At 42.7% G+C, this 102,829-nt stretch overlaps 6 protein-coding genes across 13 annotated transcripts; 3 read left to right on the top strand and 3 right to left on the bottom strand.

Moving 5' to 3' along the window:
* Positions 1 to 1,623: 1,623 nt before the first annotated feature.
* parga (poly (ADP-ribose) glycohydrolase a) lies at positions 1,624 to 28,933 on the bottom strand. 2 transcript variants are annotated; one of them, XM_041947818.1, is made up of 19 exons: positions 28,893 to 28,933; positions 26,383 to 26,441; positions 25,959 to 26,140; positions 25,469 to 25,694; positions 25,197 to 25,329; positions 24,352 to 24,474; positions 24,155 to 24,235; positions 23,248 to 23,322; positions 18,112 to 18,204; positions 16,716 to 16,870; positions 13,260 to 13,339; positions 13,099 to 13,159; positions 12,734 to 12,809; positions 10,141 to 10,288; positions 6,071 to 6,149; positions 5,818 to 5,926; positions 4,976 to 5,081; positions 3,657 to 3,785; positions 1,624 to 3,028 (listed from the first exon to the last, which is right to left on the bottom strand). In XM_041947818.1, exons 2-19 carry the CDS (start codon positions 26,409 to 26,411, stop codon positions 2,847 to 2,849), a joined length of 2,067 nt encoding a protein of 688 aa, XP_041803752.1. In that variant the 5' UTR covers positions 26,412 to 26,441; positions 28,893 to 28,933; the 3' UTR covers positions 1,624 to 2,846. The 2 variants fall into 2 exon arrangements, with proteins under 2 accessions (XP_041803752.1, XP_041803751.1); XM_041947817.1 differs by lacking the exon at positions 28,893 to 28,933 and adding an exon at positions 28,757 to 28,888.
* Positions 28,934 to 29,505: 572 nt separating this feature from the next.
* On the bottom strand, positions 29,506 to 48,377 carry myofl (myoferlin like). Its single transcript, XM_041948025.1, has 54 exons — positions 48,184 to 48,377; positions 47,683 to 47,738; positions 47,473 to 47,564; positions 45,142 to 45,250; positions 44,827 to 44,923; positions 44,480 to 44,649; positions 43,972 to 44,100; positions 43,499 to 43,561; positions 43,313 to 43,363; positions 43,138 to 43,168; positions 42,924 to 43,039; positions 42,669 to 42,795; positions 42,469 to 42,572; positions 42,310 to 42,378; positions 42,185 to 42,228; positions 42,015 to 42,097; positions 41,876 to 41,911; positions 41,335 to 41,459; positions 41,135 to 41,248; positions 40,813 to 40,990; positions 40,245 to 40,369; positions 40,020 to 40,129; positions 39,634 to 39,826; positions 39,334 to 39,489; positions 39,101 to 39,232; positions 38,846 to 39,009; positions 38,280 to 38,394; positions 37,264 to 37,366; positions 36,998 to 37,137; positions 36,731 to 36,895; positions 36,364 to 36,451; positions 36,117 to 36,194; positions 35,769 to 35,950; positions 35,477 to 35,635; positions 35,293 to 35,394; positions 34,921 to 35,082; positions 34,647 to 34,812; positions 34,487 to 34,557; positions 34,376 to 34,390; positions 34,196 to 34,294; positions 33,620 to 33,748; positions 32,691 to 32,846; positions 32,493 to 32,584; positions 32,209 to 32,379; positions 31,908 to 32,056; positions 31,510 to 31,649; positions 31,324 to 31,412; positions 31,153 to 31,248; positions 30,892 to 31,033; positions 30,680 to 30,779; positions 30,356 to 30,549; positions 30,159 to 30,268; positions 29,916 to 30,063; positions 29,506 to 29,770 (listed from the first exon to the last, which is right to left on the bottom strand). Exons 1-54 carry the CDS (start codon positions 48,269 to 48,271, stop codon positions 29,732 to 29,734), a joined length of 6,162 nt encoding a protein of 2,053 aa, XP_041803959.1. The 5' UTR covers positions 48,272 to 48,377; the 3' UTR covers positions 29,506 to 29,731.
* Positions 48,378 to 48,955: 578 nt separating this feature from the next.
* cep55l (centrosomal protein 55 like) lies at positions 48,956 to 53,376 on the top strand. The gene is made up of 10 exons (XM_041947637.1): positions 48,956 to 49,010; positions 49,880 to 50,041; positions 50,226 to 50,342; positions 51,054 to 51,119; positions 51,364 to 51,514; positions 51,763 to 51,889; positions 51,987 to 52,176; positions 52,259 to 52,333; positions 52,545 to 52,667; positions 53,185 to 53,376. The coding sequence occupies exons 2-10, from the start codon at positions 49,889 to 49,891 to the stop codon at positions 53,374 to 53,376; spliced, it is 1,194 nt and encodes a 397-aa protein (XP_041803571.1). The 5' UTR covers positions 48,956 to 49,010; positions 49,880 to 49,888.
* A 2,910-nt stretch (positions 53,377 to 56,286) lies between these two features.
* Positions 56,287 to 61,879, top strand: LOC121613923 (cone cGMP-specific 3',5'-cyclic phosphodiesterase subunit alpha'-like). The gene is made up of 22 exons (XM_041947636.1): positions 56,287 to 56,754; positions 56,977 to 57,129; positions 57,548 to 57,637; positions 57,802 to 57,942; positions 58,041 to 58,115; positions 58,209 to 58,273; positions 58,382 to 58,448; positions 58,559 to 58,606; positions 58,722 to 58,871; positions 59,152 to 59,295; positions 59,380 to 59,445; positions 59,543 to 59,689; positions 59,981 to 60,088; positions 60,172 to 60,281; positions 60,371 to 60,458; positions 60,635 to 60,735; positions 60,867 to 60,974; positions 61,080 to 61,143; positions 61,221 to 61,295; positions 61,394 to 61,477; positions 61,593 to 61,743; positions 61,845 to 61,879. The coding sequence occupies exons 1-22, from the start codon at positions 56,287 to 56,289 to the stop codon at positions 61,877 to 61,879; spliced, it is 2,538 nt and encodes an 845-aa protein (XP_041803570.1).
* A 3,967-nt stretch (positions 61,880 to 65,846) lies between these two features.
* Positions 65,847 to 71,352, top strand: LOC121613488 (leucine-rich glioma-inactivated protein 1-like). The gene is made up of 8 exons (XM_041946871.1): positions 65,847 to 66,397; positions 66,625 to 66,696; positions 67,249 to 67,320; positions 67,412 to 67,483; positions 68,292 to 68,363; positions 68,795 to 68,964; positions 69,071 to 69,235; positions 69,374 to 71,352. The coding sequence occupies exons 1-8, from the start codon at positions 66,201 to 66,203 to the stop codon at positions 70,189 to 70,191; spliced, it is 1,638 nt and encodes a 545-aa protein (XP_041802805.1). The 5' UTR covers positions 65,847 to 66,200; the 3' UTR covers positions 70,192 to 71,352.
* LOC121613486 (serine/threonine-protein kinase MARK1-like) lies at positions 71,308 to 100,913 on the bottom strand. Of its 7 annotated transcripts, none has more exons than XM_041946864.1 (18): positions 100,650 to 100,913; positions 97,569 to 97,769; positions 92,240 to 92,293; positions 83,801 to 83,849; positions 83,261 to 83,326; positions 82,873 to 82,943; positions 81,676 to 81,732; positions 81,290 to 81,526; positions 79,701 to 79,820; positions 78,868 to 78,967; positions 78,666 to 78,778; positions 78,372 to 78,576; positions 77,501 to 77,682; positions 77,216 to 77,307; positions 76,928 to 77,068; positions 76,579 to 76,830; positions 74,846 to 74,890; positions 71,308 to 72,991 (listed from the first exon to the last, which is right to left on the bottom strand). In XM_041946864.1, exons 1-18 carry the CDS (start codon positions 100,698 to 100,700, stop codon positions 72,643 to 72,645), a joined length of 2,385 nt encoding a protein of 794 aa, XP_041802798.1. In that variant the 5' UTR covers positions 100,701 to 100,913; the 3' UTR covers positions 71,308 to 72,642. The 7 variants fall into 7 exon arrangements, with proteins under 7 accessions (XP_041802798.1, XP_041802799.1, XP_041802802.1 ...); XM_041946865.1 differs by having other exon boundaries at positions 71,308 to 72,988; XM_041946868.1 differs by having other exon boundaries at positions 78,423 to 78,576.
* Between the last annotated feature and the right edge of the window lie 1,916 nt (positions 100,914 to 102,829).

Here is a 102,829-nt window from a genome sequence, read left to right as displayed (position 1 = left end):
TTATATGAGCCAATTAAACTTTTATAAAGGCTGAACATGAGTCATTTGAGCAAGTGGTTTCAGATTGATGGGCTTCTACCTTGAGTGGGTTAAACAATAAGATAATTGGCCTTCTCTCCCTCCCTCACTCCCCCATCTAGGCTCTTTCCTCCCCCCCCCCTCCTCTCCTCATCCAGATTTTCATCATTCATACTTGCTGGCACAGGAGGAACAGCATTATCAATCATGACAAACACACTACTAAAAAGGAAGGGGGGGGCACTAGTTGCAGGAGGATCTACCCGGCAGAACACTGTAGGTCTAAATATAAGAACATTGCATTAATCAGAGCATTATGTTTTATGTGGTTTTTAAAATGGTAATCTTAGTGCAAACCAGTATGCAGTGCAGTCTCTCCAACAACACCGACATGTCTAATTTAACCATTTAAGTATAATTTTACATGATCCACAGCATACCATATATACCTAAATAATAAAAGCACTTCGCTTCAACTGTAAAAACAAAAACACCAATGCTCAGTGTTCCCTAAAAGAGAGTTCCTCCTTTTTCATTACTTGCATCTGCATTTGCTGCTGCTCTCTGGCTGACCTGCAGAACGCAGGGTCAGGCAATTATGAACTGAAATGCCATTTTGTTGCAGTGACTTTGCCGCCTGACAAAGATGGAGCGGAGACCAGTCGCTCGCTGGCGTTTTATTAATAGTGTATATCGATGAAAAGACCTGTGCCGCTGGGTAACATTGCAGGCTTGGTGTTAAATTACATCCTGTTTAGAATAATTACATCACCAGACAGGACAAACATGGAGCGGCTGTGCAGTATGTGAAAAATTTCTTGTTTATGGGGGGAATTTAAACAGGTGACAATTCTATATCCTCAGATCTCTGCTGACGCAAGTAGTCGCTAAAATGTGAATAACAGTGGAAATAAGTAATCATTCTTGTTGACTTTGGTTATTCATTTGTAGGATTTGCATTGCACAGCCTGTCAATGTTCAGTGTCCAGATAAATCTTTGATTGAATCCAGACGGCAACAGTAACCTAAATAAAGTTCATGCCCAGGTGACCCACACTAAACAGCAGCCATCAACAGCTAGTTCTGCCAAGCCAAACTGACTTTGCACACAAGTCCACTCCAGAGCTCATCTGGTCAATGCCGGGCTCAGTGCAAAGAGCGGGAGAAGCAGATAATGTGTAATCCACTTACCATAGCCAAGCCTACACACCATTTATGGAAGTCCACGTCATGGGGTTATTTAGGAGCCCTAATTCATCTAATAAAGCATGTTTGCAGGAAGAATCAAATTTGTCTGAAAGCCCTTTGGTACACGTGCTGCCACAAAAATCAATCACATTTCGAATGATTAAATAATGTATGGTTTCATGAAATTAAGTGACAAATGTTTGGTGCCAAAACATGGTTATAAATATACATATAAAAAGAAATTAGTTCTCTGGTGAAGGTAAAAACTGTTATTTCTACATGATCAAGGAATAATTACTCTATACCGAGAATAATGACTTTTAGGCATAAATACGTTAAAATGAGTGAGTTCACTGAAGTGAAGCTATGCAACCTTAAAATAGCTGGTCCCTCAAATGATTGATTTGAGCACAGAAATACCACTGTTACAGGATATACTTTAATTAAGAAATTATAATAAAAAGAGTACAACCGAAAAAGCTTAGGTACAGTACTATGCAATGCATTTACTTTAATTTAATCTATCTATGAACCCATTATTAAATAGAACCCACACCGTCAATCAGAAAATACAGTAAATAATAAAAAACATAACCACAACCCCCAAAGTAAACTTTGAGTAAAAACATTAAGAAAAATAATATTTTGCGTGCAATTTCTTTATCAATTCATTTATTTTTCTATTTCCCCCCTTTATTCGTATATACAGTAGTAATACTGCGTTTAACACTGAATATATTTGAAAATGATTAAATTACTACGAACAGAATCAATGATCTAAGATCAAAATGACCATAAATTCCTTGTTTCTGAGATGACTCTCATACCAGCTACTGTTTTACTGATAGATTTTACTCATATTAAAATAAGGACAATATGTGTATTGAGCGTTGACATCCTAGAGGATATAAAAGAGCAGCATATATTTGTAGAATATTTGATAAATAAATGTAACCCATGCATAGACTACAGTATGGCATCTCATCATCTCTCTGCATTCAGGAACCTCACCACAGCCTGGGTATGGTAAATAGAGAAGACAACTCATTCAAAAGAAAAAGTCAAACACAATATAGGACAAGACAAGTAGGGAGGATTATCATGTCCTGGATTATCAATAATGAAAAGTGTCCACAACCATGCATATGATGAATATTTGGCCGTATTTGCAGTTAGTATGCAAAAACAGAAGAATTCCACACCACATTTAGACGAAAGAAAGGCCTAACAGCAACCAGGATTCACTATTGCTATAAGTCTCTGAAGCATTTCACCAGATTTGGTGACTTACGACAAGGCTCCTATAATACCACCAACAAGAAAGGCAAAACTGTGTTTTGGTAGTTTGTGTGTTGGGATCACAAACTTAAAGGGAGTGTATATGTGTGAGAGAGAGAGAGAGAGAGGCAGAGAGAGAGAGAGACAGAGAGAGAGAGAGACAGAGAGAGAGAGACAGAGAGACAGAGAGAGAGACAGAGAGACAGACAGAGAGAGAGAGAGACAGAGAGAGAGAGAGAGAGAGAGAGAGAGAGAGAGAGATTGTAATTGCTGAGAACACATTGTGGTTTCTGAACCTGGAGTGTGTTTTACACGTAGAGACAGGTGGTGGGGGGGGGGGTTAAGTTGCAGCTTTCCCCAAGTTAATGAAAGTCCGATGTTACAGGGGACATCCCAGAATCCTTGGCGGAGTCCGGGGCATCGGGGGTCGCGTGAGAAGACACTTTCTCATAGATGAAACTGTAGAGGCTGATGTCAGGTCGAGCCGTGCGGCAATTCTTACACACCAAACTGGAGTACTGGTTCAAAAGGCTGTACAGCCTCCCTGGGAGGGTAAAGGAGGGCGGGGCAGAGAGGGAGGGGAGGGCGCAGGGGTCAAGAGAAGGAAGAAATATGGAGGGAGATAAAACAGGATTGGAGAGGAATAGATAAAAGGGACAAACAGGTTGAGTGTCAAAGAACAAGCGAGAGAGACAGAAACAGAAAAAAAAAACGGAGAAAAATGAAAGCGTGTTCAGGCTCATTTATAAATCGTGCACACATACACACACGCACAAGCCGTGAGCTTTTTCTCTGTAGCTCCACTTTAGGAAATGGATGGCTAGAGGGGAATTTCTCTGAAAGGCTTCAATAAATGTCAGTGGAAGAAAAATGAAAAGAGGGGGGAGGGGAGAGGCTGGGGTCAGTTCAGGCAGTAATCCACTCTGCAGCTAAGGCTGAATGGATGGGCTGAGGAACGGAGATGGCACATAAGGTGGAATAACTTAACACACAGATGGACTGCATTCTGTTAGTCATGCATACTGTCCCTGCAATGACGCCAACAAGGACAACCTCCATGAGCTGTACGAGCCTCCACCTGTGGCTGATATCATTGTCAGACCGGCTCATTATGTAATTTACTGCAACAGCTCAACAGAGGCAGGAAAAAATATTTTGCATGCGAGTCTTACCGACAGTGACTTTTCTCTCGGTGAGGAAAGTGTATATTTCATGAACGTCTCTCATGAGCTGAGCGTCTCCAAACGTGAAGTACGCCATGTCTCTCCCAGCCTCGGCTGCAGCCATCAACTGAATCAGCGCTGAAAAAGTGAGAAGTAGAACGCTAAAGGGAAATTCAGCTGACGATGATGGACGTATTAGCATCATTAGTACCCTTCAGTTTCAGAGGGAAATCATAAATGTGTAATTGACCACTGAAAATAAGATGAGGAAACTAAGTAATTGGTCAATAAGCTGGATAAGGTACAGCCTTGGGCAGAAAAGAACACAAGTGACAGGGGCAATTTGTATCAGAAGAGTAAATAATCCAACACTGGTAGCGTAGCCTCATCAATAGCGCTCAATCTTTTAGCCCTTGCAAATGAGATCTTAAGACTTTTAAATATTTAACAGAATGGATATTGATTCCAGACTAATAAACACAGAAAGCTATCATTTGCAAAAGTTTTGTAATCTTACAACAACATAACAGCTCAGTCTTATGTAACTACCACATCTCAAGTCAGCTCCGGGACTATACTGTAAAATGCGGCTATTGCCTTCTAAAAATACCAACTATGCTAATTTCTAGGGCTAACAGGCAGGGGCCCCCAGGAAGCTAATACCATCCTTAGGGACTTTGTCAAGTCCAGTGGCGCTATTCATAGCCTAGTGTGCTGCAGAGGAAACATTTAAATGAAACTGTACACAAACATACCCATGTTACTCCAATCTCATTTATATTCATAGTGCAGGACATCTATGGGGGGGATGTGGCTTTTAGCACAGCACAGGCTCCATAGGCATAAAGCAGCAGTAGCTCCTTTAGTAACTTGTAGTATGTTAAGTATGAACAATTTTAACACTGTTCATATGTTGATCAGAAACACAACTGGTCAAAATTTGCAGTGTGGCATACCCTGCTTCTAAAGGGTTATGCTGTGTAAGCTCACAGAGATCTGTGTCAGCCTGGATTTATTGTGTCCCTTGCCTGTAATCAATTGCCCTGTTAATGGAAAACATAAATGTGTGTCAGCTGATCAATAAAGGGAGCGATGGAACAGGTGAGTGACACCCTGGGAGAGCCACTAATTGACCACATGGGTTTAAGAGAGACGGGCATCTGTGGCATGGGTCGTATAGTCCTTCAGCGGGAGCTTTAATGGCTGGGACACGCGGTGCAGATGAATTCCTGTCTGAGATGTCTACAGATGTTTGAGCAGAACCATTTCAGTTCTCGTGTATGAAATCCCTTTATTTGGACGCTTGCATGTCATTCAGCCAGTAATACCTTTAAGCCGTGTGTCTCCACCAAAAGCTCCACAGCCCCAGTTGCCTGTGGCTACTGCAGCGAGGTGCTTGGTGTTGGCGTTACTTCGGAAGAATCCGCAGTATGCCTGGGATAAATGCACAGGGAGGAGGCGGAAGGGAAAAAGGGGGAGAAAAAGACACCTTTTTTAATGATCTGTTTTGAACAATACATTGAATGCATGATGCAGTAATAAAGCAGTGGAAAAGCATCTACAGCAGATATGCAACTGGGGTTCACTGTCCTTGACAAGTGTATAGTTGTCATGCGTGACTTGTGCAGTGCAGGGCGCTGATGCAGCAGATGTGCAGCAAGAGCAAGAGGTAGAAAAAAACACGGCTATACATCCCAATGCTTGACTACAATCAACAATGTGGAAATTTACCAGAGCAGAGATTTGTTTGATCACATTCAATGTCACCACATGTTACATAAACAGAATTTAAGTTACTTATAGAAGGAAAGAAAACTGCTATCCCTGCAAGAAAGAAATATACCTAGTGTAGTCAAACAGTATCTCCAGCTCAGACAAGCTGCTCGTGGTTCAGTCCAATCAGATGGCAGCTCATTTGAAAATAGGCTCTCAGAGCCAATCGAGGACTCCGCTATTTTACCTACCCCCAGGTTACAGGCTACATTAGTTAACCCTTCAGTGGTTGTATTTGAGATCTTTTTGACAAAAATCGATTATTGTTCTTGGCTGAAAAAAAAAGCTATATCCCCCATGAATTAACTGACCACTCTGTGGGAGTAGTTGATGACTTCTAAAATACAGCAATCATGAAAGCCATAGTGCAAACAGGCGGAGAACATCTTCCTCTCACCTTGTTGAGTTCTCTGACCATCTTCTCAGGGAGAAACTGCTCTAGGAAATGCCTGAATTTCAGTGCATCAATGGCCACAATCTCTGTACATAGTCTCTGCCAGTCATCCCTGGAAAAAAAAACAATGACAGAGGTGGGACTGACAATGACTTCCCATCTTTCCCCAAACCTTTTCTTTCTGGATTCAATATCTTTGGTTTAAAATATCAAAACAAAACAATCCCAATTTTAATAAAATATGAGCAAAAATTACCTGGGGGTCTCATCCTTGTGGCTTTCCTTCCATTTGTAAGTCTCAGCATAGCCAGAATATTTACTGTACTGTTCCGTACCTGAGGAACAAAAAGGAAAGTCAAGAACAAAAATGACACCACTCAGCAGTCAGAACACACAGTGGGCCTAAATCTGTTTCAGCGCCTTATTTCTTAAATCAAATTTAGTGCTTTCTGTGCTCCCCATGTGAGTACACAGTATCTGCTTGTATTGGATTGTCATAAATAAAGGCCATTGATTTAATAACTAATCCGCTTTGGGATTTGTAATGAAAAGCTTTCAGACATAATCGGAAGAAATGGTTAGAACAGAAGATGCTAGCCCGCGCCACATTTGCAAAATGCTTGCATGAGACATCACTGTATCATTCAGTAACTGATATGGTTACACACCTCTGTAACAAAAAGACATTAGCCTCTTTACCAATGTGTATTGGTATGTGCTCAGGGGTAGAAAGATTTCATCATTCGTCATTACAAATACAGCTGCGCTCAATTCTGAAAATGATGCCTATTAAAGACTCCATACATTATGCATTAGGTACGAGGAAGTTACTTCAACGAACATGTGATTAACATAGCCTTTGAGGTTTTCCTGTATGTACTAGCAGAGGGAGAGATTTTTGTAGTTCACAATAACCAGAAAATATCAAAGGTGTTCAAAAAGCTACTGACTTGATTTAATTCAAGCTGGTAGCGTCTACCAATACTGCAACTATAAAACAAACTTAAATCTACGCATGAATGATGGGTTTTTTGTGCCGTCCTGTAATAAAGTCTGACTCATGCTAATGGCCTGTACTGCTGCCAGGACATAACCCAACACTGACAGTACAAGTGGGGAAATGAGAATTATGCTTCTATGTAAAGACTTGCGGCATCCAAAGTCCAGTTGGTCAAATGAAGTACATTCTACAACAGTAGCAACTCCTAACGTAAAACAAACCGGCTACCCATATCACTTTGACCATCAGCAGAGCTGCTGTCCTCCTCCTGCTTGACCTTGATCCTATTTATCCTGGCTACCACCCATGACAGCATCCTGGCATACAGGCTTCCATCACTAGATTATATCGTGGCCATCTAACTTCCGATCCGAAAACGCCTATGGACAAAAAGTGATGTGAGGCACTGGAGACCCATGACACCTCTAAAGACAAAGAAAAATGATTAACTAGACAGAAGAGAACAACAAAGACAGATGAAGAGATACAGATAACAAGAGCGACTAGACTTAAAGAGGAAACACTGCATGCGTGCAAGGAATATTCTGCAAGGTTTTAATGAATCTATGGCGTAATTGGTCCATTCCATTAGTGGAGCAATGACCTTAGTTGGGCTATAAATTCCTTTCTGTCCAAATGTAATAAAGTTAAGTGGAGAGGAGGAGGAGGGAACAAGGGAGGGCAGCAGAGTGATGGGAGGCAGAGAGGGGGGCGGTGACTAACCACTGAAGGTGACTTGGAAGAGATGAGAGTTTCAAAGGAGACAATACGGCGCCATACAAGACAGTCAATGTTTGCCTGCTAAGCAGGAAGGTACTAAAGAAGACAGAAGTGGATTTTAACATTGACCGAACAGAACAGGATGTGTGCGCTTCTTTGGTGGACTTACTAGTTCGGGTCCTGACACCATGTTGGTTCTTCCTTCTCTATACTCTGCTGATACAGCTAGCCTATAAGCCCAACTCCTCATAGTTTGTTTGTCCATGTGCCTCTCTTCTTTGGCACAAGCTCAAAAAAGACTCCACCAACAGAATCAATCAAGTGCAGACATTAGGGAGCAGCATTTATATTTGAGTTTCTGCACACACAGCCAAGTTATAATATGTGTCCTTGTGTCAAATGGATTGATTTATCAAATTATAATGATGCCTCTTGTATCATCATTTTAATGCCCCAGTGAAATACAGGCCCCAACCCGGACAAGTTGATGTTAAATATTTGTTTTGCAAAGCTAACAAGATAAAGTGGCAATAAAATAAATATGATGTGGGCATAAATCAATTGACTAATTCATCTATTAAGGCCATTTCAAAACATGGCAACCCTAACCCTAAGGGGCAATGAGGTAAAATTCATCCAATACAATGACATTGTACACCACGTATGTATTTGAATACATTAACCCATGTAAATAATCATATTCTTTCAATCCCTACATTTATGTTGTTATTTCACATGTTGTGGCAACAACTGCACATAGGCTACCAGTGTTAAGTGCATGCCTCTATTATTTTAATCTGTGCTTGCCCTTACTTTGACCAGTGGTGGTGGGCGAGGCACAGCTGCGCGGCAGGAAAAAAAGTAGGTATGGCCAGAAGAGGAGGACGGAGGCGAGTGAGAGGGCAGAACACTTAGACAGGTTGACCGAAGCCGAGTGAGTTGGAGGTTGAAAAATAGAGCAATTCTGCTGGAGAGAAATGAAGGATAACTGGGCAGTACCCAAGTGAATCAATGGAATGGATTTACCTTCAAACTGGATGGAAGAACAAGAAAAAAATGAAGGTAGCCCAATAAACACACAGGGCTGTGTGGTTTTCTACTGGGGAACGAGAAAAGCCAAAATAACAAGCAATAAATGTGCAATGCATGAATGGGCATCACAGTCCGAGCATCCACAGTGTGGTGGCACCACATGTCTGGCCGGGATGCTCACAACATTTCACTTTCAACCAGATATCTGTTTCTGACCACCTAACTGTCGTCACTTCCTTAATGTAGGAACTAGTTTACCTAATCTTGTTGTTGTGACATTTTAAAGCAAGTGGTTGCCTAGTGGTGACTTTAGGATTCACTGAGTGTACCCTTGTCTATGTGTAAGGTTAGTCAGATTGACCAGAGCAGGGCTCCAGAAATGTCACTTATTTCAAATCCCAATATTGACACACATGTGCATTAGTATTTACTTCCTATTTACTTCTCATATGCAAATCTGTGTTAAGGGAAAACCTTTATTCACATACACCACGACTAGAGCTAGATACCCACTCTCTGGTCATATATGACCAAATCACACCGACGCACAAAATGCTAATTGCCAGATAACAACAGCAACAAGACACACCGTGGCAGCAGCAATGGCACAATGTCTCTCTGCTCCACAGTGGCTCCACTCACTGCACATTGTGGGCAAATAAGCACCATGTCACAGGAAGCCTTAACTGGGTGGAATCCTATAAACAACCTGACCTAATATCTAGTGTGTGTGTGTGTGTATGTGTGTGCATGTACATGTCTGACAACACCACAAAGATAACAAAACAATTATCATTATTTCATTCAATGCCCAGGGCTCATTAACATAAGGTGAGGGTTGGAACATAGTTGAATTGGCCTTTGGGCGCAGCTCCCTTTAAACTGCAACAGTCTGGTATGATACCTGAAACAGTGTTCACACTCTAGCTCATGCTCAATCTTTAACCTCATAACTGAATAAGACTCAAAGATACTCACACCCCTTGACTTGGAGCAGCAAATTACTCCTAACCCAACAGAGGCAATTCACTGTATTGCCAGGCAGAGCAGTACAGCCTTAGACCGAGAAGAGGTGCTGACTCTCCACCCATCTGTTTCATACGCAGCTGCAAACGGCCCAAGTGTGTGCTAGAGGTCACAGTCTGATAAAGCCACACAAACTACATCATTTGCAAAAAGCAGAGAGGCAATCCTTAGGACGCTAAACCAGACACCCTCCATTTGTCAGCTGCACATACAGATTCTGCCCATGACATCATTAACAGAATTGGTGAGTAGGCCCAACTTTGGCAGAGCCCATTCCCTGAGAATGCTGCTTGACTTATTCCCAAGAATACAGACAACTCCCAGCGAGGAGGTTCGGAGGTTGCATCTCTTTTTTCCAATTTTTCAAATCAACAGTTAAGATGAGAAAACCGCAAGGGAAGACGGAACAGGTGAAATAAACATGGAGCCCTGGATGAGCCAAAGTAAACATCAAAAGTATTCAAGAGGCATATTTATTAATGCCGTACAGAGCAGAATCTGAAGGCCGAAAATTATCTGTGTGTGGGTTTGTGTGTGTGACAATGTACCTGTGATGATGAGGCATTCATTGTATTCCAAAGCTTCAGTGAAGAGGCGAGAGACAATGAGTTCAGGGTTGATGACGAACCTGATCTCTTCCTGGACCAGTCCATGTCCCGTCACTCCTCCACCTACAAACCTGTTTGCAAAGTCCACCTGGTGAAACAAAAGAAATAGAAGAGTTAACCAAAATGGCACAATAGCACATACCCATAGTTTTTCTCTGTGCAACTTCCATCATCCGTCTCAACATTCTTGAATTGTGAAAATGGGCTAAGACCCATTTGACAAACTCAATCTGTGCACGATGTGCAAGTTTAAATGTGACTAGTTAGACCAACAATTCTCAACAAAGCAATCGATTCAACAGTGTTATGATATTGCCTGTTGCCCTGCCCATTTAATGCAGTTGAGAAGAACTGTGAGGTTTAGCTGTCACTCCCATTATTTGAACAAATGACTCTATTAGTGTCTCCATATTATCTGTCACACGCTGTGGTCATTTAATACAGACAAATGTCTCAGGATCACTGCGCTGCTTCCTGCTTGTAAATAATTAAATCAGGAAATCGTAGCACAACAGTGCACATGAAATTTAAAAAGACAATTCAAATACCAATCAAATCTACAATTAATGGTGTGCAGACAAAACCTGCAAGGACGGGTGCAGATCTCCTCTATTTCTAAATATGGGATAGGCCACTGGTATGGTTTAAAAACTAGTGGGTTCTTCACTCACCCTCAGTATTTGTCATTCTGTGGTCTGATAATGGGGAAAACAAAACAGATAAATTTAGGGGAGCAAAGTACGGCAGGAATTGATGCCTGATGAAGGCCGAATGCTGAAAGATGATTTTCAAATTACATTGTTCTCAGTAGAGGTCACTGGATCAATAATCAACCAAGAATTACTGACTTGAAATTGCTCAATATGTTTGAGGTCATTTAGAAACAGCGTTCCCAGTAAAAAGTTGTTTATGTAATGGGTTTATGAAAAAAAATTACTACCAGCCGATATATCCTTATCTGATATTTGGAACCTTGAACATGATCCCTGGCAAGCATTGGCATGATCATGTTTCTAAAAGCACAAAATATAATTATTGAACCATCTCTACCCAAATCAAATCCAGGTTTCTTGTTTTCTAATGAACTGCCATAGCACCTAGAGACAAAAATCGTATGCGACAGCGCTGAAGACATGTGTTAACCACTTTCACTGTTAATATAATACCAGGATCCCAGATAAAATTTACAAGCAGTGCCCTTTTCAACTACTATCAAGAAATATGGCCTCTACATTCATATGTATCTTATATCAAGTCCTATAAAAGTGTGAGGGGTTAAGAAAGTTCTTCCATCGAGAATTAAGCCAGATGTTCGTTGCCATTTAGTAAATGTTAACATGCTGAAATGCAAAATTAAGATGGTTAACATTTTAAATCTTACACCTGCTTAACATTAGCAAGTTAGAATTGTCATTGAAAGGATTTTACCATGCCAATGTTAGCATTTAGCTCAAAGCGCCACTATTCTCAAAGTAGTACAGCCTTACAGGCCCACTAGCATGGCTGTAGACCTGTTTAGCAATGTCCTCGAGTTCAGAGCACGTAACATGAATAAATGGACTGAGATACAAAGCCAAAATTATTTATGAGATCGCTGAAGATTTCCAGCTGCTTGTGGTTATTTCTGGGCCTCCTGTTTCATTGTAGGAGATATTTGGATGAGATACTGGAGCTTCATGCCCCGTAAACCCACTCCTTGTTTTTGTGGCATGTATAAGAGGACAGCCCATTCGATCACAATGCCGCTATTTAAACCGCCTGTCAGGGGTGAAGGTTCTGCTCACTGGCCCACAGCTACATCAATCTGTGTGACAGTGAGCGTGTTTGTATGTCCATGCGCGTATGTTGTCTAAGGAGTCACTCAGCTCCTCACCTCCTTCACTGGTTCACCCCTAACCTCACCCCCCTCACCCTTCAATCTCACCTCCTGACAGAATGACAGCCCACTCTGCCCTATCGAAACTCAACGCACAGCCAGTGCCCAGCCTGCTGAGGTAGCTATCAATCCTCCTGCAGGACTCCTGGCCCACTGGGTCGCCCCAGTGAGATGGCTCATCCTCGTCATCTTTTCCTCTGTGCGCCTCCTTCTCCCTCATCCCCCACCCCAGGGTCCTCTCCTCCACCCTTGTCTCTCTGAGCTACTCAAGTGTATACATCATCTGTCAAGCCAGAGAAAAAAATGTACCAGCCATCCCGGAACACCCAGCGGTGTGCGGGGATGGGCTGAATCAATGCAGACATAGAGCCAATAACATTTTCAGATATGCACAAAAAATACATACCCAATTTAGATTGTCTGCAGGTAGCAGCAGTGTCTTTTTGACTTTTGGAAGATAAAAGCGAGGCGCAGTGATGGTCAGAGCCATGTTTGTTGGGTTTGACCACAAAAAAAGTACAAAATTTGTATGCTACATCAAATCTGATACTAGACCAACAATTTTGAAACAGTTTGTGGTGCCACTGTTACAAAGAGGAATAATCTCAAAACAATTGGGGTGCACTGGCAGAGGCAAAACTGTAAGGGAAGTCCTACCTGCAGCATCCCGTATCCATCATCTTCAATCGTACCCTCACACGTGATATGTAGGCGTTTCAGCTGAGTCTGGGAACTTGATAAAAAAGACGGGAGAACTACCGTAATTTTACTGTATTAACATAATATACTAATTTCATTGTTAGGGTTAGGGTTGAAGCTACAACATGCTTCAGCAAAATGTGCATGTACTAAAACATTTGTACAATTACAAGTTTTGAAAAGAAATGATCACTCAGTCAACATCAACACAATTTACATTTGTCCAATCAAGTTGTTGGGACAGTGATACAATTTAGCCAACTACAAGATTATTTCAAATTCAGGCCATTAAATCCATAAAGTAGTAGAGTAGAGAGTAATACCTTTCCCAGTTTGGAGGATTGTTCAACATTTGTCTTGTGAATGTAACAAGACCCTTGGGCTCTTGAAAAAAAAAAAAAAAGCATAGTAAAACGACTGAAAAACGTGGAGAGCATTACAGAGAAACAGTTGCTGCATCATGTGGGATATTTTTAATGCTTACTGGACTGCGTAATTCTCCTGAAGTAACACAGCAGAGTTTTCAATTTCTCAATTTTTCTTGATGAAGAACCTTCAAATAACCTGAAACAGAAAGCACATGGGAATGTGAGATCATAAGAGGTATTCCTGTGGGGTACTGATTTTATTAAACAGTGCATGTGAAGGTTTTTAGAGTCTCAAACAAAACAGGAAAATATGAACATTTTACTTACATTTTACTACATCTTAAATAACATTTTCTTGAGCAGCAGATGAGGGTCACGTAATGTTTCAAGTCATTATCTATGGCTCACTGCACAACCATGCTACAGCATGTCATGAGGGAGGTCAAGCTTTTAAACTGGCATGATGTCTCCCCCCTCCACCCTTCATACAATGGCACTGCCCGAGGCTCTGTTTTAGTTCTACAGAGCTACCGTAAAAACTAGGGTGCATGGAGGGAGGGAGGAAGGGGGGGGGGGGTTGAGAGAGAGAGAGAGGGAGAGAGAGAGACAGAGAGAAAGGAAGGAGGGAGAGAGAGAGAGGGAGCGCATCGGGTGGACATCTTAAATCACCCCATACTGAGTCTCTCCCTCCATTAAAAGGGACCTAAGCTGATGACTAATCACAGTTCAGCATTCATCTTTCCCTCCCACCGCTTTCTCCCCAGACCAGTAACGAAATAAAAACAGAGGGGACAAATGAAGTGCACTAAAAGGCCTTCAGTGAGAATAAAAATAATTTATTCAAGGCAATTCCTGCATATAATTTGTCCCCCCTCCCCTTTTTAGATTCCTGACATAGTGCCTCGCTCATGCTCTGTGACCCCCCCCCCCCCCCCCCCCCAACCACACCCCAATTCCCTGAGTCAGTGTCAGTTTGGCATAGTGTACCATGGAGGGCAACCAGTAGCAAAACACATGTGGATGAAGGTGAGATTTCCAGTAAAGCCACACATCATACCTTGCTAAAGACAGAATTATGAAGGATAATATATTGCAGCAACTTTCATTTTCAAGGACGGTCACATTAATTATTTAGTTCTTATCCACTGTAACACTACCCACGATATAAAGTGCACTAGGGGATAATGTTTCTAACAGTTTTATCATTACTAATTAGGCTGTTTTCTTGTAAATGAGGTAGGCCATCACCTGGTCCCTCAGTCCAGACAAAACTCAGGCTTTATTTGGCTTTATTTGAGTTTTACTTGTTGACTAAACTGTTAAACGGGCATCTTATGTCATTTTCTTCTCAAACAGAGGAAAACACAAGCTAAAGAGATAAGTCTGCCTTCTTTCCTCCCCCTCGGATCTATTCATCACTTAACAGAGGACAAACCTTGACAGTTCTGCCAAAACAGCAATCAGCAGATTGCTTGCTGCTCTGCTTGTCCAAGACAGAGAGCTACTGTAGACGATAAGCAAAGTGACGGACACTCCCTCAATTACAGGGGGAAAGGGAGGGCCAGTAACGATCCAGGGCCCATTTTAGACTGCACTGGTTGTCTTGTCTCATCTTCTCAGAGACACCAAGGCTTTTTCCCCCACTCTTGCTCTTTCCTGTATTTCGCTGTTGGCAGAAATGCTGATAGTGACGGCGGGCCCAAGTGCCTGCGACCAAGTGCTGGCACGAGTCTGAAACAGCCATCCCCTGCAGCTGGAATCAATGCTTACATTATTACAGGGGCCTCTTCACTTTGCCTGCCACTAACGTTTGATGTGGAGGCAGATACCATGCACCCACAAAAATGAATGATTGTGAGAGTATGATTAAGATTCAGATACTGGGAGGGAGTAGCGAAGGACTGGACCGAATCACACATAATCAATATGGCCATCCATGGGATTCATAAAATAATACTACTCGACCCCCAAGGGAGAGCAGATGGCTAATTAGACTCTGGATAGCAGTTAGGGCCCCCGCAGATTGCAGGGAATATCAAAATTATATGGTACTAAACCTACCCTTCATTTTCTACAAAGAGTGTAAGCACCACTATAATAAGGTATCACCAAACCAACATCTCCAGTATGTCAGACAACAACCCTGGAAGTTATTACGCACATCACTAAAGAGGAAAAATAAGGGACAATTGAGTTGAGGTGATACCTGGACTACGTCCAGTGTTTATAATTTTTTACAGTGCATAAATATGGCAACAGAGCTCGTAACAAAATCTCATTATAACTCTATGACCCCCCACCTGACCCATACCTTTCAACTTTCTAACCACTATCAGCTGTGACAAAAATACATGAAGGCGATACATGTCCAAAAAATGTCCACCAGATTCATTCATCTGCTGAAAGTCATCATATCAGATGTCTTGAGCAGAAATAACAGAAATAAGACAAATAACAACGACAAGCTGGACCTCATTAATGAAGGCATATTGCAGAAAACTGTGATGCAGACAGCTTAAGTGCAATACAGCCACACTTTCTGTTGCTGTCTGCATGTCACACCAGTCGAGCAGAGGCTGTGTACTCCAGTGGAGCAGCCATCGCTTTTACAAGTATAGGCCTGACTGCATTCATGCATCTCATCTCTCCATTCCAAATAACGTGACACCTCAAGATTATGAGGAGCCAGAGACAGATGCACAGGTGTGTGCTTTAAAACAGTCCATCAATACAATTTGTGTCAATTAGTCATCCCAGACTTTCTTGACACCCCACTGGTTCTGAGTAGGTAGAAACAGAGAACACCAATTTAACACTCCTACTCTGAATCTCACTCCCACACAAAGGGACATAACAGCAACACGGCCCTCAAGGAGATTCTCTGCCCACAGTCCCATCCTGAAGTTTCTAAGGTGACAGGGGCAGTTATAGCATGCAATGCAATGTTACAACTATCAAAAAATATGTTAATGTGTGTAAACTTCCTAGGCACTAACTTTATGAGGAAAAGCTAAATAAAAACACAGATTTCATGAATTAGGGGTTTTCAAGGCAGTAGTGCCCCCTTATGGAAATCAGTTTACTTTCATCTGAATGGTCAACCACCAAAAAGACAGCTACTCAGTCAAAATACTACCAGTTTGTAATAGACAGCTGTAATGATTCATGAAAACAGTACACATCTTTGAATGTGTTAGAAAGGACTTTGTTGAAATCATTGTGAGAGAACCTGATATCATGTCTCTAAAACCTGGGCAACAAGGGACATTCCACAATCATCTAGGACCAGAAAAAAAGTGTAATGATGCCAATGAGTGCAATCACGCTCCTGTCCAAAAGCATAGTAAGCTTCTTGAAGCATCCACGCCAATGAGGCTGAATCAGGATCAATATCTGAGTCTAAGATCTAGTCAGTCTCCTGCTTAAAGTAATAGCTTACAAAGGGACTCACAGGGCAGATCTCATTTTGTGAATAAAATACCAGTGACTGCAGCTCACTCAATTACCCTAGTGAGCAACCCGTCATTGTTTTGTGTCACTCCAGTTTTCTGCAAGGGATGGTGCACCTTTACCTGTAGAAGTTGATCTCAGGATAATTGCAGTACTCTGACTTGCGCGAGTTGCGCCGGGGGAATGTGCAGAAGAAGGCGTTGGCCAGAAGACAGGCTATTTGCTCCTGAGACAGAGTCAGGGAGTGGTTCACCCTTGACTTCAGTAAGGGAATTGGCTAGAGAGAGAGAGAGACACACAGAGAGATCAGAAATCAGAATGAAAACAGAGAAGAGAGTATACGCAGAGATAAAGAGAGACGCAGCAGAAACACACAAGGTTACGTGGGTACAGTACTGTAGGTCTGAAGGCAGATGGGGGTAGATAATTAGTTTAGCAATCTAGCAAGCAGAAGAGACAAGGAGAGTTCCATTAGGTAAATGGGTGGTAGTAATTAAGGTCCTGGTTTTCTTGCTCTCCCCCTGGTTCATTCAGTCAGACACTCGGGGCCCATCTATCTTCACTGATTAGGGCTAAAGAGCCTCCCAAGGCTGCCCAGTTAGCAGATCAATACCAGCTCTAATAACACACACGCATAAGCATTAGCCTTGACGCTCAGTACTGCAAAACAAAGCCGAGAGTCAGAAAGCTTAATTATCCAAATGCTACAAATGATAATCCTCTATCAGCGTATTGTTCCCATCATAAATCCTGGCAGTCAAATGGTACGAGTGTGAGGTGGAATCTGTCACACAAACCCCCTCCTTCAGTTAAACCTGAGCATCCTTGAGGTTCTGCCCCTGGTTTCTGTTTCCAGTAACAGCTGGTGGGATTTTCCTATCCTGGCCGGAGTGGGAGCTGAATTTACTTTATTAAATTAAACTGAAATAGATAACAAAATTACAAAAATACCAAGCTTGGAATTCTTGCATTGCTATAATTGATGACAGCGAACGAACGAAGACAAATGGGGATGACATTTAAAAGATCTGTGACATGGATCAGCCCCATTTACTGCGGATAAAAGCGAGGGCCTCTGAGATTTGGGAGGGGTGATATCAAACCCTGTTTCTTGAGATATATCGCTTGGAGGAGGAAAGGTTTTTAAAATTTCATAAGCATAACGTATCAGATGGATGACTGGACATGAGACGGACCTCTCCCCTCTCTGCTCTCTTTTCTAATGAAGCAGCTCTTGAAATGGACCAAAAAGGGGAATTCATTATCTAGCAGTTGTAACTCATGAGCTGATCTTCTGTAACATCCACCATCTAAGCCTTTGCCTCTCCTCCCTGCTGAATGCACACACTGACATCCTTCCTCCTACGTATATACCATAACTGTTGCTCTTTTGATTGACATTTTAAACCCACTACCCACTGCATGACAACGGCTCACCTTTCAATTTCCTCACACAACTCCTGCAGACCACCTAAACACACACTGTGTACATATTCAAAAATAGTAAACCACACTTACCATTGTGCAGAGGCGAGGAGCACTGAGGGCGAGGTCAACCATAGCTGGTAGTATGACCTCAAACAGGTGCTGCGCCTCGCAATGCTCAAGATACTGGAGAGAAGGGAGAGAGGAAAAAAGAGAGATACAGGCAGAAGTATTGTTAAATGGGATCTCTCTGTGGAGCTGACTGCCTAGTTAGGCAGGCAGTTACACAGAGCCAGCAGTCAGAGTGACTGATCTGATCTGAAGTGACATACTGGTTCGTAACACTACTGATGCTTCCAACCAAAATCTTAAGTAGATGATGAATCTAACAAGAGTGCTAAAGTATTATATATATATATATATATATATATATATATATATATACATATATAAAGTATAATTTTGTTTCTGACGGTTTACATTTAGCTTTTAATTTTCCCAGTTTTCTTTTAAAGTAAATACTGTATACAGATGTGAGAGACAAACAAATAACAATTAGGAGAAATACACAAGGAAACAACAAACGTGAGAGAAAAAATGTAAAGAGTAAAATCTGTTTGATTAATGCATCACATTTTTACACTGACATTCCAACGCAGGCCATAGTTGTTGTTTGCTCTGGCCCACACTCTCTCAAACAGCTGTGCTAGCTGCCTGCTTAAAACGCCATGAAAAACACTCTGCTTGCATGATTTCTTTTTTATTCTGAATTTCCTATTTTAGAAAACAGAATAGGGCAAATGCAAATATTTTTCCATGCTCTCTTTTCTTTTTTTCGATACTTATCCAGACATGAGTAATTTCCCACACTATGTAGGAACCATGAAATTACCTCTATTACCACAGTTGTCTTTCAACTGTAAATAAAATGAAACCGGACAGCTCAACATGTGATTTATTTTCATTCAATACTTGCCAAGATTTATTTTAGGGTTTAATATTGTTTTGTTAAGACAAAGGGACTCCCTGAACCGACCTTGAAAATTGATGAAAACCTTTAATGGCCCAGTAACTGTTTGACAGTGAGTGAGGTCTTAACCCAACACCAGTAACCAATATCTAAGGAAAGATGCTCAGGTTTCTCACATATAAAAAGACAACCATTGGAGGTTTATTGTTGTTTTAGGGTGAACTCCCTCTCTGCAGATATCAATAATCCTAACACTTCGACAGTCAAAGAAGAAATGGAAATGCTGCAGAGCTACTCACTACACAGAACCTGCTTCACAAGAAACTACCATCAATCTGGGAGTGAGCCTGCCACGGCCAAGGCATCCATACTTCAGCCTGTAGCTTACCTCAGCATCCATCTGCAATTCCCTCTAAAATAAACACCCAGTTATTCCATCATAGACTCAGATTTACAGCGCAATCACTTATGAGCGTATTGGCTTCGAATGTCACTGTCATCAATCACTTGCCTTATTCTATCAAGGTGAGCAGGGGAGCTCGTGCTGATTAAATGGACCCTCTGGAGAAAATGCAAATGACCAATTGTGGAGAGAGTGGCAGGGTGGCTTGATTTTCAACAGGAAGTCTTTGGTGGGTGATTTGGCCAGGGGCATTTATGTGGCTGCAGAGCAGGTCTGCTAAATGCTGTCAGAAGTAATGAGCTGGCAGACATCATAAAGCGCTCCTGTGGGACTAATAGATGGTAGTTGGTGATGCTGGAGGATGAGGGTAGAAAGATGATCCCCCAGCCCTTCCACAGCTACAGCAGCCGGCCACATCGGTGCGGCTGCACACACAAACTATACTTTTCACATCAATACATAAGACAAACTGAGCCCAGCAGGACAGTCCAGATGTACTGCTGCATAAGCTAATGATCGATTACACTCTGATCTTCCATCCATTCTGGTGTTTACAAGTTATTTTCATTTCCTGGCAGCTCAAGCTACATAAGCTTCCATTTCACATTTTTATCTAGAGGTTTTCTAAGAATGTTTTCAGTGCATTTAGTGTCAAACTCTGACATTTCAATCATTTTGAGAATCTGTGTGAGAGGCTTCTCTGGCATTATCTCAACCAACTTCATGTGGTCTTTACCTGAAATGGTTTTCAATTAACAGTCAAAAGTTAATCTGTTGAATTTCTTGCATTCTTAATATGCTTGAGACCATCAGTTGCGTTATACAGAGGTAGTGAAAAGCCCTATTCAACCACTGTAGTAATCCATATTCTGCCAAGAACCGCTCAAGAGACATCTCAAGGAGGGGTTCACTACTCAGCCACAGAAATCGCCAAGTAACAGCACCTCAGATTAGAGCCCACATAAATATTTCACAAAGCTCAAACAGCAGACACATCTAAACATTAACGTAGGGAGGAGACTGTGTGAACCAGGCCTTCATTGTCCAAAAGCTGCAAAGAAATGAATACAAAGGGAGAGAACTGCCCGGACCACGAGACACAAGGAATGGACATTAGACCAGTGGAAATCTATACTTTGGTCCGATGAGTCCTTTGGTTCCAAACACTGTGTCTATGTGAGACCCAGAGGAGGCGAAGAGACGTCGTCTGAATGTTTGGTTACATGGAGGAGGCGGTGTAATGGTTGGATAAGGCTTTGCTGGTGACAGTGTTGGCAATTTATCCAAAATTAAAGGCACACTTAACCAGCACGGCTACCTCAGCATCCTGCGACATGCAAAAATTTTTCAACAGGACAATGGCCCAAAACACACCTCCAGGCCATGTAAGAGCATTCTGACCAAGAGCGCGAGTGATGGAGGGCTGCATCCAATGACCTAGCCTGCACAAGCACCCAACCTGCACCCAGAATGAGTGCAGAATGAGTACTTTTAATTTTGATACTTGAAATACATTTCCTGGTAACATTAACTTACTTTTACTTAAGTGAGGTCTTGAATGCAGGGCTTTTACTTGCAGTGAAGCATTTTCTCAGTGTGGTATTGATACTTTTAGTGAAGTAAAGGATGTGAATCCTTCTTCCACTGGCAGCTGCCTTGCTGCTGAATGCTCATGTATTGGAACATCAGCTGTACTTGCTCCAGGAAAGCTTTTCCTGCTCAGCCCTCAACATTCATCAGAAACTGACACAGTGACAGTTTCATTTGGCAGGGGAGAAACTCTAAGACAATTTACAGACAAGCCCTAATTTGGATAACTGTTTTTCCCCCCCTATGGCTATTACATGTTGAGCGGAGCGTCAATCACTGGCTCTGGGGCGATGCGTCACTAAACAATTACCCCAGTGCTGCACAAATGCTGCAGATTTAATTAGGTGGTCTTGTCCAGGGAGTGCAACAGTTAGGATTCAGACTACGGTGTAAGGGGACTAACATTTTAAAAAATGAGCAGAGAAGCTGTGAAATGCATTCTGGCATTTACAAATCCATTGGGCTGCCCAAGTAGAATGGCTAAACAATTCCATACAATTCTTCACTACATTAATCTGTGTGTGAAAGATAAATCACTGAACGATGTGCACGTCTGCTGTGGAATGGCGGCTGTTAATCATTCCTGCTCAGTGTGTTGGCGTGATGGTCTGAACGCTCCCTCGTCCTGCATGCATCAACTGCCAGACATTTAACTAATGGAAAGCTGTCACAACCAGTCAGTATTTTGTATCTTTACACATGCCACTACTCACATTCCTGCATCACTGCAAATTACTTGCACATATTACAAAATAGTTCTGTTAACTTTTGATATTCAAACCTTGACTTAACTTGTGAGCACCACCAGCCCTTGCTAAATACCTCAGCAAGAAAGAAATTCTAAAATAGAGAGAAATACGGCGCTCAGGACAGTGAGTGGAGCTGCTGACGCAATAGACTCCTGGAAGGGTGAGTTTCTTGTTGGCTTTACTCAGCATCCGTACCGATTTAATGGGACCTTTTAATTAAATTGGATTAAGCTATAAAAGGCTTGAGCGGCTATTGATCTACCGTACTCTCTGCTTTACTCTGAGAAATTATTTTAGAGGGAGGGGGCATTTTGGAATAGTCTGAATTTAGCTGAGTAATCAGTGATGTAGAAGGGAGAACATTGGGTTCCAGTATCAATCTGAAAGGGCTGTAACAAGTATCAAATGTTCCCACTTAATTAGAAGAAACTGCGCCATAAAGGTTCCATTAGAATACCGATCTTGTCCCTAATGGCTCCAACTAAAACATGAACTCACCCAGAAAGAATTTGACAATAAGCTACAAGCTTTACTTAATGTAGGCAAGCAATTTAGTCTTTCAGATGAAACTGCTTTGCTATCTATTCAAAGACTGTGTCTTCATTTATTTTTTTCATTTGGGGCACTTTTACAGGTAATATGGTCTATTTGTTGACTCACTCTGAAGTAAACATACTGCCAGTAGACAGGTAGCATTACATATGATTCTGCAAAAGGTGTGATTTTCAAATGGAAATCCTATATCTGTAGAACAGTTTTAATAAGTAATTTCATAACAATGACAGACAGGTAAATATTCATGCCAGAATAAGTTTCTCTCACAACAGCTATGAAAATACAGTCCCCAACTGTCTGAACAGAGAATAAGAAGTGCTAATAAAGTAGAGGAGGACGGAGATAGAAAAAAGAAAGACATTCCCCTGGTTCACTTGCAGCAGCTGCTGCCGACATGCTCTGTGCTCATCTGTCCTAACTGCATGACGCCTATTTGCTCCCATGAGACTCCCAGGTACTGGGAAGGGACGACGCACGCTGATGGGCTTGCAGCCAAACAGAAAGGCAGGCTCCCTATGCGACAACAATTCTACTTTCTTCATTAAGGTAAATCTTAAAGGCATAATAAATCACAGTGAGTTAAACAAACACTTCCAGCATCTACATGGCAAAGTTCACAGGGGCTGACTATCAGAGCGCTGATACTCACAACTGGCCACGTTTCACTGATGAGGTGTTTATTTAGATCTCAATTCTCTTAAATTGCAAATACGAAAACCCTACACAACTAGCAAATTAAGAAAGATAGCAAATTAAGAAATTAGAAGAAATATAAATGACCTTTCCCACCCAAAAAAGTGGATTCATATGTCATATGCTTCATGTTCAGCAAACAGGCATACCTGTGACATGTTTTAGCAAACCAGTATGGTCAACAGGTTTTAGAGAAGCTGTTTTAATCATCAAGTTTATCTTTTGTACAAGACCAGCCCATAAAAACAGTCATGTTTTGGACATCTTACCTCTGTGCAAAGAAGGTTCAGGGCAGTGAAGTCCCATTTCTTTGCATGGGCTATGTTGTATCTCAATATCGCATCCTGAAGAGGAGAATTAGGAGTTATTTATAGACAGAAGACCATTGTTAAAAATAGAAAACTATGCACACAAATGTTTAGGAGCACGGACTACACATCCTCCTTCAACACAGTACACATCAAATATACTGAATCACAAGGTTCAGTATATTTGTTGCAAACTCTGCCACCATGTGGTTATTTCTGGAATAAGATTTGTATATTTGACCACCCAATTGAAATTGGAATAAAGAAATTCAGCTCATATACATATGAGCAGAATTTCTCTGGCATCAAAGGCATGCTGGCCAAATGAACCAATGTTTCAATTTCATTATAATGCCCAAATTTGGAAGCTAAATTTGAAAAAGCATCTTGACTCACTGTCTTCACCCTCCATCTGCACTGCATTGCCTTTTTCAAAAACACATTTTAGAGTGGATGGGGGGAAAAAAGCTTTTTGTCAAAATGATGACATATGACCACTCAGACATGTTCATGTTCAGAAGCCGACTTTATGCTGGCCATTTCTCTGCGGTCACTTATTTGTTGTTTGTGTGTGCAGCTCTACTGAATCACAATATAAGTGATCACAGAGAGTAGGAGGCGTGAGAACAGAGGTTTGAACTGCTGAGACCAAGCAAAGTAAACAGTCTCTCCCACTCCTTAGAGATGATGGATGTAATGCACAACTTTGTTGATGGTTAAAATAAAAACTTCCTCGGTTTCAGTGTTAACATGGGGATGGAAAACTTAAAATGGAAAAATTATGTATGCAAAAGCTGTTGAAAGATTTATCGGTTATAGTAAGTATTCAGAGTATGTATGGATGTCCAGGCCAGCACAGCTGTCTTACCCTCACATCTAGAGAACTCTTGAACCCTCCCTTCAAGGCAGTGTGGATAAGCTCCCACCGGCTTTGGACACCACCTCCATCCTGCATGACAGCAAAAGACAGATTGTTTTCCCTAAAAGGGTCCTACAGGAATTAACCTTGTTGCCGTGCATTAGCATGTTTTGAAAGGGAGGCAAAGCTGTGATACACTAGTATACCTCAGTCTCCATAGGAAACAGATTCTTCTCAGAGCAGGGCATCTTCACAGACACATCATCCCACGCATCTTTGAACTTGGTGGGGTAGGAGACAGGGACATCTCCCTCTGTGAGGAGATCTGTCTGTAACAGTGAAACAAAATGGCAGGGAAAACAAAATGTATTTACAGGTTACTGTTATGTGTAGAGAAGTGACGATTGAAATAACTGCTTTTTCTTTGCTCATCAAAAAGATAACAGTTTTCAATTTTTACAAATGTCTGAAACTTAGGACATGGTAAGGTAGATGTTGTGAAATTAGTCAGTAATAAGTCAGTCACTTTGGCTTCATTACTTGTAAACCAAATTAATTAGCACCTTAGCTTAACACGTCTTTTAACTTTGGTCTTTGCTGGCTAACTTAACAACAACTGAAAGCTGTCCTCATTTAAATGTAGACATGAGGTTTTCTTAAAACAGTAATTAAAATTCCAGTATTCTTGTAATTTAGGGGGTGATGGGTCGAATCTAGCTTTGGTTGCAGCACTGACAGTGTTCCTGTGGGACTAGTAGTGGAGGACACAGTCTGATAGGAGCTTTAGTGACAAGAGGCCCTGAGGGGATCATGGAGAATGACTTTACTTTGCCCAGAACTGTCTCCCTTTTCCTCATTCCCACTGTCTGTGTCTAAACAGCCTTCTTTGCATTCTCTCTTCGACTTTTCCCTATCTTCTTCACTCTTATATAAAGACCAGGTGTAAAACCATCCCACAATGCCCAGCCACATCCACATGCACATGCACATTTCTTTTTATGACTGCAGTAGTCCTCACAACTTACCACATACAAAGAACTCATACACTCACCCTGATTGTGACAGTGTGGTTAGGCCCTGCTTTCAGGTGAGGCAAAGGGGGGGCACACTGAGGCATCCTGTTCAGCTCATCTATGGGTGTCCCCAGCCATCTTCTGTCCATATTATGCAATGCGAATGAAACACTGCATGGAAAAAAAACAGAAGAGGTCAATATAACACACTATTACTGAAGGGCAATGGGCGCATAGAGGAGCTAGGACACAACAGGAAGGTGATTTACTAATCAAAATTGAAATTGAAATTGAAATTGTTCACAAGTACCTTTCGAAAATTGCACCTGACTGGCTTCCAATTAAGTCCTGGCTCATATCAGAGGAGCCACTGCACTCTGCTATCTCAGCATCCTCAGTTCCCAGGGCAACCAGATGGACCATGTCTTTGGTCGAACATCCAGAATCAGAGTCTTTCACAAACTGCTGAGATTCCATTACCTGAGCCTTTGCAAAGCCAGAGTCCTCTGGGCAAGCACTGCCATCATGATCCTTGTCTGCAGAGTTGTTGACAAGCATGGTTTTAGTGATGGGGCTATCTGGACTCAACATCTCCACATCACTGGGCATACTTACACCCTTCCTGGGACTATTGCTAAGACAGAGGATGAGTTTTGGATTTGGAGAGTGTGCAGGAAAACAAGTTGTTTTAACAGGGTGAGGACCAGGTGAACTGGACCTCTTAGATTTCTGCCCATTAGAACAGTGTGTTTGAGCTGTGTTACTTCTGCTGCCTGTGAGGACACATTCATCCAGCCCACCTGCTGACCCACAGTCCATCGACTTCTGAGATGCTGCGTCATCTTGTCTGTTCTCCGATAGCAAACAGTCTTTTGAAGTGTCATGCTTTTCTGCTCCACAGAAGAGTTCCTCTTTTCCACCTGTTATGTTTGTTTTTGGAACATCATTCTTGACATCCTCTGGCTCGACATCAGCAGTCACACTGCAACAGGATAAAAAAGAGAACAAAGTGCGAGAAGGCCTTGTTAGCAGGCTGAATCTATAAAGTGTATGATCACAATGATCCATGTCTTCCTTTTCCCCAGGGTGTACACAGCACCTTTGTTAACAAGTATATTCTATGTGCATATTCCTTAATTAGAAACATACCACGTAAGGCAAATATTCTCTCGTTGAACAAGTGTTTGAGCACTCAAAACCCTAATGCTATCTTGACTGCTTTACCTTCCTTGAGAATCCATCACTTCATCCATCTTTCACAGGTCATACAAGATGAACAACACCTGTTTGAGAAGGAAAATTATTAGCATGTTGAAACGATGCGACAATTTTGCTGACTTTATACATGCCTAAAAAGTTATGATGTAACTACAAACTAAGTGTTTTTCTTTTTTTTTAATTATTATTTTTATTAACGAATTTATCATAACAAAAAAGAAAACAGTCATACCCCCAAATCCCCCCCCCCCCCCCCCCCCCCCCCCCCCAAACCCCCAAACCCCCTGTCAGGAGGGAGCTTCCTCTTATAAACCCCAGAGTAAAAAACAATAATTCTGACCCAGAACTGATAGATTAACGGACAATCCCAAAATAAATGCAACATTGTACCATCACTGACTTTACATTTATCACATTTAAGAGAAACAGAGGGGTAAAACTTATGAAGCTTATCTTTAGAGTAGCAAAAACGATGAATTACTTTAAACTGTATCAACCTATGTCTACTATTTATTGAACAAATATGGATCCGGGAGAAAGCAGTCTTCCACAGTTGGTCAGAAAGCACAACAGTTTCTCTTTCCCAAGCTTTCTTAATACTGTCGACAGAAAATGAGTCTTCTGAAAAATATTTTACGAATTTTGTTATGAGCTTCTTACTGTTAGGCAAAAGAGAAAACAGTTCAAGGAGAGTATGTCTCTCACAGTTTGACTCAAAGTGAAGAATGTTTTCTCGCACAAAATGCCTCAGTTGCATATAACGAAAAAAACTGGAGTGAGGGATCTCATATTTGGAGCTTAACTGCTGAAATGATGCAAAATTATCATCTACATATAAATCCCCTATACACCTCAACCCTTTGGCACACCATGAAGAAAATGTGTTGTCCAGCAATGCTGGGACAAAAGCATGATTATTATGGTGATACCATTTTTATAGCATTAACGCTTCCAATCATAGATATTGGTAGAGTCCTCCAGTATTCTATGCTACGTTTTAATTTATCTATTCCCTCTATTAGATTTAATTTTAACAACTGCTTTGGACTTTTGGAAATTTTAATGCCTAAATAGGTTATATAGTCCTGGACTATCTTGAAGGGACAGTTTTTTACATTCCTATTTTCATTAGTGAACATAAGTTCACGTTTATCCCAGTTTATTGTGTAACCAGAAATTTTGCCAAACATTGTTATATACTCTAAAAGATGGGGAATGCTTTCTTCAATATTTATTAAAGCGATAAGTAAATCATCCGCATAAAGTGTCACAAGACATTCTGATCCACCGGCTGCTATACCCTTTATGTGCGGGTGATTTCTCATCCCAACTGCCAAAGGCTCCAACGCTATATTGAATAATAAGGGAGACAGGCAATCCCCCTGTCTCACACCCCGATATAAGTTGAACGGCTCTGATGAGACATTATTAGTTAAAACAGAGGATTCGGGAGAACAATAAATCATTTTAATCCAATCCACGAAAGTGTTTCCAAAACCAAACCTCTGTAAAGTTTCAAATAAATACGGCCATTCAATGGAGTCAAATGCTTTCTGGGCATCCAATGTTATGACAGCTGCTTTAGTATTGTCACATGTATCAGAGTACAATATATTCATCACTCGACGCACATTAAAAAAAGAAAGCTTACCTGGGATAAAGCCTACTTGATCCGGATGAATAATAGTTTCAATTAGTTTATTTAATCTGGTAGCAAGAACTTTAGTTAGAATTTTATGGTCTAGACCACAAACTAAGTGTTTTAATTAAGTGTTACCGTCCTTCAGAGAGCCAAAAACTAAGCTTTGTTTAAGTCTGGTCTTGGATGGAAGCTACACTCAGACCTTTAGACAGTCAATAAAATTTGAAGACGTGTTTTTAGACTTTGCTTGGTCCGCTTTGTCAGTTCATGAGACTGGGCAGCCCGCCGGGTTGAATGGTGGTCTCGGCTTTCAATTCAGCCTCTTGCCTAAAGGCATCACTTTCTATTTCTGACAGCCAGTTTGTACTGACAAGTTCACGTTCGGCAGCCAACACATTGGAAAGACAAGCTGCTGCTGGCATGTTACACAAAGCTACAATGAGCTAGCTAACTAAACCTAACCAACCATATTCTTTTTACCTTCACGGTAAAAATAGTAACTCGGCTATTGGTGGCACCATACGTTTTTTTAGTTAACGTTTGTATCTTACCACCTTGATGCGAACACATACTGCAGGAGATAAAACAAGTAATCTTTAGCTAACTTAGCTTTGATTGGCTACACATCTAAACGTTAGCTTTTATTTGCTAGCTCCGATTCTTGTGACAGCACTAACGTAATTCAACCTGACCGAGCTAACAGTGTCGTCTCCATTAAAACGAAGAGATGTAACTTACACGCATGTCCCTCTTTGTGTCAGACTTCTGAGTAAGATGCATTACATAATTATTTATTTCATTTCATTCACAACCATTTTCCCCCTGACCACAGCACACACCAAATGCTTTCGTTCCGTTATTGGTTTACTCTTACTTCGTTGTTGTAGGCAGCTGCTGCACCTTGACGGCAGGAAGCTTGGGACGAATCAAAACCTTTTTCTTCGGAAAAGAGGCGGGATTATGAGTGTGTATCCTAGCAACTATGTCAAAAAGGAGTTTACTGTCGTGCAACCGTTAAAGGAGCATGACCAGATAGGTACCAGAGTGGCAACAACGTATCCGTAAGTATCCGTCTTTATAACATTTATACATGAGTAGTGATCACACTTTAGCGAAACCCTTTATGTCATGTACTAAGTTAAACCTATTGTTTTTTTAATTGCTTAAATAACTATTCGGTTTTCTCTTTATTGCTGTCATGTTGCTAGTAATAATAGTTGTATTGTAATGAACTAATGTCTTATGTGGTGCCTGTTTAAATTTTCATTTAAAGTGAATTAAGAAATGCCTTAATGGAGCTTGTTAACCACTGTGTTGATGTGACATTTTACATGTTAACAACCTACAATGGACAGAGGGTATATTTAAGTTCTGATATTGCTACCTTGTATATTGTTTATATTTCACATTTTCTTACATTAGTACTCCTACAGATAGTTCCCAACATTTGCCCAAATGTTTACAAAATAAAACAAAATATGAACAATTTGATCATAACAAGTTTTATTAAAATCTATAAATCTTGACATTCTTGATTTTTTTTTCTCAATGTGAACATACAAGAGTTGATTTGCTACATAAAAAATAACATACTGAAAACAGACAGATATGGCCTCAGCAGAGGAAGTAATTGCATATTTCTGAGGGACAGTAACAGTGAAGAGGACTGTAGAATCTGCAGCAGGAAGGCAAACAGCTTCTCTGCAATGCTCCTTAGGAGAACGGCTTCACAATCTTCATTGAGATGTAGTTCTGTGGATATGGAATAGACATTAAAATTCATTCATCAGATTACAAAATACTGGGAACAAAAAATATGTGTGATGGATAAAAACAATATATTGTAGGTTTGGAAATATGCAACTCAATAAACTATCAGCAAACAAAGTTATCTTACGGGTAGGGAGTAAAACAGGATCCCGAAGAACAAGATAACCAGCAGAAGGACAATCGCTAAAATGAATATGCATTTGAATCTGCGCCAAATTATGAACTTCATGGTCTTGCAAGGGTTTGTAAACCAGAAGAATGACGTGTCAGGGCGGCTGTTGAATGGAGAAAGACAGCAACATTTACATCATGTAAATTCGTATTGAGCGATTCATAGAATTGTTGTGTTTTAAGGGCTCAGATTCCTTACTTGGGTTGGTCCAGTTTGGGATTCATGTTTGGCTCATCTCTGCCTTTTCCAGCAGGTCTCTCCTCCATCTCCTTCTCGTGCACTATTTCCAGTGACATCTCTACTTTCCCCTGTGAAATTTTGAGACACAGTCTTAACAGTAACCAGGAAACAAACAAAAAACTTCACCAGCAACCCTGCTGTGGAGATAAATGTACCCCAAGCACATGTTTCCCATCCTGCAGGATCGCGCATGGCCACCAGCCTCGTACAGACTTCTGGGAGAAGAGGGAGTTGGACTGGGGTTTTTTGGAGAAAGCTGAGCCTGCCAGCTCTGGCAACATCTTTAGGCTGCACTTTTCTGGGCTCTTAGCAGGAGGGATCAGGTTGAGTAGATCCAGCTCAATTGAACCTGATTTAAAGTGATATAGACAGAAAACAATCAGTGTCTTTTATTATAGTCATTCTCTACTAAATTTCTATGGCCTTCCTTTGTATGTTTGTCAGGGCATTAAATTGGGTTAATAACAATGCTGTTTTACCCAAGTAGTCATCCAGGGAGAATTTGTCATTGTCCCATATCTGGATCATCAGTTTAGGAGGAGTCCTAAATTCAGTTTTGTCCAGATTCCAAAAGTGCTCCTGAAAAAAGGCAGAAACTTTTGATCATACCTGCCATCATACATCTCAAAAATGACATAGTTATGAACATTAATCACATGATGCTCTGTTTCTGCTCCATGATCTCACTCACTTTCCTTGAGACAACACACAGCTGCTCTGCAGGCAGGTAGTCAAACTCGAAGATGAACCTCCAGTTGAAGTTCCCATCACCATCCAGGGATCTGTAGTGGACATCAGTCTTCTGCTTGTGCTCCTCCATACCTGGCATCCATCTAGGAAACATGTTGAATTTAAATTCCAATCCAATAGGGAGAAAAATGCATATTTAAGTAAAACATAGTATGCAAATATAAATGAAGGGTTCAGGTAAGAGACAGGACAAGTGATGTACCCTTTAACATAGATGTCACTCATGTTTTCTCCAGTGATGCTTGTTTCGTCCAGAGTGACATCAGTTGTGTTCCAAATGATGGCTCGCAAGAAATACCTGTTTTAAATATACTGTTATATTATATCCTTAAATACAGTATGATACATTTTTATGTTGTCAAGTGTCTCTTACTTCTTGGCTTTGCGTGGAGTGATATCACATGGAGGCCCTGGCAAGCCAAGGCTTTTGGGGAAAATGTCTACCCACATTTGAATCTGTCCCTGCATTTGTGGGAAAGGATGACTGTTTTAAACAAAGCTATCATACAACAACATGAAGATGTTAATTTCACATTATGCTCGCATCTGTTGTTTTAACCTGGGACAGGTTGGGTTGGTGGGAGCTGCACAGGGTTCTGGTCTCCACATGCTCTGGTACCAAGCCCTGGTTTCTGAGGACATGCAAGGCCAGCCTCTCTCTGGCTGGGCCCAAGTGTGGATGGATCACAGTGTTTGCCTCTGCAAAGGGCACGGCAGAGCACAAAAGTCAAGTATGAAAGGATATCATACTGCAGAATATGCGTGTTATTATCAAAGAAACATAAGCAGCCAAAATTGGAACAAAATACCATACTATCATAATAATGTTACTAATAAATAATTGTTAAATAGTGTACAAGACAAACTTATAAAATCAAGATATTGTCACTGTAATAGTAGATATAAGCAAGAATACTACTAAAAATATCAAAATAAGGCTTTTGAGATTGGCAGTACCAAAATCTTGCAGGTTGTATAGTTTTCCTGAGAGGGACAGTGAGGTGCTGTCTCCCTCTATGCGTGGAGGAGGGATATCCCTCACTTTAGCCACACGCTGGAGGATCTGGGAGGGCTTCAGCTGGTCTCTCCACTGATTGATCCCTGAACTGCAACAACATTGTAGTTTGTAGGTTTGGCTTTGAGAAACAGAAGCACATGAAAAACAAAGTCCCTGGCCTTCTTTGTAGGAATGTGTTGACTGCACTGTAGATGTGGCGTTCATAGTGCACATAAGTACACACAGGAAGTGCATACTTACACACAGTATGTCTGTGGCAGGCCACAGCAGGACCTGAAGCGAGACAGGAGTCTGTTCTCCAAATCGATGACTGTCTCACCCACTTTTTCATCTCTGCTCAGTAAGTCATAGTCATACACTGCAATCTTCAGGTCCTTGTCTTGAGGTATGAAGCAGGACATCTCAAACACCCTAGAGAAAAATAGAGAACATCATATTTTGTACTGCTGCTCCTACATAAGCTTGGTCTTAAACATTTGAATCAATGCACAATGAACCAAAAGATGGACACATCGCCGTCTCACCTCCCAAACTCTGGATTAAGGGTGTTTGGTTTGTAGTTATCCCTGTCATCCACTGTTTTCCTCCCCAGTGAAATTTTAATGTATGGGTCACACTGAAATAAGAATGCAAAAAAAACAAAAAAGATCTAAGCTCCTGCAGCATCAATCAACTTTCTAAATCAGGGTGGTTATTCAGTTGCAGCTTCATACAAAACTCACCATGCCATTTGTATCCTTAGGCTGCAGGTCTATGCACCGCACCACATAAATCCTGACCAGACACTCCTGAGGTCCGCTCTCAGGAAGCTCTCTGAACTGGCGGGGTGGAGCTGGCACCCCCGGGTCATCAGGCAGTGGGTATATCTTGAATGAGCCCTGAATATCACCAAAGAGTACGGCACTGTTAGTCACATAACATCTACAAGCTAATTAGATTCAAACAGGCACATAAGATCACACTACTAATAAGATACCAACAGTTTAGAGATAATAAATGAAAATCTCTGCGGTTTTCATTCTACCTGAAAAATAAACTAATAAAATAAAAGCCGATCAGCAGTCCAACAAATGAAAAAATACTGAGTCATTTTATTCCTGGAATAAAATCTTGTTGCCCTCATTTCCCATGCCCTCCACCAGCATGTTTCTAAATGTCAGCTTACTGATGAAATGCTATGTTATTATGCACTCAAAGTGGAAAAATGTCTTTAACTCACCATAATGCAATTCAAAACTTTTCTTTATTCCAGTTCTGGAGAATATGTAGATAACTCAGCTTGGCGTAGGGTCCAAAAATACCACATACTGTAGCAAACTATTATTTCATGGACATACCAGTCTGCAGGCTAGATATATATAATACTGTACATACACTGTGTTTATGCTGCTGCAACAACAACATAGTTGTTGATGTGTCCCTTCCCTAAGCCAGTATCTCATGGTCTGCTATCAATCCAGCACTATTTTGCAGCTGACAAATGAATCCATTGACTGTAACTGAAATTGATAAATTTTCCACCAGAGGGCAGACCAAGGCTAAGAAAAGTAGGTGTGCAACTGCAACAGCAGTGATTGCTCATGTTACAATAGCTCATGTATAATGTAGCATTGACTCACAGGGATACTTCCTTAAAAAACGGTTTCTTTACCTTGAACTCTCCCACCACAGAGGGGTCATCTTCCTCATCTTCAGTTTTCCCTCTCTGGAGTTTGAAAGTGCTGCAGAAATCAGTGAGACCCTGGAACTGTTCAACCTCCTCTAGTTCACTGTTGTACACCTGAAAGACACATAAAACAAGCACAAAGCCACATCACAGACAAAAAATCACAAATTACATCTATTGTACTGTTATATATTGTCATTTATTGTAAAATCTGCAACACAAAACTGAGTCAAACTTTCACTATTTGGAGCTTTCAACCTGACTATACTTCACAGCTTTAGTTGCAAGTTTTTCACAGAACTCCCACATTTGTCTTGGTTGGTTTTCATTCAAAGAACTAACAACTGAATCTTCTTAATGTTTGACAGCCCATGTCAGCATCGAAGAAACTAATCATAGGCCACCTCTGCAAGGTCTTATCTACAAAACAGACGGGAACAAGGTCTCTCTGGTCACAACCCTGTCGCAGCTGGCTAGCTGTAACTTGTAAAACAAACCCAAACCCAAATAGAGATTAAATCAGCTCTTGTGTTTTCACAACATGTGATGACATGTTCTCACCTGCAATTTGTCATATCCCTTTTTCAGGTAAGGCCCGCACTTTTCCTGCTCTCCAATAGAGGCATAGAACTTACTCCACCAGTCTACTGCTTCCTCCTCCTACACAATGGAAAATAACGGCAAACTTAGTATTTTTACAGACGCTATCAAAAGAAGATCTGTGAAAACAGAAAATCTCACCTTTTCTGCTTGAAGCTGCCAAGTGGGAAGCAAGCAAAGAACATGTATAAATAAAAAGAAGCAAATGTGAAAATATTGGCTCCTGCCTTTTGTGAGTGTATTATTATTTACCTCAGTTTTCACGATGGGTCTCTCCTCAATGTCTATGACAACATCTCCCTGGGCAGCAGCTATCATTGCCACTGCAAAGTTGACGGAGACAGTACACAATAGGTTTCTACTGTATGTAGCTGAGCATGTATGAACTGCCTGAGTGGATTTGTTTATATACCTCTAGCAGACATGCAGACTTCATTATTAATGCGATACGGATCACAGCGGAACTCCTCCAGGCAGTCGATGGTGCACTGACCCACTACAGGTTTCCTACCGAACGGTCGGTGGTCGATTACCTTCAGCACAATGGGAGGGGTGTACATCTCCTCTTTGGGAAGAAGCTGGGTGAGAAAACAACACAACAGGCCATGTAAGGAAAAATGGAGATGTAGACATGAAACACTCAAAGATGTCTGAATATTTTGTCTAGAAGGTCTGAGGGTCAGTACCACTTTGAGGAGCAGAACTGATCCAGGGAAGTTGGGGTTCTTTTTGAAGTTCCTGATTACAGCGGTTTGAACAATCTCACCTCCACACTCCACTATCAAACTGGGGGAGGAAACTGTGGCCAACTGGTAGGTCTTCATGTTCCTCAAGCCCCAAGTCAAGACCTGGGATCAACATTAGGACACTTACAAAAACTAGTACGGGTAGATTAAGGGACTAGCACGGTGGTGAGAGATAAAAGTGAAAGGGAGGAAGAGATGAGAAATGCAACAACAACAGAAATCTTGGGGCTGGGCTGGTCTTGTCTGATCATGTAATGCCTGTGAATTTATAACGGCTGGCAAAGGGAGCAGGATTGATGATTGATGGTGTACCTCAATCGCAGTGAGCTGCACTACAGGCCTGATTCCCTGGGGAACCATGTAGAGCTTCTCCCCCCGCCGAGGAGGCACCAGAGGCAGATCTCCCTCATTCACCTGGATGGCAAAGAGCATCACCTCATAAACAGAGTTTAAGCTAAGTTACAATATGTTTACTTTTATTTAGTGTCTTTATTACCTTGTCCTTCAGTAGGAGCTCTGCAGCCAGCAGTACTTCCCCAGCACTGCGACCTTTTTTGGTGACTGGGAACCACAGCAGCTTAGGGCTGACAGCCACACTGGGGTTCAGTTTCACTACTGGGGGGCATGTGCAGCGACCCATGGGCTCATCTTTACCCTTGTAAATAAAGTACAGAGACTTAGTACAGCCTGATTATATCCACCATGAACCCCAGTTGCATTTCTTGGCTAATACTCTGCATGTTTCTGTGATTTGATCAGAAGTTTGGCAAATTAAATACTCAACTTACTACTTGATCACTGTCGTACAGCTCCAACACCACATCAGGAGGGTTGCGGGCAATAGTTTGTGGGTCTCCGTAGATTTCAATGTCCTCAAAGATGAGAGTCTGATCCCATGTTGGGTTCAGGGTGGCCCTTATGACCTCTGTGGTCTTACTCACATGTAGGAATGACACATGGGCGTATGGATCTGGAATGGGCCAGGGTATTATTTTGATGGGAATGTGAGACAGAATGTGCGAACCTGTGATGCTTAATGTAATTTTTTCTTGTACATCCTGAATAGATTTCACATATTCCTCTTGGTTTAGGCTTTGTGTGGTTATTCTTATTATAAATTCTCTGCTTTTTTTTACCTGAGAAGCTGTCTTTGTCCATGGCACAGAGATTCCTCGCCTGGTACACGTACACTCTCAGATGGTACATGTAAGACCCTGAAATGAGATCAAATTTATAGGCATGGTAAACTATATCACAACAAAAAAAAAACAATGTAATCTCATAAGACACCTGTTGATTAGGCAATGTTATCTTACGACTGGTCAGGAAGTCTGAAGAATGATGAGTGGCCTGGAATGAACTTATTCAGATCCAACTACTTACGGCTAAAGTGGCAGGAAATGGTGGGTGTGTTGGCACCAAATACTTTCGCTGCATCCGTTTTACTGGCCTTCTCATCAATATCAACCCCCTGTTAAAAGAGCACAGAGCAAGGTGCTTAAAAGAACACTTCAAAGCAAACATTTGAGCAAAACTGAGGAAAATGTGCAGAAAAGGATGCAGAACTAAAATAAACTTCCTGGGTTATGTGCCACCATCTAACAGGAACAGGCACATGCAGGAGAATAATGAAAGGATATGACTCAGATGGCATAAAGTAAAGTTGCTATGACGACTACCTTGTTGGGGGATGTTAAAGAACGCAACACATATTAAGTAATATTTCTCAGCAGGCTTAAGTAAGACTTACTAATGCCCCTTCCAGCCGGAAGATGGCGGAGGCCCCGATGCAGTCTGACGGGACCATCTTTCTTCTCCAGCGGCGGCGGCGGAACGTGTCAGAGGTGCGCTCCTTCCTGTGGAACTTCCAGCCAATTAGGGAAGAGTACTCCCAGCCTTCCCCTGGTTCTCGCCTCTGCAGAAGAGGGAAGGACATAGAAGAGAATGAACTGCACTCAAAACATCTCTCAAAACCTACTCTTTTCCTCGTCTACCTCTTCCTCTTCCTCTTCCTCACCTCAGTAGCAGCCTTTTTATCAGAAATCTTCTTCCGCGGTCTTATGAGTCTCTTCCTGCGATGGACATGGTACATTTTCTCTGCTGCAACCCAGGATTTGGGCTTGTCATCAGGAGGAATGGTGATTCCGTACTCCCAACCTGGTGCCAATGCACAAGCACAGATATAAACACAGACCCAGTTAGACTCGCCGGAATCATTCAAAAACGAAAACACAATGGGCAGACGATTTTGATCACATATTTCAGCTTTAGTGTTCGTGTTACCTCTCTCATCTACAGCCCTGTTGCTGTCAAAGCTCCAGTCATCCTCCCAGGCCCATCCAGGCGGACAGTCAAACTCTCCTGGGCTTTGAGCCTTTTCTCCGTTCTACACAACACAGACACTTGTCATCCATTTACAGTATGTGATGGATGACTGTATATTTGAAGCACTTAGTGGTTCAAAATTTTAAATCTAAAATTTATTTGGTTACATGTTAATAAACACAAAATAAATAATGGTTTAAGGAAAAGGGAGTTTCTTACTCTTCATACTAATATTAATAATTCTAATCCTGAAACCTGCATTAACTTTTTGTTGGCTACTTGGGTCCTGTTGAAGTCCAATGTTCACAATACATTTAGCTCTTTTTTGCTGTTGAGGGAAATTACTGGATTTCTATCAACGAAACATTTCACAATGTTCACTGGCTAGTCGCTAACTTTGTGTATTTGCCTTTTTTTGCTGGACAGAGAGGCTACAGTCAGTGTTTATCAGAGATTTTTATCTGAAAGCAGCTGCCTGTTGTGTCTGAAATAAGAGTGAATCAAAACAGTAGTTACGGGCCATAAAACCAAAACAATGAGCTGAAAGATGTTAAAATGCTCCATAGAACTGGGGGGAACAGCAGATTTAGGTCCTAATTCTTTTAAACATAGCTTTTAAATTGGTTAAAAAAAAGTTTGAGCTTTAGGTTTTTTAGCTATTGCTGGGGCCAAGTAAAAAATTGTGTCATACCATTATTAGCAGCCCTAATGGAAACTGCACATCACAACCAGGAAGCCTCTGGGTCACATCCATAAAAGGCCATATGCTTATTTCCACAAAAGCAACCTACCTGTCTTAAATACATAAGACCACAGGAACAACTGATAACACTGGAGACTAACATGAATAGACAGGCTATTGTCCTGTAATCTTTTACATTTTTCACATAGCGTCCCAAAAGTTAAGCTTGTGAGTGTGTGTGTGTGTGTGTGTGTGTGTGTGTGTGTGTATGGGTGAGAGTAGTATCTCATACCACGTCTGTGTAGGGCTCTGCAGGGGGCTTCCACTCCCCACCCGGGAAACGAGTCTCATTCTGAAAAACCTCATCTGTGAACTCTGTGTGGCCAGCATCTGCTTCTGTCAACAGGCTGTAGAAAACACCACCAAATGGTCGATGAGAAGCTTTGTGACTCAGACAGTAGCTATGGGGACCCTGGCAAACAGAACAGCTAAGGAGGACCTCTCCAGAGAGCTAAAATTATTTACACAAGCCTCGATGGGAGAGTGTAAGCACATCCACAGAAGAGGGAGGCACTCAGGGAGGGAGGCAGACCTCCTTAAACCAAAACAATAGCTGATGCCAAAATTCCTTTTGATTTCCTGTGATTGTAATTATATTATGGTTCTGTAGTTTGGCTGGTACAAGCACTGACATATGATTACTGCCAATTAATAGAGGACGAGCTGAAATACAAACAGGATCCCCAACTTCTCCTGCAGTAGGATAACAGGATGTTTGTACTTGAGACTGTTCGAGTGATGGATCACCAAAGACTGTGTGTGTGTGTGCGCACAATAAAGTGAGTTTCTGAAACTCACCATCGCTCGGGGTCAACAAACCAGTCCTCCTCCCATTCCCACCCACGGGGCGGCAGAAAGCGCTCCTGTTTGAGTTTCACCTTTCCGGTCACATCTGAGAACTTATGGCGACCAACCAGGCCGGTAGTTCCCCACTTCCCCAGCACATGGGCCTGGTTCTCATACTGTGCAGAGAAAGCAGGTGTGTTAGGGAGCAATATTTCACGCAAAGCATAAGTCAGACGTGACACCGCTGAAATCAGATAGCTACTGTACCATTTCAGCATACACGCTGAAGTTTCCCTCTGAGAAGCTGTTGAACTTCTGCTCATGGGCAGAGAGTCCGAGCCACATGTTGACCCGCAGCTCGGCGGGGATCTTCACGCCTTTGTTTTTGTCCATGGGGTACTGACAAACAAAAACAATGTGAGTGAGAACTCCATGTGAATCAATGAAATACACAATTAAAAATAACTGAATGTGTTTCTGTACGTCGACTGGTTCCGTACCTGCATGAAGATGGTCTGGGTCCGTCCACAGTGTTTGCCACGTGCCTGTTCACTGAAGTTGGAGTACATGATATTGTGTGCTGGGACTCGGGCAAAAGCCACCCGCTTCTCTCCTCTTAACATCCAGATGATCACATCTGGCATGCTGTTTTGAGGCTAATGGAAAAACATGACATTTAATGTTTCAGTGATATCTTTTTGAGCAAACATTATACTTTTGTTACTGGTGGCAGCCTGGGCCCCTTAAAGGAAAAAAGCAGAGCTGCATGCAAACCATGGAATAGCTTTCTTTTTCCTGACCTCTTCTGCCAGCTGCTTGATTCTGTCCAACCAGTCTTCAATGTCACCAACAGTAGCCTTGACATCTGTGGCCTCCTCTCTCATGCGAACAGCCATCTGTGTAATACTGTCCACAGCAGCATCACGCAGGTTTTTCAACTGGAGATCCAGAGCAGTCACGTTGGGCTGGCCCTCCAGTACTGGAAGCTGGAAACTGTCCAAAGTATAAAAAAATAAATAACAGAATTCAACACAAACAGAAACAAACTCACCCCAAACCCTTACCAGGAAATGTATTTGACTAAAAGCAGTAACCACACTACAGTTTCCCTGCTGCTTAGTTACATCATAGCATTACTTCATAGAACACACAAATTCACTGTATAATCAGTCTGGTCCCATCTCACCTGTTTAGGTCCTCAATCATGTGGTCGATGAGTTTCAGCCAAATCTCTGCCAGACGCGTCTCTGACACCTTGGCTAAGATGGCAGTTTTCAAAGAGGTGAGGTGGGACTCCTAAAATCAATCACAAAGACAGATAAAAGGACATTACAGAGCAGCTCTACCTGTGTAGATATGCACAATATTTGGGAATACACTGTGCCGATGTGCCACTGTGACTTATCCTCACCAGTCTGTCAGCGATGAAGAGGAGAACGTTGACACAGTCCAGACGGTGGCTGATGTCTTCCCAGTATGAATTGAGAATCACTACAGGCTTAGTGTCAGCCCAGGGCAGGTAATAGTAGTGATTGCCTGTGGGATACAACATAAATACACCCTGTCGTTTTAAATATAAGTTGTGGAGCGGACCGCACACTAAACCTTGCTGTCAGTGTGGTTCTCCCCATGACCCCTTAGACACTGACTTGGAGCGTGGTCAGCAGATTCACTGAAGAGCTGTCCAATGTCCACTTTTACAGTAGAGTGCCAATGATATATTTCACTGATAATTGTTGATTTTCAATACAAATACCTTTAACAGGATTGAAATAGTGTGCAATACATTTGGAGCTGCTTCAAGCTCCCAAAAAAATGTGCCATTCTTATATTTCACACAGTTAGACAGTCAAATGATGTGTGTCATGAAGATGTAAAAAAAAAAAGGTCATGGGCTACAAAAACAGTTATATGACATTAGATTATTAAATGGATTAAAGTTTAGTCATTTCTTAAAATGATTTTGGAGTCCTTCGTACCATCAAACACAGCAAAGCTGTACTGGGTGGTGGACGACAGGGGCTTGCAAGTGGAGTCCAGCTTGTTCCCATAGTTACCAATGCTGACCTCAAACTGGATTGGCTCGCCCGGCTCTTGGAGCATGCAAGCACTGTGGAACACTGCGCACAGAGAGTACTTCCTCCTCCGCTGGTATTTCTGAATTAAATAGGATGCAGCAGTGGTTAAGTTAGAAGCGTCACTTTGTCTTTGTCAGTTAAATGTGTGCAAGGGTTAAAATATAAATCAAATAAATAACAAAACAGCAGTAATTACAGTAAGACTGGGTTTCTGTACTCATACCTGTGCCACCAGGATGTCGTCACTGGAGATGTCATCCACACCTTTATCAACCTTTCCATCCAGCTGGGTGGACAGCTCAACAAGGATCCTCCCCCTGTAGGCGACCCCTTCACCCTAAAACGGATCACAACGTACACGCTGTCATGTGTCCATACCTACTGAACCCTCTGCACTGGGCCGATGGGGGGGGGGGGTCTTACCTTTCCGAAGTTGAGTTCCTCATATGGGTCAGGCAGGCCCGTGAATTCTCTCGGGCTACCGTACAGGTTGACATAGCAAGGCCCAAAAGCTGGGAGAAAACCAATCTCTGATGCTGCGGTGCTCACTGTAAAACACATACACACACGAGCACACACACACACGGAAACACACACGGAAACACACACGGACACACACACACACACACGCACACTCTGTTTAATAAGCCACCTGGACAGTTTCATGGTTTATGAAGCAATAAGGTGTATGAGAATAGACGTACAAACAGAAGCAGAGGGCTAAACGCTCATTATTTCCACAGTAATGATGCACTGAATCTATTATGTAGCTTGTCATGAGGTTAATTACAGTTTGTCTTTTCATATAAACATTAATAAATAAATATCAAGATTATGGTCCCAACCAACCTGAGACTGTAAAAGGTTAAAATCAGAAAAAAAATTTAAACCACAAAGCAACAGTTATCTTTTTTCAGTGTGATGATTCCAACATAAAACATGCAGACGATCATTTCTTACGTACATTCAGACACAGTGTTGCAACCTTCAGCCCGACTGTCTGTTTCCAGTGGGAAAAAAAAACATTAAATCATATTGCATTTTTAAACATTTTTAAACAATGACTCACACAATCATCACAAAAACACAGATTATGTCATTACCTTCTATCTCTCCACCAGAGGAAGACATTGTGCTCAGATTTAAAAACGTTGTTCCTATGGCGTCATTCTTAGTAAGACGATCCCTGCCAGGAGTAATCGGGCATGTCAAGTATTCGTTGTGATGGTATTGTCACTTGTGCAGATGTGTATGTCTAAATTTGAGCTCTTACCAGTCATACAATGTCAACTTGATGCGCTCACACATAGACGGGAACTGCAGACGCAGAGAGAGACGTGTGTTAATTTGTGCCAAATGTTACCTTTGAAGCTACATCTTAATATGCATGTCTCATACCTTTACTTGGAGATTGATGAGTTGATTCCACTCCGGGTTAGCATTTTTCTCAATGATTTTGGTGCACAGCTAAAACAAAGAAAATGCTACTGCATATGAACAATATTCACACAGTAAAAACATTTAAAAAATGCATCTTTTTATTCAAACATGAAATACCTTCTTGCCAGCAAAGCTGACTTCCACATATGGATCCACCAAGTTCTTCCTGTCTCCATCCCCTCCAAAGACCTGTTTCACCGTCTGAACAAAGGCATCATCCACTGTAATAAAAGTAAAGCAGGTTGTAAATAGAGGTTTTTCAAGGGTATTTGACCACATTGAACTGCGATGGCTGCAGGAATTTATGTGTCCCTTACTCTGTGGCATATCCTCAGCACGGTACACTTTGAGGCTGAGTGTGGCCCAACGCATTGTGACACCGGCTGGCACCAAAAGATTGCTTTCTATGTCGTCCTGCTCCTCACTTATCTCTCTCCTCTCACTCTGGACCCAGATAGGAGAGGAGAGGAGAGGAGAGGAGAGGAGAGAGTTTGTTGCAGTATTTTTCAATACTGACCTGTACATGTGTCTACTAGAAAGAAATCTGATGGTGAGTAAGACAGTAGACGCACCGGTGGCTCATCTCCAGTGCCCACAACAATTATGCTGACTTTCAGGTAACCTCTGGCCCCTGAGCTGGAGTCATCAGGATCACTCAGGAGGAGCCACTTCCTCATTATGGCATGACCTGGACATGGTGAAATATTCATGTTCAAACACCTACAGGTATTGTAGGTGCAAACGCACAAACAGAACAGAGTACGCACTTTACATGGAAATACGGACCTGGTTCATCATAGATGTAGCCAACATCCAGCTGGGTAAACAAGAACAAGCATTAAAAATTTGTCAAATGGCTGGTGATAAGAGCCAGAATTCTGCTACACTAAACCCCTGCTGGTGAGTGATGAATCACCACGGACCAAGAGATAAGGACTTAAAAGCATTTAAGCTGGCCTACCTTGAACTCTCCCATTAGACTGTCAGCTCTGAGGGAGAAGGAGTCGTAAACCTGTCAAGAAATACACAACACCACATCATCAGCAGATGTAGAACCCCCCCCCCCCCGGTCCTAAAAGCACATAGCGGATGGTCCTTTTATTTTTGAAAAAGAAAAAAAAAACATTAACAGGAGTTATTTACGCACCCGAAGACCGATGGTCTCATCAAACAGTTCTGAGGGGAGCATGTTAACATTGTAGAAAAACATCTGAGGGACAGAAACATAAATGCAAAGTCATAAATTTATGCCTATTTCTCTTCACTGTATCCGCAAGACATTTGGGTGTCAGACACACTGTGACAAACATTACAGGACTTACAATGCATTAAGCTGAGATGCTTATGGCAAAAACTGAGTCAAAGGAAAAAGCATATGAGAGGAATTAGATGCGAGAAAAAGCTGAAGACGCTGCCTTCAAGCTCCACTGCGATATCACAGCTGCAGATGAAGAGCGAAATACTCCGGAGGTTTATTAAAGCTGAGGGGGATTAAGTGGCAAAGAGAGGAGACACAAGGGTGTTAAACAGACCAGCAAGATAAAAGGCGAAAGTAAGCGATCACGAATTAATGTCTATAAAGTAATCAGAAGGGTGTTTTTGTGGTGATGGACTCTCTACCTCGTCAAAGAACGGGTTGTTCCCTCTTCTGATCCTGGTCCTGTGGGTCTGTCCGCATACGTTCACCTTTACCACAGGCTTGATGTTGTTGCCAGGCAGCTGTCGACCCTCTATGACCCGAATACGAATCTGGATATCGCAAGCAACGATAAGGCCGCTGAACAAAAGGCCCGACAATTTTTCTGGATCCCTTTTGAACAGGTACCATCGATTCACTTGGACTGACAAATACCAGCTTATTCAGCACAGACACGAGGACTTTGATGGGAGCAAAAATATGTTCCTAAAGAAAATCATGTGTGTAATTATCTGTCTTGATTTAAGACCAATGCACTCATGTTTGCTGTTCTCTAACATGAGCAATAAAGTCCCTACTGGCTAGCCCAGCCTTCAGTGCATATTTGTGGATACAGTAGGGTGTCACTCATGTGAAAAACAAAAAGAATTCTCTCCTAAACTGTGCACTTGTGATTATCCAGGAACAGAGAAATCAAAACTCGGACAATACCTGGAAGTCTTGAGGCTTATTGGCCAGGGCCCTGTGCCTCTTACGGCTGAGACGGACTGACTTGTGGCTCGGTTTCCCCGGCTGGTTCCGTGAAGTGGGAGCTCCTGGACTTCCACCCTGACCTCCTCCTTCCACATCTGCCTCGCCCTCATCAGTGTCATCGCTGCCTCCTGTGGGGCACAACCACAAAAAATCACAACGCTCTTTGAGACAACACGGCAAACTTTGTTCTGTTTCCTCATCTTGATTTGTGAGCTTTTCTGTGTAAACACCCTCTCACTGGGTTTTTTGTTTTTCTGGAACAATTCATTCAAGCTTTTCATTTCTTGGGTTAACTGTGAACTTACCAGCATCCGCGTGAGACGTGTCTCCATCAGGCTGATCATTTAGGTTTGGAGTAGCGCTGGGAGGTGGCTCATACCCAATGAGCAAGTTTATAGTCGCCTGAAAAAAGTTCACGTGTTCTTAATTTGCATCATCGGCTATACTGTTGTACTGACACCAAATTATATGTCATAGGATTCAACAAATTCAGCTACTTTCTGCAGACCTATACAGACACCAGGCGTCCTCCACAGCCAGAGCTGGAGCTGCCTTAGCTGATTTTCTATGTCCTAAAATCCTGTCATATGTAAGCACTGTTACTAATTAAATGCGTTCACCCCAATAGCCTGCTGTTTCTCATTGATCAAGGGCACATTCTTGGATGGGAGGGACTTCACGTGACCGCTGGCCAAGTCTCTCAGAGGGATCTGTGCCGAGCCAATGAACCTGAAAAGCAATCACATAAATTTTCTCTTGGTCAAACAATCATGCATACATCAACGAATGAATCACTGCAGCTGGAAGGAAACAATTGTGTGTGTTTGAACAGGGGGCAAGGACGAAAAGCTACAAAAAACCTCGGGGACGTTGCTTTGGTTTCACAACTATGACAAACTTGTGTAATTACGACACAAGGGACTTGGACACAATGTTTCTGGCTTTAATAACTCGTTGCTCTGGGTAGTTTCCACTTCCCAATTTCATGTTGTCACATATTGTGACAAACCAAGATGAGCAACAACTCCCACATTGTTGTTTTTTAATCAAACAGAGGTCATGTGGCAACAGTGATTAATAAATAACCACAACGAATTGCAACACATTTTCTAATAACATCCCAAACCAGATAAGTCCATCACTATTTGAACTCATTAGTTAATTATGGTTACAGGTGGATGTCATCAGGCCAGATGGACTCTTGACCTCTAATCAAATGTCAATAATGACAACTCAACTGTTTTTTAACAAAGGATACTCTGCTGTGTGACAAGGACCGGCTGGTTTCACAGGCCAGCCCCTACGATGACGGAAAAGTGCATTAAAAAAAAAAAAGAAAAAAAAAAGATGGAAACAATTAAGATCCACCACAGGCATGTGCTGGTTGCTCTGTGCCCAGTTTAAGGGTGGACAAATATATAGCCAAAGAGGCGGGTGAAAAGGCAGTCTTAAGTAAGCAATATGAGAACAGGGGAAACCATGCTCATGAATATGCTCATGCTCCCTTTTTCTTCTCTCAACAGTTGTATTATTATTTGTCATTGCACAGAGCTTAAAAAAAAACCTTGGGTCTCCTTGGAAAGCACGCAGTCAGCTGTGGAGGATAAGAGAGGAAATCTGGTATGGCAATTTACTGTCTCTACCACTGCAGAGGCCACATGCAAAGACTAATGCTCGCGTCAAACAGTTGCGACTAGAAACTAGAGAACAAAATTTAAAGAACTGCTCAACCAAAAAAAAAAAGGAACTGACTTTTAACCGCAGATGATGCTTTTCCAGGCATACCAATATCGTTTCCATTACATGCTGCAGTGCATGCTACTTTTAGACAAACTTTGCCAAACAAACTGAGCAGTCTGCACTGCCAGCTGATTGGCTTCAGATGGCTGATCCTGCTTGTACCACTCACATTCCTTTTCTAGATTTTCCTACTTCCTAAGTTAAAGGCGTGGGTGAGAGTTGTGTCACCTGCAGGTTAAATCAAACGCATTTCCCACAAGAATCAGTGACATAATATGTCTAAAGTTTGTTCTGCAAAGCATCACAGGCTGTGCTGGTACTAGTCACCACAGATGTGCCAATGACAAGCCAGCGCAAGCTCTCTTATTCACCCTGCTCATGAGTTGCAGGCGGCCATCATGGAAAAAGTATCTAAGTGCATTCGTGGCTGAGGCAGACAGCCCTCCAACTTCACCCCTCCCCTTGTGCCTGCCTCAGAATAATTTATATTATACACAATCAGTCAGTAGGGTGACTCAGAGGAAATGTTATTGTTTGGTCTACCTTCGTGCCAGCACTGCACAAACACAACACCCTAACGATATTAGAGAAAACCTGCATGTGCCTCCAGATAAACAATAGAAGAGTAAGCAAAATAATTAATTAAATGCAACACATATGAGTCTTGAGTCTGTGTAGGAAAGATTAAAACAAGTGAGTTTTCTTTCCTTTTAAGGCAACATTCCTCGGTAGTGCAGCAGTGCTATTGTGAGGGAGGCGAAGCACCTTCTTTACTGACGCTGCAAGTCTTAACATGGCCACAGCGAGTCCTGTGGTTACACAGCTCAGGAAAGTTAAAACATGCTCCTCCGCTCCTTAGGAGAAGATCATAATAACTATTTTCAACAACCCTGTCCTAATAAATAGTGGCATTGTAGTACAACTGCTACGAAACAAGCCCTTTAACAAAATTGTAATCATATGTCTACCTTCTCAGAAGATAAACCTATGTGGTTTTCACCTTTGGTTGCTTTACTTAGTGTAACATGGTCTGGTTTTTTAGGGGGGGCTGAGAGGGATTTCTGTAATGTGCGGTCCTACACCGGGGAAGGTTTTCACTCAGAGAGGCACAAGTGTGTTTAAATGAAACACCATTTGCTGAAAAGCAACATAAGTACTATGACATACGCAAATGTCACATTTTATCTGTCCCATGCTTTCCATGCACGTACTTGTCTTTGCCGATTGTTTCGTAGTCTTTTACGACCACGTTGATGAATGAAGACGCATCCAAGGGCGAGCCTTTCAGATCAAATTCGAGCACCTGTAATTACAAGGGCATTTGCAGTCAATCACCTGCATACAGTAGTGTTCATTGAAGTAATTGCAGCTCTCAGGCGAGTAATCATTTCCCAAGACAACAAATCTTCATCCCCACTTACTTCATTCCAAACTGGATTCAGTTCATTGTCAACTGCTTTGGTTTTCTTCTTTTCACCTGTAAGCATAATAAAGTTAAACCAGGTTTGTTTGCAAAACTTCTCCAAAAAACTAAACTGGCAAGAACAACCAACCAAAAACAAATGACTGATTCAGTAGTTTACAATCTGCTGTAAACAGAGAAATACTTCATGCAATAAGGCATTTAATTAGTTAAAAAAGAAAGTGAAAGTCATGTCGCCAAAAACGGTCTCTGGGGACAGAGAGAGATATATTCTGACCTTATGAGGATGTACTCCTCGTTTTGTGTAAGAATCACTGTCAAAATATTCAAATTGCTCTATCAATAGATGCATACTGTAAACTGTTACTACATTTAAAAATGATGCTCAAAAACTTTGCAAGGAACTTAAACACTGTGTGCACAATCAGTGTGACCGAGAAAGAAGAGCATGCAACAGTTTCTCTGCCGAAAAACAAAAAAAGACAAAGTAATCTCTCACCTCTGAAGACAATCGCAGCTATTGGATCTGGATTTCCAAGTTTCTTTTTGGGGATCCCACTCGCGGACTCAACAATGACCCGCAGCATTTTCAGAAAGTCCAACTTTACTCAGACAAACGTGTCATATTCCGCTGGGAGAGCATTCACGGAGGGAACTGAAACGCACAGATGTGCAGAGAGGAGAGCAGCGGACACCGAAGGGCAGCCTCTCTTATGAGTCAGTGGCATGACACACACCAGCCAGCCGGGATGAGTTGGGTTAATATGCGACAAATACACGTTAAACTTTATAACATACCGTTCTCAATAGCTTTTCAAAATGCTTCATATGTATAAGTCAGATTGCTCAACGTGACTGTGCAGAACTATGAATGGATCCATCCACCATCCAGGCTCGCAACCAGAGTCGCTCCACTCTTGTATTGCACTGCAGCGCCCCTTAGTGGCGTAACGAAGTCATGCATCCTTTCCGTGCTGTCGGAAATTACATCAAGTCGTACTGGCTTGGCCGTACTGTAAAAAAAAAAAAAAAAAAAAACTAGTTTACAGTATTGTTTCCAATTAAGTAAGTCTTAACTAACATTGAATACATTAAAATATCTAACACAGCCAAACACATACACATCTTCAAGTCACGAAAATGCTGCTCCAGGGTCAGTATTGTATTTGCGAAATTTGTTTCCAAGATTAGCACTGGCTGCAACATGTTTTAAGATAACGTTATATGTTGGATGGAGGAGTTTGGGCGGGGTGATTTACTGACGGCACCATTCGGGTGACAGTTTGGCTGCTTGGCAGTAACACTTTGGCTCTTACCTCTGCCAAGGTAATGCTAAAATAAACTTTTAATTACTGTAGGTATTTTAAAAGAGATAGTAGTTCATTTAACGCGTATTCTGACGCGGAAAGCCAGATTTCACCACAGTAGAAGTAACGTTAGTAACTTAGCCTCGTAATATCAGTGCTTTATGCTAGCTAACTGACGTTACTGTTTGATGCTGTTTTTAAGTTTTATGCTAGCTAAACAGGCTAACCTTACCTGGTGTTATCAGAGGTGGTTCGGTTGTTATGCAGCATCTGGTGTTATCTTCTCTTTGTCAGTATTACTGGCTAACAAAACCAGCTTTCAAGTAATTTGTACTGTTTTTGTTGGTTAAGTTGGTGGTAGCCAGCTGCTTATTAGCTTTACTAGCAAGCACTGAGTATTGATGTGATTTTAGTTAAGGTTAGCTAAAGTTATTGTTGCCGATTGAAAGAGAGAGAAAATGTATTAAATCAGGTAACTTAAAAAGTAAAAATACCAGCAGCCATTTCCAGTTCAATTGGAGCTTTCTGTTATATTACATGATTGTGATCAGCAGATGGAGTTTGCCCAGTTGCCCCGGAAATTATAAGGTTTTTCCATTGTTTTCTGAGCACATAAGCTAATTCAACAACATACCATAGAGTTTTGAGTCAACAGCAACTCAGTATTATAAAGATAAAATTTATTGCAGAGTTATTGAGTTGCACTGCAGTAGATTGCAAATATAGTGCTAACTGTGAAAAGGTTTTTTTTCTGCGTTTGCTGATGGCAGCAACTGAAAGGAAACAAACTTAGACCCATTCAGAGTGTTTGTTTTTGAAATGTCATATTCTGACAACCCTAAAATGACTTATTTTTTTGTGCCGGCCTCTTGTAATTTTTGTCAACAGGTGATTGAGATGGCGTCCTCCAAACATAAGGGATTCAACAATAAAAAGCTCAACTCAGAGCTCGGTGTGGTTGTCAGAAGTCTGAGGAAGGAGAATGCGTGTCTGAAGAAGACCCTGGTTGAGTTTTCTCGTCAGCATTCAGAACACAATAAGCTGGTTGAGGTAAAGTTAGTCAAGCAGTCCTGTTTCTGTGGTATTTACCCAACATAAGTCAACTAGCCAACTACTAGTCGCACTGTTACCTCCACCTAATGATGTTGCCAGTGAGCTCTGCTTTTTAAATTTAGGGTATCGTTTTACCGCGTCACATTAGTGAAACAACTAACGTCTCATTGTCTTTTTGCAGAGATTCCTCTCTCTTGAAACTGTTAGGCGGGAGAGTTGTCAGCAGCAGACGGCCAAAAACGAGAAGTTCGGTCCGCTGTCAGAGCAGCTGAGTAGGAAAGAAGGGAACCTGATAGATGTGAGTATGAGGAGACACGTATCCACTTACTCCAGAGAGATCGTAGAAGTCAAGAACAAGTTTGTGAGTGTCAACTAGGAGTCAGTATCTTGAGAACAAAGTTGCAGGGAAGACGTAATAGCACAGCTCGATTTTAATGTGAGTAAGGGTCATGCAGGGGGAAATAATAACGGACTGTATGCCTCTATAAGCATCACACAGTATCTTTTTAGTTATGGAAGCTCTGACAAATTGTACTTTTTCAAATAAAATTGCATATTACACTTCATATGTGGCACTAATCAGAAAATCATTACTGTGTTAAATGCTTGTCAATAAATATTGATGTATTGATGCAAATAAATGGAATTTATGCATCATTAACTTTATCGTGCTATTCCTGCTGTGATATGTTGAAATGTCTTCTGTGAAAATGGTCTGTGGTTGTGTTGTGTTGTGTTCACCACTAGATGGCAGCAGTAGTTTTTCCATTGAAAGGACTACTGTTTTCCTTAAAAACACACTTCCTCTTACAGGGCACACCATCACTCTGACATTCTGGATATTGTAGAGGTCATAACACTTGAGAATCCGATGCTCTAAATCCTGCTGTACCTGTGTCTCTGGCCTTGTCATGACATGTCACAATGCAATCTCTTTTATTAAAGCACTTGCTCAGTTGTTCATTCACATATGTTAAAGTCTGTGCTGCATGCTCCTGTTGTCAAATAGGACTCCACGTCAAATGAGCAGGCCTCGACTAACAACGAAGTTGAGCTGAAAGATCGCCTCATTGATGTAAGTGCTGTGTGGTTGCCAAAAAGTACTTGTTGTATTTTTTTGCCCAATCCAGCTTCATGTATTTTTAATTACTTCAAACTTTCTAGTTTGTGTGTGCATATGTTTCCAAGTTAAGATGTGTGCCTGTGTACAGTATAGATGTCTGGCTGAGTGTTTTTGCTTTGGAGCCATCCCCCTGGCACAACTGTCTTACTTCTTTGTCTGTTATGTGCTTCTCATTCTTTTATTCAATCCCCCCGAGGCCTTGGAGAAGAACAAGCAGTGGCTGGAATATGACCAGCAGAGAGAGGCCTATGTGAGGGAAATTCTGGCCAGAATGTTATGGCTTGAGAAGCAGCTGAACGAAGCCAGTCAGGGCCGCTCGATGCAGCACAATGAGGACCATTCAGATGGTGAGCCAGAGGGACAGTGGGCAGTGGGCACTCACAACTGGGGCAACAAGGGGCAACAGACTGTCACAACAAGGTTTTTAAGATCTCGAGATTGCCCTGGAGTAGCCCATTATTACAGAATCTGCGGCTGCTGCTTGCAATGCAGAATCAGAATCTTGTGTTACTTACTACATGGTGCATGTTGTCTGATCACAGTCTTTGATTTTGTATATCAATGCTTAGTTTTCCGTTTTCATCTCTTGTTACAGGGAATGAGCGAATAAGACAGATGCAGGAGCACTATGAAACTTCCCTACAGAAAGCCAAAGATGAGCTGGAGGTGCTCAGAGAGCAGGTCGATGTTACCCAGCGGAACCTGATAACAACCCAAAACTGGTATGACTGACGCTAAAAAATGAACAGTATGGTCCTGCTCAAAGTTGGAAAAGGCTAGAATGGTAGTCAGCCACATGACAGGCCAGTTGATCTGTAGGTTCAAGGAAAGGCAGAATGAGGTGGAGGAACTGACGCAGCAGCTGCAGACTGAAACGATTAGCAGAAAAAGTGCAGCAGAAGATCACCGTTGCTCTGAGGATGAAAAGCAACAACTCAGCAATGAAAACGAAAACCTCAAACGCAGACTGGATGAGGAGAAGCGCAGGTCGGCTAACATCGAGCTGCAGGTACATGGAACAATTCATCCATTAAGTAGAAAAAATATAAATCTTAATGTCAAGATAAAATAAAATTAATCTCTCTTCTCAGGTGAGTCTCAGTCAGGAGTTTCTGTTAAATCGTCACCATGCAGACCAGGACAAGATAACAGACCTGGAACGACAGGTATGACAGGCAGGCTCATTTGCATCAGTCATCTCAGTTCTGGTACCTTATCCCCCTTACTCGACTGAATCCTGACCTCTTTGATTTGTTTCTAAAGGGAAAATGTCAGTCCCCTCAAAGGCAAAGGACATACTTTATATGTGAAAAATATTATCCCCACACCTATACCATACTATATTCTCCTTTGTAATGCAAACTTTTAAAATTTTAGATCAAGATTTCTTCACAAGACCTTGTGGACGAGAAGCAGGATTGTTCATATTTAAAGAAGCAATTGGTCAGAGTTCTGAAGATGCTGCAAAAAACCAAAGACCATGTGCCTACACAATCAAAGGTTGGAATGAGTAGTGCAAAGGACTAGATTAGTAATTATTATAAAGCTGCATCAATTGATATTTTTTGGGGGGGTGCCACTTGGGGCCAGAGTAACAACCTAAAAACAAAACACTGACATAGTATTTTAGCCCATTTACACATACAGCAGATAAAGAGCAACTTTTGCATTTATTTAGTCGTGTCTCTGGTCACATGACGAATGTAAGGCCAGTATTCACTTCCATTTTGACCCTGGAAACAATGTTGATAGTAGTTAGTTGTGGGAAGGAAAAACAAAACAATAATTCAGAATAACCTAAAAGGCTCCATTGAGCTCAGAGTTAAATCATTTTCTGCATCCCCTGTGACCCCTTCGACATTATACAGTAGTAATTTAATCTTTTGCTAATATTACAAATGTTAGCGTGCAGCTTTAAGTTTTTATTGGTCAAACATAACAGAACTACCTGACTTAGCTGACTTAATCACCCAGGTTCTTATTAATCATAACTGATGGATGACTCCTTTTTTGTTAGAGGGACGAGCCGAAATGCAACTTATGTGAAGAGGCACACTCGCCCTCCCTGGCCTCCAGAGATATCCTGACATCCTCCCCTCACAGCAGCTTGCTGAATGAAAGCTTCCTCGAGTGTCCCAGCTGCCGGGCCGCGTATCCTGCCAGTCACTACCGAGACCTGATGGACCACCTGGAAATCTGCCTAGACTGAGCTGATCAGTTCTATATGTTGTGTAATATGGATTTCACTCATGCTGTGTAACCAGAGGTACGAGTTAGCTTAATAAACTACAGTGTTGAGTTGCTGAATTCTACTGACTTTGGTGGTTCCCTGAATTTACATGAAAATTTCAGTTTGCTCAGTATTTCAGTTTATGACCAACTAATTTGTGTGATACTAAAATCATGTCACCGTTGGTCCTTGATCCCTTCTCAGGTCTCGCACCAGATGAAAAGCTCAAAACAGCTTGTGTAAGGTAATCCCTTCCCTGTGCTATTTAAAGGCATGGATTAGTATTGCTAGCCAACAATATGGAGAGTCAGAAGTCTGCAAGTGGCCGTGGGCTTTGAAAGGGAACGTGACACCAAGGGTTTATGTAGGCTAAGGAAAAACATGTTATATGACGCCTCTTAACTTGCTGTGCCTTTTAGGAACTTTTCATAGGCAAACATCTTCATGGAAAGCTAGAATATGAGCTTAGCCTGTCTGAGAGGCAGACTTATAGACAAGAGGAGGCTTCTCTTGTGGCCTTGTAGAGAGATGTGGGAGGATGTGTCTCAGCTACAGCAAACATTTCTTAGGTAAATCTCTCATCTTTCTGAACATTTTAAAAACTATTCCTGTAGGGTTTGCACGAGATGAAAAGCCAATTTTTAGGACAGACGCTGATCAGTTACTGTATCACTACTACTGTAATTTACTGGGAAGCATCTCAGTAATCTCATTCACAGTGTAAATAAAAGTGGTGTCAAGATAATTAGATCTCAACAGCTAATTTACGATTTACGCAGTATTGCTGCTGAACAGTTTCATTGATTGAAGCTTAGACCTTGGATTAACCCACAGAGAAGTCAATCCCAGTCAATTACAACTGTTTGTTGTTATTACATGTAGAGCTGTTTCTAAAGAGGTAATCTGAAAAAAGTGCTAAAGAAATGTGGCATTGAAGTAGCACAGAATAGCTACACAGTGGAAGACAGAAGCACGAAGAACATGACTCCACATCTGGTAGCAGCTGGAGCAAGGCTCGTCACCATCCTCCATCCTGCCTCCTCTTCCCCTTAATCATTTCATGCCCTATCAGCTCATTTTCCCCATTTCCTTTCCTGGTGTGAAGCATCATTAAGCATCTTGGATCTAAATCACCTCTTTCAGCCTATATGGACTCGCACACTCACTCCACTCAAGGAACTTCACTAATTTTTCCTTCACTGAGCTACACCGCTCAGATCATGTTGCCACCACTATTGTCGAGACCCTGGCTCTTGCAGCTGCCTTCCTGGTTTCCGTGGCAGCAAATGTAGGAGCTGCAGCCCTGGTAACCTTGGAACGCAGACTGCTGGCCAACAAGACCATCCCGACGGCCTGCCACACTATGCTGTAAGTCATCTGTATGAGCGGCCGTGTCACCATCACTACCCTGGCCTCTGTATTTAACTTTTCCACCCAATTCATTCCCACTTAAGACATGCGTCTTTAAAAATTGATCCCAAATATAAGTAATTTCCCTAAAAATTTTAGCAGATGTTACTCAAACAGGAGTAAATATTGCGTTTGTTGGGAACTATTTTCAAATACGGATTAATACACATTTGCTCTACTAAGCATCAGGTTGTTCCACTGGAGACAAACATGAAGGGCGTCATCCACCATGTGCAAAACTATGTTCGAATAGAGGATTCAAACTTACATAAAACATACAGTTTCTTTTCAGTCTATGAAAATGTATCACACTACAAAATGCCAAATAATAAATGTGTTGCAGTAATGCAGCACAGATTATTATTAGCTAACTACCTTTAGTTACTTTATGAGAACCTTTTACATAAAGAATGCAATATTGAATGTTGTTTTGATTCTTAAGACGTAAGAAGTATATCAAGTGTACAGAAACAAATGAATTAATCAATTGACTAATATCAATTCAATTTTAAAAATTGTGGAAAAAAGACTATTTTAAATTACTTTTTAGTCACACCATCACTGTTTTGTCATGGCATGGGAGTAAATGATTGTCTCATAGCCAGATCATACTAACAAAGGCAGTTTGCCTGCCAACGAGAGTAATTAAACCCAAAGCAGCAGTTGACAATCCTACTTAATCCTTTCAATGGTTAAATGTAGCTGCTATCTAGCAGAAGTGACCGTAGAGACCAAAGCATTGCTGGCTGTCAGCTGACTAGCTGTAGTGCCGTCATTTCAGCCTTCCATGTGTCTCTGTATCATGACATTAATCACTGTCTCTCATACAAAGGTTCTCAGACATCATAAGACACTTAAACACAGCTTTCATCAAGTGGTCTGTAGCTCCTCTGACCCTCTTTGCCTGGTATTATTGCTATGGTATTATCCTTATCCTCCTAAAATCATACAGCAGTCCTTCCACGACGGTGTTTGGTACATTTTAAAATGAATCAACCGCATTTTTAATGCTGAAGCAGTATACACAAAGTGTTTATGGAGGATAGCTCAGTATGTTATCATTCTGGAAACTCATAGGAATAATTGTAGTCTTTCCTGTACTTCTACAGTGCAGGTCATACTGTGGGTGCCATAACTCAGTTATTACCTGTGATGGGATTGGCCATTAAAATGACAAGCGGCTGGATTTACAAGTTAAGAAAGCTCAGGGGCTTTATGACTCTTGCGTCACAGTCATTAGTTCCCCCTGGGATCCCCTTACCTAGTAAGCCACTCACTACCTTCTGTTGCTGTGGAGAAGGTTGGAGCTGCAGCTTCGGTCCAGTGTCCTCAGAGGAAATGCCTCAGTAGGATCCGCACCGCCACATCTTCTGGAGGCCACTTTCGCAGCTCCAATCTCTCCTCCGTCCAGCTGCAGCCGTCTGAGAGGAGCATCTTTGTGCAGCTACATAAGGGATCGTCCATCCAAACTTGAACAACATGGCAGACAAAGACTCTGTAGAGAAGTTCCTTGACAACAACCCACAGTTTGCTAAGGAGTACTATGATAAGAAAGTCAAGGCAGATGTGATCACTGCTGCCTTCAACAACCAGGTCCAGGTCAAAGACCCGGCCTCTTACAAGGATGTCTCCACCATCCAGGAGGCTGAGTTCATTTTTGAGCTCCTAAAGGAGATGCAGGGCGACAACCCGATGGAAAAAGCCCTGCATAAAGTTCTCCAGAGGATCGCCCTGCTGGTACAGGCTGATCGCTGCAGCTACTTCGGCTACAGGGCTCGTAACGGAACACCCGAGCTGTCCACGATCCTCTTCGATGTGACACACAATTCTCCATTTGATAGAAATATAGTGAACCCCAATGTAGAGATCGTTTTTCCCACCGACATGGGCATTGTTGGATGGACAGCCCACTCCAAGAAGCCTCAGAATATCCCTGATGTTAAGAAGGTGAGCTGACAAAGATGGTAAATAAGATTGAGTATAGAAATAACACAAATACAGATGGATCAAAGAATGTGCTCAAACCAATTGTCTTTTTGTGCAACAAACTATTTGTGCATCAGTGTGTCTTTTCTCATGCTGCTGCCTAACTTAGTATAATAGCACACAGTGATAGAGTGTTGATGCAATGGACATGTATGTTAACCTTATTCTCTTTATTCTTTCCAGAACTCTCATTTCAGTGACTTTGTGGATAAACAGACAAAATACACCACCAAATGCATGCTTACTGCTCCCATCATGAATGGAAAGGAACCCATCGGTGTCATCATGGCACTCAACAAACAAGGTGCTGATGAGTTCTCAAAGGGTGATCAGGAGGTGAGTGGCTCATTTTTAATTATGTCATACTTCATACTGGCAATTAGTCTAAAGACTAAATCAAACAGGCTGCACTTAGTTGGGCTTTACCACTTGCAGGAGGCAGACAAATCCAGCACGAGGCTCATATCCTTACCTGAACTTGCGTGGTAAAATGGCCAATTTTAGCCGAACAGCTTCCTGTCCCTGACCTGTATATTTTAAAGCTTGACATAATACTCTGGGTTGCCGTTATGACAGCTCAGCTTATAATCCTTTTAGGAAGGGGGAGGTCAGACACTTCTTCTCATCTTTTTTCGTGGTCTCTTTGTGGCTCTAGCAGCCATGCAAGTGAATATCTGTCTGAGGAAGTGACTAATCTGTTGAACATGTAAACGTGATTCATCAAGCAATACGTTTCTTTGCTCTTTCATTACAGCTCTTCAATAAATATGTGAACTTTGCTTCTGTAGTCGCTCTCCAAGCCCACACTTCTTACATGTGGGATGTAGAGTCCAGGAGGAGTCAGGTAAACACACACAGTGATAAACCCACTTGTCTGGTCTGATTTTTACAAGGCAAATATTTGGCAGCTCTCTTCATGTTTCAGAGATATTCATTTTCCAGCATTTTGACACAAGAATCAAAAGCTCCCATGAAAGTCATCACCAGTGGTTCTATTCCTTGCTGTAGGTGTTGCTGTGGTCAGCCAGCAAAGTGTTTGAGGAGCTGACAGATATTGAGAGGCAGTTTCACAAAGCCTTGTACACAGTGAGGACATATATCAAGTGTGAGAGATACTCTGTGGGACTCCTGGACATGACCAAAGAAAAGGTGCGTAGACCTGTTCACTGCAGTTCTACCTGCAGCTGCATGCACTGCAGCTCTCTGTGTTAATTAATAATGCAGCATGTTGGCCTTGTCTTAACCAGGAGTTCTTTGATGAGTGGCCAATCAAGCTTGGAGAGCAGGAGCCATACAAGGGCCCGAAGACCCCCGACGGCAGAGTAAGTCTAACACTGGGTTTGTTGTTGAAATTATTCTCATCCACCAATTTGTGGAGATTTTAAACATATCAACTTTTATAATTTATCATTCAGGAAATCAGCTTCTACAAGATTATTGACTACTTGCTGGAGGACAAAGAGGAGATTAAAGTTATCCCGTAAGTATGATGATGCACTGATTGATGAGTTTACAGCTTTATTTGCATGTTTTTAACTGGGAGTGTAATGAGAAGACGTGCAGTCACTGATCCTCTCTGAACTCACAGCGGCCCTCCAGCCGACCACTGGGCTCTGGTCAGCGGACTCCCCTCATACGTGGCCGAGAATGGATTCGTAAGTTCCACCTTTGTTTTTCATGCGAACGCTGCAGTAGTTAATTAACTAGCTGCACTGATCTGTTGACCTCCAAACACACACTGAATGACGTTTTTTACTACTCCTAGATCTGCAACATGATGAATGCCGCGGCAGATGAGTACTTTGCATTTCAGGTGAGACATCCTTCACTGACAACTGGAATTTAGTTAAATTCACTTTGTTTCTTGCAACACAGCCGTTCACTTAAAACAGAAATAATCTGGATGTTCTCTTGCATTGGTTTGACAGAAAGAGGCGGTGGATGAGACTGGATGGAAGATTAAGAATGTCCTCTCGCTCCCTATCGTCAACAAAAAGGAAGAAATTGTTGGCGTTGCCACTTTCTTCAACAGAAGAGATGGCAAACCCTTTGACGAAAATGATGAACAGATTACAGAAGTACGGAGGAATATCTCTTATTTATTTATCTGTATATGCCTCCCAACATTATATTTTTAAAATACTGCACTCCCAAGGTATTTCAGTGTAATTTAGATTAATTTAACTAACCATTTATAGAATTTATGGACACATTTTAATATGCTTCTAAAAATATTACAATATTTTTTTATTTTTATGACTTCAGCAGTAGCTTGTATTGGCAAATTAGGTAAAAGTACATAATATCTACAGAATATCCAGAATTCAGAGGAGTATTTGTATTTGTCCATGTCACCAGGCTCTAACCCAGTTCCTCGGCTGGTCCACCCTGAACAGCGACACGTACGACAAACTGAACAGGACAGAGTGGAGGAAGGATGTTGCCCAGGAAATGCTCATGTACCAGACGACGGCCACCCTGGATGATGTGCAGACCATTCTGGTAAGCTGCTGCTGACCAATGTCACCTCAGCCAGACTGAAAGCACATTCCTAGATCAGTCTTTATTTTTTTAATTTCTCCACAGAACACTCAAGAGAAGCTCGGCTCTGCACCAGAAGACTGTGACCAGAAGGAGATGTACAAACTGTTGGTAAGGGCTGCGATGCGTAAACCAAAGTGCTCCTAATGAGCCTCGTGGTTGTTTTGGACGCCATACTGACCTTCTGCGCTGTGTTTCCAATATGCAGAAAGCCAACATCCCTGATGCCAAGACCGTGGAGCTGCACGAGTTCCGCTTCAGTGACTTCCCCTTGTCAGAGTTTGAACTCATCAAGTGTGGAATCCGCTGCTTCTTTGAGCTGGGGGTGGTGGAGAAGTTCAAAGTCCCCCCTGAGGTACAGTATGTCAGCGGTCAGGAAACCGCTGTCTGGAGCACAAACCACCTCTGAAACACTCAAACACACCAACATTTGTGCATTTTGAGTGCAGAGAGATTACATTTCAGGTCTAACTGAATTATCACTTGAGTGAAGCTCTAATTATTGTTATATATATTTTTGGACTTTGGCTGATCTGAGTTGCTGAAAGACGTATATTTGATCTGAGTCCTAAACCGACGATGTGAATCCAAAGATTCATTGCAGCTCTGTTTCATTCTTTTTGTTTTTGCCACCTCTGTCATGCAGATCCTGACGCGATGGATGTACACCGTTCGCAGGGGATACCGTGACATCACCTACCACAACTGGAGGCACGGCTTCAATGTTGGACAAACCATGTTCACGCTGCTCTTGGTGAGTCTGATTTCTCATACTATTTTTCTTTTTATTACTTGTGCTACTGTTATAACACTGTGCCCTTTTTTTCCCCTCAACAGACAGGTAAACTGAAGAAGTATTACTCTGACCTCGAGGCCTTTGCCATGGTTGCTGCCGGATTCTGCCACGACATTGACCACAGAGGAACCAACAATCTCTACCAGACAAAGTAAGGTTACTGTGACACATTCACAGTGAGAAACTGAAAACGTAATAGATATTTGACCTATATGCTCTGGTTCTGGTGCACTCTTGTAGGAGTTTATCCCCTCTGGCAAAACTGCACAGCTCCTCCATTATGGAGCGACACCACCTGGAGTACAGTAAGACGCTGATGGAGAATGAGGTGGGTCCTCATATTTCAATATTTGTGTTTGACAGTAGCTGTGGTTTGAAATAGATAAAAGTCTATTAACTGTTTTTCATGCTGTACTGTAAGCAGCTAGATTTTTTTTTTTTTTTGGTGGGACTTAGTGACATCTTGGCTGCTGTCTAACTTCATTCTTCTGCTGTTGTTCACAGAACCTGAATATCTTCCAAAACCTTCAGAAGCGTCAGTTTGAGACAGTGCAGCATCTGTTTGAAGTTTGCATAATTGCTACTGATCTCGCCCTCTACTTCAAGTAAGGAATGCTAGGAGTTTTGTTCTGTCCCTCATTCTGTAGTTAACAGCATTAATACTTACACTTTTAATGGCTATTCTTTTCAAGTTTTTCGACTTGTGAAAAGATCTGACAGCTTTCTGGTCTTTCAGGAAGAGAACGATGTTCCAAAAGATTGTGGATGCTGTTGAGGGGATCCCAGACGAGAAGGAGAAGGTCAACTACGTCTCCAACAATCCAACCAGGAAGGAAATTGTCATGTAAATGCAGAGTTTATCATGTGAAGTAGCCACTTCAATACTTAACCCTCTAATGTTGATGCTGTCATTCAAAGATGTTCTCCGATGGTGTCGTACTTTCCGCAGGGCAATGATGATGACAGCTTGTGACCTGTCAGCCATTACGAAGCCGTGGGAGGTTCAGAGCAAGGTGTGTTCCCGTCTTCTTGTAGCACGACTACAAAGCATCAGTCAGCCATTTGTTCTCATTGTTGTGCTGGTCCTCAGGTCGCTCTGATGGTGGCAGCAGAATTTTGGGAGCAGGGAGACCTCGAAAGGACAGTCCTTGACCAGCAGCCCATTGTAAGAGCTGTATACTGTGTTTTTTGGTATGATGCCTGCATTGTGTATGTTGACATAAAGTCATAACAATAAAAATTCTATCTTACGTCTTTTTTTAGCCAATGATGGACAGAAATCATGCAGATGAGCTGCCTAAGATGCAGTGTGGTTTCATCGACTTCGTCTGCTCCTTTGTGTACAAGGTACCGAGAAACAAATAAAAAGCACTCAGTTTGAGTGCAACCTCCTTTTCTCCCTCTTGTCTTTATTGTCTGCACGTGTGTACCTGCACTCACACATGTATCCGCATGTTTGCAGGAGTTTTCTCGCTTCCACACGGAAATCAGCCCCATGTTTGATGGGTTGAACATCAACAGGGGAGAGTGGAGAGCTCTGGCCGATGTCCACGAGGCTAAGATGAAGGCGATTGAAGACGAGAAGAAAAGGCTGGAAGGTGGAGACACACAGGGTGAGCGCCCGCGTTCGAAATTGCATCCACCACCCGGTTCTGTGTTTGCGTCATTCCACATCTCTCACTGTCCTTCTCATTTCTTCCTTCTACAGCTCAAGATGGCGCGAAGTCAAAGACGTGCGTCATCTGCTAGACCTCCAGGACCGTCAAGGCATTTATGAATGTTTGTCTGGATGTGTATTTGTACAGTATGTGTATGTGCATGAGCATGTGTTCATAAATGAGGGAATTGTAAAGTGCAAAGATCTCTAAATAATTATTTTTATAAACTATGATGTAGAGTTCTTCTATCTTCTAACACTAAAAGCTATTTTAATCAGCACCAGTCTGGAGCACGTACAGTTTGTATGTGATACTATGAAAACATTCATTTAACATTATTCATGTATATACTAAAATAATTATTTGAATCGTTAAGAAGAGTACATGTTTGTATTTTATTATAAATATATTTATACTGGATATAATGTAAGGATATTTAGCTCACTTTCATTTTCTTTGGACACAATGTAAATAGAAATATTAGGCTGCAAGTATGAAGCAGTTCGAGCTGTTATATCTGAGTATTTTTGCAATATAAATAATAATAAAATGCCCTTATTTTGTTGAGAAAGAACTTCAGAAACAGAATCAATGTTTGCTTTTTTTTTAATTGCAAGTACTGCTTTGCAATTTGCAACATATGTCGCCAGCAAATGGGTGAGAGATGTAAGAAGATTTGTCTGAACTGGATTTGGTTATAAGCCACCTTGAGCCCTTTGGCTTTCCTTTTTAAGTCCCCCGCTTATATAAAGTAAAAATACTGCTGCCCTGCTCAGAAGTCAACGCGTCCATGTGGCATTCAGGACACATGAAGGTGTCATGTGGAAACACTGTACAGCACGCAGAGTCAAATCCACCATGTACACGAGAAATGGGATTGTTTGCTCTTCATTCCTTAATGCTGAAATGTTCTGATTTATTTTGGAAAAATAAATTGCAGTATCTTTCACAGATTTCCTGAAACGGAGCTTGTGACATGGGTAGCGCATAGCGGATTGATGTCAGATTTGATTTTCTTTTCTGATTTATGAATGTTTGCTTTTTTGAATGTTAGCAAATGCAACCTTTGCAAAGAGATGTGTCTCTATCATGCATGTATAGCATTTAATACATAATTATATGTGCAATAGCATCATGTATAAGACCTGAAAAATGTCAATAAAGTTTATTTTCAAATCATGTCTGTTTTGTGCAAACCATTCTGAAAACTGCATGCTCATTTCAGATGCAGCATGGTAGTAATGTCAGGGTATGCTAGCTGCAGCACATTGATTATTAAATAGAAAGAGTTAACTGAGTGACTTGCAGCCTCATTGATTACATGACTGACCAATATACCTCTGTGTATACTATCCTAACTACTTAGATCCAGCTAAATATGGTTTTAGGAAAGCAGGACAACATCACCTTTTAATCAACTGCTAAAAAGCTTATAAGAGATCTGTGTTACTGATTTGGAACATAAATTGGTATCTTTATGAATAAGAGGAATATCCATGTACCAAGTCCAGATGTGTATCCAGATACTATATCACAATTTACAAAGATGAACGGCAAAATACATCAGCTCCACCTTTGTATGCTGCAGCTTAAAAAGGTTTAAAGTATGCACAGTCATGCCTGTTGACCTTTGACTGTTTAGCATGTTGTTTGACCTCACCTGGGATGGGCAGCAGGTGTTGTGGTGCGTCATATGAGAATATCCCCAGAAGATCTCATGCAGGCTCCTGCTGCTTCTTACTATAACTGCAAAAATCTACTCAGAATAACAAAATGTCAAATGCAGGTTAACGTGACATTTTTCCTATCAGCTCTACACAGAAAAAAAACAACAACATTTCAAGCATTTCTCTGCAGTGATGGTAATTTGCTGTGTCACATGCAGCTACCATAATTGTGTACATTTGAGATGTGTTGTCTTGTGTCACTGCTGTAAGTGATCATCCCCTTGATATGATTGACTCAGGCAGGCGACTGACAGGTGACAGTAAACTTCATATGGGAGGCAGAGAGCACCTCAGTTACAAGTCACGTCATGGGAAGTAAGCCAGCTTTGTGGTCTCACAGGACACCTTAAGACAGCATGTGGGTTCAGAGGTCAGACAGCAAAGCAAGAGTACGTTCACTTAATGTGCTGCTTTCACTGATGGGGGAGGACCGGAGGAGCCGGAGGGTGGCCACCTCTATTCTATATGATATGAGTAGTAGACTATTCAAATTGTATGAATATTAATTTTAATGTCACTGATTTACAATCATATTAATAATGATAATAATCATTAATATAATCTTGAAAGTAAAGAAGAAAGATGCAGCATGGACATGAATTGTAGATTTAAGCTTAAAAAAGTCTCACCAACAGTTTATTTTGTATCACAAACCTCTTCTTCTTCTTCTTCTTCTTCTTCTTCTTCTTCTTCTTCTTCTTCTTCTTCTTCTTCTTCTTGTTCTACTACTACTACTACTACTACTACTACTACTACTGGAAATAATATTAAATAGCCAAGACCTCATAAATCAATGCACCTCTGACAGGCTCTGCCTTGGCTCTACATTTCCCTCTAGTGGGGAGGTCAGTCCATCAGGGAAGACAGTCTGCTTCTACACCTAAAGGATCAAAAAGTGCAAACATCCACTTGAACATCTTTTAATCTTTAATGCTTAAATAATCCCTTTTCAGCTAAAGAGGCATGAGGTAATGCAGATTAACATACATTTGCTATATATTGATTATTAGCTGCAGAAAACAAAGAACACAGAGCCTAAAAGTCCATTAACAGAAGTCAGAAACACCAGACTCAGCAGCGGACATTGCTGTGGTCGAATACTTGCTGGACAGCGTGTGTTCTATTCTGGTGAAGAATGATGGCATTTATCAAGCACAGAAACTACCCATCATCTTGCAGCACAACAATAATATCCAGTGTTCTCCATTTAGTCCAACAGCTGCTGAGGAAAAGAGACATTTGTTACTCTCTGTTCCTTCCAGCTAGTCCTTGTCCACAGCTCCCCTCCGCACATGTCCTCTCAGAAGGCAGCAGCCTACTTCAGAGTATCTCCCTCACTGGCCGTATCTTTATTCTCCTGCTCCTCTAAATGCCCTGCTTTCATTTTTACAGGTGAAATTTTATTATGACGGTAAACAGACACTGGATATCAAATGGTGCAATTGCATCAGGGACAGAGGTCCAGAGCAGCATGTATTTAATCAGAGAGACTTTAAAAACAGCTGCACATGTTTCTTCCCAGAAGAGTCTGGTGCAAGCAGCCCTGCCAGGCACAGTGAGTAAACATATTAATCCTTCAATTCTGGAGGGACCTGAGACATTAGATGATGAAGAAGTCCTTATATGGCTCCAATGTCTGGCACAGCAGGGGAGCATACTGCAATAAAACTGCAGGCTGTGTTTTATTGCAATAAAACAGGGAATAAAAGAGAGGAGTGGGCTTTTTTGTTTAATGAAATAAACATGGTGTCATGCAGCAAAGCAGGATGGGAGAAAAGACCTGTCCTTTGTGAGGGGGGTGAGGGGGATGGGGTTCATTTGATTGAGACAGAGCAGATGTCAGGATGATAGGAGGGCTTCCCCACACCCCTCCATCGCAGGGCAGCCACATTTTTGCATCCACCGGTCGCCATGGAAACCGCGTGCAGAATAGGAAATACACCCAAAATGTGAAGGAAAGAAAGGTGATGGGAACATTTAGAGTAAAGCTCAAGGTTATAGAGGCATTAATAATACTAAGCTCTAATGGGAGGATGTTGGCATGTCTACATCCAATATACAGCTATGCCATGATGACATTTAATCCTCAATGGGTTTCCCACCCGCTTCCCGCATAGAAAGCCCGTGTGCGTCTGCGCCACAGGCAGCAATCCGCTGGCTCATGTCAGGGCTTCATTCTCTCCAGCTGATTCACCGAAAAAAACAGTAAAAAAAAATCACACCATTCCGTTGTCTATTGGGCGGAATCCTCCGGGAGCCTCACACGGAGAGAGTGTGGCGTTTGCTGAAATCATAGGCGTGGTTTCGGATGGAGATGCTCCGTCAGCTCCCGCTGGGATCCCCACCTGCCGTCACACCGCGTTTGTCGCCACGCCAGCTGGTATTTTCCTAAGCTCGAGCCACCACCGCGCGCATTTTGATTAGATTTTTTATTTCGTAGCAGGGGGGGGTATCGGCTTTTCATGTCCGCGGGTGTCGTGTGATCGCAGCGCTGCGGACGTGCGGAGCGCCCGGTTTTCATCACCTCCAGAGCGGCGGCGGCGGCGGCGCACGGCACTTGGCGGAGATAAACAAGCGCGGACGGCGCGTCGCTTGGCCTCCAGGCAGCAGCAGTGGAGACGGAACCACAGCGGAGACCCTGGTTCATGTGCTGGGCTGTTTGACGCGCAGGTCGTGCCCGCAAGGATGGGAAATACGCGCAAGATGCCCAAAAGATCCCCCTGGCTCGGCTTGATCGTGGTGGCGTCTGTTTTACTCTTAGTGGACAGCAAGAGAGCCAGGCAGCCCCGCTGTCCCTCGTCATGTACATGTACCAAAGATAACGCGTTGTGCGAAAGCGCAGGGCTGATCCCTCGCAGCTTTCCCCCCGATGTCATGTCACTGTAAGTCATATTTAATATTGCTTTCTTATAAATTCCTAACCAGTGCTTTACCTCGCAGAGACCTACAGTTCTCGGCTCTGGCTGCTGGTTCAGTCGTGGGTTTCTCTGCTGATGCTGCTGCACAGTCCAGCATTTTCAAAGCCTGGAATAACTGTTCGTGTGAGACAGCCTGTGCCTTAAAGCTGATCTCTGCATGTCTGTTTTGTCGTGTCACCCCATCTCCACAGATCATTCGTCAAGTCGGAATTCACTGAAATCCCGAAAGAGAGCTTCATCCACACGCCTGCGCTGCATCTCGTGTGAGAAATCTCTTCGGAGCTTTTTTTGTTCTTTGTTACATGCTGTCAGTCCCCACTGAGGTGACCAACGCCATGTTTAGTGCTCAAGACATCTCCCCTCTGCTCGTGCTGGAATAGAGTGGATGTAATGGGGAGCTTAAACAATAATAGTTATGAAGCAAATAACCTTTCTAAATGATTTGCTTTTTATATCATGGTAGAATATTCCCTCTGCTGGGCATCCACCCAAATCTTGCCTTTTAATGTATCTGTGCATCAGACCTTTAATTTAAGGGAAACCCCTCCTTTTTTAAGAGGGGAATCCTCCTGTCTCATGGGGTGGAGTATTAACAGAGTCCTTCAAAACAAACATGTAAGACTACAGGAATCCAGAGAGCGCATTGATCCCTGTCTCTGATGTCTTTGGGTTACTTTTGAGAGAAAGGAGGGGGAGGGGGGGTTCTATCACATGCCCACTTTTCCAGAGTATACAGCTGCTAATGTGGGACAACAGCTTGTTGTTACCTAGTTTGTGAGCAGGAATAGTGAAATATTGTGGCTCTCTCCGCACAGCCTCTTCACAGCCAACAATCTGGAGTCAATAAACGAGGATGCTTTCCTTGGTCTTCCTCATCTGGAGTATCTGTGAGTAAATGACACTGATTTATCCTGGAAGATGTTTTCTGAGAGACCAGATCGTCTCCCTCCTCATGCAGTTATTCAACTGTTTTTGCAGGTTCATCGAGAACAACCAAATCAAGTCGATTTCACCCAATGCTTTCCGTGGACTGAAAACCTTAGTGCATCTGTAAGTATGCAAGAAATAGAGCTAATTTGCATCAAAAATAGTGCTAATAATTAGCTGACAATGCAATTTCTGGTTGGTTTTGGTTAAAATTATATCAGTGATGGTCTCTTTTTAAAGAAGCTTTATGTTTTTTGTACCAGTGGAAAATGTTGCAATCTATCTGCAGGTGCAGGAAAGCACCAGTGAAATGCTGACAAAGTTTATTACACAACATTTATTGCCACACAGACATTTCTGTGGAAGCTGTGCAGCTGTTAATATGATTATGAAGCAAATCCTGTCATCTTCACTGTGTAACGTAATAAAACAAAATTAAAAAAAAAAGGTAAAAGGCATGCACACAAGATGATGCCCTGATAGGCTATTTAAGGTAAAGCTCTGAGAAAACAGAGGAAGTAAACTCCAACAACCTTCCCAACAGCGAGATCTACTTTTTTCCTCATTTTTGTGGCAGAGAAAGTCATAAAATGGCAGAGGAGGCAGGTCTAAAAATAGCTTAATGTTTCCTCAAACTCACAATAAGCAGTGTTCCTGCTTTCAGTCTCCAGGGTGGCAATGTGGTGCCCAAACTCTTAAACAGATATCCTTATGTTCCACTGCAAGAAACCACTGCAAAGACACGTCCACATTTTGATTTCTTGAAGAAGTTCCTCTTTCGAATCGAGATAAAAACAGTGGAAAACGTGTGTCATTAGTATTATTAGTGTGAAAAGGGAAGGATGGGGGGACATCCACTGAATGGAACAATAAGAAGAATTAGTGGTCCATCTGATCAACTATCACAGTCATTTTTTTCCCTGTTTTTCAGGAGTCTGGCCTACAATAATCTGGAGACTCTGCCCAAAGATTTGTTCAAGGGTCTGGAGGCCTTGACGAAAGTGTAAGTATGAATTTAAATCCTGCTTTATTTGGAAACACAGAGATAAATGGCATAGTGTTACATAACTACAAGCATAAAGTATGCTATTGTGGACAATGAGTTCTTCTATATATAGAACACTGTATCATTATTCCACTTCAGCCAAGGCTTGAAAAACGTGTGGGTGGTGCTGTTAGCGCCATTAAAATTACATGCAGCAGTGAGGAGGAGAGATAGTTCGCCATCAATCACCCACTGAAGATGTTCAGTCCTCCTTTATAGTCCCTCTTGATATTAATGAGAGCACAGAGTGAAGCGGAGAGGGCCAGAGAGCAAAGCCAGCAGTCATACTTCAGCCACTGCAGCGTTTGAAAATAAAATCCACTCAAGGAGCTGAGAGCGTTGAGCCTTTGAGGGGTTTGGAAGATCGTTTGGTGGTTTTCTTCCCTCAGGGATCTGCGAGGGAACCAGTTCACCTGCGACTGTAAGCTGAAGTGGCTGGTGGAGTGGATATACAGCACCAATGCCACAGTGGATCAGATTTACTGTAAAGGCCCGGCCTCACAGTTGGACAAGAAGATCAATGATCTGGTGCCGCAGTCCTTCGACTGCATCACCACAGGTGGAGTGAAAATGCTGGAGTTCAAATTGCACTTTTCTTTGAACCATCACAGCTTCTCCTGACCTTTTAATCTTATTGTGAGTGTGTTCTTTTGTTTCTCTCGCAGAGTTTGCTTCCTACCAGTCCCAGAAGTTTGAATCGATATCGGTGGAGGCATTTTCCTTTGGCAATGACCAGTATGTGGTGTTCGCCCAGCCCTTCATTGGGAAATGCAGCTTTCTAGAGTGGGATCACGTGGAGATGGTCTTCAGAAACTATGACGATATTGACAGTAAGTAAAGGTCATTTCACACACTGTCATGTGGTTATGAATGTGTTTGAAAGGAGGGTGGGATTGGAAGAGGAACCACTAGATGGAGACAAGACAAAGTGAAACTGTTGTTTTTTTTCCCTCCTTTCTCTTCACCAGGCACGTCCACAGTGATTTGCAAACCTCTGGTCATTGACAACCAGCTTTTTATCATTGTGGCTCAGCTGTTTGGTGGCTCGCACATCTATAAACGTGACACCTCTGCCAACAAATTCATCAAGCTCCAAGGCATCGACATCCTGAAAATCCGCAAACCAAACGATGTCGAGACATTCCGCATCGATGGAGAATCCTTCTTCGTCATAGCAGACAGCTCCAAGGCCGGTTCCACTACCATTTACAAGTGGAACGGCAATGGCTTCTACTCTCACCAGTCGCTCCACCCGTGGTACCGGGACACCGATGTGGAGTACATGGAGATCTCCTCCAAACCTCATCTGATCCTGTCCAGCAGCTCCCAGAGGCCGGTCATCTACCAGTGGAACAAAGGCACCAAGCTGTTTGAAAGGCGCACCGACATCCCAGAGATGGAGGACGTCTACGCTGTGAAGCATTTCCAGGTCAAGTCAGACCTCTTCATCTGTCTGACGCGCTTCATTGGCGACTCCAAAGTGATGCGCTGGGACGGGGCCCTCTTCAGAGAGCTGCAGACCATGCCCTCTCGTGGATCCATGGTGTTCCAGCCCTTCACCGTGAGCAGCTGGCAGTACGCCATCCTGGGCAGCGATTACTCTTTCACCCAGGTGTACCGCTGGGATGCCAAGAAGGGCGAGTTTGTCCACTTCCAGGAGCTGAACATCCAGGCGCCGAGGGCCTTCTCGCCAGTCTCCATAGACAACCGGCAGTTCCTGCTGGCCTCAAGTTTCAAAGGGAAAACTCAGATTTATGAGCACCTGGTCATTGATCTGAGCAACTGAGTGATTGTTTTCTTGACCGGTTGTTTAGTTGTTTGATTTCTGTGCTTAGAGATGGCTTTTGCAGCGGTGCTGAAAAACAATGGAAGGGATCATCAGTTGATCCTAACTTGAGCAAGGCAGGCGTTTCCTTTTTTAATTTTCCATTGCAATCAGTGCATGATACATGTGAAGAGAAGCGCATGCATCCTAACCAAATATATTTGGCTGAGATGCATGCTGAGTTCAGGATGCCTCTCAAGTTAGGATTAGATCCAGTATATTGTCAAGACATTAATGCATGACCAGTGCCTGACATGGGCCGTTCCATCCTGAAGAATGCAGCATCCATGCTCATTAACCCATTAAATCTTGCATTGGCCAGTAGGTTTTTTTTTTTTTTGTGCTCAGCCTTTCATGTGACTCAGCAATGTTTATACATTTGTAATCTCATATATTTATCTACTGAAAGTAATAATTAAATGGTACTTTTTAACCTATTAACACATTTAAGTGAACAAATCTGCCAAAATGAAATGTTTACAATTTTTTCTGTCTTTCCACTTGTGCGCTACGAGACTTGTAAATGACGCTTTTGTAAGTTTAAGAGGGACCACACCAGTTAGATACATATTTGTTAAGGAGAATAATTTTAAATTCTGTTTATCATTTGGAAAACGTCAAGAGAAATGTGTGAGAATCTACTTGTAAATCCTTGCGACTTACCTTTTTATCCTTCATGGTTTATAACGTTTGAAGTATTGAAAATACAGTTTTTCATAAGAAGTATGGGAAACATTTTGGGCAAACTTGCAGCTATTTTCACACACTGAAGGGAATTGAAATGAAAACTGAGGCTACTGTTCATAATGCTTTACCTTTGACTAACATGTATGCAAAGTGCATCACTTGTGTCATGACTAGGATTAAGTTATTGACTAATATCATGCTATTTAGAGTCAATAAAGGTTTACATTATTAAATGTTACATCGCATCTGAGCTCCCTGCTGGCACTGGTGTAGCATGACATCACCTGACACCTGGCCAGAGCAAAACAACACACACTAACACATTGACTTCATTGCTTAAAGGAAACTGTCATCTTGAAATTAGCTGTGTAATTAAATGAAATAAATACAAACAAATAAAATCCTTTTTATTTTCTCCAACAAAGTGCACGCCTCAATTCTACAAAGCAGCACATTACAATGTAATGGAATAAATACAATAAAATCCGCTGAATTGAAAAAAAAAAAACAAAAGAAACACAAGCAAGGAGATACACAAGTACCTGCATAATCACACTGGTGGCAGGACTAAATCAGGCTCTTTAGAAAGGCTCCACGGGACAGACTGCTTCTTTCATGGTGATTGTTTGACTTTTCATGCATCATCAGTCCTCTGGGTAAAGACGTCTTGTCCGCCGCTTTCTAAAGTAAACCAATTTAAACCCTGCTTTTTTGTAATTGAGGACTACCAAACTAACACGGAAGAAATACAGGTGCATACTCTCATGTTCATACACATCACCCTGGAAAACTTGTGCAATTGCAGCAGGATCTCCAAATCACCAACCTACTGCTGAGAGAAAATAAAGTGAACACATTTTCAGTTTTAACTGAAGTTACTACTCAAGTCTATGTGGTGCAACTTTTTTTTTTCTGTAGGCAAATAAAATATAACATAAAAGGCAAGGGAGCACATCCCTTAATATTCAACAAAATAATTTAGTGCTCTTTAAATAAAATTAAAAACACTATTTTCATATGGTGGCTCTTAAAAAAAGAGAATTTAAAAAAAACTCACAGACTGAAAGGATAATGCTTTAAGAGACATCAATAATATTAGGAAAGAACTCAAATCCCATGAAAAAAGACAGTATTGACAATAAAATTCTGTACAGAACATAAAATCAATATACAATACAGTACCTGCAGATGTTATGCATACAGTACAATTCTCTTTTTACATAGTTTTAGTATGGGCTCCAGCCTGATCTATATACTGACTTAACACAGGTGGAAAAGCGGCTATTTTAGCTTTCAGTAATTTTAATGGTTATTCAGCGAGGAGAGTAGATCTTGTAGTAGGCGTTTTAGAAAAAGAGATTGAAAACATTATTGCAGGATGGTCATCTTCAGTTGCATACTGCATGTGTTACATGAATGTGTCATATGACGAGGAGCAGCGGGTTGATGAGAGAGACAGAGGGCTGGACGGAAGAAAAAAAAGGGGGGTTAGCTGTTTTTGCTAGCTCTCCATCACAGAGGTCAAACCTTGCGATATCTCTCTGATCCACTACCCTGTACAGTACATTCGTGGCCAGTATTGCACGTTACCAGCCGAGTCCACCCTGATTCTGCGTGGTGAGGACCTTCAGTGCTGAATTTTGTCCTGTAAGTCAACACTAATCCAGTGATGAGATGAGACCGTAACCAGAGCTCACCAAAGACCGACTGGGACTCCATCTGCTGTCACAGTTTGAGCTCATTGGCAATTTTGCAGGCAATATTCTTAAAGGCGATGGACGTGCCCGATATCCTCTTGAAGCGCACGCCATTGAGTGAGAGGCGGGGCAGCTTGCACACCTCCATCTCCCACTGGACCAGGTTGTCCTGGCGAGCGTCGCCGTGGACACAGAAAAGCAGGAAGCGTTCACGCTGCTCGTAATCGCAGCTGTTGGCGTCCAGAACCTTTCGTATCTCCCTCATCATCTCGGCGGGCTCCATGGAGGAGGTGGTCTTCATGCTCCAGGTGAAACGCAGCGAGCGAGGCTTGGAGTCCCGACCGCCCTCCTCCTTCGTGTCACCAGAAGCACTTCTACTACAACAGCGGAAGAAAGACAGAAGACAGAAAGAGCAGAAAGAGAAGTGGAGACGATGTTGGAGGAGGCAGAGGTTTCATACAGGCTCTCTCACTCCATTTACACCTGGTATTAAAATGTGATGACGTTTTCCGGATAAGGAAAGATACATGCTAATGCCAATTCTAAATGCATCGTATTTGGATCTTCGGCAGGTGTAAACGCAAACCGCGCAACACGTTTGCATCCGTACACGAAAAAAAAGTTAAAACAGACAAACACGCAAAACTTTGGACAACGTCTGGTCAAAATTTCTGTTACTGTGATTTTTAAAGAAAGTAGAAGGTGAAAAGCGCCATACAAAAAGTTTTGGGCACCCCAAGAGATTAGAGCTCCGATATTTACGAAGGTCTCAGAGCTTAATTAGCTTGTTCGGCCACAGCCACCCAGCATGCAGACTGTTCTCCTTGTTACTGTCTCGAGGACAATCCAGGAGCATGGCTGCAGGTACCACTAGACTCGAGGAAATCTTCCACCACCAGGCCACCAGGATTATGAACACATAAATCTAAACACTACTTAAACCACTTATTATTCATTTTCAAGTCAGGGGCTGCCACATGGTTTCATGCACATTTACACAATATACCGCTACATATTTTCTTGGCTTCTAATTTATTGTGTAGGGTATTGGATACATTATTTGTATAGGGCATAGGAAAAAAATGTTCATTTCTGTTGTCTTCCATCTTCTTTTGCTGCTGCTGTGTCTCTCTTGCACTATTAACCATGACTGCTGCTGCTTAACCAGGACTGACACACTCATTGTGTCGCAGTAATGTTAGGATACTGCACTGTTTATATATGAATGCACTGTTGGACAGGATGCACTAGGACTGCAACATACAATCATGCAATACTCTTGTACACACTCATAATTACTCATAATCCTCATCTTCATACATGTTTACAGTGTTGTATGTATTTTTTTCTTCATCTTATGATTAGTGCTCTCATTGCTGTGCTGACATGTTTTCTTGTCCAACACATTTCATTATATAGTTTATCCTGTGTTAACCTACACATGACCAATAAAACTGGAGCTGAAACTGAAGTGAACTGAAGTGAGGCCTACTGGCCTACCTTGTCCCAACAATCAGCAGCTATGGTCTCCTCTAAGCAGCTGACTGCACTGAAAATTAAAATAATTAACGCCCACAAAGCAGGAGAAAGCTCGAAGAAGATAGCAAAGCATTTTCAGGTCGCAGCTTTCTTGGTTCATAATGTAATTAAGAAAAGGTAGTTAACAGGAACACTGGAGGTCAAGCTGAGGTCTGGAAGACCAGGAAAGCTTTGAGAGATCTGCTCGTAGGATTGCTAGAAAGACAAATCAAACCCCTGTTTGATGGACCTCTAGAAAGATTTAGCAGGCTCTGGAGTGGTGGTGCTACTACTGTTCTACTGTACAGTGACACCTGTGCAAATATGACCTTCATGGAAGAGTCATGAGAACAAAACCTGTCCTGCATCCTCACCACAAATTTCAGAATCAGAAGTTTGCAAAAAGCATCTAAACAAGCCAGATGCATTTTGGCAACAAGTCCTGTGGACTGAGGAAGTTTAAATAAAACAATTTGGCCACAAAGGGCAAATGTATGTTTAGAGAAAAAGGGGTGCAGAATTTCATGAAAACAACAACTCTACAACTGTGATGCCCAGGGGTGGATCCATCATGCTGAGGGCTTGTGTTACAGCCAGTGGCAAAGGGAACCTCTCCGGAACCTATCCGGATAACGCATCTGGATATAGATCCCATTTTAATACCAGGTGTACATTGGTTTTCTGTCAAATCTATGTCTCAATCAAACTCTCACCTTGGTGTTTCTGTCCTGGCACTGGCCTCTCCCTCACTAGGCACCCTGAAATAAACCAGGAACACGCTGTTACTCCCACAGGCTGATGTCGATATGTGTTCCCCCACCCACGACCAACACCACCCCCATCATCACTGGACACAGAGAGGGGTGTCAGGCATCATGCCAGGAAAGAATCCACAGTCCTGGGTATCAGGGTTCAGCACACAATAAGGTGACTGTGGCTTCTTGAGGCTCGTACTTTAGCAGCTCCTTCACAATAACCAAATGCATCGTCCCCACTGATCTGTAAGGAGTGGAAAAGTGCTTCTAACTCTTTCATTCAGCCTCTACAATTTGCCTGATCTTTTCTCTTAAGCTCCGCATGAAGACGGGGGAGAGTAAGGAGAGGCAAAGCCAGCAGCTTGAGAAGCAGATAGCATGGCTGAGCTTAGTACAGGGAAAGCTGGTGAGCTGTGAGGTTTGTTCTCGAGGAAGTGGGCACAAGGGAAGGAAATACATGACATAACAGGGGTGTCAGTAGGCAAGGATGTGGTGTAGTGGGCAAGTACATAAGGGGTTAAGGAAACACGGGCCAAGGTCATTGTGGGCACAGAGAGGTTTTTAGGGGTTTTCTTGACAGGGGGGACAGGTGCAGCAAGCGTTGTGTTCTCCTACCTCCGGGTCGACCTGAAAGACAGAGCTCTATGCGGGGAGAGAAGGAGAGAAAGCTGTGAGCCTCTACCAGATGGGCCAGCGTGAAGGTGAAACAAGGAGCTAACTGCTGTACGGGCGAGGAGGCCCCATCCTTTGCTTGTCACACTGACAGCAGAGGGTGTAAAAGTGTGGACTTATAATAAGCTACCTAAGGACTGGGAACAGATAAGAGAGTGTATCTGTTCTAAAGAGGCAGGGTGAGTGTGTTTCACTGCTGAAAAAGGTCACATAAAGTCATCTGGACACAGTGTTCCTTAGATCTCTTCAGATAGTTTGGTTTGGGGGAATTTTAACACGTTTTAGGCTTAAGTTTTTCATACCTCTGCTTTCACTTTGAAAATAAATGGAATAACACAGCTACACAGCTGCACGATCCCACTGACAATGTCATATTTTCATATAGGCTAGCATTAGCCATTTTTAGCCATTACTCAAAATTTCAGTTCATCCATTACTTTTAGTTTATGACTAAATATCTACAGAACCACCTCAGCTGTACTTTGCAAATACTGGCATGCTAACATGCTAAACTAAGAAAATGAGTCAATGTTATACCTGCCACACATTAGCATGTTAGCATGCTGATATTAGCATTTAGCTCTGCAAAAGTGCAGTCTCACAGAGCTGCTGGCTTTGGACTCTTAGTCTTGTTTCATAATGTTTTGAACACATAAACAAATTAATATACAGGCAATATGATTAAAGGATATTTAGATTTAGTCTGCAGAGACATTAAACAGCATCCATGAGTTTGTTTAAGTAGGAAAACAATGACAGTTCCTCCAAAACTGAACCATCCCTTTAACACTCACATGAATATCAGTTCTTTAGTCACCCAGGCTGTATAAAGTATTACTTTGACTTTTTGTTCTTATTTTATTATTATTATTATTTTAAATTTCATTATCCCTGCCAAAGGGAATGTGAATACCGTAACTGTAAGGTCCAAGAAAAAACAATGATAAAACCCCACTTCAAAAAAGCAGAAATAAAGTACACCTTGTTGATCATTTGTGCAGCCATTTGTCTTCACTGACCTGCGGACAAACTTTGAGGTGATCTTGCTGATGATCCCAGTGGAGGTGCCCCTGCGTTGCTGAGCCAGAGCCCCCGTATCATGGGACAGTGTGGGTGAAGCCGGGGGGCCGTTGTAGGTGGCGCTGCGCCGGTCTCTGAGCTGAGCTCCGTGGAAGGTGCTGCGACTAGTGGTGCCACGGGGGAATCGGTTCTTCTCTGGGGTGCTAATACTGTGTGCAGACGGAGAGGTGGAGGGACCCCGCGGAGAAGAGCTGCAACATGAATGAACATTATTGGAGAAATCCCTACATGTGTGAAAAGATTTGAGCATGCTCGCCATTAATACTGTCATACTGTCAGGCTGCTCACCTGGCTTTAAGCTCTGTGTTGTCGTCGATGGGGGGCAGTGTGCTTTTTGAAGGATGCCCTGACGACGACATGGACTTGGTGTGACGAGGGCGTGTGGAGCTCATTGCTGTCGATGGGGTGCTACCTGACACCTCGGTTAAACTAAGGACCAAGGAAGAAGATAGTTCACCAAAAACCTGCTCATTTCTATATTATGCACTGTAAAAAAAGTCAAAAGGTTAAAAAACACAAAGAACATGTCGAGCTGGATCTCAGCCTGTGGTTCTGTGTTAGTGTGCTTGTGTTTACCTGCTGTCTTTGCCATTGGGAATAGCTGAATAGCGGTCAGTAGAGGATCGCTCACACACATATGTGTTCCTGCGAGTCATTGATCCATTAGTCTGTTTGCGGAAAGAGGGACCAAATACCATGTTAAAGCATTTTAGATGGAGCATTAGGGAATAATGAGGCACAAAAATCTAAAACTGTTTCCTCATTTTCAATATTCATCTTTTTGCAATTATGGACCCGCCTGCATCTATTTGTTTATACACATGTGGTGTGTGTGAGTAATTGCGTCCTCCGCTTCCTCACCCCCACAGCACTTGTAGTTTTCTTCCTTTCCTGCACCCCCAGAGGTGAAGCAGGAACATCTCCTTTCGAAGTGCTGAGCTCCAGCCGGCGCGCTCCGTCCCACTCCTCCCTGTGGTCACTTTCCACGCTCAGGGCCTGGCCACGCTTCGTATACGACACCGCCGGGGGCACAGACGGACCCACTGAGAGAGATACACATATGAGAACATACTTACATACTTTCCACCAAACATATGGTTATTTCTACCGCTCCGATATCAGGAAATTGTAGATGGAGAAGACAGTGACAGACAGTGTGTTTGTTACAACAGCATCAAGCAAAGCCACTCAAAGCCAGGACTTAGACATCGATCAATCCATCAAACATAACACTCTGCAACAACACTGTTTCAGAAGTTGTACAGCTATAGAAGCCAAGGTGAGCAGGTACAACGCAAAGCTGTTCCCCTCCTCATGCTGTGAGGTGCTGTTCCTGAGGGAGCTGCAGGAAGGCAGCCAGCCAGCAGATGGCGCCAGACACAACGGCCCCACATCACATAAGAGGAAGCTGCTACACAACCAGTGCAGAGCTGAGGCTGAGTCACTGATTTGTACATTCAAATCAACTGATTATGAAAAGAAACAAGATTAAGCAAACAAACAAGTTGGTCTAAGTTATGTTCATTGCTTGCTTTAGTAAAAAATTATCAGCTTCACTCAGCTATTTAAGAGTACCAGTGGAGCTGTTAGTGTTCTAGTGCCTTGCTCACAGGCACAGGGTCAATACCAGTGTCTTATCATTGGCCAATCCTCAGCGACTGAGAGCAACTTCCCCCTACACAGCACGCAGCCACCAGCACTCTCAGAGCTGGGAAGGACGAGGTTACTTTACTTGGCTTCTCTACGACACCACCACCACCACCACCACCATCATCATCCCCACCATGATCACTGTAGCGGCGCTGCTTCTGGTTGGCCGAGATGCTGCGTGTGACCTTGGGATGGGCGGGAGAAATGCTGGAGCTGTTGTTGATGTCGCTGGTCGGTCGCTGTCGCTGGCCCAGGATGCTGTTAGTCAGGGGCTCGCTCCCCTCGAACTGAGATGTAGAGACACAGGATGAGGGGATGTGGTCACATGACACAATGCATTAAGCACCGGTAATGTCAAGATGACAAACAAACCGACCTCTGGAGCTTTTCTTCCCAACAGCAGGTAGGTGGCCATGACATCATCGTACTTCTGGCCATGTAGAGAGTCTGTGATCTCATCTTTCGGGAAGCCCATCGTCACCATGAGCTCTGATGGCAGACAGGAGTCGACATAAATCAAAGAATCAGTACACTGGACATGACTAGCGTGGCATCCACACACATACAGACACACATACCTATTCTGGATGAATCACTGAAGTCTGCCTCAGGCTCGATGTAAGGTTTTAGCTCCTCCTCCTCGTGACCCACATTCATCCAATGGTCTTTCATGATTTGCTAAGACAGAAACAAGACAATCAGAACTCATGTACGCCCAGTGCAATCAGTTCAACTGCAATTTCAACCATGAATCTTTTAATGGCAGATAATTAATCATGACTCTGTTAATTATACAACATAACAATTAAGCGCAAGGCAAATGACACAAAAGACAGATGAGAAATGACTTCTTTATGAAATCTTTTTGACCACAAGTTCAGCCGGTGCTGAAAACAACAGTCCGATCAATTGTTGCTATCGGTGGAGAAATCTTTACTATTGAACTTCAGCCTGGTTCTGGGCACAGGGGCGGTATTGACTCTGGACAGACTGTGTGTGAACTGAACTGACAGTTATATATTGTTTATTCTGAATTATATGGATGCAGTGAAAGTACAGCTCATAAGGATTTTGTTGAATTAATTAAGTTTTATTACTTACAACAGTTCAACAAATTCCATTTACTTCTACTATTTCTAAATGCTTCTGTCAAAGAATTATGTAATACCCCTCTTTGATCTCAGACAAATAATGTTTCCAAATCTCCATCTGACAAGACTGCAAACTGAAGTGTTCTGTTGTTTCACAATTAGCAGCAGCAGCAATTATGTGCTTTCAGATGATGCACAACAATCGCGCTCCAAATCATCAGCGCTCCCTGCTTAACAGCAGGCCGGCTGCTGCGCAACAACGTTTCTGAACGGAGGGGCAAAGAACTGCAAAGACGCAGCACGGCAAACGCCGGCAGTACCTCCAAACTGCCTCGTTTGACGGGGTTGAGCACGAGTAGTTTCTTCAGCAGGTTTTCACAGTCTGTGGACATGTAGAAAGGAATACGGTACTTTCCCCGCAGGACCCTCTCCCTCAGCTCCTGCAAACCAGGCCACAGACAGACAGGGATGAAACCAAATGAGAGAAAAAATGAGTTTTTTACTGGAGACAACATTATCAGCGTATAGAATTGTTAGCGTGAGCATGTTAACAAACGCATCCCTGTTTACTCATCCAGTCATTAGCTGCTAAATGCTTCATTATATTCACTGGCTGGTCGCTAACTGTCTCCGTCTGCAGTTAAATGCTTGTAGTGTACGGCGGGTGTATCAGAGCTTTTACAGCTCAACAACAACAAGTACAGCTGCCTGGCGAGTCAGCTGAAAGGTGCCCCTGTAGAGCTGAGGGAAACAGCAGAGCCGGGTGTTAAATCTCTCTCACCATCATGAGCAACCCCTTTCACATAAAACATACTCATGCGATCAATTATTAATACAAAAGTATTGATTAGTGCAGTTTTTAAAAAGGCTACAGATCACTCAGTCCAGCTATGACCATGAATTAAAAATGATTATTTTCCCCTTTTTCAAGCTGGATTTGCTGCAGCTTGAAAAAATATTCCAAACCTGCTGCATTATTAAGGCAGGGTGGACGAACCTGTACAACGTCATATTCCACACAATGGACAAAGCACATTCCTCTCTTAATTTGGTTATTCAAGTAACCCAGTTTTGGGTTGACACATGTAAACATAGTAACTCAATTAGAATAGCCTGAGTTCATACACCATTTATAGGAAACTGAGTTAAGATACCAGACTGTGGCTTCACTGTGCACTTTTCTACGGTCTACACATATTTAGACTGAAACAGAATTATTCAGATATTTTGATCAATAAAAAGAGAGAAGCATTTATTATCACTGTTACTACTAGCACTACCAGTTTGCTTTCCCTTGTTTGCTGTGTAGAGAGTGAAAAAAGAGAGCTTGTGAGACAAATCCAAACCCGGTCTACTTTCATACTTCTGCAGAGACATGACTGTGGGATTGTCTGCTGGACAGGGGTTTCAGGGGACAGCGTAAAGATATGATCACATTAGTCTCCTGATCAACCCCACAGAAAGCATGTGACTGCGATTTGGATACTAAATAGATAAAATCTGTAAACTTAATATGAGAACAATCCTACAGTTTGTTGTGATTAAACTCGCTATAAAAATAACTCCTCCATTTCTAAACACAGGGCATCAACGCATCTTTTGTCATGCCGAGCACGTCTGCACAGTCAAAGCTGAATACAGGTGAGAGATGGAGCAAATGTTTGCAAGACGGGAATATAACGTGACCACACTTTTATACGATTTGACAGCCACTTCATTTAAGGGAAAATTGAGCCCTTTATCAATATGTGTTTGCCAGAGATGAAACACAATGATGTGCCAACTGCTTTATTCATGGCTAATCAGAAAGTACAGCATCGAAAGCGAACATCCTGATTAAGACCTTTGTGAATGGCTACATTCTTATATACCATATAAACATGGATTCAGAACCAGGACAGGTGCGCACCTTTAGGTTCTGTCCGTCAAAGGGCAGTGATCCGCTGACCAGTGTGTACAGGATGACCCCGAGGCTCCACACGTCCACTTCTGGTCCATCATACTTCTTTCCCTGGAAGAGTTCTGGAGCAGCGTATGGCGGGGAGCCACAGAAAGTGTCCAGCTTACTGCCCACAGTGAACTCATTGCTGAAGCCAAAGTCGGCTATCTTGATGTTCATATCCGCGTCTAACAGCAGGTTCTCTGCCTGAGGCGGGGAGAGACGGGAAAAGTCAACGTTCCAGCACTGACAGAACCTGACTGATTATAGAGGGTTTTCCCGAGACACCCCCCCAAGATACAGATGGTTCTCAGGGGAAATCTGATATCAGTGCGTGTAAGAGTTTAGATCCTCACCTTCAGATCCCTGTGTACTATCCTCCTCTGGTGACAATACTGCACTGCAGACACAATCTGTAACACAAACACACGCAGGTCATAAGACACTACAGGTTCAATAAGAAGAAAGCTGTTTATATAGCAGTCGGCAAAACAGTGGTTACACAGTTCTTTACAGAAGGATGAACGATAAAAGAGACAGAAGTAGAGATGTAATAAAAACGGATAAAAGACTAACCTGCTGATTACTTATTTTATTTTCACCCTTACTCTACTCTATTTTCACCCATTTCAATATATTATTATGTGGTTTTGTCTTTAATTTTATTGTCATCCTTATTATCATCATCAAGTGGGTTTTATTCTCTATATAAAGCACTCATTTGCTGCATGTGATTTCTTTCATTCAGTTCCTGTATGAAAGGTGCCACCCAAATAAATGTATTACTAAAACTAGCAGTTTTAACTTGCATCATGGTAATGGAAATACCATTGGACTAGTCTAACTTCTGCTAACGTCCTCAATATCATCAATGGCTGATAAAAAAATGTCAATGGTTGCCAGGAGGGTATGACAGAATACATTTGAGCCTCGCTGGGCTGAACTGCATTTCTCATCCATAAATTTTGTGATTTCTAAGACCCAAATGTGCTGAAGCCAAAGCAACTGTAAGCAACATATGCAAGAATAGCTGCAACATCATTCAAATAGAAAACTCAGTGTTCTTTGACAGAAGCCACCCACCTGCCTGCTCTCAGGCACACACTCGAACACTTTACCTTTCTGATCTATCTGTACCGTGCCCACACTGTGTCACACACAGTTCCTCTGAGTCATTCAAGACCATCGGGGGGGGGGGGTTTAAATACGAACAGTGAGGATGTAAAAGAACTGGTTCATGGAGAAGATCCTGCTTACGCTACGCTGAATACAGAGACAACTAGAGGAAAGAGAGAGATGTTGTAATTCAGAGCATGAAAGAGGCGACTCAATCCATAAACTGCTGTAGAGGCCTCATTGCTCTTGTGGCACCACTAGGTGTCAGAGCGGCACCCATAAGGAAGCTGTTCTCAAACCTCCCGTTCTCTCCGGCCAAGCTATCTGCACTCCATCTTTCCTCTGCAGTCGGTGACGAAGCTTGATCTTGGTGCATGCGGTCTTCCCTCTGAAAACAGTCATGTAGTGACGACAGAGGTGCGATGCTGATGACTCACCTGTCTGAACTTGGCCCTGGCCTCCTTCTCCTTCATCCTGCCATGAGCCACTAGATAGTCAAATACTTCTCCTGGAGTAGACAGAGGAAATATAAAATTATCACACAGTATATTCTCATCATTTTATATTATCTTTGGCACAACTAGGGCTACCATAATCATGCATTCATGAGGTATTTTACATTAAAGCATCTTAATGGCATGTTTTGCACTTAAATATCTTAAAGATTTGTAAATAGGGAGTTTTTTTTATGTGATGAATATTTCATAAGAGGCAGTTTAAACTTACGCTCATTGAACTGCTCTCAAACGGCAGTAACGAGCAGGAAACTTAGAAAATCAACCAAATGTCAGACATGTAGTGCACATGCATTAATGCTTCACTCACCCCCACTGGCATACTCCATCACCAAATAAAGTGTCTTCTCTGTCTCAATCACCTCAAACAATTTCACTGTGGGAGAAATTGGGGGAAAGGGAAAGAGAAGGAGACAGTGATGAAATTATTAGCTATTCAGTTTTTGTTTTTTTGGAGGAGGTTCTACATTAGTGTTAGCTGCAGTTACTGGTCTGGTTAGAGTGTCCTTATTGAATTAAAACTGATATCTGAGGCTGCATGAAGTCTGCAGCACTTTAAGAAGCCAACGTGTTCCAAAAATCTGAAGTCAAGTCAAGAATTGTTGAGCTCCTGTTACGATGTCAATTTCTGGTATTTGTTTCTTAGAAGTGGAAATTTAGATTTAGAAACAAAGAGAACAGACTGGAGAATTCTTATTCAATTGTGATCTCAGATTATAATTTTTAAAAATAACATGTTTTCTATTTCTGGTTCATCTTGGAGCTGCGTGTTGGTTTAATTGGTAATGCTAATGCAAACTGAATGAGAATATTATTGCTATGCTGTCTGTAGGCTCCTGTTTGAACTTACCTATATTTGGATGATTCAGTAGCTTCATTATTCGGACTTCCCTGAAGAGCTGTGGAGACACAGAGAGACATTAACTGCATTCAAAAACACGCCGAATGACATTATAAGCAAAGATGCTGAGTGTCAGCTCTACCTCTGCTGGGAAAGCGCTCTTAGAAACTGCTATTAAGGACTGATTAGGGAGCTGAGCGGAGGGAACTGAGCCACAATAAACTCCAAAGCACCAAAGTGTGTACACTTCTGAGGCTGGATTACACCCTGCAGGAACATGAGAAGACCTGAGGATCATGGGGCTACTGTACTGTGTAAAGCAATATGACCGACGCAGTGACAACGGTGCACTAAACCCTTACCTACACAGATAAGGACCAGAATTACAACTCCACTGACAGGCTGTAGTCCAACTAGCCGGCCATCCAAACAGCCAGTCAGCAGCATCACACAGCCACCCACAGCAGAGTAACAGCACACAGGCTTACAGCCCGTTAGGCATCTGCTGCCTAACATAATCATCTTAACATAGACGTGCAAAAAATCATACTGATGCCTCAGTCCTGGACTTCTGGAAAACAAATGTAGTAGAATTTGAGCTCCTTCAGAAGGTTTATTTTGATAAGACTCTCATTACTGCAGATGGGAAAAGTTTCGATCCAGGATATGAGAAACCCCTAAAAGGAAAATCACATCCTCCAGCCTATTTTCTCCGAGCAGCATATATAACAGCTGATAGCTGAGTCAGACAGAAGAGCATTCATAGCTCTGATCATTTAAAACCGTGTCTCCTCTGGCTCGGCGTGACTGTTTATGTCAGTCAGGCGAGCTCCTGCAGCCACTTAGAGGTGCTGTTGAATCATTTACATTCTGCTGATTCCCAGTCGTGCTCAGGCTGCGTTTGAGTGTTAAATTTCAACACTCACTCCGCTGGGATTTAGCATCCACTGCTACCTGAGACAGAACACTGATTTTCGCCATTTGCTGAGCACTTTTGATTAAGCTGAAACGTCCCGAGTGATGCTTTCACCTCCTGTCCTTTTCACGAGGGGAAAATCATCACGTCCTCACAGATCACGTCAAATTAAACATCAGGATTGACACTTCAGTGGTGTGTATACATGTGTGTATCAGTGGGTGCGTGCAACTATTCTAATGGTCTTTCAGGTCTTACATAAGTGCTATGGTAGTCTATGTTTCTAGGTCATCAAACACAGCCATTATACCAGTGAGAGCAGGCCCGACTCTGTGGGACGTCTCAGCTACAGTCTGGTTCAACAACATGCAGGTACTCTCTCTTACTCTAATTCTTCCCTCTGTTCTCTGTCTCTACTTGCTCGCCCGCTGCTCGTTTTCCTTCTCTCTGACACCTCTCATCTAACGACACTCAGCACACTGTGAGTCGCTGCGCAGGCCTTAAAGAACAAGGCCTCCATATTTCTCGCATCGGCAAAAGACTCCCATGAAAAGACAATAGTGAGAAAACCAAGTTTTTTTTCCTGCTAACAAGTATTGTCTGTAAGTATTGTCTGTCCAAAGCCCAGTGTAGCTTATTCCTTGGTGCCATAGAGCTCCATTGTTGTCCAAGAACTGTCAGAAACAAATCAGTGAGCCACATTGTTGCGCTGGGTGACATCTTTCTTCATCACAATAAACACGGACACTGCGGTTTGTTTTTGAATCAATCCCACATCATCCCAGTCACGCATGTCCTACTGCAGTAACACCAAATGTGTATTAATCCGCATCTGAAAATAGTCCACAACGAATGCACTATTTGCTCGTTTGAGTAGCGTTTGCTAAAATCTGCAGTGCCCAGCTGTTGTAGGTCTTTTTTTTATATATTTTTTTCTATAATCCACATTATAGAATTACATGAAGATTTACATCCTAATTAGGAACTTGCCACAGACAGGGTGAGGAAGCTAAAAGTGACTGAGGGACAGATTAACATGTTAGTTTTGGTCTTTTTTAATGGGATTAGTTGACCATAAGAAAAATGTAAGAATTTAAGACATGGGAATGAATTCACAGAACATCCTAAGGCTAAAAGTAGCTCCTAACTGGCAGAGTTAGGAGAGACCTCTAAAAACTAAGGGTTGTTTCAGGCCCAACTTTAGGCGTAATTCACGAAGCATTTTAACACGAAAAGTAGCTCCTAAGTCTGAGAGAAGTAAATCACTAAGACCATGTGTCTCCTCACATCAGGGTTTTGTAAAAACAGAATAATAATGAACTTTCGATCCATACTTTGATGGTGGCCATTTATTTCGGATTCAGTCGGCTCACCAACAATTCGACACGGTCCAACAACACCAGGGATGAAAATCGGCAACACTCGATGCTGCTTGGGCTTCGGTAAAATACAGTTTGCAGTGCTGATGATCTAAGTCCCCCCCCCCTCTGACCGAGGTATTCACCAAACCAAAAATGCATTCTTCAGACCCCAGTTTGTTTGACAGTTCATTAGGTGCGCATTAAATCATCACCAACTGCAATAAACACATAACTGAAGGCATTCGCAGGATAATCCAGTGAAATTGTTATGAAATCTGTGATGCAGTTTGTTTAATTGGCTCACACTGCTATGAATTAACGGATATGTATATGTCAGCTGTCAAACACCAATGACTGTGGACAAGAAGAAATGCCTGAACATGATGTCATCCATAGCAACAGGGGTCAGCTCCGCCCCTTCTCTTCGCTTATGAGGTCTCTTTGTTGAGTGAAATAGCTCTTAAGAGACAACTAGTTAGGAGGCAGATAAATCTCTGTGAATACAGCACCTGATGTTTGACAGGTTCAAGGCTAAAACCTTCTGTGTATCACTGTATATTTATACACTTAGACTACAGTTTCTAGTTATGGTTTTAGGTTTTTTTTGGATTTATTATCTTTTTTATTCACCTCCTTGAATGTTGTTTTGTGATTTATTCTGCACCTTGTGTGTGCAGATTTCATACTTTCAAGCCCTGCTCCATATTCATCAGCTGCTGTGTTGGCCTGAGAGGTTCCCCCACAGTAACGAAGTCAATTAGAGTGGAAACACACTGACACAATAACTAGAAGACGTCCTGCAGAGCACACAACAATAAACACACAAGTCACAGCCTCAGATATGCATTCATTCGCGTTACTGCTCTAACATATGACGCAGCCGTCAAGACAAGACTTCTTTATCATTGTGAATGAGCGACGGTCTGAAGAGTCAGTGCTTTATCTCGATCTCTTATCTCTTCCTCCCTCTGCCTCCTTCCCTCTCTCTGTCTTGTTTACGTCATTGCCCTAAAGCCCCTCACATGGGAAGCACGCGTGCAGCCACTCGGAAACAAAAATTAGAACAAATCTGAGGAGGGCTGTGGAAAACGACGACAACAAGCACAGCGTCTGTCAATACGAGCTCAATGGGGATAGAGCCACCATGGAGGCTGACGGAAGATAATGAGTTTGGGATCTTTGATCCAGTCTAGTATGAATATCAATAATGTCTACAGGCACAAAGGGGAGTCACAGCGGGAATAAAGCAGTTTTTAAGGTGGTTCTGGACGCAGCAAGCTGAGTACTGAATATTTGGGCCAACTTCCCGTGAGGCAAAAGTGACCTTCTTTCAGACTAAAATGAATCAATTCAGATGATGAATTGAGACAGTGATTGAAGAAAATGATGACAAAAATAGCCACAAAAAGAAAATGTGTATGACAAACACGAAAACACACTGTTTCTAATGCGCCTGAATCTCAGTAGTCTGTGCCAGTGACCTACTTCCAGCCACCCAGGGGCGCCCAGGCTCCCAAACTAGCCTTAATTACAGCAGAGTCCCCATGCAGAAGGAGCAGAGCAGCAGATATCAGACTGGGAACACTTACAGGAACTGGCTGGACTATTTCAGTCACAGCAGCACAGCTGCTCATTCAACATGGAGATTATTGATAGGATGAGTCGCCTGGAAGCCCTCATCCCTGTAATGAGTGTGTGTGTGCATGTTTCCATGTGCACAAATAGTACTTCAAAACCAGTGTATCAGTAAATAACCACTGCTCGCTGTTTGTCAAACAAAGACAGAGAGAGACAGAAAGATAAACAGACAGACAGACAGAGGGATTGAAAGTGTCACTGACATTCAGACAAACTGCCCTGTCCTCCACTCCTGACGTGCTGAAAATAACCCCAACCAGAAAAGACACATCTCTGTCTCCATCACTCTCTGCTTCTGCAAAGACCTGATCCATTATCGTCAACTTAGCAGCAGACTTCACTGTTTAACCGTCAATCAAAGCCTTGACAATACTGAAAACATGACAAACATGAACATGGAAATCCAAACACATCTTAGCTGCCTCAACATTTGATTTGTTTTATGACTCATCTCGGACAACGGTGCTGCCTGTCCAATCACATTCCACCCATCCGAACAAGACCAAAGCTCCTCTAGCCCATGGGCTCGATAGCAAATCATTGGCTAATGCAGAGTGGCAGGCGCAAGACAGACATAAACAGCAGCCATTAAGAGAGCTTGACCCGATGGTGGGCTTTTTACAACTGGCAGAAAATACACAAATAGAGTCGGAGCATGTTGTTCTGAATACGCACTGAGTGCCTGAAAGACCAGAAACCATCACACTCAGATATAAGAGAGTGAGAGTTAAGGTTAGCGCTGTGGCTCTGAGCCACGTTGAGAAAAGAGACTTTCATTTCTGGGAAGCCGCCAGAGTTTCTGTCGCCTCATCTTCTCTGCAGCCCATTTCACGTCACACACCAAACAGCTTTACCTTTTTCCAAATGCGAATGTGTGTCGCATGTCAACAGCCTGAGCTTTCATTTTGTCTGAAACCGCACGGTCAACACGCGCATCACCTTTAATATCTCACTGATGTTGTCATTGTTGAAGCAGTGAAAAGAAACAGCTCTTATTTACAGATTAGGAAGAGGCCGAGAGCGATGCAATGGTGGGATGAGAGCAGTGTTTGCTCAGTGAAAGAGGGGATTAACAGAGAGGCCTATTTTAGGGCTAAAATGCCTAAAAACCATGACAACATCAACATCCCGGACCACAGATGACATGTGATGCATTTCCTGTGGTGGATCTAAGGAGGTGCTTTGGAAGCTCAGCTGACCTCATTTCCTGTTACACTGAAACCACCACAAAGTCACACCAGGGCAGAGAGTGCCAATGGGCCATGAAGGAAAAGACCAGAGCTTCATTCTAGCCTCATGACTCATTCTGGTCTCTGCTAACCTGTTTTTACAATCTAATAATCGTAGGGAAACCCCAGACTGGCAAAGACAAGCTCAGATAAATACGAGATAAAAACTAAAAAGATAAAAAGATTTTCAGATTGACTTCATCTCTTTGTCTCTGTGACGCGAAACTGCTCTAAATCCTACTCGGATATAATCGGAGATAAGTTAGAGGATGTCAGTGCTTGCATGTACGATACAGGAATGCATGCATGCATGTGTGGGAAATGTTGCCAAAACTGTGGAACCAAACCAAAGGATCATCTGTGTAGGCCTGTATGTGTCACACAGGCTTGTGTGTGTGTGTGTGTGTGTGTGGCTGTATAGGATCTGCCAGAGCGCTGGCTGTGCCTACAGTGCCAGATGGTGTGCCCGCAGCCCGGCTCCTCTGAGACCATAAAAAGAGGAGATCAGTGGCGTTTTGGACGGGCTAACATGAAAGAGCCGCCGCTCACAGCGAGTGGAGGAGTGACGCGGTCAGATCAGACCTCGCAAACCTCACTCACCCACACTGACAAACAAACAGGGTCGCAAATAACAAAACTGTGCTATATTACTTACGGTATACAGTGAACTGCATGCATGAAAGAGCAGGAGAAGGAGACACTGTCAGCTCCGAAACCAGGTTTTCAAATGTACCAGAAAATCCTTAACTTCTGCTCTTCATGCATGTAAAAAGCCTGAGTCACTGAATCAATAATTATGCCCGTCTGTTGTTTATATCCGCCTCTAGAAATAGCCTGCTCAGCGTTACAGAATGGCATTTCTAACCATGAAAGTGTACACTGTGGTATGATCAATTTGTTGTCCAAGAAGCTCGACTGCAGAACTGCTGCGACTGCTTTGTTTTGGAGAAAAACAAACTCATCCTAAAACAGAATTTGCAATGGCTTCTTAAACTTTACATCCACTCATTGTTAAACGTTCCTGCTGCTCTCCCAGGGTAAGGGTCACAACAGGAACAGAGCGAGCAAAGCAGGCCAGACACCCTCGGGGAGCATAGTGAAATTCAGTCTAGACTTCAAAACATGAGGAATGCCTCCAACAAAACAAGCAGCCAAAGCAAAAAACACTGAAATTATTGATGTTAGGGAGATATGTTGACCAACGCTGTGGACGGTACCAACCAAGATTTATGTTTTTAGGATTTTAAATACTCTGAAATGAAGATTGTTGTTGGGTGAAATGATCCACAGTACTTAAGCAGATCCCCAAAGTCTGTTTGTTCAATTAAGTGGTGTTCAGTTCTTTTTTATTCCAGCCACCCAATCTGAAAATCATCACCATTAACTACAATTAGCTGGCTAACCAGCAGCACTAAACCCCAAACACCAGGAATGACGACCACGGACTGTTGATTTTTTTTTTTCTGTTTCCTTCATATTATTTGGCCGTTCCAAGAGCAGCTGAGCAAAAGCTGTATTAAGGTGGAAGTTCCCTGTAATGCGTCCATAGTAGAGCTTTCACAAGCACAGCATCGAACGGTCTGAGTCAGTGAGACAATCGATTCAATCCAGGAGACGACTGCTGCATTTTAAGAGAAGCTTCTGCAATGCAGATGGCACTTCTGTATACCATTACAGCAATCTATAGTACAGAGCAGAGGGCATTTACACATACAACCTCACATAAGCACCATACAGAGACAGCCAGATACAGACACACAAACACACCCCAGATTTAACCCATGAATGCACGTCTGCATGCTAACATCAATGTCAATGTACATATGACACCGATAGCGGCTCCCATAAAAAGCCGTAAGACTCCATATTGACTCTCTCAGGTCTACTGCAGCTGACATCTGAAAGGCCCACTGAATAATTGATCAGAGAGATGCTGATTGGTCTGCAGTCCCACATGATACATCTACCCTGCCCATCACCAGGCAGCGGACAAACCAACCCATCAGGTGTGTAACCACGCCTGACCTGGATGAGACCCGAATCGGTGAAGTCAGAGTCAGTTTATATTCAGACTCTTACTGCCGCACGCACATACACACACACACACCTCTGAATGTTCATTACCCGACTCTGTGTGTGCGTGTGCAGATTAGAAACCACACAACAGGCGGTTTAGCAAAAGAGCTCGCGCAACGAAATTCATCTCCGTCAGATTAGATGAGCGTGGAACTTGAAATTCTCACAGCGTCTTTGCGCTGATTGGTCGAAGAATTGCAGTCGGATCCCATTAAGAACCAAGTCAATTACAGATGTGCTTTGCTCATGGAGAACAATGCCGGCTGTGGGATCGTGCAAGAAGTGCCCTGATAGGCTAAAAGCCGTCTTGTTTTACAGATTTACAAGTAGGATTTAAGCCAAGAACCAAATTTGTCATTTGTCCCTTTACAATTAAATCCTGTTTGATTATCCCAGCCTTAATTTCCTCCAGTAACTCTCATTGAGTTCACTCCTCTCAGACCAGTGTGGGAGGGCAGACATTTTGGGAAGCTATTGTTGCTATCATATTGTCATTAAGCCCTCTTGCTGCACCAATATTTTCTCACCCCGGCAGCTTGCAGACAGATAGAGGGCAAGAGGTCCATCAAGACATCAACCGCCGTTTATGTAGGTGTGGTGCTTACAATGGCCCGTTATTATGATGAGTCATCGTGACAGTTGCTTAGCGATTTGTTCATCCTTTCCAAAACACTAAAATTAAAAGAGCAGCGATGGTGAGCCCATGCTATGATAATGCCTGGGCCGTGAGAATTCCTGTCAGTCAGATGTACACCTGCATCATTTTTAGACTCACAGTGGGTGACGCTCGCTCGTAACAGCGACGGCTTTCCTTCCACATGGTCTAATCTGCCGCGAGGATTGAATGAGCGTAGATGTGTGTGTGTGTAATCAGCAGAAAGACCTGGATTTGGACTCAGTAATCAGGAAACGGCCCCAAACCCTTCTTTGTAATTGGTTATGACTGCGAGACAAGGGTAAGTGACAAACAGGCAGGCGGGGGTATTTTTAGCCGCTCCTAACCACAAACCAGCAGAGAGTCAAGAGTCGGGTGGGAGGAGGGCTGGAGATTAAACAAGCCTTGTGGTCTCTGCTGACTACATCTGATTACATTATGTAAAACAGCACATCCTGAGTTCAAAGAGCAAAGAAACAGAGCGGCAAGAACTCAGGAATGACTAATGGAAAAGCCATGAGCGCCGTAACCAAGACATTAATGTTACCATGTGGCCATAAAACAGCGACTCACCTTCTGTAGACTGGTGGGATTCAGCTGGGTTTTGTCTATAATCTTCACCGCCACCTAGAGAGAGAAATGACAGGGAAAGAAAGGAAGGGGGGGAGACAGTGGGATGTGGAGATAAAAGATAACAGAGATGTCAAAAGTAATTCTAGTTTTGCATTTGTGTTTTGGTTGTACAGTGAAAGCTTGTGCTGGAGTGATCTGCAGTATCTTCATTATTTCTCAACTCTGAGGCGGCTTTGTCAAAACATGTCACGGCTGAACCGGCGCTTTCAATCTGAACACACCTCAAAGCGCCTCTATTCAGCAATGTGTGAAGAGATGAAGCTTTAATGGGCAGAGATTTCAAAAACAGGAATATGTATTTGTTCATGATGATGACTATAAGCACACAGATGCACTCGCAGTCTATGCAAATGCAGCCGCAGACGATCAAAAGGGCTTAAGTAAACGGTTCCTGTGTTAGTATATGAGACTCAGCAGGTCGTTAAGATGCTGTTGGCTCGGCAGGTCCTGCTGGGCGGCGGCCTGAACCATCTATCACATCAACCCAAAGTGCACACTGAAACAGCCCTGCTCCCCTCATGTTCTGAGAGCTCAGCAGCCTTCACAAAGCCACCAGCTGAGCCATGCTGCAGACTCACCAGTCAGCCCAGACATCGTGCTCATAAGTGATTGACAGGCAGTTTTACAACATAATGTACAGAGAAATAATACGTACAGCCTTTTGTCGTCGCACAATAATCATGCAGTTTTATTACACAGACTTCAGGCTGAATATGAATGTCACCAGTGCTGGCAGGCAGAGTTTATGGTCTAACTAAAGGGCAATTACCACATTTTTTCAGCCTTGCTAAGGAGAGTGCGAGGCTCTGAGGAAGGCTCAGAAAGCTGGTTGGATGGTCCAAGCCACTTTGGAAGCTGCACGGCCATCAGAGGCCTGAAGGGGGGTTTAGGCTTTTCAACTGTGTCCTTACAGACCATTTCACATTGTTAAACACTTTAAAATGTGTTGGTCTTTCTTCTCTGTTGTGTTTGTGAATGTGAGCAGATGAGAGGAAGCAAACTCCTTCAGATCCAAGCTGTTTTCTAGCAATGCAATTCCACTAAAATAGACTATATGATGATTCTTAGCATGTTTTGACTATTGTAAGTGACATATACTCAAAAACACCACTAAACAGGGTTGATTTTAACATAACTCTGAACTGAAAAAAGGAGGCGCTGGTCATGGCTAATAACAGCCCTGATAGTTTGGTTTAGCTAAATGCTAACATCAGCACGCTAACCTGTTCACAATGACAATGCTAACGCTAGCCAGGCGTAATGTTTACTAACCATCTTAGTTTAGCATGTTAGCATGCTAAAATGTCCTACTTTGCAATAAGCACAAAGTACAGCTGAGGCTGATGGGAATAAAATTCATCACCCATGCTACTTGCTGGCAGGCTTCTTCTTCCCTGCCATCGCAGTGTATGTTGGCATGTTACTGCCACCTGTTGACCAGTATATCGTATGAGATTGGGCACAGTCTGAGTCTAGCCGCTCTTGTGAACAACTGGGCTTGGGCAGCACATTTTGCAAGAAAAAAACAAAAAAGAACAGGTTAGAGCATCCTGTGCGATGGGGCATCACAGCAGACTAGTGGTCAAACCATGTAACTGCTACGTCCATGGTTCAAATCTGGCCGGCGACCCTTGTTGTAGGTTCTGTCACCCCTCATCAGCCTCTCAACTCCATAGTATGGAATAAAGGCTCTGATGAGGCACTCTTGAGCAGAGTTGTAACATGATTATGTACAAACGTGGTGCAAATCTTCCTCTGACGTCTCTTTAGGACGGCAGAAGGAGAGAAATCACCTTTGGAGATTAATGATACCATCAAAGCATTAATTACAATTGATTATAACAACATTACTGTGACTCTGGTCCCATGAGAGCTTAATAAACATGCTTCAGTGGATGCAGACTCTGGCTCTAATCCCAAACAGCCTGTTAGGGGGAAACCAGAAAGCAAATGCTGAGTCATGGTGGAGAGAATGCAGGACGTTCATGCCGAGCAGGGTTTCCCTACGACCTACAGCGCAAGTTGCTGGGACATTTAGTTTCAGCCGAACCCGGAAAAGTGGCGGCAACGTGGCGGCTGTGAGAGGAACAGATTCTAGCGTGGAGAAGAGAGAGAGTGGAGCCAAAGACTGCAGAGAGGCTCGCTGTGTGTAGACTCACAGCACGCAGGTGGTGTCTATTTGCAGCCTGTCTTAGGTGGGCAGGTGCACAGACAGACTTCACTCCCCTCCTATCAGCTTCCTCCTGTCACGGACAAAACTCAGGTGGGGGCATGCTTGTGTGTGTGTGTGTGTTTGTTGATGTATGCCTGCAGGTGTTGGTGCTGTCACTCTACCGTTCCAACTTCCACTACAGCTTTTGCATGAGTCAGAAATATTCATTACATTTCCTCCACGCTACACTGTACCAATATTTGCCTTTTTTGCTCTCAGATTGAGAGATGTGATGAACGCGTGGACGGCATCAGATCACATGCCGGCGTTTGTGCGCGCGCATGTGCGTTCTCTCTTTAATGGATCTGAGGGTGAATAATTCAGTCCCACAGTGACAGAAGGGCAACGTGCATCACTGTTAATTATTCAACGCATTCGTAACACACCGCCCATATGCTCTTCACCGTATGGAGGTCCTCACACATAAAACACGCACGTACATCTGAACATTCGGACAGAGGACGTGGAGGGGAAACTTAGTCATCACAGAGCTTTCACGCGTTCCTCTTGCACTTGATCCTCCACTTTGATTTCCCTCTGAGCTCTTTTTTCACAACCACACAGTTATGATCTCTCTATGCACTAAAGGGAACTATAAAGTCTAAGTCATATCTCACACACAGAAAAGAAAGGGAGTACTATTACTGAAATCACAATATTTATAGAGTTATGTACATAAATCACACATATAGAATACCCTTCTATTTAGAGTAACTTATCCCTACCCATACAACATTTATCCCAGCATGCCTTACACTGCCAAGCACTCTTGCACCACTTACATGATACGGTTCATATAGAGGCCTGTACATACAGTATGCAGTAACATTGTGACCAATGCAGTGCTTTATGTATTATTTGCCTACCACTGCTCGGCAGCAGTTTCTGGAAGCTGTTTCTCTCATGCATATTCCTCACAAACGTTTGCACATTATGACCACACAGTGGCAATCTGTGTCACCACTTTGTGATTTGGTATTATTGTTATCTGTGTCTAGTTTTGCATGTATGAAATCTACTGAATGTTCATCTTTCCTGGAAAAAGCTTGTGGAGTTTTTTTCTTCTTCAGATTGAGGTTCTGAAAATATACAGAGTCCTCTGAGGCAATCTTGTGATTTTAGGGCTACATAAATAAAATTCACTTGCCTAGACTTAACTTTTTTCCTTGCCTCAACAGCTGCATGTTCATGTTTGCTTCTATTTGTTTCGCTTTGTTGTCTTTGTTCAGCTGTATGTCTATATTTAGTTCCTTCAGTGCATTTGTTCTCTGTGCTGAGTTCAAGTGTGTCGAGAGCTACTGAAAACCAGAGTCAAATTCTTTTTGTGTGTCAACATTAGCGGATACAGTTTTCACTACTTCCTGACGTTTTATAGACAAAATGATGAACCGATTCAGCTGATAAAACAATTATTTCAGCCCCAGCCATCATATTTTTATTGCTAGTACTGCTACATACCAAAATATGATAAATATACACAAAATCAAACACAAAATAACTGATAATTGATCGATTCAACTGTTATGCATTACATCAGATAAAACTCTTCATGCATAACACAAAAACTTGGATTACCCCTTTTTATTTTGTTTTCTGGAATAATGAATTTATATAACATTCAGTTTATACAAACATACCTGATATGAACAAATCATTACAACTTCACAGGTGAACTAAGTTGAAAATGGTAATGTAGTGGCTATCAGTGCAGTGTGTGTGTGTGTGTGGGTGTGGGTGTGTGTGTGCCCACATCCTTTAGTCACCCCCCTCAGCAGATAGCGGACACTCTGTCACCTACAAGTGACTGCTGCTCTGTCTCCACTGAGCTCTTTCTGATGTTTTTCTGCAGCGTTAAACCTTTTTTTCTTTTTTTAGCTGCCAGAACAATCTTTGCTGGGCCCAAACTGAGATAGAGTCGGTTTTAGTGGGTTATGTTCTTTCCACCTGTTCCCTCCCTCACTCTGATCCATGTCTTTGCATTCTGATGAGCCAGCAAAGGCACTCGGGCACACAAAGCAGCGCCTGACCTTCCCTGCAAACAGTGGGTCGCATACCCAATATGGCTGTTTAACATTAGCATTAAAGGACGCAGAGCGGATCAAACTGTTACCGGTGTGACCTGGGAGAAGATGCATGCCCTCGACACTCTGATATGACCAAGAGCATGATGACAGTCAGAGGATTAAAGGAGGCAAGTGGCTAAGAAATAGACATGAGAGGGTATCTAATGTGGATCAGTGAGAGCTGTGGGTCCTCATGAGTGAAAGACAGGGAACAGATCGCAGGTCACTGTCTTCTCCTTAGGGAAACAGGAGCTTTTATTACCGACACACCAAAGCAGGATGTCTATCACTCTGACAGGTCAGCGGTGTATGACTGTGTGTGTGCGTGCATGTGTGTGTGTGTGTGTGTGAGAGAGAGACAGAGATAGAGGGAGGTGACAGAGGAAGAGTTTGACCTGACCTGACAAGGAGAACCAACATGGTCAAGTACAAGCTTGTCATGACAGGTGATCATTCATTCTCCCGAGAGTCAGAACAGGCCAAAAAACAACTGGGTTTAAAAAAAGAGTTCATGAAGCAAATAAACACAGCACCCACGTTCTGTGACACTGCGGTTTGCCTGGCGGATCATACGTCAAGAGAGAAATGTGAGCTGAGGTGAGCAGATGAGAGCACACTTTGAATCTGGAATATTTTCTCTTTTAAATAAAATGGAAAAAAAAAATCAATAATAATCAATAACTCAAACTGACAAAATCAAAATAATTTTGTCTTCCTCATTGCTGATGATAAGTTCAAAATCTTTGGGTTTCAGACTTTTGGTCTGAAAAACAAGTAATTGTAATATGTCAGCATGGTCATGGATATTTTTGACTATTTTCTGACAATTTTACTGACACAATCCATTGATTAATGGAAAAAATAGCAGATTAACAAATAATAAAAGCAATAGTGAGCTACAACACTGATTGTGAACATGTAGCAATAAAAGAGTGAGGATGACATACAAAACGGTATTATCCAAATGATTTATAAAGCAGAAATAAAAACGTACCTCTCGTCCAGTCAGGACATGTCGTGCCAGCTTCACCTTGGCAAAATTCCCCTTCCCAATGGTCTTGAGGAGGCGGTAATTGCCAATATGGGGGTGCTCCTCCGTGGAGGTGAAAGAGTTGCGACATCGCGGCAGGCTGTGGCGACTCGCAGACTTTGTCGGGGGGACCGGGGGTTCAACAAAGCCATCCACCGATGAGTGCTGCGGGAAAAGGTGGAGATCAGCAACATCCTCATTCCCTGCCTTTGATTTATATAGACACCAATACTACCATAAAACCTCTCTGGCTTTTTGGCACTCTCTTTAATTCCAAAACCCATCCTATTGCATGATTGGCTGCACATATGCAAACAATGCAGCAGAGTGCTGCAGTGGAGGTTTGTGTGTGTGCCAAGGCTGGAATATTTACTGAGCAAACAGAGAAGAACCCATTAACTTAGTCTCAGATCCCAGAAGGCGATCCAGTGTTCTGTATGTGCATGTTTGTGTGAGCATATACTGTATAACTACATTTACATGCAGACACATAGAAGCACCCTCTGTGCAAGCCCACAGAGGAACTGTGTGGGCGAGAATCAGGTTCCCTCCTCTTCCTCTGTGACACCTTAACCTCCTAACCTACAGACCTTATCAGCCACAAGACAAGATTCAACAACAAAAGCAAGTGAACTACTTTGACTTCGTGCCTTTGATAATATCAGCAAGTTGTGCGGCACAGAGTCAAGAGTTATAACAATGTTACTGGCTCTGTGGCCAAACCGGTTCACAACAAGTGTCCCTGCGATATGGCATTGTGAAGGTGAAGTAGGAACAGCTTGCTGTAAGTACAGCGCTGGCACAGGCCAGGGCAGTCTCTGCTGGTCTGTTTCCTCTCCTCTACAACAGCTGCTGATGTCAGTCCAGGTCAGAGATCCCATGATCCTCTGCTCCTGAGCACCACGCCCAGCCAGAGAATAAAGCCTTGGTCTGGTTACTCAGGCTCCCCTGCTCCCGTTTCACTGAGGGGAAACGTTACACCCTGCAGGGTGCGCATCATCTCAGCTATGCTACATCCTGACAGGGGGAGAGCTACACTGCAGGATTCAAACACTGCCCTGTGTCACAGCGTGTGTTGTGTGTGTGTGTGTGTGTGTGTGTGTGTGTGTGTGTGAGAGAGAGAGAGAAAGAAAGGGAGGCAAAGAGACATTTGGATTTGATGGAAGTCAAAATCAGCATCCTTGTTGCTAATGCACCAAAACCCTCTTTTAAATCTCCATGACAGAGCAACCTGTGTAGCTTTGACTGTTTTTTTTTCTATCTGCAGCCGCTAAATGTCCGCATGAAAGTGACTTTAGTCCTCTCCATCAACTTTAGGTCAGATCTGTCATAAGGCCTGTTTGTCCTTCAGCCACACACACGTGTACACACGAGCACGCACTTGGCCCGCCTCCAAATTCTGTAAATTAAACAGGGGGCATCTGGACAGGCAGGTGATTTGAAGCACTAGTGCTTGATTAATACACCAAGTTTGTTTCACTTGCCCTTCCATTATCTCTCAACCACTGACTCTTTGTCTTCAGGGAGGACAGACATAAAAAAAAAAAAATTAACACACACCTGCATAGACACACACACACACACATAAAAATAAGAAAGGCAGGAGAGAGCTTCTTCTGTTTTGCTGCACTAAAAGCCACTCGTCTCTCTGAGTAATAAGCTGTTATGTAATGCAGTTCAGCTGCTAGTGGGCCCTGGGGCTGCCTGATGGAGTCCAGCAGAGGCAGGCGAGGCTGGCTGGCTACTGCCAGTGCTGCTGAGGCTGTGCACAAATAGCCACCTAGCAGTTTAAGTCCATGAGACCTAAAGCAGCATTAGACTGTGAGACATTTACATTAGCACTCCCTGAAGCTGATGCATTCACTGAACACTGGCAGAGAATGATCAGAGAGCTGATACCATCATGATAAGTTCACACTGGGGTTTTACAGAGTTATATAACTTTGGAAAATGCATTTTCCAGTTCAGATTTTATCTCTTGAAGATGAATAATCCAGATACATGTGCTCTGAAAAGGAGAGCCAAAATAAAAGCCTATTTCTAAATCTGGGAATAACCTTTAAAAGACTGCTCCGGGCTATTTCCACTGCTTGTACTTGTAACACAGTAAAACACAAGGAGGCTCTAGTCTGTGCCTCGTCTTGTTTCCAGGAAGAAAAAAAAAAATCAGACAAACCTAGATATGTCAGAGCCTGTCAGCATGCACACAGCAGTCCTCATTTGGACTGATCTCAAAACGAGGTATTCTTATTATAATGCTGCGCGCGAGTGTGTGTGTGCGCGCACGCAGAGCGGCGCGGGGTGGCGGCGGCGGCGGCGGTGATGGTGGACGAGGGGGTCGTTCATAAACATTCCTTCACACTCAATGAATGAGACATCTGCAGTTCAAGCCATTTCTTTGGCCCGTTAATAAATACATGTCTGTCTGCTGCTTCAGCTCATCAGTGTCGTGGCAGCGGAATGATGAATAATAACACGCTCCCTCCTCCTCCTCCTCCTCCTCAGCACGGAGCGTGCAGTTACAACAGGGCCCAATAGGTGATGGATGTCACATTGCGATGCTACCAAGCGTTGCCATTGAAAAGTAGGGCAACATCCTCCCCCACCTTCCCTAAATATTGACGCTGTGGACTAGAAAATACCCCCGGTTGCACGAGTGGAGCAACACCATTTTCTCGCAGGCCGCACAGGCAACGTTTTAAACCTTAACGTTGAAGCTTCGCATGTATCAATAAAGCCAGCGCACTGACGCAGTGCGTTGTTGAGGCTAGCCTTGCTGCACGCTGAAACTGGGGCAGACAACACCAAACTGCACCTTTATTCTAGGTTATTCTTGCCTCCGTGCTTTTATTCCTGTCAGAGGGAAGAGAAGAAGAGGGAGAAGAAGAAGAAAAAAAAACCCGGAGTGCTCATTGGTCGAGTCGCTCTGCAACACTCTAAAAAAGCGCTGCCGTATAAACCTGCACCGACCAGTGCGCAAAACGGCGTTTTAATTCCGCTCCCGCGTCCGGTACCGCACCGGTGTCCCTGGATAACAGCACTTACGTTCTCGGTGTCGCGCTCGTTCACCGTGGGCAATGGCGTTCTGGTCGACATCTTGTGTGCTTCGCAGGCCGCTCAGCGATGCAGCGGGCTGGGCAGAGCAGAGCAGGCACGGCGCGGTCCGTCGGGCAGAGCGGCGCCTCCGTCCCCTCTCTACATCCCCTGTAAACACCGCAAAGAGCGGCCTTTTTTAGCGCAGCATAGCGCGCGCAGGGCCCAGCCGACACGCCAGATTCTCTTATTGGCTTTGTGTACTTCCCTTCAGGTAGGCTGGTGGCAGACAGAAAAGGAGGAGAGAGAGACTGAGAGAGAGGGAGAGAGAGAGGGGGGCAGGCCAGGAAGATGCGTCGGTAGCGGACGGGTCTGCGCAGCGCATCTCAAACCTCCCACCAGGAAGGATGGAGGGATCTCTCTCTCTCTCTCTCTCTCTCTCATGCACATACACTCCCTTTGTCTCCTCTCCATACCTCATTATTCAAGTCACCAGAAAACAGTTAAGCACACAGTTGGAACAGTGTTCGTCAGATTTAGACCAGATCTAACTACAGGGCGTGTGCAGCCTGCGGAACCGGTCCAAATTACTACTTGTCGATGCATCAGTAGCCTGAATGTAGCATATTCAAGGCACATTAGGCTGGATGTGTAGGAATGAATAAAGGACATACTTGTATTTGGAAGAATAAATTTCTTGTATTTTTGTGTTTATTATTTTGCTGGATGTATCAACATCAATAAATATGATTTCGTAGCTCAGTGATTTGCTGCTACATGTTGTGTTTGAATATGACAATGTGGTAAAGTGTCCAGAAAGAGGCCTAGTTCAAGGGTAAGGCCTGTGTCACCCTGTAAACTGGACAGACTTTGCCATCTGTTGGACAAAAACAGCATTACAAGCCTCATTGTTCCTCCACTTATGATGGATGATATGACAATGCATCTTTCTGTATAAGCAGAGAAGAAAATGTGAGCAACTGTCTGCCACTAGGAGACAGATTTGCGTTTCTCATCCAGGAAATCATTACCTGGGTTTTTCTGGGTGTGGTGATGATGATGAGGGCATGATGTGCGCACGCAGGTGTGCATGCGCAGTTTGTCCACTAGGTGTCAGGCTGCACCTGCACTATGTAGCACAGCTGCAGCGTTTGACATGTGGGGCCCACACAAGTTATGCCATCTCTTGTCCTCCTGTGTGAGTTACCTTCAGCTTTCCTCCTAGCTCTTCGGGTCATGAATGCACTGACATGTGATGCTGCAATGAGGAACAAGCAGTGCAACAGGAGTTAATCTGCATTACTGAGTCTCTTGTGTGAGATTTCACGTCGTCTTTGTCGCTGCAGTATTGTTGTGGAACTCAGGCAGACAGTGCACCTTCCTGGGTGTTACATGACTGATGGTTTGTTTCACACAGCAGAGAGGCCCCGACCGTAACAATGGCCACAGCGTGAAGTAACGTATCACAATAACTGATGGATATAAGACCTGAAAGCCACCGAGAACATTAGGTCTGTTTTTGTGATTTTGAGGAATCTGTAGTTTATTTTTCTCCTCCACAAACTACAAACTCAGTTCCACAACATCTGCCCTCTTTCCCATCACGCAGAGTCAGGTTGGGGCTCAGATGCATTTCATTGAAAAATGTTTTGTCCTCATAGAGATTTTAGTGGGAGATATCAGAACAATATGCAAAGAGATAAGACGGTTCAAGAAAAAAAGGCATCCAACACTGAATCTTGGCATGTGGATGGGCATTTTTGGAATTCTGCATCTGATCCCAGCATGGATCAGGTCCCAACATAGCAGATCTTATCCTCTCTGAGCCATAACAACTGGGACCAGCTAAATAATTCGCACTAAGACATCCTCTGACTACTAATAGTGACATATTTGGCTTTGTTTTGCTGGTATCTATTTTAGATTTGATAACATTTATCCATTTTTATGTGTGTGCAAATTCACACTTTTACACAGTGAAATTAAATAATGCTTTTTCTTTTTTTACTTGTTCACTTGAAAAGGTAAATTCACACATCAGTGCCACTCAGTTTCTTCTTGCGTCTTGCATTGAGCTTTTGCAGTGCACAGCGTTCGTGCCTGGGATTTGCATTCTGTACCTGAGTTGCACTGCTGTGGAATGCAATGGGCACTGACACTGGTTTAATGAGTGCATGTACACCCAGGGCCAA

This window comes from Chelmon rostratus, chromosome 11 (assembly GCF_017976325.1).
Source record: "Chelmon rostratus isolate fCheRos1 chromosome 11, fCheRos1.pri, whole genome shotgun sequence".
NCBI lineage: Eukaryota > Metazoa > Chordata > Actinopteri > Chaetodontiformes > Chaetodontidae > Chelmon > Chelmon rostratus.
Note: the sequence above shows the minus strand (reverse complement) of the source record. Positions and strands in the feature narration are given on the sequence as shown.

Excerpts from the sequence above, each read along its gene's own strand:
- LOC121613923 (XM_041947636.1), top strand. The coding sequence starts at position 56,287 with ATGGCAGACAAAGACTCTGTAGAGAAGTTCCTTGACAACAACCCACAG. Across the intron at positions 58,116-58,208 it reads CGAAGACCCCCGACGGCAGA|GAAATCAGCTTCTACAAGAT; the intron begins GTAAGTCTAACA and ends TTTATCATTCAG. Across the intron at positions 60,089-60,171 it reads CCATGTTCACGCTGCTCTTG|ACAGGTAAACTGAAGAAGTA; the intron begins GTGAGTCTGATT and ends TCCCCTCAACAG.
- cep55l (XM_041947637.1), top strand. The coding sequence starts at position 49,889 with ATGGCGTCCTCCAAACATAAGGGATTCAACAATAAAAAGCTCAACTCA. Across the intron at positions 52,334-52,544 it reads TAACAGACCTGGAACGACAG|ATCAAGATTTCTTCACAAGA; the intron begins GTATGACAGGCA and ends TTAAAATTTTAG. Across the intron at positions 52,668-53,184 it reads ATGTGCCTACACAATCAAAG|AGGGACGAGCCGAAATGCAA; the intron begins GTTGGAATGAGT and ends CTTTTTTGTTAG.
- parga (XM_041947818.1), bottom strand. The coding sequence starts at position 26,411 with ATGGATGAAGTGATGGATTCTCAAGGAAG. Across the intron at positions 25,330-25,468 it reads TCAGGTGCAATTTTCGAAAG|TGTTTCATTCGCATTGCATA; the intron begins GTACTTGTGAAC and ends TTTTCCATGCAG. Across the intron at positions 23,323-24,154 it reads AGAGTTCTCTAGATGTGAGG|GATGCGATATTGAGATACAA; the intron begins GTAAGACAGCTG and ends TCTCCTCTTCAG.
- LOC121613486 (XM_041946864.1), bottom strand. The coding sequence starts at position 100,700 with ATGTCGACCAGAACGCCATTGCCCACGGTGAACGAGCGCGACACCGAG. Across the intron at positions 97,770-100,649 it reads ACGAGCGCGACACCGAGAAC|CACTCATCGGTGGATGGCTT; the intron begins GTAAGTGCTGTT and ends CTTTTCCCGCAG. Across the intron at positions 82,944-83,260 it reads GATGGAGTATGCCAGTGGGG|GAGAAGTATTTGACTATCTA; the intron begins GTGAGTGAAGCA and ends TGTCTACTCCAG.
- myofl (XM_041948025.1), bottom strand. The coding sequence starts at position 48,271 with ATGCTGCGGGTCATTGTTGAGTCCGCGAGTGGGATCCCCAAAAAGAAA. Across the intron at positions 39,490-39,633 it reads TCAAGCAGCTGGCAGAAGAG|CCTCAAAACAGCATGCCAGA; the intron begins GTCAGGAAAAAG and ends TTTTTCCATTAG. Across the intron at positions 36,452-36,730 it reads TCCGGCTGGAAGGGGCATTA|GGGGTTGATATTGATGAGAA; the intron begins GTAAGTCTTACT and ends CTCTTTTAACAG.
- LOC121613488 (XM_041946871.1), top strand. The coding sequence starts at position 66,201 with ATGGGAAATACGCGCAAGATGCCCAAAAGATCCCCCTGGCTCGGCTTG. Across the intron at positions 67,484-68,291 it reads CTGAAAACCTTAGTGCATCT|GAGTCTGGCCTACAATAATC; the intron begins GTAAGTATGCAA and ends CCTGTTTTTCAG. Across the intron at positions 69,236-69,373 it reads AAACTATGACGATATTGACA|GCACGTCCACAGTGATTTGC; the intron begins GTAAGTAAAGGT and ends TCTCTTCACCAG.